The sequence below is a fragment of the Pinus tabuliformis genome, chromosome X (genome assembly GCF_031772625.1).
Source record: "Pinus tabuliformis cultivar Carrire ecotype Pingquan chromosome X, CPIR1, whole genome shotgun sequence".
Taxonomy (NCBI): Eukaryota; Viridiplantae; Streptophyta; class Pinopsida; order Pinales; family Pinaceae; genus Pinus; species Pinus tabuliformis.
The window spans coordinates 1,059,547,879-1,059,692,057 of NC_142308.1; the positions used below are offsets into that span (position 1 = coordinate 1,059,547,879).

The following is a 144,179-nucleotide window of genomic DNA, read 5'->3' on the forward strand; positions in this document are numbered from 1 at the left end:
ATGAATGATGGAGCTACCTTTCAGAGAGCTATGGACATAGCATTTGTAGGAGAGAAGGATAAGTTTGTCCTTATCTACCTTGATGATATAACAATATACTATAGTAGCCATTTTGACCATTTGCAGCATTTTAAAAAGGTGTTCCTGAAGTGCAGGAGCTTTAGCATTTCAGTCAATCCTAAAAAATCCCAATTTGCTTTAGAAGAAGGCAAGCTGTTGGGACATGTTGTTTCTGCTGCAAGTGTCTAAATTGACCCAGAAAGAGTAAAAGCAATACAGACTTTGTCTGTCCCGAGATCAAAGAAGGATATTCAGTCCTTTCTGGGCAAGATTAATTTTGTGAGGAGGTTTATACCAAATTTTGCAAAATTGGTGAAGCATATTACCTCCATGTTGAAGAAAGGGTCAGAGGTCAGATGGACTGATGCAGCAAGAAAATCATTTGAGTCTATTAAAAAAGCCATTATGGAAGCTCCCACTCTAAGCAGTCCAGATTACAGCAAGGAGTTCCATATATTTTCATTTGCCTCTGAAGACACCCTTGCAGCAGTTTTATTGCAAGCAGATGAAGAAGGTTTAGAGCATCCGGTGGCATTTTTCAGCAAAAACTTAAGGGATGTTGAACTGAGGTATGACATTATTGAAAAACAAGCATATGCTCTTATCAAATCCTTGAAAGCTTTCAGAGTTTACATTCTGCATTCCAAGATAGTTGCATATGTACCCTCTACTGCAATAAAAGATGTCTTAACATAACCTGATGCTGATGGAAGAAGGGCTAAATGGATTGCAAAGCTAATTGAATTTAATATATAACTGAAGCCCACCAAACTTGTCAGAGGTCAGGGTCTTGCTAGGTTGTTAGCTAAAGAAAATTACAGAACATTGGACATACATTTCATGGGCACAATTGTAGAAAATGGTCAGGCAGAAGAAGAGGAAGCAGCTGAACCAGAGAAAAATCAATCAGCGACAGAAAATCTAGCTTCTTGTGATTGGTATTCTGCAATAGTTAAATTCTTGTTGAAGCTAGAAATCCCTTCAGGACTTAATCAAAGTCAAGCCAGAACTATTAAGCTTAGAGCAGCTAAATATTGCATTAATGAAAATTTTCTCTATTGGAGGGATCCATCAGGAGTGATTTTAAGGTGTCTGGACAAAGAACGGTCAATAAAATTTATGCAGCAGTTTCATTCCCACATGTGTGGAGGGCACCATTATTGGAAAACCACTGCCCATAAAATCCTCAGAGCTGGATACTATTGGCCCACCTTATTTTCTGATGTATTTTCATTTGTTAAATCTTGTGACAGGTGCCAAAGATTTGAAGAAAAACAGCAGTTAAATTCCCTGCCCTTAAAACCAATACATGCAAAAGGACCTTTTCAGCAGTGGGGCTTGGATTTCATTGGAGAAATCAATCCACATTCCAGTGGCCAGCACAAATGGATATTAGTAGCCACTGACTATTTTACTAAATGGATTGAAGCAATCCCTACCAGGAAGGCTGATCATAATGTGGTCATGAAGTTTTTGACAGAGAATATCTTTCCCAGATTTGGTTGTCCACATAAATTAGTCACAGACAATGCAGCAGCCTTCAGAGCAAAAGAATTGGTTAGATTTGTGTGATTCAATGGGTATTAAACTGGTTCATTCCACCTCATATTATCCTCAAGGAAATGGTCTAGCAGAATCCTCTAATAAAACCCTGATAAGGATAATTAAGAAACTGGTGGAAGACAACAAAAAGAATTGGGATTCCAAGCTTAAGTATGCACTGTGGGCTGACAGAGTGACCATTAAGAAATCCACAAGAAATTCTCCATTCAAGTTGGTATATGGCACTGAAGCTGTATTCCCAATTCAGTTAATTCTCCCTGTGGTAAAATTCCTTCAAGAAGAGCAGAACGAGAAAGAAGACATGGCAAATAGGATCACTAATTTAGTAGAGGTACATCAAATCAGAGAACTGATGGTTGAAAAGGCTACAGCACATCAGAAAAAGATCAAGGATGCTTTTGACAGGAAGACAAAGATAGATAATTTTCAGGTTGGAGACTTGGTGCTGAAGTGGGATGCATTGAAAGAAAAGAAGGGCAATCATGAGAAGTTTGATGCTTTCTGGACAGGGCCTTTCATAATTTCTCATATTCAAGGGAACAACACCTTCATACTGAAAAGTATGGGAGGAGAGGTAGTTTTTGATGGCCCAGTTAATGGGCGGTTTTTGAAAGTTTATGTGATTTAAGGTCTTTTGGCTTTAAAAGTTGTAAATATTTTGTTTTATCAGTTTTAGTGTAGGATCAATCAGACTCCATGCCCAATGGAACACTAAGAATTTTGTTAATTGGTTTTTACTGGAAAGACATTAATATGCAGGTTCTTGAGACCTCACAGGGAGGATCTCATCCCCAGAAGGAGCCAGTGTTAGCTCTGCTATATTCTACAACATTCGATGGATAAAAAGCAGGTCTGGCAGTGCTGGTTATGCTTATAAGGGGCTCCCAGTAGTTTGTTTCCTCTTCTCCTTCATTTTACTTATAACTCCATAACCCCCGCTATCCCTGTTTTACTCCATCATTTAGCATAAACCTGTATTTCTTTAGCTCCCTGGGCACCAACTTTAAGCGTCATGTGACCCCGATCACCCGACCGCGCACTTTGTACCACCCTTTCCCGTCACATCCACGTAAATCCATGCGATCGCTTCCGTGCCATCCGGTCAAACCCCGCCGCGATCGGACAGCATTCGCACCTCCGGCCGCTGAAACATGCACGCGCAATAGCCAACGGGGAAAGCGGTTTCCCACCTGTCACATCTGCCACGCGTCATCACTTGAATGGAATCGCGCGCCCGTTGTATGTTTACCGCTCACCCTCGTAAGCGATGCGGGGAATGCCGCTTACCGCCTATCGTACGATTCCCTGCTCGTTAATGTCAGCACATCTTTCCCGGGCGATGACCATTGGATCCGCCACGTCCAGATCTAACGGCTCACGACCGCCCTCTCCCGCTGCCACCCGATTCCTCCTACAAAACCATCTCCACTGTTGATTTGCGCGATCCGACAGCCGATCCTGCTCTGCTGACCAGATCATTCACCCGCCATGCAATCCTCACCCCTAGCCATGCTGTGCACCCGAAGGACAAAAGCGGCCATCTACCAGTACCTTGAGCAGTTAATCCACAATAACTGCATTTAGCAAGAAAGGATGGCCTTTAAGAAAAGGACGTGCCTTGAGCAGTTACAAGCATTTATCAGTCATGGAATGTCTTTTATACCACACTCCAGTTACCTAAAAGGACAAAAAGGTACCAGAGAATGTCAAATTTATTTATTGAAGCAGCAGATCGTGGTAGAGGCCCATTTTAGATAGTTAATGTGGTTGGTGGTCAATTATGACCCCTCCACGCATAGAATAGTAGAGAATTTTTGTAATCAACCTCTATATATACCCATAAACAAGATGTATTGAGGGTTGATGGTTGTAGTTTTGATGTAAGGTTCAACTTCTGGACATTATAACTACTGTGATACCTGCAACGTCTAGTCTTCATTTTCAGCTAATACAAGCTTCTTTTGTTGTTAATTGCTCACTTTCCATTTCTACTCTGTTCTAGGCTGTGCCTGTTATGTATTTTTCATGTGCTCTTGATGTTTAGCATTAGAGGGGTTGTCATCCCACCTCTGTGTTAAAATCTGGTATGTATCATTGAATGTGCTATTTAGGTTTCTGTTTACTTAGTGCCAGAGAGCTGTCATCCTGTCTGTGCATTAGGAAATAGATTTGCAGACCTCTTACTGGTTGCAGCCGGCCATCACATGGTCTTGTGCATCTACTGGTGTGGTTAGTGTTCTCCATATTCACTTAATCCTCAAACTGTGAGTAGTTGGTCATCTAAAACCTTGCAGTCTGGGGGTGTTCACCCATGTTTGGGGTTAAGCATAGTAGAAGTGGTTATCTGGCTTGAATATGCATCATTCCTTCCATTCATCCATCTATTTCCAACATTTTTGTTGAGTTTGCAATGTTCCCGAGCATCTCTGAGATACAACCTAGGAGAGTTTCTCGGGGTGATAATAGGTTCACCATTCGCAATTGAATAAGGGACCATTGTAGCGCGAGCCTACCCATGTGCTCTCATGTCTACTTTGGCAGTACGTTCGCGTCCGATCCTAAATCCAGAATCACTTGATCCATATCATATTCCTTGATTCGCACAGTCATGCTCATCTCCCTCCCTGTTCGCATTATGTGCTTCCCGAGCTTCTGGACTACGCGCAGTTCTCCTAACCCAGTGCACCTGGTGATGAGTTCCTCCAGTCCCTTAACAGCCTTTTTGTCGCGTAGCAGCTTCATGCATGTCTCCAGAAAGGTAGTAAGCATTAATTGGTCCATCTCCGATTCTAGTTTGTCCTTACTACCTGAAGTGGAGGCCTCCGTGAAGCTCTTCTTAGCTTCCATGAATGTCTCCTTTGCACACTCCAAATCGAACTCTGGTTCCTTTGTAGGAGCCTTGTGAACCCAAGCACTTTCTTCGGGTTGCTTGCCCTTGTCATCTCCTGTCGTAATACTGCTTCGGACCACGATGTTTACATTCGGGTCCTCTTCGCGCGACTCAGACCTCATCATTTGTAGACTCTAAGTCGGGGGAGGCTGGAGTATTCCTTTATCGCACAACCTCGCTATCAATGTGGGGAAGTCCTCCGTCTCATGATCAAACTAGGTACAATATAAACATGATGCTCTTGTCGGATTTGTACAATCGCGAGCATAATTCCCTGGCCCTCCTCAATTCTAACAAATCAGCTGTCCACGACCCCTACCTAGTCCTGTTCCACTTTGACCTTGTCCACGCCCCTGAAATCTAGTGTGTGTCATCCCTGTATTTCGAGGGCTCATGTTTCGATTTGAACTCTGTAGGCAGGAGTCTGATCCATCATCAGTCATAACTTCTGCAGTGCGTTCATCATGGCCTATTGACCTACAGAAATTACACAACAACTGTTGGGACGTCTACGTATACTTTTGTAATAGGTGACAGTTATCTATAGCGTGCTTCCCTCCTATCTGACAAATCACACACCATAATGCAGGCGTCGCGCTTGGCCCGGCTTATGCCTCTGGTCTCAATGGCATTGGCCCTCCTCCTGCTAGGTAGTTCACGAAGACTAGACAATGGTCCTTGTCGTGCCCCTGGTCCTTGCATTTTATGCACCATACTTCTTCGCGCCCCTCTGGCCAAGTTGTCCTATCTTGTTTCAAACTCTACATCTAAAGACACAAATTTTTCAACTGCGCATGGATCTGTTGCACTCCCAGGCTAGGATCCTGTATCAGGGTCTCGTGCAACCTCATTGCAATCTCCAAGGCTTCGGCTTGAGTAGATAGCTTCTGCTATGATAGTGCGGTCCTTGGATGTGGCGTTAGTGAAGCTACAAACCATGTGTGGCGCTGCCCATCCATCAAGGTCATGTTGGTTTCGCGAATCATACCCTTCGGTCTCTAATCCAGGTCCCAGGGGGTTTCACCTGGAAGCATTGCGATTTCCTTAAATCTGATGATCAACTGTATGCAATCCCTGCGTTTGGATTGTCATTAGAATGCTTGATGTGCCATGTCAGTGCGTGATCCTGCAAGGCGCTAACCAGTGTTGCCTTCTTGATATTATCATCTATGACTCCTTGCGCTTCCCATACAACCTTTACTACGAACCAAAATTGGTTCGAATCTTCGTTTCCTACTCCTTTTAATACCGACAACTTTATTGCACTCATCATATTAAACTGTGGTGGTGGCGGAGGTGGTGTGGGCGAAGATGGGGGTGAAGATGGTGAAACTGGTGGTGGTGTAGTTGGGGGTGGTATGCGTGGAATTCGCTGCCTTATCAGACTGATTGCACTTCTTGGTGAAACCCTCGCGAGCTCTTCCTTGCTTTCTTGCCGAGGTGAAATCAATGGGCTAGTTTCTATCTCTGCACTACCTTCATTTCTATAGATCCTCCCACTTTGCGTAGCCCCAAACATCAATTTATTCGCATAACCCGCTTTTCACACAGTAGCATTTTAATCCAAGTGTTCAAAGTTTTAATGTACTTACCTCGCGGTTCTTTAAGGAAGCATCGTTCCGCCTCGCTGTGGTTGACTGAAGTATCTATCGCGAACTCGGTGATAAACCCTCCTATGATTTGATTGAGCCAATGGTCCATAGTGCGCACAATCTTATCTTCTGATGCTTCTAGTTTGGGCACCAATTCTGGAGTCCACACAATCCATTTATCGAGCCTACACCTTCCCTGACTGCCTACTAGCTTCACGATCCACTCATACAACTCAGAGGGGAAGGACGCAAAGGAAATTTCATGGATTTTCGTATATAAGTAGCGCTCTAACCACTGTTCCTTCGATACTCGCAGATTCCTAATTTCCTGCGTCGCGAACTAGTGAATTTTTATGTCCAGCCACCCTTCAATTTCTTTCTTCGTCGGATTCCAATGACATGACATCAGACATCCCTTATGTAGATCCCAGTCCCAACAAAGAAACCATTTGTTGGCTTGTTGAGGCCTGACCCAGGTTCAGAGGTGATTTAGCCAAACAAATCTTGGTACTATTGGCCCTTTCGGCAACAGTCCGCAGAGCGCGGACTAAGGTCTCAACCGAAGTAGTATGGGAGGGTTCTAGAACCAGGTTTCTGCACCCTGGAGATGTCTGATGAGTTCAAGTGGTCCGCGGTTCGACCCTGCGCACACGTCGCTACGCGCACTTACCCATACCTTGCAGCCTGTGATGCTGCCTTCGTGCAACCCTACTCGAGGGCTGAACATTGTTATTACCCAAGTCCTTACTAGTATTTCACTGTTAGTTGATTAACTTAGCTTACTTGCATGTGTAAAGTATACTTAGCAATATAAATCATTCATACAAGTGTGCACAGTAAATAAACAGTATATTTGCAATTGTTATCAAACATGTAATAACTCAAGAATAAATACACGAAATTCATATAAAACTTCTCTTTATTATTCGCTTTCTTTGGTTACAGACTCGACTCCACCTTGCACACTCAGCTACAGGAGTCTGTGCACTCAGCTGCAAACAATTAGGCCTCTGCGCATTCAGCTGCAGAGCCTTCTTCTAATCTACGACGCAAGACACACTTTCCACTTGCTATATGCTTCTACTTCTCTATCTCATACTTTGCTTTCCTTAACCACCTTTTACACTTAGAGCCTCGCTCTATTTATACAATCCCATGGTCCGTGGACCATGGATAGGCCGACATTACATTACAAACTAGGGCGGACAACCCTATGACTCTGACATACTTCCGCACTCTCAATTCACAAGGCTTTACAACATTATTTGGTCAAAACATGGGCTTTGAGCCGGACCATGGATAGGCCGACATTACATTACAAACTAGGGCGGACAACCCTATGACTCTGACATACTTCCGCACTCTCAATTCACAAGGCTTTACAACATTATTTGGTCAAAACATGGGCTTTGAGCCCCAAAACATGCCTTGGGGGGATTCCATGCCCAACATAACAATAATGTTGCAACTCCTAGGGCTACCAGTTTTACTTATCAACCAAGGGTTCGTACAAACTTGGAGGTGATAGTGCTACATGCATAAGTAGAAGTGAAGGTCCCGCCTGTTGTCACTGTTTATAGAGTCAGAAGAAACTTTAATTCTTTGATGGAAGGAGAGTAAACCTTATTCTAAGAGAGAGCTACTTCTATTGCAGTAATGAAGAAAACAATATGAAAGGCTAAACTTGCATCATAACCTAACTTAATCAACCAAACAACTATGCTAAGCAGAATTGTTAATTTAACATTAACCTAAGGCTAATTATCTATGTTTGCATAAGTAAAAACATAAAAACTAGACTAAGGAGTAACAAACAAACTTAGGCTAAGTTGGGTTTCAAGTGAAAAAAGCAATCAGAGGTTGAAATTAGTGAAAGGAGTGCATGAGGGAGCAACAACGCATAAGAATTGTTGGATCAGTCGGGTTAAAGGTAATGAACAGTGGAGATTTGATCATGGAAGGTTACGTAGGCAGATGGGTGAATAGGGTTGCTAACGAGATAGACGGTTAAGATCTTATCGCGAAGGTTTTAAATGAAGGGATGGACGAACAAGGGAGCAAGGCGGATGAACAGTGGAGATCGTGTCACGAGGGATTTAGGTGAGTGGATGGACAGATAGGGGAACAAAGGAGACGAGTGGTTGAGATTTAATCGTGTTGGTGAGGCCAAGAGATGGACGGGCAAGGCTAACAGGAGCGATGGACGGTTACGATCTTATTGCGCGGGAGAAGGTCAGAGATGGACGATGAAGATCACATTGCGGGGAAAGCAACGTGTGGAAATGAGGGAGCGGGTTTTTAAGGCAGAAAGTAGTTTCTCGCGCACCCTTCAGGCAGTAAACAATTTTCAGAATTTTCACGCGATTAGCCTTACTGCGCAACACGTAGCACGAGAAAACCACTCTTCTCGCGTGCTCTTTGGTGGATAACTTTTGTGCATTAATTCGCACGAGATTGCACGATAGATGTTGGATCAGGCAAGGCTGATCAATGGTGGAGATCGACCAATCTACTTGGTGATCGGGGGAAGCGAAAACCGTCGGATTAGGCAAGGCAGATCGACGGTGGGGACTTAAAGTTCATAAAGTGAATGGTGTACTCCACGCGAGGTAACAATTGAAGAAAATAGTGAATCGAACGGTGATTGTGAAGGTTTGTTGGTGATCAGACGGTGAGGAAGCGATGGAGGGAGAACGTGCTGGAGGCGGTTTCAAAGGAAAATAACAGAGAAAACCAGTGAGGGTATACAACTAACTGCATTCAAACAATGAACTCCATAGCCTATGCGAGAACCAGAAACTGTGTTTTTGGGGTTGTTGGTGGGTCTCTGCCTCAAGTCATGGTCCCAGAGGGAGGAGATGAGGCCGATACACCTGCACACAACCTGATAGTAATGTTTTCCTCTAATATGACCTGTGATTAAAAAAAACACAAATGACAGTAAACTATAGCAAATGTAACTGCTGAAACAGATGAACAGAAACAAGAAGTTATTCAAATAAATGAACGGAACCAGAAAGTTGCTTAACCAAATGAATCAGAACCAAAGCTTCTTGAGAAAATGCATCAGCAAACCATGAAACTACTTAACAAATAAACAAAACAGAATTCTATGCTAGAATAACAGTACAGTAAAGAGGCGTTGTGGCTGCTTGGGTCGGGCCCTAACCCAAGAGCTTCAGCCCTCGAAGTTTAACTCAGAGCTAGCTTAAATAGAACTCATATTTATTATAGAAACCATGGATTGTAGAGCAAATTCACAAGTCTCTGCAGTTCAGAAAATAAAACAGAGTTTTACAAATGAAGTCTGAATCCTAGTGAGGTCCTAAGCCTCTCTATATTTACATATGAATTCTCCAACAACTTCCTCTCAAATTAGGGTAGTTTAGCTCCCAACTCAAAATAAATTGTTTTTTGTCCTTTTCACTTGTTTGGTTGTTAGTCCTCATGATGTGGCTGTTTGCACTTCGAGCTGGCGGAGGAATATTCGAATGGAGGAGTAGTAGATGAGGAGCATAAACCTCCTATAATTCCTCTACCTTGTCCCATTCGAGTCTTGACCTAGGTCTTTGCTATAGTTCTTTGCATTTATCCTTTATACCTGCATTTCTCCTTTCTTTTATCCTTTATTCCTACATTATATGCACATTAGACCACAAAGTCAAATATCCAACTTTAATTCATTTCATAAACAAAATATAATCAAAATTATGCAATAAGTTGTGATAATAGTTGGTTTGACTAAGGTAGGAGGTGAATTAAGGCCCATATAATTACTCAATAATGAGGCTCATCAAGGACCACTGTTTTAATTTCATTTTCAAACTAGATCCACTGTCATCATATATCACTAAATTTGCTATCAAAATGACTATTGCAATCACAACCTCCAAACTCTATCATTGCAAGAACCTGCAACCATTACATTGCCACACAACATGCAACCATTGCACTGTCAAACAACTTGCAACCACTATACTATAATCATTGTCACAAAAGTCAAATCAATCATTGTTGTTGTTTGTCATACTTCTGCCCATACTCTACTTCAACTATCTTGACAATTTGTTCATTAAAAAACTTTATTGGAATCTGTTTTCATTATGTTTTCAAAACCATTGCAACCTGCTTGTAGATCTTCAAAACATACACAATATATTTTTCCCATCAAATGAATGTCAAATAGACATCACACACCTCTAGTTACATCCATCTCTAAGTTTTGGTTACCCAACTTCTGTTGGATCTCAATTTGGACCAGTAATGAGATAAAAATTAATCAAATGACCATATAAAACTATATAACATATTATTTGTTCTACATAATATCACTTTTTGGGCGTTGTTCTACAAATTGTTCAAAATGCCAATCAGATAATGCTAACGGCATGACAAAATGGGAATCATATATAAAATAAAAAACTACGAACCAGACCTGTCAACCAATAAAGGTTGAACCCCAAGACCTCATAAATATCAACTCAACCCACTACCAGTTGCGTTGTTTGATGCCACTTGGTATGACAACAATAGAATCACATGTGATTTAAGTTGAGTGACTTTATTGTTGTGTGCGCTAAGCTCACAACCTATTCACATATGATTTGAGTGATAAGTCTACATGACCCTCCATGACTCTAAATGTAATTCTCGATCAGGTTTGACATTGGCTCCACATTTAGAAGTCTTTTCTTTGTGTCATATGAGGCAAATCCATGTTTACCAATGTTGTGCCTTAGCTCCACGGTGATACATGGTAAATTCATGTCTCTCAAGCACATAACAACTTTGATTCATGGTAGTGCGCGGTCGTCCACTGATCCACCTCAGCTCATGGTAATGCGTGGTCTATCACTGGTCAACCTTGGTTTAGTAATGTGTGGTCTGTCCACTAATCTCACCTCACACTAATACATGTTATGTCCACTGATCTTGGCTCGTGGTAATGTGTGCTTTGTCCACTAATATTGGATCACGGTAATGCATGGTTTGTCCATTGATCAAACTTGGCTCAACTCATGTTAATGCAAGGTTTTTCCATTGATCTCGACAAACGGTAGTGCATGGTCTTTCCACTGACCAACCTTAGTTTGGTAATGCGTGGTCTATCCACTGATATCGACTTAGTAATGCATGGTTTGTTAATTGATCAACCTTGACTTGGCTCACTCTAATGTGTGGTCTATCCATTGATCAACCTCGAATCGACAATGCATAGTCTATCCATTGATCTCGACTCAATAATGTGTGGTTTTCCCACTAATCAACCTCGACTTGGTAATGCATGGTCTATCCATTGATATTGACTCAACAATGCATGGTCTATCTAGTAATATCGACTTAGTAATGTATGGCCTGTCCACTGATCTCGACTTAGTAATGCATGGTCTATCCACTGATCAACCTCGACTTAGTAGTGTATGGTCGCAGAAAAATCAATGAGCCATCAAATAAAAAACAAAAAATTGCCAATAAAACCATGTACCAAAATTGAGCTTTCGAGAGACTTTGCATTCAACGATTTCATAACAGACTTCATTTGTGTTGATGTTATTTAGACTTTGGTTGAAGGATGTATTTATAGTTGTGTTCGCGACTTAGGGCTTAATAGAGCTGACCTCCAATCACGACTTGAATGGAATCATATATGAGGCAACCTGATCATATGACCATGTTTAATATTTTATTTGACCGAGCCCTGTCGGTTCATAAGATTTGGCTTAAACTAACCATGAGATTGCCCCATGTAACCTTGCCTTGGGATCACATGTCAGTTGCTTGATGATGTCATCATGGCATCATTGAGCCACATGTTTAGCTTGTATTGGTCAAGCTAAGTGATCCGGATTTAAATAGGAACGCAATAGATTACAGAGATAACCATAAATACAGAGATACAATAACCATAAACACAGAGATGCAGCGGAAATAATGCTTCATTTCATTAATGGAAAATACTGAAATATGCTTACAACCAGAAATGGAAATAAACCAGCTAGGGCGATGGTAGCTTATCTCTGAGAAGAGATGTGCGGCTACATGCCTCTGAACTGTTCCGAACTTGTATTACAATGAGGCTCGAAGGCCTATTTATTGTTGAGAAACAATGGAAAACCCTTCACATCCCGAAACCTAACCCTAGAAGATGAAACGCCAAATTGTGGGCCCCGTTTGGGTAAATTGGTACATCAATTTCCCGGGGTCGTAACTTTGGCATACGATCTCCGTTTGACGCGTACGATAGCTCGTTAGAAAGATCTATCCGAGAACTACCACTTCGGGAAGGGTAACATCGGTCCATGGACCCATGTTGCCCCCAGATTCCCAAAAAAACGTCGTTTAGGGCCTCAAAACGACTCCGGAAGTTCAGGACCCGAAAAACTGCTAAAAATAGTAAACTGTGCTGCAATTTAGGAAACTGAAAAGACTGAAAGAGACAGTTGTGGGGGTCCAAATGGGTTGGTGGGTGGCCACCAACATCCACCTGGATCACTAAGTGCATTAAACATTGTGCACCTTCTAACTATATTTCACCATTCACTTTTCATCCTAATCTTAGAGCCATCTTATCATAAAAAGTATGCATGCTCTTTAATGTGGTTAAAATTAGCACAAGTTCCGCTGAGATCTACTGTTGAATTGGCCAATAAGCCTTAGGTGTTCCTAAAATATGCACGCTATTTAACACATTAATAATTATGGGTTTTTGCCCTATAATATTGAGCCCATAATTAATGCTAAATCTTCAAAATGCCATAATTTTTCATCGAGGAGGAGTTTCTCAATCCAAGATATATTGTTAGAAAGGTATCAATGAGATCTATGCAACCATGTAGTTTATAGGATAATTTGGGCATCATATTTGCATCAAAAACTTAAATAACTTCAAACACCTTCAACTTCACTCGATGGGAAATTATAAGAGATCTAGTTGTCATATTAGTCTGTAGAGAGTTATGTTTCTTTCTGAAGTATCATGAGTGATAGTGCTATTGTTCAATACTCAATACATCCTCTTTGATGTCCATAACATCTTGTTGCCATTGATGACAACGCAATGTGCAACAAAAACACCTCAAATCACACCATTTATATGTTTTGATACAACATTTTTGCAATTTGGTAAACAACATAGTGTATGAACCTATTAATATGAATACAAGTCCTCTAATGCAATTTATTTCACACATGCAAAGTTAAATTCATATAAGCATTAAGCAAATCATAAAATAATAAGCAATTCATACACCTGAAAGCGGTATTGGTTTTCATATTTATAAGCAACTAATAAGTACTCATCATTTTGGGATTTTTTCACAAATAAACTACAAATGAATAATGTTCCATCCAATCGTAGGCATTTTATTAGATAGATCGACCATGACTTGGAGCTACGAATAAATATTGGTGAAACTCTATTGATTAGCTTTGTTATCTCAGTTAGACCAATTCCTAGGATTCTTAGATAAGAAATTAGCATTTTTTGCCTTTATAACTACAACAATCTCATTCACCAACATCTCTTTCTCCTTAGCCTACACAACACTAGCAATGAGATCCCCTTCTTTGCTATACAGTGTCTTGGGCTATCTCCTTTCCCTCTAGTACTTCAACACACGCTAGACAAGGAATCTCTACTATTGAGAATAATTAAATTCTCGCTGTAGCTTAATTTCATTTCCCCTTAGTATCATCAGTAAACCTAATGATGTTTGTCACTTACTTCCATCACAACGATTATAACATACTCAACCACCTTGCACACTATTAGGATAACGAGGTACTTCAAAATTTCTCTAAGCTTTAATACCACTATATAGTTTATCTAACCATTTATTTGGGGTTAAATCTACCTTCTTACAATTATTCATCCCCATCTTGTTATGACATGACTTATGCATGCAAACAAGACAATGCAACTCATGTATACACAATTACTTCATGCAAGATTACAAATGCACAATTATATACATAATTGAACATCATTTAATTAATAACACAAACAACATTTAATCAACCTAAACATAATTAAATCATAAATAAAATACAACATTTAACTTGCTGCAAGTCATTCATAAACTAGTTATAAACAAAGAATATTCCAACCATAATATATGTTGCACTTAATCTTTCTACAACATGGCACCCTCAAGTTGAGGTTATGAGTCTACAGGACAAACTCTTCTTATGGTTTGTTGTAATCCTCTCACACAACCTGATTTCCCACAATTCATAGTTTACAAACTCTCATAGAAAGCCCAATTTGACCAACTCTCTTTCCCCTTCAACATGCATAACTCTAGGAATGAGATCCCCTTCTATGTTATATGGTCCCTCAAGCTATACCACTTCCTTTATGGGCTTTAACATGGACTACCTACGAAATCTCTTTGACGAGAACTATAGGGATTCTCAACTGTGACCAATTCTTCTTCATGGTAATAGCTCATCATGCACACAAGCATAATTTCTTCATATTTTTCACAACAACCATCCCCAACATTATGTTATAGTCATAGTATGTCAACTTAGCTCTTAGACAAGTCTTTTGTTAGAATGATTGGCAAGAGAAATAACGACAACCAAAAGCGATGAATTATATTTTCCTATTCACAACTCGCCACATGTCTTCCTAAGAAGCACGCATATCACCCTTAGCAACACACTCAAAGGTTGATGTGACTTTGAATAATACAAGGCAAAGGACACGAGCTTGTAATTAAATATTATTATATATCTTTGGCCCCCTTTAAGCCCACCAAGTCCCCTTTCATTCATCTCATATGGAATCATAGCCCCCCAATGCATTTCATCCTTCTCCATCTATAATTTGTGATGTATATTTTTATTATCATTCAATGTACATTTATATCTTGCATCATTTTGGCTCCCCATCATTTATTGTATACACATATATGCACTGGTATTCGATGGAAAATTGGGGTGTTAGTATAATGATTCGCAATAAAGTTATGGCAATGTAAGTGGAAAGAAGAAAAATAAGGTGAATAATGTATAAGAGAAGTCCTTGCATGTCCAAAATTATAAATAAGGTGAATAATGAATAAGAGAATCCCTTGCATGCTCAAAATCATAAGCGTTATATTGCATGTCAAGAGGAGACTACATGTATCCATAAGAAGTCCATGTATATTTCTTTTCGAACGATAAATCTCATGGTTGGTGAATAATTTAATAAGCATAGGCAAAAGTTAGAGCTCTTATGATAAAGAGTGGGCATCAATAACATACTATTATTTTCTCTTAGATCCCTAAACCCCCTTTTTAACCCTCTCATGGGCTTATAGTTTCCCTTTGTTTCTTCTTTTGTTATAGTCTTAAGTGGTCTTTATATCATACTTTAATGTACACATTACAAAGTCAATAGCCATTCTTTACTTAGACGACATGTGTTTAGCCTTTTAGTTGTTTTATCATTACAAATACATTCATAATCTAGGGGTCAAAAAGAGGGTATTGCAACATTTCAGCCTTAAGTGCTCATGAATGCTTTTGCTTACCATGTGTCATGTTCTAGAGCTCAAATGTGGCTCAAATAAAGTACAACATTCATTTCCTTAAATTATGTTTGATCCCTACCTTGCCATAAACCATACCCTGGATATCTCTTGAGGTATGAAGTTAATCTTCAAAGGCTTCCTTCACGATCACATCAACCATCAATGCCATCACGGGCCCCATGTTCACCATAGGAAAAAGGCTTTCATCAATGATGTAACAATGGTAATGCAAGCCATGTAACCTTGCCTTCAAATGCTTGTGAAGAGTGATTAGAAAGTGTTCATCAAACCAATAGTTCTCATGCACACCTACATCCTTGCCAATAGTTCTCTCATAACTTGTCATTGCCACTGGTCTTCAAGGGTCTTTTGTTGTCCATGGTTATAGAGGAAAGCACATGAAAATGTGAAAGGACCCTACATTTTAGGGGGTAATAGGTTGAACCCTCACTACCAATGCCCCATGAAAAAGCTAACCCTAATAGAGAACCAAAGTCCATAGTGAATGACGAGCTTTCTACGCAATCAACAATTAAATTTTAGAGCGGAAAACCTTTTTACACAAAGTATGTATCACCTTAATATCTTTTAAGGATAAATTCTTAACCATAGATATTAAATTCAAAATCTCAATAACACATCAACATAACATTGTCAAATCTATTGAGTACCCAATGGGGCGAGAAGGTGGTCTCCCTCTTTCTTTGCTTAATAAGAAATGTACTTTAAGATTAACATTATGATTGACATTGACATTGAGTTATGAACAAAGGAGGAGATTTAAAGTCATAAAAGTTACCCGACAACACCAAACACGACATATCCAATCATTTATTATTCACACGCATCCATAAAAGAAGAGACAATCAACTAAACTTATAATAAAAAAGCTCTATTTTTCATTATATCTTTGAAAATAATTTGCAAGAAATTTGAAATATAATTATTAATCATAATAAGTAACAATAGTACAATTTTAAGGGCATAATGACCTTTTTTTTACCATGACTTTGAAAAGAATTTGTAAGAAATTTGATATATAATTATTCACCATAATAAATAATAATAATAAAATTTTAAGGTCAAAACCAAACTCCACACAAAAATGGTGTATGCGACTATGTCATTTATAAGACAAGGAATCCCTCTTTAATTAATGATTTGATTAACAAAATTTATCGAAATATACATGTTCTACCCCTCTCTGGATTTCCACCATCATCCCAAATGCTATCCCAAAAAAATGATATCTAATATAATGCATTGTGAATCCCAAAAAATGATATCTAATATAATGCACTGCGAAAACCCCTCAATACTTAAATTTAAAAGAGTGAAGGGAACTCTACTTGAATGGTTCATGAGGCACAATACTTGTTAAGGTTTTGCAAATGGGGTAGCAAGCTAAGTGGGCTTGATTGTGGGGAAAACTCCATAGTTAAGCGTACTTGAGCCAAAGGCAATCTGGGATGGGTGACCTCTTGGGAAGTCCTGGTTACTGGGTGCAAGCCCCCAAAAGTGATGATTGATGCAATGTGATTCATTTCACTAGTTTCAATCCCACGTCTTCACCCCTGTGAGCATCACCCTATGCAATGAGTGCTAAGTGGACTATTCAAAAATCACGAGAAATTAGTCAGTTAAGACTACCTCTTAAGTCTTATAATCGTATTTTCAGCCTGCTGGCTCTGAGCTCCGACAGGCTCGGATTGAAACCGCGCAGCATCTGCGTGACCTAGCCCCCTGCGCCGCCCTCCTGGGGACGCGTTCTGGTTCAGCAGCGGACCTGGGCAGCCATGCCTGGTGATGGGGAGGCAGATCCTCCCCCCCTCCCCCCAGAAGTCATAGAGTTTCAGAAAATAATAGAAGCATGCAACAGGCGCCCCCCTTCTGCTCAACAACAGAAATTCGTCAAAAAAAAAGACTGCATTCCCACGGTGGCTCTCCCCGAGGAAGAAACCTGCCGCTCGGCTCTGAATCTAGCAGATAGAGGGCTCATAGGACAGTTCACCGGCCTTTGGCCATCGCCCAAATCTGTAGAAGACTGGATCAAGAGAAACTGGACCCCTCTGATCAAGGAAGGAATTAAATCTTACTTCGTTGGTAAAGGCTTCTTTGTTTTTGTCTTTGAATTAGCAGAAGATCGGAGCCTCATCTTCAGGAACGGGCCATATTTCATGGGGCCACAGGGACTATACTTAAATAAATGGTCCCCAGATTTCGATCCGACCCAGGATGTCCCCTTTGCGGTTCCCGTATGGGTGCGGCTTCCCCATCTCCCCCTGCATTGCTGGAGCCAGAAATCCCTCCAAATCATCGGCAACTCTCTGGGCAAATACATTGATCAGGCCGCAAGGAAAGATCAATACTCCTGCGCCCGAATATGCGTGGAAGTAGATCTGGAAGAAGGACTACCCGAAGCAATAAAACTCACTGTGGCAGGATGGTCCCATATTCAAGAGCTGGATTACGAGCAGATCCCCTTTAAATGCAGACACTGTCACGGCTATGGCCATTTCGCAAAACACTGCAAGAAAAAATCGGAAGATCAGAGCCATCCCCCCAAGGGAGATCAATGGACTACAATCCAGAAAACGGGCAATGCAAAAGCAACAGGGAAAGGAGCCACAAAGGGGAACAATCAAGGAAAACCTAGCAAAGAAAATGAAACCCAACAGAAATCGGATGAGATCACAAATCCTGAAGAAGCCTCTCCCTCAGACCCCCCAGAAACAGATCTGATCACACCAGCACAGGCCGAAGATCCACAGGCAAATAAAGAGCGAGGTGGAGAAGCACCGCTAGACTCTACTCAGGGCAGCCCCTCCAGGCTCTCATATGCAGATATAACAAAGAAGAATAAAGTGCCAGAACCTTCAGACTCCTCAGAGGAAGAGACCTTCGAGAGACCCTCGAAGAAAGCAGGCAGGAAGACCCACAAAGCAGTCAGGGAGGAGGAAGCAGAGCGTCTCAAAATGCAAGGCAGCCAATCTACAATAGAGATGACCATAGGAAGAAATACTAGAGGAAGATCCATCAAGGGAGTAATCCCAAACCCCTCGCCAGGTAAATAATGAGAATAGTCTCTTGGAACTGTAGAGGCCTGGGGACTCAACCAAAAATTGAAGCCGTCAAAGATCTAATAAAAATAGAACCCTCAGACATCCTCCTACTCCAAGAGACCAAAATCGATGGGCAAACTCTCAAGGATATCAGCAAATCTAAATGGAAAAAGAATGAAGGTATAGCAGTCAGCTCAAGAGGAACCTCGGGAGGCGTTGCTACCCTCTGGTCGGAAGATCAGTTTCATCTGGCAAACTCCCATGAGACGCAACATTGGATCTTCACGGAGCTAAAGCATTTAGAAAGTAAGTTATCTATAGCCTTATTCAATTTATATGTTCCTGTTAACTATGCAGAAAAAAGAGACTGTTGGAATACTCTCTTGGCCTTTTTAGATCAGCACTCCCCAAAAAATATTGTCCTGGGAGGAGATCTCAACTTAGTAATGAAGCCTAAAGAAAAAAGGGGGGGAAACAGCAACAGAGATCAGATGCTCCCTTTGGTAGAGGAAATAATGCAACAGTGGGATCTTCTAGACTTTGCCCCGGTGAGAGGCAAATATACTTGGACAAATAACAGAACTAGGCCTGATCACATCGCTGCCCGGCTGGACAGATTTCTAATTCATAACTCCCTGCTAATGGAAAAACTCCTCATATCAACAAAAATTCTCCCCAAGCTCTCCTCGGATCACAAGCCTATCCTTCTCCTTCTGGCCCCTGAAGAAGACCTTGGGCCCATCCCCTTTAAATTTAACCCATTATGGATCGAAAAAGAAGGGTTCATGGAAACTATCCAATCAGCTTGGGATATCCCTATCAATGGATCACCAAGTTACGTGTGGGAGCAAAAATTAAAAGCCACCAAACAAGCTCTAAAGAAGTGGCAAAGGAAACTTCAGAACCCCACCACCCACCAGAGAAAAATCGATGTCCAGCAGCTGGAAACCTTGCAAATAGGTATGGAAGGGCTTCACATCACCCCGAAAATTTTAAACAAAGAAGCTGCCTGTCAAAGAAACATCCATCAATCCATCAGAAGGGAAGAAGAGCATTGGAGACTTAAATCTCGCAGCCTCTGGTTAAAGGCAGGAGACCGAAATACTTCCTTTTTTCATCGACAATACAAAGCCCGTCTCTCTCGGAACCATATTACAGAGATCAAAAATGATGAAGGGCAGATCTGTAATAAATTTGACCAAAAAAAAAATTGCAGCTGAAAATCACTTCAAAGATCTTTATGGCACAAGGCATGAAGGAAGCAAAGAGGATTCTGAAAATATGCTCTCGCATATTCCTCACCTCATCAACCATGAGGACAACCAGGCATTACTGAAACCAGTATCTGAAGAAGAAATCATCAAGGTAATTTGGGCAATGGACGCAGACAAGGCCCCCGGGCCGGACGGCTTCACAATTCACTTCTACAAAGTCTGCTGGGACATCATCAAAACAGATCTGCTGAAAATGATACACGGATTCTTTGGGAAAGCCAAGATTGGGGGAGGCATCAATTCCACCTTTCTTGCATTAATACCAAAAGAGGTCAATCCGGAAACATTTGGCAGGTTCAGGCCCATCTCCCTGTGCAATGCCTCCTATAAAATTCTGTCAAAAATCATGGCAAATAGAATTAAACCCCTTCTTGACAAACTAATAACCAGAGCCCAAGGGGGATTTGTCAAAGGCAGACACATCTTGGATAATATCATCCAAGTGCAGGAAGCTATCCACTCCAGCAATCAGAGGAAAGAGAAGGGGATGCTGATCAAGCTTGATATGGCGAACGCATTTGACAGAGTCAATCATGCCTATCTTCTCCAAGTCCTACGAGCCTTTGGCTTCCCCCCTCAGTTCATCAATCTCATAAAAGCTTGCATCTCATGCCCTTGGATTGCCCCCATGGTCAACGGTCGTCCAACAGCCTTCTTTCAAGCTCACCGCGGATTAAGGCAAGGCTGCCCCCTCTCACCTTTCTTGTACATTCTTATGGCCGATTTGCTCAGCAGGAAGCTGGCCGCGGAAATGAACACAGGTGAACTCCCTGGAATCCGAATCGCAAGTGCTCTAAACCCAATGAATCATGCTCTTTTTGCAGATGACTCTATTCTTCTAGGAGGGGCCTCCACTAGAATAGCAGCCAATTTTGATGCTGTTTTAAAAAGCTATTATAGAGCATCAGGAGCTGCTGTAAATGACAGGAAAAGCTTGATTTTCGGATGGAATGTGAGTCAGCCCAACCTCAATAATATAGCCCAGATCCTAGGATTTGAGTGCTTCGCCCAATGGGACAGCATCAAATATTTAGGCCTCCCCCTCACACCTGGAGTCAATAACAAATCTTTGTGGCAGGGGGTCATTAGCAAAATTAAAGATAAGATTAACTCCTGGGGAGGCTATTGGTTGACCAAGGGAGGGAAAATCATCCTTATCAAATCCGTCTTATCTGCTCTTCCCATTTACCAAGCCTCCTTTCTTCTGGCCCCGAAACACATCATGGAGCAGATCTCTTGTCTTCTAAGAGACTTTCTCTAGAAAGGAGGCAGAGGCAATCAAAATAAAATCCATCTGGCAAACTGGGAATTAGTCAAGCGGCCAATTCTGGAAGGCGGGCTTCAGATCAAAGATCCTGCACTTTCGAATCTGTCTCTTGGATGCAAGCTCTTGTGGAAAATATATTCAGATCCTACTCATCAGATCAGCGAAACATTCATCGCCAAATATGCGCAGGGGATCCCCCTCAGACATCTGACAGCAAACAACACAACAGCAGGCACAAATACCTGGAACCTCTGTAGGAAAAGCATGAGTAGTTTCAGCAAACATCTATACCGCATCCCGGGTAATGGGGAAAAGACCCTTCTCTGGAAAGATCGCATAATGAATAGGCCTCCTCTCAGCTCCCACACAGAAATCCGGGACATCAGGAACTGGCTACACGATGCAGGAATAAGAAAGCTGAACGACATTTCTGAGTGGGACAGCAGAGGGAATTGGGTGGATTGGGCAATCCCTCCTGTGCCAGAGCAGCTCCAACAGCAAACCGAAATCCTCAAATCTCTGCTCCTAAATGCAGCGCCTGTACACCGAAACATCGCAGACAGATGGGGATGGGGTGAAACCGGGTTTTACACGCCATCTTTGGGCTACTCTGCCCTTCAGATCAAAAAAGACAGCATGAGAACACCAGCGTTCTGGAAACAGGTATGGAACGCTAAAGGACTTCCCAAAGTTAATTTCTTTTTTTGGATCCTCATGCAAAATAAACAGCTCACAGGGGACAATTTGTCAAAGCGTAACTTTGCTGGGCCTCATAGATGTGCAATGTGCAAAAACTCAGGAGAAACAGCTCCCCATCTGTTTACTGACTGCATTTTTGCTAAAGAAGTATGGGCACTAACTCTACTTGGACTGCCTGTCTCCCCGCCCCAGCACAGCTCCATAGCAGACCTTTTTTCCGGATGGCTCCAATACTACCCTCAACCCATCCCAAAGAAATCCCTGTGGATCCATATATGGCTTTCCATTCCCAAATTTGTTTGTTGGGAAATTTGGCTTGCCCGGAATGACTTAATTTTCAACAACTCCTCTCGCTCTCCTGCAAAAACCGCCTCAATAGCTAAAGGCCTTCTTCTTGAATCTGTCCTCCAGCATTCTCAAATCTCTGAATCCTCCCTTCTTCCCTCTGAAAAGGCATGGCTGAACCTCCACAGCCCCTATCCCTCTAGCAAAGTTCGTCCCCTCCCCCCTCCTCCTTGGAAAATCAGAGAATCTGAAGAAGCCTTTCAAATCTGGTGGAAGACCCAAAATACAACTTCAATCTTCTTTGACGGTGCCTCCAAAGGAAATCCGGGGGCTGCGGGTGCTGGAGGAGTCATTTACTTCGCTGACAATCTAAGGAAGGCCCATTTCTGCTGGGGGCTCGGCATCACCACAAACAATCAAGCAGAGCTTCTTGCCCTCACAAAAGCCTGTCAAATAGTCAGGGACGAAGGCATCAAAGAATGCCAAGTATTCGGTGACTCTGAAATCCTCATTAGGAAGATCAACTCAGAAGATCAGTTCAACAATGCAATCCTCAATAAGTCCCTAAACAGACTAAAGATAATCCTGCAAGATTTTACCTCCTGTAAAATATTCCACATCCTCAGAAGCTTGAATAAGGAGGCAGATGAAATGGCAAACAAAGGTTGCCTGTTAGTTCCGGGAATTCTCAACTACAATGGCAATAGTGTTATCTCAAGCAGCATACCTTAGCACAAGGGTAGATCAATCCAAAAAGCAGGAAGACTGGAGTAAGCACTCTGCACAGGCTCGAGAAGAATATGTTTGATACCTCTGGCACATTATCTGAACTGACCACTCCAAAATGAGCACAGTTACTCTTGGGGAAATTTTATTTCAATCTCAATGCACAGGGAAGGCGCAGCCAGGAAAAAAGGGAGGCCTGTAAGTTCAAGATCTGAACAGAGGAGCCTAGTTCATTGATTTTGAAGGCGGCGCAAGTGTCTCTCCTCGACATCCAAATGGTCTCAATCGATTTTATTTCAATCTCAATGCACAGGGAAGGCGCAGCCAGGAAAAAAGGGAGGCCTGCAATTTCAAGATCTGAGCAGAGGAGCCTAGTTCATAGACTTTGAAGGCGGCTCAAGTGTCTCTCCTCGACATCCAAATGGTCTCAATCGACATCCGCAATGAGGACGCCTCTGTAATCCGAAAGGAGCCGGATGGAGGACTGCAAATCGGACTCCTTCTTGCCAGCGCCCCAAGCTGCAGGGTTCCTCACTGGAAATCATTGGCCAGAGTCTGATACGAAGTCAGCAATCCACCGTCTCTGTCCTCATCGCCTTCCAGCAAAAATACAGCAAAGCTATCCTCTCTGTCGGAAATGAGCAGAGCTCTGAGATGTTCAGGCATTTCTCAGGCCCGCAGAATCTTCCAAGGCGGGAATTAGGAATGGAAGCAATGTAATAAAGTTGAATTAGTCTTGGCTCACCCCGATTTTAAATAAAGGATACCCGTTATTGTTAAAAAAAAAAAAAGAAAAAAAAAAAAAGACTACCTCTTATGGAAATGGCCATAGATGAATGACTTACTTAACACACTTGAATCCCAAAAAATGATATCTAATATAATGCATTGCGAAAACCCCTCAATACTTAAATTCAATAGAGTGAAGAGAACTCCACTTGAATGGTTCATGAGGCACAATACTTGCTAAGGTTTTGCAAATGGGGTAGCAAGCTAAGTGGGCTTGATTGTGGGGAAAACTCCACAGTTAAGTGCGCTTGAGCCAGAGGTGATTTGGGATGGGCGGTGAGCTCTCGGGAGGTCCTGGTTACCAAGCCCTGGAAGTGATGATTAACGCTATGTAATTCATTTCACTAGTTTCAATCCCACTTCTTCACCCCTGTGAGCATCACCCGATGCAATGAGTGCCAAGTAGACTATTAAAAAATCATGAGAAATTAGTTAGTTATGACTACCTCTCATAGAAATGGTCATAAATGAATGACTTACTTAACACAGTTGAATCCCAAAAAAAATATCTAATATAATGCACTGCGAAAACCCCTCAACACTTAAATTCAAAAGAGTGAAGGGAACTCTACTTGAATGGTTCATTAGGGCACAATACTTGCTAAGGTTTTGGAAATGGGGTAGCAAACTAAGTGGGCTTGATTGTGGGGAAAACTTCATAGTTAAGCGCCCTTGAGCTAGAGGCGATTTGGGATAGGTGGTGACCTCTTGGGAAGTCCTCGTTACCATGTGCAAGCCCCAAAAGTGATGATTAATGCTATGTGATTCATTTCACTAGTTTCAATCCCACTTCTTCACCCCTGTGAGCATCACCTGATGCAATGAGTGCTGAGTGGACTATTCAAAAATCATGAGAAATTAGTCGGTTATGACTACCTCTCGTGGAAATGGTCATAGATGAATGACTTACTTAACACAGTTGAATCCCAAAAAATGATATCTAATATAATGCATTGCGAAAACCCCTCAACACTTAAATTCAAAAGAGTGAAGGGAACTCTACTTGAATGGTTCATGAGGCATAATACTTGCTAAGGTTTTGCAAATGGGGTAGCAAGCTAAGTGGGTTTAATTGTGGAGAAAACTCCACAGTTAAGTGCGCTTGAGCTAGAGGCGATCTGGGATGGGTAACCTCTTGGAAGTCCTGATTATCAGGTACAAGCCCTGTAAGCGCTGAACTACCTCTCAAGAAAATGGTTATAGATAAATGATATATAAAAACGGAGTTGTCTATAATGCGATTTTTTGGAGATTCCGGTGACAAAATCCGGCGGAAGAAATTGAGATTAAATCATGATTTGTTGGAGTTAAAATGGTTTTTTAACTGCATATTCGGATTCAGCACCCTGAAAAACTCCTGGGACGCTTTGATTGTGCAGAAATTAGCTATCAAACTTGTGATTCCAATAAATTGCTGCCGGATTTTCACCGGAAAAACCCGCGGAAAGATTTTCAAAAAATCGCGTTATAAACAACTTCTATAAAAACCCTCACTACTTACAATAGAATAATTTAAAAAAAAATGATCCATTTAAGTCAACAAAAAAACACATTAAAAAATATGAACTAATCAAAATTTTGACAATTAATAGCAGTATCTAAATTCGAAAATGGAGGTACAGATATGAAGTAATGATCTCGAGTTCATAAAGAACGCTCACTCCGGGCCTGAGACATCCACGGGTCCAGCTTTTAGGAAAGACATAATAATAATGTAAATATATATAGTAAAGGCGTGTGGAGTTCGAAATCATCGTCATCCACGCACTTGTCAGCGTGCACTGACTGAAGGAAGGCTATCCCGACAATTCGCAATTTTTAAATAAAAATCAACGGAACGGAGTGAAGGAGGGAGGAAGGAGAGCAGGTTGCCCATTTCATGCCGCCTTCTGCCTTCTCTCTCTATATCCCGACTAAAATTAAAGCAACTGCGCACTGAGGCCTTTTTCCCCTGTTTTATTTCTATCAAACCCTAGCAGAGCAGAGGAAGAAGAGGAGCAGAGGAAGAAGAGGCCTCACTTACATGAAAGTTTCCACGACACGTCTCCTCTACAGTAAGCGACAAAATCTGGTGAGAGGTCAATCTGAGGTTCCGGGCAAGGAAAGAGGGTTTTCTTTGAAGAGACACAAGGTCGGACGATTTGGATGGAGTCGGGGTTTTAAATCGGCAGATGGAGGGAGCGCAGGAGAATGTCGACGAAGAAGTTATTGGCGACATGGACGATGGCCGAGACTCGAACAGCTTTTCTTTGGTGGGAGGAGAAGAGATCAGTAATGATAATAACGGTGATAATGAGAATGAGAGAAGTCCCGTAGAAAAAGAACAAGAAGAAGTCGAGCTGGATGGGGTCATAGATATTTCGGGTGAGGAATGGACATTCCCTCTGTTGGATGAGAGGGGGGAAGGCAAACTGCAAACTCCAGAGCGAGTGAGGGAGCTGTATGTGTATAATAATGTCTTTACTCTGATTCCCGGGTCGGCGAGCAGGTTAAAAAGGCTGAAGACTCTGAAGGTCTTTTCGAACGAAGTGAATCTATTTCCTTCGGAGGTTGGGGGATTCGAGGAATTGGAGCATCTCCAGGTGAAGGTGTGCTCCTCTGAACTGGGGGCCTTGCCGCCTCTGGAAAATCTCGAGGCTCTCAAGGTCTTGGACCTCTGTAAAATACCGCCGCGCCCTTCTGCCTTTAATCTTTCCAGCGAGATTTCGAGCTTGAGATCCCTCACGCGTCTCTCAGTTTGTCACTTCTCGATATCGTAAGTTCCGTGTGTGTTTATTTTTTAATTTTTAATTCGCGGACATGATTCCCTCAGCTGTTTATTGTGGGTCAACTGGCCTAGGACTGTTAACCCTTCAGGGTAATATAGGCTACTTTTTCTTTGTAGACTCCAGAAGCTACTTCTTTGTGGTGATTGCGTCTCTACCTTACCATGAATCAAATATTTAATGTAGCACGATAAACTTAAGTATACACAATGCATACCAAACATCAAATGGGAGAGTGGAGCACAACTAGAGATGAGAGATGCATTGCACAATGATTCTGTAAAAATTAGAAGAATCTCTACCAAATACCCCAAAACGTTCATACATTCAATGGCATCCGTATATGCCTTTTCACTAAGTGTATATGCGGGCCCTTTCAATTCTATTTCTTCCACAAACGCTTCCTTTATTGTCTTAATATTTTGACCTTCTTCATTAGTGTTTTTGAAGGTATGGTTATTCATTTTTGAAGGAGCCAACCAAGGACCATATGCTCTTTATGCCAAGTGTAATACATAAAATACTTAAGATATGATAATAGTCTAAGTACACACAATGTACACATGTGAGTGTGGAGCACAACTCTAAAGGAGATAAGAGAGATGAGTTGTATAATAACTTCTTAAATAATAGGAGAAATCTCCTCCAATTAGCTTAGTACATTCATACATACAAATCACGTGTTCCTTTCAATAATAACATGATATTGTTATACTTATCCACTCATTACTCATTACACATTTGGGCCCTTTATTAAGTGGACCACATATGCAATTATTTTGTTAGCATATATATTTAGCCTCATAGATACCTCCCCTAGGTCAGATTATATTATTTTTACTTTTTGTTTTTGTTTTTGTTTTTAATAGGAATGAGTATGGTTTTGTATTAAGTCATTGCTTGGTCACAACAAATACCCAAGAGATTTGTTACAATTGTTCATCTAACATCTTGTTCCTTTGTGTGGTGATTTCCGATACATGAGGGATTGCATAATATTTCATATTTCAATATAGGCATGCAGGAGTACATTCTACAAAATATTCCTAACAAAAAAAAACTTGCAACAAGCATACATCAGTGCATATTATTACTTTTCTCTTCTGGTGGTTGGTTGATGGTAGGATTCAGGAAGTAATCCCCCTTCTTGCCTACTTGTAACTTTGGTGAACCATCAATACTACATGCCTCCCAATTTTGCTGAATAACTCAATGCTCAACTATTTGAGAGTTCCCCTTTAGTGTTCAAAGTTTGGATTACAAAATTTCCAACCTGGAAAGTTGAAAAACAGGCCGACAACCCTTCTATCTGCTAAATGACTTTTACACCCGCCCTTCGAGCGCCATATCAAATCACATGGGATATAAGCACATCTTGTGACTGTGCAAGCATAATCTTCTTTACTTCTTTGTTTAGGCTAGGAGCCACGTTTATACAAGCTAGACTTAAAACATGAGAACTAATTTGTAATTCTCTTACGCCATTGGAAAGGATGAGCTTACTAGTTTGAGAGTAGTTGCTCCATGGGACTTGCCAAATTCGCTGGCAGAGTCCTTCGCTTTCCTCGATTGAGTTGAAATCCCATATTGGCAAGGTATTCTAGGGTATGAGGCGACTGCTCCATCAGTACTGATATCATTCTCTTGATCCCACGTGCGCTTAAGAAATAATGAACACAACTCTTCATAATTATCTTCAGTGCAGATGTGATCATCGCCATGTGCGAGAGGTCTGGAATTGGAGCTCTCTATGTCCTGGGCAGTGTGATTTCGGTCGAAATGGTGGATAGTACTACTTGCATGCGTTGAATTAATATGGGGTGCCACGACATACATTGGGCCCTTGCCTCCATTTTGATGTTGTATCCGATGACATCCTGCCATTTGATCACTTGATTTCTGTTTCGTGACTTGACCTTATTATTTATTGTTTATAACATCTGACACTATGGTTTCCATCATTTGTAGTGTTTTAGTCATGAGGACTATGGAAGATTCCACCATCTTAACTCCCCGCTCAATTTAAATTGCTTGGCCTAACGCTAATAGACTTTATTGGCACATTTGTTGGCTTTAAAATTTTGACTTCCAAGGATGTGGAGGTATTTTTTCTGTAATTTCCTCCAAGGTCTTTCTTATTCATTTCAATATATTTTCCAGATACTTGTCCTTGGTCAGATTTCCTTTGAAAAGATGTTGGATGATTATGAGCGAGTCCCCTAAGATTATGATCTTTGTTATTTGTAAATTTTTGGTTAATGCGACTCCTTATAACAATCCATACATCTCCGCTTGGTTATTTGTCTTTTGGCCCAATCCCCATGCATACTTCTTTACTATGTTTCCTTCGGGGTTGTGCAGAACCCCTCCCCCTCCTGCCACCCTTGGGTCATATCGTATTATTAAATACATAAGATAGTATAATGAACTAAGTACACACATTACACACCAAGTGTGAGTGTGGAACATAACTGCAAAAGAAATAAGAGAAATGAATCACACTAACTCCTTAAATAATAGGAGAATTGCCCCCAAATACTGAAATACATTTATATATTCAAATCTCATGTTCTTCTCCACAATGCTTACATGACATTTTTGTATACCTATTTACTCATTACATAAGTGGGCACTTTATTTGCCTTTGGTTGACCCGCTTACATATATAATTACTCCACATGCTGCCCTTTGGGTCATATCTCACCCACTTATCTATTTACGATTATTTATTTAAAAAAATTAAAATACCCCATATGTACATATTTAAAGAAACATTTGATCCATTATTTTTCTTTTAATGCTTTTTTTATCACATTAAAAGTACAAATGGTTACATTTAGCATGTCGTGCTCCACATGAAAGAAATGTTTGTGAGTTGTATTGTGTCTCAAATATTTGTTGTAAAAGGCCAACATATAAAACACCCTATGAATCCATAGATTTCCTAAAGTTATCCATCCTAGTTGTGAATTGATATTATAACTCCAACTCGATCTTCTCAATAAGTACCTTGCATATCCTCCTTTGCAAGAAAGAAATGTGTGTAAGCTATATCATGTTCCAAATTTCTATCACAACTCCCAGTCATTTAACAATCTTCTAGGTCATGGTTCACATTGGAAATATTCTTGAAATTTTACTAGTTTAAATCTAAGTTGTATGCATGAAATGTCTTGAAATGTTTCAAGTCATGGTTCATGGTTTGGAAACATGCTTGAAATGTTTGACGATGATTTGTGCACATTCCACACCTATAGTGATGTGTTTCAAGCTTGGAAAATTGGGGCTTGTCATAATTCACATTCATGTGATACACAAATCCATGCTTAAAGAATTTGTTGTACAACAACAATAGAAAGGCTAAAACTCCAGTAAAAGCTTCATATTTTCAAAATAGAAGTGATGAATGGAAAATTTATAAGTGCAAATACTACATTTCAAGAGATGAGATCAACCCTACAAAAGTTGTAATTTGATCTACAAAAGTAATAGCATGGCTATAGTGGCCAACAAGTTGAAATTCTGTGACAACAATCATTATATTCTCATTGATACATAAGAAACATATGATATTGCCCTCAAGGGGCTGCAATGGATTTTCTCAAACTTCCACACTCTCACTATATGTTCACACACCTCACATGTATAGATATAGAACCTTGACTAGTGTGCCCTCCCCCATTTGGTAAAAGTCAATACTTGGACAAGAGGAAAAATGGTTAATTAAATAGCTCTTACATATTTTCCATAAAAGGCAATTGTTAAAATTGTGTAAGAGGAATTTGTCATAATTGTCATAGTGTATATCATAACTTGACATTAGAAGATGGAAATCATCATAAGGAATTTGCTATAGGGTGCAGTGGAATCTCTTCCATGTGACACACCCATCTTGAATAAAATACCCTTTAACACTAATGTGCCCTCTTCATCGGAAAACAATTTCAAGCAACGAGGGAATCATACTTGATACAGAGCATAAGTGTAATTGGAATTACTCTGTTACTCTTTCTTGTGTTTCCATCTCCTAACTAATTTGAATTTACAAATTTATGTAATAACAACTCCCCATCTCCTGCATACCATGTAGTATCTTAGGGAAATTTTGTTTAAGGTTCTTAAATAATTAGCAAAGTTTTTTTTTGTTATATATATATTTTATCCTTTTTGAAATCAATACAGGCTGTTATAGTATTATCACAACTTGGAATAATTGTTACTACTCATTTAATAACATAGTAAAAACATATGGTTCAATCATCCAATAAGTCAACCATATTTAATGTAGTTCAATTCCAATTGTCCAACATAAAACATCCAACTCCAGTACAATTCCAAACAATACTAATTTTAATTTCAGAGCTTGATTACTGACTAACTAAATTGATCCGGCTACACTCTACTTGTTTGATTGATTATTACTTTAATACAAAACTTTGATCTTGCTGTAGGCCTATTTGGAGTTGCTCTTATACCCAGGAATAGACTTCGAGTTGCTTCAGAGAGGGAGCGAGGTATCTAAAGGGGTAATCGAACTCTCAACTGATCTTGAATAGCTCTGAACCTTCTACGTTACCCTCAGGGACTTTGATCTTCAATGTTAAGCAACTTTGAACCTTCTGTGTTACCCTTAGGAACTTTGACCTTAATCTTAAGCAACTTTTAACCTTTTGTGTTAACCTCAGGAACTTCGACTTGCTTGACTTAGATGGCTCTGAACCCTTCTGCATTAGCCTCAGAAACTTTGACCCACTCCAGTTCTCTGTTTAATGATTAATCTCAGTGAGAATTTAGACTAACTTGGGAAGACCCTCTTTCAACTCAGACTTAATTCGGATGGACACAAACTTTCGGTCCTTGAATCTGTTCCACAAATTTGGCCTCAAGATTTGTTTAGAGATAATGTTCAACCCCAAAATATCTCAGCCTATTTTAGAGTATGATTCTTTTGTCATAGAATGGTCTGGAAAGAGTTTAGGCCTCGGGGAACTTCAATGATAATCTCAGAGAAACTCGTCCACTTCTAGTTGACCCGATTTGCCCTATCACAAATTCTTTCCACTAAGAATTCCTTCACTGCTGCTTGTGTAGAGAAAACCCTGTTGCCAAAACAAAATAGAAAAGGAAAAGAAAATATAATTAACAAGGGTGGAATCTTTCACGACAAAAATTAGTAGAAGAGAAGGGTTCTTAAAACCCTTAGAGCTATAGCTCAAGAAAATGGATGATTTGATCCACAATTAATGATGCTTCCTTTGATCTCAACTCTCCTCTATTTATAGATTTTCCATGGGCTCTAAAGCAGAGGGGTTGTGGGTGCAACCCCTAGTTTTGGGTTCTTTTAGCCTCAGTTGACCCAACTTTTACCCTATGTTGCCTTAACATAGAAAAAATTAGGTTTTTACCCCTTAATCAAGATTATAGTCGATGAGTAGGCAGGCTGTTTTGTCCTCCATTAGCCATCAATTTGGAGAGGACATTACCTACCATGTGCCAAAATGAATTGTGCCCTTGGTATATTTGAGCACATATTTGGTAGCTTTCTAATGAATTGGAATTACTCTTTTACTTTTTTTTTTTGTGTTTGCATCTCCTAAATCAATTTGAATTTACAAATTTATGTAATAACAACTCTCCATCTCCCACATAACGTGTGCCAAAATGAATTGTGACCTTTGTATATTTGATCACATATTTGATACTAATGAATTTCCCTGAATTCAACCATGAATTGGCCCAAAGTATTCATTGCATAACAAATATCATGCTTCCTGCCCACAAGACACATAAGGGAATCAATATCATATACAAAGATGGATCTACCAAAACATAATTTAAATCAATAGATAACCTCAGATTTGGTACTATGGAAGTGGCCAAGCATTTGCAATCTAGCTTCTAAAGTGTCTTTGGAATCTCCTTGGTACACTTATGTTGCCCAAGGAAGACATCACTTGCACCTTTGCCATACCTTGAAAGTTGAAACCCAAATAGTAATGCATAAGGCCGATGTCCTTATGCCATATTCACTTGCCCAATTTTCTTGCACCATGCAATGAGATTCTTATGGTCACTTGCAAGAATCCTATCATCTACATACAGGAATAAAACAAACACATCAGATTTATTATATAAACAATAAAGATTTGGATCTACTAGTGTGTTTATGAAGCTCAACTTTAGTAAATACTCATCAATACTTGAGTACAATGCATGTGGTGCCTGCATTAGAGCACAAGGGGAATTCTTGAACTTGCACACATGAGTATTTGTCAAAAACCTCTTAGTTGATTAATGTATGCTTTCTCTTCAATTTGACCATTGATAAAGATAATGTTTTCATGCATTTGGTATAATGTCCAAAAAATTGATGCAATAGATATGGTTTCTTTGATGGAATTATATCTTGTAATTACAACACAAGGGGAATTCTTGAACTTGCACACATGGGTATTTGTCAAAAACCTCTTGGTTGATTAATGTATGCCTCCTCTTCAATTTGACCATTGACAAAAATAATGTTTACATACATTTGGTATAATCTTGCAAGAAATTTGGCATTGTACTTCTCAATGATCTCATAATTCATTTGTTGCGTGTCAAAACTTCTACATCCATCTTAAATCTATCATATATTATCAATGTTCCATTGGACACGTCTCCCAGGGTTGGGTGCATGCACCCCTCACACCCCACGCACTTGGGACGGGGGGGCATCTAGTGAAACATTTCCCCATGTCCCCCTTTTGGGGAGGCATGGGGGACATTTATCTGGTGTGGGGGACATGACTCCCCAAGAAGGGTGCTTCTGGGCATCCCCCCTTAATTTTGCTTGGAAACATTCTCCTTTATATTTCATTTTCATCCATTTACTCAAATTTTTAACATTACCATGAAATCACTCAAGATGTTTGAGAGTGGTTCCAACCTTCACTGGACTTCATATGGAGAAAATAGAATTTCGCATCCCATTCAAAATTCAACTAACTTAACAATTTTCAGGATTAGGGGGATTGCAATGTTTCGATTGGATTTTATCAATTATGAGGGTCTAGAACTAACATTTAATCAAGAGAACCATGCCCAAAATCACCCCTTCTGAGAGGGGACATGTCCCCCTCGATTTTCTCTAATAGCCCTTGAAATTTAAAAATAAAATTAAAGAAAAAAATTTAAAATAAAATTAAGAAAAAAAATTAAAATAAAATAAAAATTAGATCTAAAAATAAAATACATAACAAATATCAAAACCTAAACTAATTTGCAATCCATAACTCACTCATACAACTTACCAAGCTTACCTCTACTTGGCTTGTTGCCTGTCAAAACTTCTACATCCATCTTAAATCTATCATATATTATCAATGTTCCATGGAGACATGTCTCCCCAGTTTCGGTGCATGCACCCCTCACACCCCACGCACTTGGGACAGGGGACATTCGGGGAAACATTTCCATATGGCCCCCTTTTGGGGAGACGCAGGGGGGCCGCTTCTCTGATGTGGGGACACGACTCCCCAAGAAGGGTGCTTTTGGGCGTCCTCACATAGAAAGGGCTAGGTGTCCCTCCCTTAATTTTGCTTTGAAACATTCTCCTTTATCTTTCATTTTTATCCTTTTACTTAATTTTTTAACATTACCATGAAATGACTCAGGATGTTTGAGAGTGGTTCCAACCAAATCAAACTTCATATGGAGAAAATAGAATTTCACATCCCATTCAAAATTCAACAAACTTAACATTGGGATTGTTGTTTGGGCATATCCTGTCAATGCTGGCTATCTAAATTGGATTCTATCAATTATGAGGGTCTAGAACTAACATTTAATCAAGAGAACCAAGCCCAAAACCACCCCTTTTGAGAGGGGACATGCCCCCCCTCAATTTTCTCTAATAGCCCTTGAAATTTAAAATAAAATTAAAGAAAACAAAATCTAAAATAAAACAAAATTATAACTAAAAGAGAAAATACATAACAAGATTGCAAAGCTAAACTAATTTGCAATCCCTAACTCACTCATACGACTTACCAAGCTTACCTCTACTTGGCTTACCATGCCATGCAATTTGACCTACCAATTAATTGTTGCCTCTCATCCCCCACGAGGCTCATTGTCCATGCAATTTGACTTACCAATTAACTGTTGCCTCTCCTCCCTCGCGACGCTCATTGTCCATGCAATTTGACTTACCAATTAACTGTTGCCTCTCCTTCCCCGCGATGCTCATTGCCCATTTTTAATTTTTAGTTTTAACTTTCGAGTCTCGACTCTAGATGTTGATGACCTTAGACTAATACGTTGACCTGTCACTTTTTACTCTTTTTTAGTATATATCGATATACCATTGTAGTCTTTAGACTTCAATATCTACTATAGTCTATTTTGCTTAGTACTAGTTAGATTCTAGTATGATGAATAATGAATTTAAATTTTAAATCAATTTAGAATCTGGAATGATGAATGATGAATTTAATTTTTAAATCAATGTAGATTCTAGAATGATGAATATGGATCAATGCATTTCAGTATTAAATCTCGGGGTGTATGGATGAATGACATATGCATCAATATGAATGAAGAGTATGGATTAGTGCATTTCATTATTTAATCAATTGTGTATGGATCAGTGTTGCGAACATCTCGATAACATCTCGATTTTATTTTGAAATCACGATTTTTTGGCCTAGCTGATGCATGTTGATATTTTGATGGTATCTTAATTTTGCTGATGTTTGCGAATTTTTATTGATAGTTTCCTGATTTTTACGATTTTTTGGTTTTTCGGACCCTTGTTGATTTTATCCCGATGCCGATGTTTGCAACATTGGTATGGATCAATGCATTTATACTTTCATTATATATATATAAACAAAAGTTATATCTTGACGTCCCCACATCCCCCGAAAATATCCCTAAAGTTTGAGGGTACTCCCACACGTCCCCCTTGTGTGTCTCCCCACACTTGCGTCCCCCCATCCTAGAGTCTTGGTGGAACATTGTATATTATCCACTAACCTTGGCACAGTTTGCCATACATCATTGTTCATGATGGAGTTGTCCTCCTCAACCATGGCATCCTGCCATACTTGCTACGCATTTACCACCTCAAACTTGGAAGGCTCTGTGTCAATGATAGAAGATATCGATGCAACATAAGAAGGGTATCTTCCAAATGGACATCTCACTTGAAAAGTAACCTAGATGCTCTTGCTTTGTTTTTCCAATGTCTGGTTAAAAGTGATCTTGATTTTGTTGCTAAATTTGAGGGTAATATGCTGTCTCCATTTGAACCAAGATCTTGTTGATTTAAATTTGAGTCAGATTTATCCTTTGGATCAACCACCCTCTCACCTTCTATAGTCTACCGCCATCTGCAATCATTGTGGGATTGCTCTTAGGAACTTTAGGACCATCTATCCTAATCAAACTTTACATCCCTACTTATTGTTGTCTTTCAATGTGCTAGAATATAGATCCATCATTTGATAAGCCTTGGATGTTTCATTGTACCCAGCAAAAAGCTTAGTTCCCTCTTTTTCATAATAAGAGGAATTGACACCGAGGTTGGGCTTGTACTTGCGTGACACGGGGTCGATTTAGATTGCTGCAAATTTAACCAGTAGGAGCTCACAGCTGCCCCTACTGTGGACATGAGTAAATTGGGGTTTGAATTGATGACTTTTCCACATTGAGTGCCTTAGTACACCTTGTCACCAATTGGTCTTACACCCCGGGGTCTCAGTCCCCTTTTTGTTAGGCACAAAAATCTAAATAAGATAACCAAATAAAGAAATAAAGATACCTATGGTTTCTTATCAATGAAGGCTTCTTTTAGTGTCTTGTTCTCTAATTTCCTATGGAAACTTTGATTTAGAATGTATGCGATTGGATTGTACACTTTTGCCAACAATAATGAGTAAATCCAAGTAATGGATCATGGTGTTGACTGTTTGTTTGATGGACTTATTTCTTCCTTTGTGCAACTCCACTGTGTTGTAGTTTCAAAGTTTGCAAGGTATTGTTAGCTCCCTCTTGATTCCAACTTTCCTGCAGAATGCATCCAAGTCTTTGGAGGTACACTCTCCCTCATTGTTAGAGTTCCAACACTTTGATCTTTTTACTTGTCCAAATTTTCAAAAGAGTTGCAAACTCTAGAAACTTATAAAAGACTTCAACCTTGGTCTTCCTAAAGTAAATCTAGGGCTGTCACAGAAATCATCAACACAATACAAAATAAATGATACATATGAAAGATGTTGATGACATAGGTCATTGCACCCTCCTAGCTTCTGGATCTTGAAGTCTGGCAATCTCTGCACTATGGCCTTAAAGAGTGGTAGTGCTCCAGAGTGCAAGTGACTAAATTTTTTGTGCCAAATCTCTCTTAGCTTGTCCCCATCATGCACTATAGCCTCATGTTTCAATGGATCTCTAAGCAACCTGGACAGGTTACCTTCTTGCACTTCTTTGGCCAAGACTCAACCCCTTCTGGCTGTGATCTATTACAATGACTTGGCTATTATCAATTCTAGTGACACATTTAAGATTTGTCATGGCGGAAATTGAAAGAAGATCCTTAGTTAAACCACGAACTTACAAAACATCATTTAACTCAAGAATATCATCTGACAGAGACGGATCCCATTTTGGTAACTGGATATGTAGCATCACAGCCCTACTCCACTTGTATGTTGGCTTCTTGCTCTTGAAGTCTGTTGAAAACCTTGTTGAATGTCATGTGTCTAGTTATGGGTGCTTTTAGAATCAATAATTGGAACCCACAATGCTCCCCTTGACCTTGTTCCTTATATTCCAGTTCTAGTATAGGGTTATTCCCAACATGTCATCAATGGAAACTACTGGAATCTGTCTGTTGATTTTGTCATCCATATTAATATATTCTCCCTCGTCTTCTGCTGTTTGCTTAAGCTCATTTCCATGCACCTGTAGTTGTTCCTCTTCCAGAGCCTTAAACATGTGGATCTTCCTAGGGTCCTTGCCCCTCTGACCCTTGGACTATATCTCTTTGTAGTTCAAACATAACCCCTTTGTGTGTAAACCAATAATGATAACAGTGTCTACCATTTTCCCCATTGATTCTCCAATACAACACCTGGTCAGTTGGTTTGGTACATGTTATCGTTGAGAATGGTGGCAAGAAGAACATCATAGCTACATACATAACGAAACAATTTACTTGGAGAAGTCAACACATCTTCAACCTTACTCTCGTGGATAACATTGACAAGGGGCAGAGTATTATGTCATTTAATAGTGTATGTCCCTATACAAGTACAACATCAAGCATATGAAGTTTGAAGTCACTTGTACTTGGCATCTTTAGACTTTTGGAGATCTGTGACATTTTGCTCATACATTGATGATAGTTATGGGTTCTACACAAATGACTTTTATTCTTAAGGTGGATGTTGATTGTGATCTTGTAACCACTCAACCATGTAACTCATAAAAGATGACAATCTGGAAGAGAGTATATTTATACAAGTCATTAAGAATGAACCCTATTTCTACATGTTGGGAAGAAAATAACTCTGCAGAATTGCATCAATTAAGGATGAAAAACAATGAAAAATGAAAAAGGTAGGAAAAGAAATTGGAAAACAAGACAGGACACCTGATTCGCAACTGAGGAGGAGCATGGATAGTTTATCTCATAGTATCTAGATTTGGCTGTATTGGCCTTTGGTATGAAAATTCACACAGAATTTGAACTTCGGCAAATATTTGACACAATATGGATACAGTAAATGTAAATTTTCCTTGAAATTCTGGAGCTGCTTGATGAACCAACTGAAACTGGGTTTGATTCACCAAGGCCCAGAATTTCTCTACTAAAAAAATTGCAGCGGAATAAACACAAAATTAAAAGCACAATCACACGATACAATAACACAATATTTTCTAGGGATCTCAACTTGGATAACCCTTTGCTAGCTGTAGAATTTCATTGAGAAAAGCCTGAGCAATCAATTTTTTTTTGCAAGGCAATACTGTTTCAATAGAAAAACAACCTAGTTCTCTCCTCCTTGCTCCTGAACCAGTCTCAGCTCAGCTGGAAATCTCCTATTTTCTAGTTCTAAACAGGCCCCTATTCTTTAGGAGCTTACCCCTAAATCTCAGCGCACTTCTGCAAGGAACTTCTGTCCTCTGGCCTGCGGTAGGATTATCCTTACACTCTCTCGTAGCAAAAAGCTCTCACTCACACAATCTGTGCATACAAGAATGAATTACAAAGGTGCCTTCGTCCTTCTTTTAAGCTTTTCGATTATGCTAGATTTGGCAAGTTATTTTTAGAACTTGGGCTTGTGATTACTTCGTTAATTGAGTCAAACTGACTCTTCTAACTCGTCCTAGCCTTAATTAGACAGTGAGACTCTCACTTGACCTTTTTCCAAAAATAAACTTGCACTTGGAGACAAACAAAACTGAGCTTCCAACTCTTGTGCATGAGTTAAATGCTCCTTGACTCGTCCTATTTTCTAGGAACTCGTGCTTGCTAGAGGTAGACTGTTTGTGGTCTTTCTTGACCAGGGTTGTGGGAGAGCACTCCCCCTCCCCCCCTCATGCCCCGCTCCCAATTCGTGCTTCGGGCGTGAACGACTTGAAACTTAGTCAGGAGCACGCTCCTGACAAACAAAACGCTCCCTAATTTTTTGGGAGCGTTTAGTCTTTTTTGCAATTTTTTTTGCAGTAATATTCCAAATGCAATTTTTTTTCAAAGAAACAAATAAGTTTTGAGTGGGATAGCCTAATGATCAAGCCTATGGCCCTAGTATTGATATGCGATTCATGGTAATGTTAAAGTGACATTCTCTTTAATCTTCATTTTCATCCTTTTACTTAAATTTTTAACATTACAATGAAATGACTCAGGATGTTTGAGATTAGTTTCGACCTCATTGGATTTCATATGGAGAAAGTAGAATCTTAGATTTCATTCAAAATCCAGCAGACTTGTCAATTTTTTGGGAATTCAGGATTGGGGGGATTGCAATGTTTCCATTGGATTTTGTCATGTATTAGGGTATGAAACTCGTATTTAATCAAAGAGCACCAATCCCTCTATGTACCTTGATGTTAGTGACATTGGTTGTCAAACTCCTCTACCATGACCCTCCTAAAAATGTACGCATCACTCAAACAAAATCTCGACTTGACATGCTATGCTTTTTCTATCTTATGTTAATGCTTAGAGGGTGATATTAATGACAAAGATCCCTATATAGATCCAGAGATAATGACAAAGATACCTCTGGATATTAATGCTTAGAGGGTGATATTAATGACAAAGATACCTCTGGATATTAATGCTTAGAGGGTGATATTAATGACAAAGATCTTGATTTTCCAACAAGACTAAAAAATTAGACATTTCTCGTGGCGGCAAGAGGCCCAAGCATTAGCAATAGATAATAGATTTACTTGTCTTTTCTAGTTTCTAGTAGTTATTAGAACTATTGACTCTTTCATATTTATTATGATATTTTTTGTAAACAATATATGACAATTTAAGCTTGATGTTTGAAGTTGGCAATTATAACTCATTAGTAATGAATTATGAATATGATGCTTCGTGAAAGTTGAAAGTTGTTTCATTTCATTTCATTTTATAACATTTCATTTCATGTTAGATATTATTTGTTGTAATGGTTACACTTAGCTTACAAGTACAACTTTGGTGATCAATGATGATAAATGCTATATATTGAATTTTGAAAGCTTGAAACTTTAATATTGATGAATCATGAGACTCAATATGTTGTATGTTACTATGTTACTAACTTGTGGATGTGGTTGATGAAGATTATAACTTCTAGATGATTGTTGTTATATGGTTCAATCTATGTGTTTTTTGTTTTTGTTTGTTTGTTTTTTAATCTAATTCACCATTCTACATGCTTTTGTTGACATATATGCATCAAAATATAAAAAAATATATATATTATATAAAAAACGCTCCCAGAATCGCTCCCAAACTGGGAGCTTATGCAAATGTCGCTCTCGCTCCCTGTTTTCGCTCCCGCTCTCAGGTAATATTGTTCTTGACTAAGGCACAAGTCAAGAAGGACCTTATTCACTACACTTATCAACACTCCCTCTGAGTGAGGAAGGTGCTTTTGGAAGAACCTCGTCCACCTGGATCTGTCTCCTTCACTACCATATTCTCCGCTACTGCAGATGCTCCCTGTGAACTAGAAGGCTTCCCTGCTTTCTTTTGCGGAATTTGATTTGAAGATCTGTTCTTTCCAACCATGCTATGCGAGTCCATCACTTCAGTCATAAGCGCCATGTATCCTGTGTGCCTCTGAGGTTGCTTGCTTTGGCCGAAGGTGATACTGGAAGACCAACTCTCTCCTGATCTCCTTTAACCAAATCCTCTACCCCCTTGGCTGGAACTCTCCCTATATTGGAAGTCATGAACTAAGTGGCTGCCTCCACTTGCCTGGGCTATTGTCTTCGTCATCTTGTTAGTTGGCCCAACTGCCAACCTAGGTCATCACGTTCGTATTCGTGTTCGAGTTTGACAATCTTGAAATTTGAATAAAGTTCGATACCTAAAATTTTGCCGATAAAATTCGGCATAAAATTTGACACATAGATATTCGAATATATATATATATATATATATATATATATCTATATATATATATAATTAATTAATTTATATATTTTTTTATAAATTGAGTCAGTTAAGATGGGTGAGAAGATGGAGTTTGGTGGTGTACCTATATAGTAGCAACATTGACAGAAAATGATCAATTTTCCAGAATGAAGTGTGCACTGAGAGAGCGCACTCAGGTAAATTAAATCATAAAATATTGGTTTTCCGTTTGAATAAAGGAGACTATCGCATTTCCATAAAATTAATCGAAAGACATTGGTTGTTTACGTCAATGGGTAAATTTAGTCACCAAAAGACTGACCTCGCATAAAATTAATCATAGAAGCCCTTTGGAGACCATCTCGTCGGCTGAATTTCAAAAAGGAATACTGCATCAAGATTAGTTAAATCTTTTCGTATGTTTGAAGTTTGAATACTTAAATATTTTCGCATGTTTGAAGTTTGAATAATTAAATCTTTTCGCATGTTTGAAGTTTGAATTAAAAAATGAAATATTTTTGTATGTTTGAAATTTGAATACAAAGGTCGAGTCTTAGAGAATGATGTAAATACCTACGTTTCCATAAAATAAGGAAAAGGATTGTTGTTTTAGGAAAGTATTATTTGCACTCCTCGGGCGGCTTTACCCATCGCAAAACCTAACCCCGAATTTAATTTTTTTAACGAACATAATCAATTTTTGTTGTTATTGTTGTTCGAATTCGCCATTTTATTCGGGTTTGAATTTGTTATTGGGTTCGAGTTTGAATTCGCCATTATGTTCGGCGTACATAATTGAACTTGTTCGAAATCGTTTGAGGTTCGCCGAATTTTGAATCTCAAGGATAAAATTCGCCAAACCTGATGACTTAGCTGCCAACTAGCCTAGATTCAAATTGAGATATTGGCTGAGGCTCCATCTTGAGAGCTCTGTTCTGCTCTTGCTCATCTATCGCTTTTCCCTTTTGAGAACTTCCCGCCTTGTTGCTCAAGGCTGTGCCTACCTCTACCTGCAACTTGTAGAGATTCTTCACCCTCACACCTAACTTCTTCATACATCCAAAAGCTAAGTGTCCAGGTAAGCCCCTTACCTCTCCTGAAGATGACATCATAACCCTTGTCCTCAAGGGTAGCTACCAAAACAAGATTCTGCTTTAATCCTGGAACATAGAGGACATCTTTGAGATGAAGAGAATTACAGGACTCCCTTTGAAAATTGATAGTGCCAACTCCACTAGCTGCATACATGCCATCATCTCCTAGCTCAATCTGAAACTGCATGCCCTTCTCCTTTGGGTCGTTGAAATTCTTCTTGTTCCTGGTCATGTGGAAGGATGCTCTTGAATCAATATACCATACAAAAGCTAAGTGTCCAGGTAAGCCCCTTACCTCTGCTGAAGATGACATCATAACCCTTGTCCTCAAGGGTAGCTACCAAAACAAGATTCTGCTTTAATCCTGGAACATAGAGGACATCTTTGAGATGAAGAGAATTACAGGACTCCCTTTGAAAATTGATAGTGCCAACTCCACTAGCTGCATACATGCCATCATCTCCTAGCTCAACTGAAACTGCATGCCCTTCTCCTTCAGGTCGTCGAAATTCTTCTTGTTCCTGGTCATGTGGAAGGATGATCTTGAATCAATATACCATACAAAAGCTAAGTGTCCAGGTAAGCCCCTTACCTCTGCTGAAGATGACATCATAACCCTTGTCCTCAAGGGTAGTTACCAAAACAAGATTCTGCTTTAATCCTGGAACATAGAGGACATCTTTGAGATGAAGAGAATTACAGGACTCCCTTTGAAAATTGATAGTGCCAACTCCACTAGCTGCATACATGCCATCATCTCCTAGCTCAATCTGAAACTGCATGCCCTTCTCCTTCAGGTCGTTGAAATTCTTCTTGTTCCTGGTCATGTGGAAGGATGCTCTTGAATCAATATACCATACATTGCTATCTGCTGAGCTTGCCAAGCAAGCTATCAATGAACAATCTTTCTCGAACTGGGCAGAAAATGCATCTACCTCCGTTGATGCAGCTACACGATCCTTACTACATGATCCTTACTTGACTCCTTCCGCTTAGGACCTGTTGACCTCTACTGGTCAACTACCCATGCAGTACCCCCCCCTTTTCTTTGCAAAAAGGGGCAGCACCTGATCAGCGTTTCCGTGCCATCCTGCAGTCATCAGCAGCTTGATCATTTTGATTGTAAACCCAGTCTGCATGTATGAATTTGTAAATAATCTTAGCAGACATGAATCGTGTATGTGTATTGCCTAGGTGGACCTAATTTTCTAGTGGTAATCTATGTCCCGGAAGGTTTTTTGTCTCACCGATCCATGGATCGGCAGAGTTTTCCTTCAAACCTGACCCCAAAGCCGGGATGGATTTTGTCATTAGAACTTTAGGAGAATCCTAGTGTGTTGATCTGCTAGATTATAGTTGTGTCACAGAACTGGGTGTTTTGTGAGGGTCTGTATTAAGTGGGTTTGTCCCCTTGAGACGTAAATTGTAAAAAGTCATCATGAAATGTGTCTTGAGGGTTGAAAATGTTTTAAATCCCCTCGTGAGTCCTAAGTCCTAGGTCCTAGGTGATGTTTCCAAAGGCTTAGTTCGATGATCTATTTAAAAAAATGAAATAAAATAATAAAATAAATAAAAAATGAAGAAATTTAAAAATTTAAAAAAAATAAAAATAAAATAATAAATAATAAATAATAAAAAATTTAAAAATTTAAAAATTTAAAAATTTAAAAATTTTAAAATTTAAAAAATGAAATAAATAAAAAATAATAATTTTTTTTTAAAATTTTAAAAATTTTAAAAATGAAATAAAATAATAAATAATAAAAAATTAAAAAATTAAAAAATTTAAAAAGTGAAATAAATAAAAAATAATAAAAAATTAAGAAATTTAAAAATTTAATAATAAATAATAAAAAATTTAAAAATTTAAAAATTTAAAAAATGAAATAAATAAAAAATAATAAAAATTTAAAAATTTAAGAAATGAAATAAAATAATAAATAATAAAAAATTTAAAAAGTGAAATAAATAAAAAATAATAAAAAATTTAAAAAATTTAAAAATTTAAAAAATAAAATAAAATAATAAATAATAAAAAATTAAAAAATTTAAGTGAATAAATCGACGGATGAGATCAAGAGATGTCTTGATCTTCATCAACGGTCGAGATCATTTCTACATGGATCATTCGAACTAGCCGTTGGGATCATTTCCTTTATATAGGGTCTTAGGTGGTCATTTCAGATTCATTCGATCTGTGAGTCAGTACTGAAGAAGCTCTCTTGTAAATCTATTTCTGGTTAATAAAAGAAGACTTTGGGGTCCATATCTTGCTGGTGTTACTCTCTTAAAATGCTGTGAGATTGTTTCATTTTCTGCATATGTTATTTTCAGCCGTTAATAATAGCTTTTTGTAGAGTATTGTGAGCACAGGTATCTTGTTCACTTGCTGGGGTTTGGGTGCTGTTAGGGTTTCTGAAGTAATGGCAGGTATCTCCATTACTTCCTGAGATCTAGCAGCATTTTTGCCCTCTTTATTGACAATTGTTTTGAGCTGTGCAGAAAACATCATTGAAGAAAATTTTGTGGGCGTTCGGGGAAGTTCTCGGCTGAACCAGCCAACTCCCGCAAGCATTTTGTGTTGAGCCCAGTTGGATTTGATCCTGGGTCTATCATTCGGTTTATTTTTTAAATTTGCATGAGAGATTTTCTGAAGTTTTTCACAGTGACAATCTGAAACTTCTGTTCTTTAAATATTTTCCGCGCTTATTGCCAGATCTGGCTGTTAAGGGGCCAAATTTGTACATTGATCAGTTGTCTTAGGGTTTCAATTTTCTCTGATCTAGGGTTTCAAAATTTTTGCTTTATGCAGTTTTTATCAGGGTTTAGGGTTTTTAGGTTTCATTTTATCACATAAAAAATTTGGAATTTTTTTTTTTTAGATCCAGTTATTTTCGGGAATTGTCATTTCTTTCACACTGAGATCTAAATTTTCAAGTCGAGATGCGAAGTTGATATCTGGTTAATGATTTGCGATTCTCGTGGTATTTTAAGGCATTTATCTCTTCAAAATTCTCAATTGCTGGATATCGTTTTGGTCATTCTAAGAGCATTGTGATTTAGCTGATGATAGATGATTGCTGTTCATGGTCCATATTTTTATATCATTTAACAAGTAATCATTTTAACCACAATCTCTTAAGGCACTGGTCTGCTAAATTAATCAAATCCATCTAGTGCTTTTCATATCGTCTCGTGTCTCCCAACCAACTGGTCGACAGTTGGCCTCATCATCTCACAGGGACTACCCCCCTTAGCCGCGGGAGACAGGCTTAAACGAAGGGATCGGGGATCAGAGTGACAGCCCCCGGTCTGAGGGTTGTCGTGTCAATCCGCGCGACAACAGGACCCTCAGTGGCGTAATGTCCAAACTCATGGCAATGGAAGCACTTGATCTTTCTTAGATCCTTCTTCTTGTCCTTCTGACTGGACTCAACCACTCCTTGGCCCTTCGCCTCACTACTCTTGCCTGCCATGGTATAGTTTTCCTCATCCTCTGTCTTCATCGATCTACTATCTCTGGTCCTGCTCCGGATCTCTTCTTGAATGCAGTTAATCCATAGTCTTTCCCAACTGGGAAAATTTTCTCTGCCACTTACTGCTTCTTGAAAACCATACCAAGATTTGTGAAGTCCCAGAAGAGCAAAACTCACTAGGTCATGCTCTGGTACAGTGGCCCACACCACTCAACTCATCTCGTACCCGAGTGAACCTTGACAAATATGTGACGATGGGCTCTCCAGCCCTCACTCGGATACTCCTTAGCTTATTCTTAAGAGCAAGCTTCCTGGTATCATTGGTACTCTTTTATAGATCTAAAATAGTTTTGAACATCTCAAAAGCTGTTTTCTTCTCATGGATATGAGGAATTATATGATCTCTGACCCCTTCTAGAATAATCCTCCTTGCCTTGATATCATTTGTAGTATGCTGGGTCAAGTGTTGGGGATCTTGTGGTGGTGGTATAGCCTGCTTCACAAATTCTCCCACTCCATTATCCTCCAAAACTATCATGATCCTCCCTTTTCATGGAAAGAAGTTAGAGGCTCCCTCGAAGCAATGATCTGAACTCAACCCTGGGAATGCCATTCTGCTTACCCAGAAAACTCTCCAACACCTGACCACTATCAGCTTTGTAGTCCTTCACAATAGGCTGAACTTAGGACTCAAATCAGCCACTAACAGCCCTCCACAATACTGTACTTTGACTGATCTACAAGCTGTCCAACCTGTACACATCAACCAAGCAAAATTCACCAACATAGAAAGACATACATATCTCAGAATGAAGACTTCTTTCTGCCCTCGGCCTTTGCACCAATCACTGAAGTTTGACCCCTGGTTAGGGCACCCTGTGGCAGCTATAGGACTGTCCTTTTCTCGGCCAAATATCCCTTCAATCACCTGCACAATTCCCTTCCTTTGAGCCCTGCCTTCTGCGCTGTTCCACATGTCTCAGCCCAAAATCTTAGGTCTGATCTGCACCTAATTAAAGGGCTCGGCCCTGCCTGAACCATACAGAAAATAATGTGGTCCTGTCAGAGAATTACCAACCCAAAACACGCACAAAATCTGCCTTTAAACTCCAGCCAGCATATGCCCTATCTCGGCTATCCAAACACACAAGAAGGTTATCAAACTTTGCCTCATTTCACTTCAGATATGCACCTAAGGGACTGCAGCTGCCTGAGATCAGACGTTCTTCTTCTCTTGGTGTCTTTTGCTCTTGTGATGTATGAATCAACTTGTGCTGGTCTTTATTCTATTCCTTGCTCTGATGCCATGTAAAATTTCCTTGAAATTCTGGAGCTGCTTGATGAACCAACTGAAACTGGGTTCGATTCACCAAGACCCATAATTTCTCTACTAAAAAAATTTCTCTACTAAAAAAATTGAAGCGGAATAAACAAAAAATAAAAAGCACAGTCACACAATACAAATTACAATAACACTATTTTCTAGGGAACGCAACTGGGAAACTCTCTGCTAGCTGTATAATTTTATCGAGAAAAGTCTGAGCAATCAGATCTCTTTTACAAGGCAATTCTGTTTCAATAGAAAAGCAACCTCGTTCTCTCTGGTAATCCTTAGCTGAACCTCCCTGCAAATAACCCTGGATCAGCTCCTCCTTGCTTGTGCAATCTCGGCCCTGCTGGAAATCTCCTATTTCATAGCAACTGAACAGGTCCCTATTCTTTAGATACTAATCCCTAAATCTCAGCGCACTTCTGCAAGGAACTTCTCTCATCTGACCTGCATATAGGTTTCTCCTTACATGCTCTCCTAGCAACAAGCTCTCACACACACAACCTGTGCATACAAGAATGAATTACAAAGGTGCTTTCGTCCTCCTTTTAAGCTTTTTGATCATGCTCAATCTGGTAATTTAATTTTAGAACTCGGACTTGTGATTAATTTGTTAACTGAGTCAAACTGACTCTTCTAACTCATCCTAGCCTTAACTAGACAGTGAGACTCTCTCTTGTCCTTTCCAAAAATAAAATCGCACTTGGAGACCAACAAAACTGAGCCTCCAACTGCCTGCGCATGAGTTAACTGCTCCATGACTCATCCTATTTCCTAGGAACACATGCCTGCTAGAGGAAGACTGTTTGTGGTCTTTCTTGACTAAGGCACAAGTCAAGAAGGACCTTCTTTGCTACACTTTTCAACAGTAAAGCTAATTGAATGCTTAAATATATTTGCAAGTTTAAACATTTAATGGTTGACAAAATGTTATCATGTTTGTTAAAATAATATTTAAATGTTTTAAACTTCATGCTATAGTTTAACCATCAACATGATGTAGTTTAACTTTTAAAGTTGAACTACTCATTAAATTGTTAATATAAGAGTGGAACTAGAATCACAACATAGCCAATAATAACTCACACTATATATAAATAATAACAATTTTGTAGAGCAAGACAGTAAAAACTTACCTTTACATATGCTTTTAAATTTTCTAAAATTTGGAAAATGCATTTTTTGTATCTATGAGAATGTTTACTTCTGTATTTTAATCATATTAAATTTGTTTGTTACTTATTTTTTCTATATTGAATTATATTCGTACTTGAATCTTACTACTAGGGGTTATCCTTGATGGAATGGTCCAAATGGATGTTATGTTTATCATCTTTACTTAAAGACAATGCACTAATTTGCTAGACAAGGAAAATCAACTCTTTTTTTGGAACTGCTGTATTTATGACTTCAAATATCAAATCTGTACATCATGGAACAGGAAAGTTAAATTACACACACAACATGAGTCCTGGTAGAATCCACAACACTGTCCTTGAAGTCTCTTAACTACAATTGCTGTTCCCATGCATCATAACTTTTAAGATCATCAAGCCACTTATATGAATGTGATCAATCTACCATTTAAGTTGATGGCAATTTTGTCCACTATATTTTTAGCATCATTCTTTTTCCATAGTGCCCCATGGTTCTTTAATGAAGATTTAGAGCTTTAGCTTTATATGGCTAGGCATTACACTTACATTAGGTATGTGTGAACTTGAAGTTTAGCTGAGATCGTCTGGTGGAGTTTAGCTGAGTAAATGGTCCCTATCTTGAGTTAGAAAATATGTATAGGTCCAGGTAGTGGATTAGGGTTTTTTTGAGGGCAACAGAACTCTCTATAATTAGCTGAACTGAGATGCAATCGTTTTTCAGGAAATAATTTGGCCTGGTCCAGCTTGTAATAATACTTTGATTATAAGTAAGACTCGAGGGGGGCAAGAAATGTTTCAAAATCCTTAAATATCTGCCAGAAAAGCATATCAGAAGTGAAATAATGAGACATTTTAGCTTGAACCTGCCCATATGCTATATTATCTACCCCAAGTGACCCTCAAGAAGAGAACTACCCAGCATAAGTACTTCTTTTAGAACAAGTTGATGTGACGGAGTAATTATTCTGTGAGGACTTAAAATTAACCAGGATTTCCAGCTGGCCTTGATTGCCTACTCATGCTCCTGTGGGAATTGAACCTTGGTTGGTTGCCTGACATGCTGCTGTCTCCACTGCTGAACCATGGCCTCATTGGCTTAAATAAAGAGTTATGATTTGTCTTGAAATATAGCCAAGTGTATCTTGATTCTTGAGAAAGATTTGTGAACTATTGAGATCCTTTTTTTAGAGTAATAAAGTTTCAACGTATGATTTGTTGAAGATAGCGACATTTTCTAATTTCTTAAAGCCTTGTGCAGATTTCTACCATCTGAGATTGGTTCACTCAAGCAACTGGAGGAGCTTGATTTATCCTTTAATAAACTGAAGACTTTACCAAACAATATTGCTGATTTGATGGCTTTAAAATCTTTGAAGGTTGCAAGCAACAAACTAGTGGAGTTGCCACATGGGTTATCAAGTTTATCAAACCTGCAAACTGTTGATGTTTCGAACAATAGATTGACATCTTTGGAATCTCTGCAGTTGTTTTCCATGATGACACTCAGGGAACTTAATGCACAGGTAACTAACATTTCTTTCTTATTTGACCATCAGCAAGTTTAACATTTCTATGGATGTCATTGCTTTCTGGACTGGAATCAGAGAATTGCATTACACTCTAGGCACTTTAATGTTAGAAGTTTTACTGTATGCACTCTTCTTCTTGGATAAGGGGCATCTGCCTAAGTTTTTGCTTCTGATGTCTTTGTTTCTCTTTTTGATGCCCTGTATCTCTGGTCATAGTTGTTGATGTAACTGGTTACTGATTTCCTGCTGTCGCAAAATAGCTTGAAAATGGCAAAATAAAACTTCCATTGTGTCATTTTAATCAACATAATGTTCCGGCAGAACAAGAAAACAGAAGAAAATTATTAACAATATAATTGCATTAAATGAGTCGCTGTTTTACATAAGAATTATAGTATTCTTAAACAGAGACAGGCTTGCTGCAGGAGGAAACCTTACCTTCTAAATGGATGGCTTAATGTGCATTGTTTATTGCCAACTGTTTTTGGCAGGTAGATTGTCCTGATGATTTTAGACCTTTTCACCTTACTAGAGTGTGTCTTAGTTCTGACAATGCCTACTTGCTGTTGCTCTTCTTATGTCTTTATGTGTGTATTCAGCATAATAAACTCCGCGGCAACTGGCAAATTCCTGTCTGGATAAGCTGCAATTTGGAAGGAAATGATGCACTGGAACGAGATGTTGTCGAGTGTGAGTCAGTAAACTCTTCTAGTGAGGAAGAGGTCTCCGATTCAAATGCACGTAAGGAAAAAATAAAGAATCCATCTGAAGGTGAGAATAATTTCAGTCTCCCAAGCGAATCTGCTTTCTGTAAACACAAAATTTCAGCCACCACAGTATTGGAATGATTCATAATTTTAGTATTTATATCTATGACAGGCAATACTAAAACGTCCGAGAATATGTCAACTGTTAGATATTCTCTCGCATTCAGACCAAGAAAAGTGTGGAAGCGGCAGCGCCGTGATAATCAACAACAAAAGGCTCGTCAAGAGCGATTGAACAGCAGTAGGAAGCTCCGTGCTGAAGGTCATCAAGAAAGAGAGAACAAAGGAACTGTAATGGAGTCGGTGCCTGCGTCAAATGGTGATGCACCGATAAAAAGTTCTTGCAGTGAAAAAGAGTTGGATCCTCAGGTTCAGGATGTGGCAAGGAGAGGCAAAGATCCAGATGACACTGGGTGCGTTAATGCCAGAGAAATTGATTCCATATCTCCAGCGCAAAAGTCAACATTAAAAGGCAGATTTCCTTTGGATGATCTTAATAGTAAGTTTTTATGTTGTACTGATTCTATCAGTAGTAATTCGGGCAAAGTTATTTCTAATGTCAGGTCAATTATGGATCAGAGTGGAACATCCATTGCTATTGTGAAGGAGGTTGGTCAATTAGATGGTTGCTCTGAGGCCAGTAATGACGATTTTCCCAAACCAGTTAAGCGTCAAGGTATAATTATTGACAATTCAAAGAACAGCAGTCAATTAGATGATTGCTCTGAGGCCAGTAATGATGACTTTACCAAACTAGGTAAGCGTCATGGTATTCTTATAAAAAATACTAAGCCCAGCAAACGAAGAAGATCCGTGGAGGAATTCTCCTGGGCATCTCAAAAATATAGCTTTGAGTCTTTCTGTGGTGTCAATGATCATTTACCCGACGGCTTCTATGATGCTGGACGAGATCGCCCATTTAAGCCATTGATAAACTTTGAAAAGGAGAACCTTTCCTTAGACTCTCGGGAGATTATTTTGGTTGACAGGTCAGTAAACACTTCCTTTTGGTTCTTTCTCTATTGCCTTATTCTAAATCTCAAGTATTGTTCTTGGCATCCAAGTTCTGACTTTTAAGGTTCCTTGATCTTGTGCTGTTTAATTATTTAAATTTTTTTAACTTCTTTTCAGAAAAAGAGATGAGGAGTTGGATGCAATAGTTCTGTCCGCCCAAAAACTTTTTCCTGCTTTGAAGAATTCTAGACAATGGAATGAAGAAGAAAGCAGGTCTACAGTTGATGACTTTCATAGAGTGTTACTACTTGCTCTCTTTGTGTCAGATTGTTTTGGTGGAAGTGATAAATCTCTGAATATATCAACCATGCGAAGAGCTGTTGTTGGGGCCAATGTAGGATTGCCATTTGTGTGTTCCTGTTCCCTTGATAGCAATTCCAATGTGACAGTCTCTTCCGAACAAATGTTCAGAAATATAACAGTTCCTGGTATTAGTATCCTCTGTGAAAAGTCTGTCAGGATTATAAAAGAACAGCGGAACACTAATGTAGTGCCTATAGGAGCACTTCACTATGGTGTTTGTCGACACAGAGCCATTCTTATGAAGGTATTCCTTGGGTGCATCCTAATCAATTTATTGACTGACAGTTAGATGTGCTTAAACCCCCTCTTTGTTCTATTTTATGATATCTGTCTAGTTTTAACTTGGATCACATTTCTAACTTGGTTATTGTGAATACATAGTATCTATGTGATAGGGCGGATCCTCCTATTCTTTGTGAGCTAGTAAGGGGTTACATGGACTACACGCCACATGCCTGGAATGTTATTCTTGTCAATAGAGATGGCAAGTGGGTGAGAATGCTTGTTGATGCTTGTCGTCCTGTTGAAATAAGACCAGAGGAGGACCCTGAGTACTTTTATAGGTGAGGTGACAATTCTGTTCTTGTTTAAGTATTCTTTTTTTTGTACTTAGATTTGGCTGTTGCTGTTTCATGTTTTGTATTAGTAGTGAGTGCTATCTTTCAGTTACTTGTGACCTCATCTATACTCTCTAAATATAAAACAAGCATTTGGTACTTGTACTTTGGTTTTTGGATTTGTTGGTGGCAATAATCTCAGAGGTTTACTTGATATCCATCTGTTTTGTTTTTTTTTTTTTTTGACGTCATATTTTGCAGGGCATCTTAATTTTTTTTGAACTTTCGAGTACGTGGATGCAGTGATTTTCCTTTTGTGGTGGAGGTCATTAGGATGTAGGTAGAGGCTAGAGGGGTCATAGTTACATAGTATCCATGTAACTATGCATACATCATCATGTATACTCTTCTCTAACTTCAAAATATTTTGACTGTTTTCCTAGTGTTAAGCACACTGGTGATAAATTCTTCTGGTCTACTTGGGTTTTGTATGCTCCTCATTTGCAAGTGGACCCTATCTTAATTATTGGAATCGATGGAATGGATTGGAATTACTGGTTATGGTTTTTTAGAATAGAAACCTTTTCTGATTACAAAAAATGTTTCTGATGAAAATGAATGCGTTTCCTCCGCTAACCAAAAAATGTGCCAAACAAAAAAACAGATGCAGCATGTGTGGGGGCCCATGGCCTATGAAGTAAAACGGAAGCCCTAAAACTCCAATGTAAATAACAAAACATCATTTTCAGATGTCATTTGCAAGCTGTGAGAGGTTGAGAGCCCTAACAGTAATGGCCATTTGGAGAGCAGCAGCAATTGACAGCAGCGTTTCAAGAGAAACAGAACAGTCACAATGTAACAGAAAACATTTAAATATTGAATTTGGCGTAGCAAATTTCTCATTTAACTGATTTGGATTAAAATCTCTGTTGAAATTTTCTGTTTCAGGCAGAAAACCCTCCAATATTCTTCTATTTCCTGTTTTTATTTATTTATTTATTACTTTCAAGTACCCTCTACAATTTTGCGATGGCCTCGTGTTTATCTGCGGGCTATTATATCCATGGTGGAGGGAAGAGGGGATGGTGAAGTAAATCAGTGTGCTTTTATGAATAATGAATCTGAACATGAATTTTATATGGCTGTATAGATGTGAATCTGAAACATAAAAACAGAATTGAAGTATCTGTATGATGATGAAATCTGTTTTTTACAGAAAACTGCTACTTTTAGTCTCAAGTTACCAGGATTCGGATACGGATCCACTGGGTTTTTGGAAAACCAAGATCCAGATAGGTAGGGAAATGGCAAGTACAAATAGTATCAATATAATTTTATATATTTTTAAAAATAATATATATATATAATTTTTTTTCTCTGAACTATATAATTTATATAATTGTTAATATATATTATATACTATAGTAATGAACAGAATCACGAGGAAACTGCAACAGAAAATGTTATCCAACACAATGATGAATAATATCGGCTGTATATATATATATATATATATATATAGATACACACACTTTTAGTCTAAGTTACTAGGATTCAGATATGGATCCACTGGGTTTTTGGAAAACCAGGATCCAGATACGGTAGGGAAATGGTAAGTACAAAGAGTATAAATATATTTTAAACTATATATAGATTATATTATGTAGTAACTGCAACAGGAGATGTTATCCAAAACAGTGATGAATAATATCGGCTATAATTATATATAATAAATTTTTTATTTTCATATATATATATATATTATTTGTCTTAATTTGCGGTTCATGATTTGACTCTCAGGCTTGGTGTGTCAGTGCTGCTGGCAACTCGAACGATGCGGGCTTCGAGTTGCCAGCAGCACTGACACACCAAGCCTGAGAGTCAAATCATGAACCGCACATTAAGACAAATAATATATATAATAAATTTTTTATTTGTTTTATATATATTATTTGTCTTAATGTGCGGTTCATGATTTGACTCTCAGGCTTGGTGTGTCAGTGCTGCTGGCAACTCGAAGCCCGCATCGCTCTCAGGTTTGGTGGGTTAGTTCCACTGGCAACTTGAATCCCGCATCGTCCCTGTTCTTCACCATACCTATCCCATCTCTTTGCCACACTCCATTCCTGCCGCCTTTATCCTGGCTTTGTCCTGTTCCCCCTCTCCCCGCCTCCGTGCGATTGCCTTATTGAAAAAAGTAACAGATGCGCAGGTATCAAAACAATACCCCACATGCGAAACTTACTGAATGTTCATCGTAACCTACAAACAGTGTTTGCTGACACAAACAGATCCTGGGCAGATCCCAATGGATCTCGATCCGAATCCATGTCTGAACCAGGGATATGAGGATCCAGCCCCCTGGCATGATGGATTGGGTAACATAGCTTTTAGTGTGTGTGTGTGTATATCCATATATAAATAGGTTGCCAATTCCCCAACTGTTAATTTTAGGACTGCTGGTGCTCCCACACCAGAATTTTCCTCTGATTCCAATCTGTACCCATGGTTCCTGTAACTTAGCTTCTTGTTTATCTCTTCTACTTTCTGTTTGTGAGTTTGTCTTTTTTCTAAACTTAACTATAAAATAAATCTTAAATGATTCCAGTTTGAGTTTTGAATTTTAACTGTATGATAGTCATGGATTTTTTTACTTGGTTGCAGTGAGAGAAGCGAGGTGCATTCTATAGCTAAGTTTAAATGAGATTTGTAACCTCTGTTTGCGTGTGATGCTTATAAATCGAAATAGGAAAAATATACAATACGGCCCTAGCTTATGGACCAATTACGTAGCCAGTTTTAGAGCGAGATCCAGTTTTTTTTTTTTGATGAACTCTGGTGAACATATATTCCAATCCTTGCTTTGCTGAAGTTCCCCTTTGACTGACTCAGATTGCTCTGCCAGCTTGATCCCAAGCTCATTTCTTTCCTGAATTACTTCAGAATGTTTATTTAATGCGAAAATGATTTTTTTAATAAAATCACTGAGCAATAATTCAGACTAACACCAACATAGGTTGTTGTTAACTCTGGATCTTTTAAACAGTGATGGATTTCATCTCAGATCTTTTTGATCCCTCCTGGGAGTCTGTGTTCAATAGACCAGTGTTAAGATGGATCTATGCTTTGTATTTGTTTGACTGACATCAGTGCCTGTACTTCACTAACTGTAAAATAGGTTTACTGTTTTCCTAGTTTTTAGTTTATTAGGACTGCATGATTACTCAATTTTCATTCTCACAGTTGTCTGTTGATTTTGCTGCAGGTATATTCCATTAAGTAGATTCTGTCATTCCACAATTTTTGACGAGGATTCAGTAGCTGCAGGGAACTCTGGTGTTACTCCATGCCTATATGAAGAAGTTGGACGTGGAGCATCAGGATCTGTTGTACAACGCTGTACCTTGGGAAACTTAACAGCTGCTGCAAAGGTCTCTCTCTCTGTCTCCTGTCTGTAGTTTTGTGATAGTTTATGTAATACTTTGTCAGAAATGATTCTTTTTAAGAATTCTTAATGCAATGCTTTAATTGGATGCAGAAATTAGATTATGTAATTAGACAAAAACATGGTTCTACAGGCACATGCAATGTCTTTTATCGTCTATGCTAATTTGTTACATTCATCTTTGTTGTGAGAAACAATGTTATCAGAACCGAACGAGAAAACCTTGTGGATTAGGAACCACTCGGAACCGGAAAAAAACCAGTTTACCAAAAACACATAAAATATTCATATTTTAAAGAAAAAACAGATATATTCATTTGCATCCATATGAATCCAAACCATTTAGACACAAATATGCAAAAGTTTTCATTTATATAGCAAATAATAGTGCATATAACCAAAATAGCACTTAGTGCAAAACATCGCTGAACCAAAAATGTTACAAATGTCAAGAAGCAGGCTCTAAAAGGCCTTTATAGTCCAAAATAACATGATAGATCGTAGTATTATACTACAGCCTACAATACTACAAGCTACAGGTACAACAAAACAATGATCAAATCATCAATCATCATCTGAATCATCATTCGATTCCTGATCAGCTTCCTTATCCTCATTTGAAGAATGAGTAGCATCCAAGTCTGCAATGGGATTATGGCTTGATTCCCCTGGCCCTGAAGCTGCTACTGATGCTTCTGATATATTTGTCTCTGCATCTTGTGGAGGTGGGTCCAAGTCCAACAAAGAAAGGTCTTCATTGTCAAACGCTGGTGCTTGACTCTCCACAACCCATTCTAATGTTGTTGGATCAAAGTCACCCAAGATAGTGTTGCTTGGTTCAGGGGTTTTATTCAACAATTGGTTGCACACAGTGTTTTTAAAACCGGAACCGGCGACCGGACCGGTCCACCTAATGAACCGGTTTACCGACCGGAACTGGTCTAACCGGGACTGGTTTGGTCTAAACGAACCGGTTTTTAAAAAATACATTAAATAATTAATTTTTAATGAAACAAAACTATTTTGAAGATGTAAAACCATGATTCCAAGCCAATAGAGACAAAATATGCAAAGTTTGCTCATTTATATACCATGTAAAGGTGAATATATCAAAACACCTTTACTTCCCCCCCAAAACCCCTAAACCACAGTCAAAATCCGCCTTTTTGCACCGTCATTAATTGTATTGCTATGGTTTAAGAGCTGACCATTATTTTAAATTAGTTTAGGTGACTAAGGTTGCTGTAAGCACTGATGTGGGGTCCCATAACCACCTCATGGATGGAGACTGGAATAAATAGTCCTTGTTTATTACTAAGATTGATAGAGTATATGTGCAATTGTAAATTAAAATACTGGATAATGATTGATTGATAAGAATTTATTAAGAATGATATCAACATTGGGCCTCTTGACTGTGTATAGATATACAGTGATTGGTCACGAGGTGTGTGGCCTTTGACCTTTCATTGGCATAATTAGTACTGTTCCTACTACATTGCCACCCTCTTAAGAATGTTTTGTTCTCAAAGCATAGTAAATGAGATTTTCTCTTGCTGAGCATGCTTTCTTGGTAGCATCATCTTTATTTGGTTGTGGGAGTTTGACTCAGTTCTTGATTTGAGTGATGGTGAGGTTCCTTTGCAGTGTGGTTACACAGGTGATCTGTTGATTTAAAACTTATGACTGATGAAGTCGATTCACACTGATACAATGGTCTGCAATCTGGTACTGGGTAAGGTGAAATCGCTCTAAGGTCCAAAACTTGTATGTCATATCTGCATTTTGAAGCTAAGATCAGTTAAGTCATTGTTCCTGAAGCGGAAACAGAGGTTTGCATTAGGTATACTGTCTGATTATGCTGTTGTATGCTCATAATTGATATTTAGAAGCTACACTATGTTTGTTTTTACTATTGCATGATGTTTGGAATGAGATCAGGGCTGTTATAAAAGACTCTCAATGTTACAAAGGTTGCTATAGATCTTCTATAGTCTTTCTTGGCCCTTGCTATTGTATAATGCTTGGTGTGTTGAATGGTGAACCTCTAAGGAAATAATTATAATTTGAAGTCTGCTGCTACCTGTTGACAGAGACATCATATGGATTAACTTGGAGAAGTATTTCCAAGGCTGTAAAGTAATTGCTGGTTGATTTGTTCATTGCTGCAGTATACTATTGTTGACTCATAAATTGTTGATCTGCTGAGTATGATGTTGAATAGGATGCTGATAATATGTTGTTGATGCCCAGAGCTCCAAGAATGTTTTGTTAGATTGTGTGCTATTGATCAAAGAAGATTTTTGCTTAGGGTTTGTATAGCAGAGATGTATTGTAACTTAAGTTAAAACTGTTTCGTTTGAACAGCTTGCCTATAGGACAGAACCGGCCGGTTTGATACAAACCGGCCGGTTCCGTCCTAAACCGGCCGGTTTTTCACCGGTTAGGGCAAAAACTGGGCGAAGGGGGCCTTCCAACCGGGTTTTTTGGCCGGTTCGGACCGGCCAGCTAGCTAACCGGCCGGTTTGACCGGTTACCGGTTTTTCAAAACAGTTTTAAAAACTATGGTTGCACATCAACCTAAGGTTGTATTGAACAAAAACCATGTCATGCAACCACTTTTGCTCCAAACGGTTCCTCTTCTTAATGTGAATATGCTCAAACACACTAAAATTCCGTTCACACCTTGAAGCACTACATGTCTGGCCCAAATTTCGAATTACAAATTTTTGCAATTGAAGGCATTCACTACCCAAATTGTTGCCACCAATAGGCTGCAAAAAGGGTGGAAGGAAAAAAGTATTAGCAAATGAATTTGAAAGTTTAAACTTCGACTCAACAATTGCAAAATTCAAATTGAAATGAGTAAATTATTAATATAAGAACTTGCAAATTTTGACAGTTCTTACTTGGGGGACTCTTTGCTCTATTTCTTACAGCCATAGAAATTCCAAAAGGTAACAATACTCTCACTGAAATTCAAGAGCTTGTTATGAATTGATCTTGAGCCTTGGAATCTGAGACCATGCGCTCAGTGCATTTATACAATCCCTCTAAAATCTCCACATCGGCCTCAAATTTGTAGTGTAATGGTACCTTCAAAATTCAGAAAACAAAAACATATTCATCAAGTCAACAAAACTAAAAGTTAAAAGTTAAAACTTATAACTTATAAGCAATGAACATTGAAAACCAAAATCACATATCTTGGATTTAAGTAGTACTCGGCTGCATGTAAAGGTCTATGGAGTTGTTTGTTCCATCTTTCAACAATGGTTCTCCATAGAGGAATGTACTTTTGTCTTTTATCCCCATATGCTGCGATTATTTGTTCCTTGGCCTGATCCATGGCTTCATAAACAAAATCCATGGCAGGTTTATCACTATCCACCATCTGCAAAACTCTAACAAGAGGCTCACTAAATACAACGATCTCCTCTGCCTTTGACCAAAATCTTTTGTCAAAATAACCACAGTGCTTATCTCCCTTTAGACAAAGCTTTAAATGCAATATCTGGAAATTTGTGCCCACTGAAATAATTTCCAGATTTACAAAATTTCATGCCTAGAAATTTCTGCACTTATCCACAGCTCAGCGCTTTGATTTCTGTGCTCAGAAATTAGCCTCGAAATTTCTCTGCAAAAGCCTCTATTTTTGTGCCCAAACAGCCTCAAAATCTATGCATAAACAACCTCGATTTCTGTGCTGTCCGTATCAATTATATTGTGCCCTGATTGCCTCGAAATTTGTGCTGTAGACAGCTCCAAAATTTACATTTAAGGTGCTTCGAAATTCATGCCTGTAGGTGATATCGGTGCCTTGAAATCTACACTATTGTGCCTCAATTTATGTGCTGTCCCTTTTCAGAATATCGTGCCCAGAATTCTCGGAATTCATGCAACTATCTCCTTAGAAATTGTGCAGCCCTTAGCCTTGATTTTCGTGCTCCTCTATGGCTGCCTTGCTCTTCGATTTTTGCGCTGGTGTAGCTGCCTCCTTTGCCTAGGAATTCAAGCTCTCCTCAAGCTGCAAACTCTCCATGAAATTCTCCTCTTTCTCTCAAGTGTGAAGTAAGGAATAAACCTCCCTTTTCTCCTTTTGTCTTTTGGAAAAGATTGAATCCCTAACCCTAGGATTCAATGGTTGAGATTTAATCTCCAAATCTCAAGATGTGTGGTTGATATCACTTTTCCCAAATGACCCCTCCCTACCTCCACCCCACTCATACATTGGCCCCATTATTTAAAAGACTCCTAGTACTTTTTTCAAGTTGTATATTTTTTTATAATTTTCTCATAAAGTGATTTTCTCAGCTCACTTTAATATTATAAAAGTGAACTATGTACTTTACACATAAAGTTACTTTATAAAATACAAGTGATTTTAATATTAGGAAAAAGTACATGGCACACCATTTTTAAGTATCTCTTCCACCCGTGACATTAATATAACTCATAAATGTCACAAAATCAAAAGTCATTTGTGTCTACTAGGTTAAAAGGGATAAATGCCTAGTAATACCTCTCTTTGGTATTATTTTCAACACTCCCTCTTACTGAGGAAGGTGTTGCTCACCACTCTGATCCCGTCTCTGAAAAAGACATGTTTGCCTCTTTGCAAAGACTTGGTGAGAATGTCTGCCTCCTTCTCATTAGTAGATATATATACACTCAAGCTTCACAGTCCCTCACTGAACCCAGTCTTTGATGAAGTGGTATCCAATCTCTATATGCTTTGACCAATTGTGAAATACTGGACTCTCAGAGTTTAATACAACTCTGATTGTCACAGTAAATCGTAGTTTTTCTCAACATTTGACCAAATAGTCCATGAAGCATCTTGCGAAGCCATAATGCCTTGCATCTTGCTTGACTAGCTGCCATGTGCTGCTCAACGCCACTGACTTCTGTTTCCTACTGAACCATGACACAACTGCCGAGCCCAATGAGAAACAACATCTGAAAGTGCTCTTCTGGTCACTTACACCGCTAGCCCAATCTGACTCTGTGCAACCAAACAATTTGACTCCATCACATCTGACATAGTCCAACCCATAACCACTGTACTTTGCAAGTATCTCAACACATGTTTTGCAGCCACCCAGTTTACTCTCCCGGGCTACATCATATACTGACTCAATGTATTCATTGCAAAACAAATATCTGGTCTAGTGTTGGCCAAATACATCAATGAATTAATCAGCTGACGATACAAGGTAGGATCCACCAACTCAGCATCAACATCATGCAACTTCTTCTAGTTGATGATCATAGGAGTAGCCATAGGCCTGCAACCATCCATATGGAACCTTCTCAAGATATCTCCTGCATACCTGCCCTGACCCTCATAGATGTGCCCATCCTCTTGCCAAACCTCCATCCCCAAGTAGTAATGCATCAACGCCATTTAAATATAATAAACTTTGAAGCAAGATCTCTCTTGCAATGTTGGATGAGATTGTCCTCCCTTGTAATAAACAAGTTATCCACGTACAGTACCAGAATGTGTGGATCATCACCTACCAAAATAAAGTATAGGTTTGGATCTGCATCACTCTTCTGGCAATCCAGCTGTTGCAAGTATGCATCTATCGTCTTGTACCATGCCCTCGGTGCCTGCTTTAGTCCATACAAGGCTTTCTTCAACCTACATACATGAGAATCACTCCCATGAAACTCAAAGCCCTCAGGCTACTCAATGTATACCTCCTCATGTATAACACCATTGAGAAAGTCGGTCTTCACACCCATTTGGTGAATCCGCCATCCCATCTCAGCTGCTATAGATATAATTGCTCTAATGGAAGTATAACGAGCAACCGGTGCAAAGGTATCCTCATAGTTAACTCCCTCTACCTGTGAGAACCCCCGCGCCACAAACTGAGCTTTGAACTTCTCAACGCTGCCATTTGCAACATGCTTGATCTTGTAGAGCCACCTGTAAGTCACAAATGACTTCCCATCAAGACGTGGCACTACCTTCCAGACATCATTCTTCATGATAGAAGAATATTTTTCCATTATGGCATCCCTCTAGATCTACTGTCTAGCGGCTTTCTCAAAGCAAGTTGGCTCTGTGTCTACAACGTCTGCCACGAAGCCACCCAACCTCTCTGGTGGCTTTCTCTCCCTCATTGACCACTTGGGTCTCCCCACTGCCTCCTGAGCCTCCTTCAGGGTCTCTTGAAGCCATCTTGGCTTCCTCTTCCTTGTAGTAGTCTCATGTGGAGGTATGGGAAAATCCTCATCTGGTGCCTCTCCTCCTGACGAGGAAGGCTTTGTACTAACCAAAAGAGATCCTGAAATCTGAGATACCATGCCCGATGAACTTGCACTAGGTGATCTAGTACCAGGCAAAGCTATGCTTTGTGAACTTGTCACCCCTAAAGAAGGTGAACCTCCTGATCCTGGTGTACCACTTGATGCTCCTGAAACCTGTGGTGTGGCCCCCTCTTGAGGAGACTGCTGCTTTACCTGATCAATCTCTCGAGACCTCCTCAAATCCCTCTCCTCAAATCTCACTTCTCGTCTCTAGACAATCTTTCTCTGTGCAGGAAGGTATATGCAGTAGGCTCTTCTGGTCTCACTGTAACCGATCAATATACCTCTCTCTGATGTTGGTTCTAGCTTCGTCCTCTTCTCTTTAGGGACATGTGAATATGTAAGGCACCCAAAAATCTTGATGTGCCCAACTTCTGGCTTCTTGCCGATATATATCTCCTTAGGAGTCTTGCTCCCCAAGACTCTGTGTGGGCTCTAGTTTTGCAAATAAATTGCAATGTTAACTGCCTTGGCCCACAAGAAGAAAGGTAAACTCCGATCATGTAGCATTGCTCTAGCTACACCCACAATGGTCCTGTTTTTCCTCTCTGCCACCCCATTCTGCTGAGGGTTATAAGGCACAATGAGCTACCTCTTTATGCGACACTCCCACAAAAGTCTCTCATCCCTACTGAAGTGTACTCTCCCCATTGTTTGATCTCAACACTTTGATCTTCCTCCTTGTCTGGTTCTCCGCAAGAGCCTTAAACTCTTGGAATCGTTGGAACACATTACCCTTGGTCTTGAGGAAGTAAATCCAGGTCCTCCTGGAGTGGTCATCAATGAATGTCACATAGTACTGTATCTGCTCAATGAGACATGGGACCACATACATCAGAATGAATCAAATCAAGGACACCTACAACTCTATTGTCACTGCTCTGGAAAGGTGTCTTGGTGTACTTTCCTGAAGCACACCCCATGCACACATCATGATGATTAGTGTTGAAGTTTGAAAACCTAGTAACCATTTCCCTCAACATCTTGAAAGCTCCATGGTGCAAGTGGGCCATCCTCCTGTGCCACAACTCACATAAACCACTACTACTTGTCTGAGCCACCATAGTTCGAAGAGGCTAAAACATGAGTCTGTATAGTCTCCCACTATGAGCTCCAATCACAAAAGCAGACTCGATACTGGATCCTCTAAGATACAATAACACTTTTCCCTTTCGAAACAGTATCTCATACCCCTGTCCTCCAAGATGGAAATTGATATCAAACTCTTTTTCAACCCTGGAACATAAAGAACATCTGTCACTTTCAGAGGGGGTAATGACTCCCTTTGAAATGATACTGTCCCTATAGCTGTCGCCTTGACTTTGGAGTTGTTTCCAAGCACAACCTCCAAGTCAATGTTATCCTCCAAAAGGCTCATGAAGTGCTCTCTAACTCTGGTCGTATGGCAAGATGCTCCACTGTCTATGAACCATGCACGTACAGATGTGACATGAGTGGCTAAACTCACCACCAAAGCACACTCTGAGTCAAACATAGCTGCAAACTCATCTACATCCTACTGTTGCCGCAACTCCTTGTGTTTCTTCTTATCTTCTTGTTGGGACACTGTACGACATAGTGACTCATCTTCCCACAAGCAAAGCATTTCACTTTGCTCATGTCCTTCTCCTTATAGCCTTCTGTTTCCCCTTATCCTGGTTTTCTCCACTAGAAGACCCCTTCTTGATCTTCTTTGTTCTATTGCCCTTTGCTGCAAGAGTAACATTCTCTTGTTCACCTCCCCCACCACTTTTGCTGCCACTGCGCACGCTTCTCCTGATCTCCTCCTGAAGGAAAACATCTCGCATCCTCCTCTATCCAAGAAAATGCTCTCTAGCCACCAAGTGGTGGATAAAACTATCCCTTTCGAAACAACACCTCATACCCCCTGTCCTCCAAGTTGGAAACTAATATCAAACTTTTCTTCAACCTTGGAACATAAAGAACACCCTTCACCTTTAGAAGGGGTAATGACTCCCTCTGAAATGATACTGTCCCCATAACTGCCACCTTGACTTTGGAGTTGCTGCCAAGCACAACCTCCAAGTCAATGTCATCCTCCAAAAGGTTCGTGAAGTGCTCTCTAACTCCGAAGCAGAGTATATGGAAGCCGAAGTAGCACTGAGTTCAACGGAAGCAGAGTATATGGCAGCCAGTCTAGCTAGTTGTGAGGCCATCTGGCTTCGCAAAATGTTGTTTGGCTTATTTGGTCAGCCGTTGAGACCTTCAGTGATTTACTGTGATAATCAGAGTTGCATTAAACTCACGGAGAATCCAGTATTTCATGACAGGTCAAAGCATATTGGGATCAGAAATCATTTCATCAGAGACTATGTTCAGAAGGGAGCTGTGAAGCTTGAGTATATTTCCACTGATGAGCAGGTTGCAGATATTCTTACCAAAGCCTTACCATGGGCAAGCATGTCTACTTCAGAGACAAGAAGGGTGTGGTGAGGAACACCTTCCTCGGTAAGAGGGAGTGTTGAAATTTGGTACCGGAGGATAGGTGGTTCCCTTAGGTTTTTTGATCTTTGGCCTAGGGAAAAGTGTTCAAAAAAATTTAATTTTTCTCTTAAAGTGACTTTATAATTTTTATAAAGTCAAATCTAATTTAAAAGTGACTTTAAGTGATAAAGTTACTAAAGTCTAATTTTAAAGTGACTTTTATAAAGTCAATGAAAAATTAGAAAGGAAAAGTGACTTTGGAAATAAATGACTAAGTGGGTCTTTATTAAAGTGGGGTGAATTAAAAAATAGAAAGTGAGATTTAAATGAGCATTTAATCTCAGCCATAGATCTAAATCTATCTCAGCCATTGGATTTAGGGATCACCCAAAAGTCACTTAGGGTTGGATTAAGGGAGGAAAATGAGGAAAAGATCATTCATTCTTTCATGAGCAGATTGGGAGAAGGAGAGCAAGAGAGCAAGGGAGATTTCTGGACAGGAAGGAGAAGGAGGCAGCAGCTTGGCACATATTCCAAGGCAGCACTTCAGCAAATCCGTACAGCTGAAAGAACAAGCAGTAAAAGGCAGATTTTTGCTGAGCAAACAGTAAAAGGCTGATTTTTGGGCACGAATTTCAAGGAGGCGATTTTCTGCACGAAAACCGAGGTCTGTCCGTACAGTCCGTACGGCCATCCGTACGGTCCGTACATCCGTACAGTCCGTACATCCGTACGGCCGTACTTCCGTACAACAGTTTTCAGTTTGACTGTGAGGCTGAAAAAGGAGATAAGTTTGCTTGCTGAAAAATTTGTTTTGCTGAAAATTTTCTCACTGTAAAAAGGCATTTTCCAGAAATAAAGAAGAGCTCTCAAACTGGTTTTCCCCAAGAGTTGTAGGGGGTTTTTCCAGGGTCACATTGACCAAAAATCTCTGTGTTTAAATGTGTTTTAATGGCTGTTTGTTACTGCTGATTTTTATTTCTGCAATTTCCAACATTATGTAAAATTTCCAGAATTTGTGTTTTCAGCAAAAAAAAATTATTTTTTCAGTTGTTAAATGTATGGTTATGGAAAAGGGTTTTTAACTATATGGGAGAAATAAGGAGAAACTGAAAACCGTGGTGGGAAAACAGAAATTTCTACAAAAGGATGAAAATGAAGATTAAGGAGAATGTCACTTTTACTTTAAGAATTTAAAATTTAACATTACCATGAAATTTGAATAGCATATCGATAGTAGAGAGCATTTGAGTGTGTTAAATAGGGTTTGGTAGGGGGAAATGGACCCCAAATAACATTTAACTAATTCATTAAACACATTGGAGTCCAAACCAATCAACAAACACTTCAAAATTTCATTAAAAAAATGTCAAATCGTTGTTTTGATGGGGTTACGGGCCGCTAGTTATGACTCGGCCGAGTCAATATGGAAACGGCCGAGTTGGCCGAGTTAGACATGACTCGGCCGAGTCATGGCTGACTCGGCCTATTGAACCGTTTCCTCCACCGAGTCACATTTCTGGGCAATGAAACAGATCAACTCGGCCGTTTCCGTTTTGAATCGGCCGAATTTTAAACTATGCCCACAAGCAAAGCATTTCACTTTGCTCATGCCCTTCTCCTTAGCCTTCTGCTTCTCCTTATCTTGCTTTGCTCCACTAGGAGACCCCTTCCTGGTTTTCTTTGTCCTCTTGCCCTTTGTCGCAAGAGCAACATTCTCCTTTTCACCTCTCCCACCACTCTTGCTGCCACTGCGCATGCTTCCCCTGATCTCCTCTTGAAGGAAATCATCCCACATCCTCCACCATACAAGAAAATGCTCTCTAGCCACCAAGCTCTGGATAAAACTATCCCACTTCTCGGTGAACCCCTCTAAAGCAATGTGAACGAACTGCGCCTCTAGGATAGTCTCTCCAATAGCAGTAAAGTGATCTTTCACTTGTGAGACTTTGGATAAGAAAGATGCAACACTGTCAGTCCTGGTCATCTGGGTGTTGCGTAATTTTTGTCTCAATGCCATCTTCCTGATCTCATTAGAACTCTGGTGCAAAGAGACCAAGGACTCCCATATCTGATATGCATATGTCATGCCTGAAACATGAGGGAACAAATGATCCTTGATGGCATCTAGAAGGATCCTCTTTACCTTCACATTTTTCTTAGTAAACTCTAACAATAGAGCTGGATCAATGGGCGGTTGTACAACTGCTTGTACAATATCCCACACTTCCACCTCCCCCAATAAAAGCATGATCCTTTCTTCCATGGGCCAAAATTTTCAGCCCCCACCAATCTGTCCTCTACTCCCAACCCGGTAGCCATGACCCCACAACCAACCAAATGAAACAAAACTGGAAGCTAGAACCACTCTCCCTCTGAACTACATAAATCTTTGGGTTTCTGGCAAAGTTTCATAGCTATGGTTTATTGTTTGAAGGCTTTGGTAGCTTGCTGCCCTCTTTATAATTGACTGAAAATGTAAATCTGAGCTTCAACTTGGTGTTGAAATTTGGTACCAGAGGATAGGTGGTTCCCTAAGGCTTTGATCTTTGGTCTAGGGAAAAGTGTCCAAAAGAATTTAATTTTTCTCCTAAAGTAACTTTATAATTTTATAAAGTTAAATCTAATTTAAAAGTGACTTTAAGTGATAAAGTTACTAAGTCTAATTTTAAAGTAACTTTTATAAAGTAAATGAAAAATTCGAAAGGAAAAGTGACTTTGAAAATAAATGACTAAGTGGGTCTTTATTAAAGTGGGGTGAATTAAAAAATAGAAAGTGAGATTTAAATGAGCATTTAATCTCAGCCATTGATTTAAATCTATTTCAGCCATTGGATTTAGAGATCACCCAAAAGTCACTTGGATCACCCAAAAGTCACTTGGAGTTATATTAAAGGAGGAAAATGAGGAAAATGTCATTCACTCTTTCATGAGCAGATTGGGAGAAGGAGAGCAAGAGAGCAAGAGAGATTTCTGAGCAAGGAGGAGAAGGAGACAGCAGCTTGGCACACATTCCAAGGCAGCAGTTGAGCAGATTTGTATAGCTGATTCAGCACATAGTGAAAGACAGATTTTTGCCCAAAAATCGAGGAGCAGTTTGCTGATTTTTCTGCACACAAAACGGAGGTCGTACAACATTTATTGCTGTCCTGTTTGCTGTAATTTTCAGATTGCTGTGAGGCACGGGAAAAGAGATAGGTTGTAAATTTGCTTGCTGATTTTTTGCTGAATAATTCTCATTGTAAAAAGGCAATTTTAAGAAATAAAGAAGAGCTCTCAAACTAGTTTTCCCCAAGAGTTGTAGGGGGTTTTCCAGGGTCAAGTTGACCAAAAATATCAATGTTTTAATGTGTTTTAATGGCTGTTTTTGATCGCTGATTTTTAATTCTGCAATTTCCAGCATTCTGAAAAATTTTCAGAATTTGTGTTTTCAGCAATATATATATATATATATATATATATATTTTTTTTTTTTTTGTTCAGTCTGTTAAATGTATGGTTATGGGAATGTGCATTTAACTACATGGGAGAAATAAGGAGAAACTGAAAACCGGGGTGGGAAAACAGATATTTCTACATGGTATCGGAGCTTGAGTGCTGAAGGGCAATTTGGGACAGCAAAAGGAAAAATTACAGTTGCTGATTTTTCACTCAGAAAATTCCAGCAAGCTGATTTTTTCATAAACAACAGTGTTATCTTTACTACAACAGTGCTATTTTTCAGTTTTAGGACAGCAGGATGTCATTGGGATTGAGGGTGGAGGATAGGTTGGATGGGCATATAAATTACAATGTTTGGAAGGAGAGAATGCATATTATCTTTGAGGAGGCAGAAGTCTGGGATATCATGGTGCATACCGCACAGAACCCTGTTGTTGTGCCCACTGATGTTACTCAGTTGGCTGAGTATAAAAAGAAGAACAATAAGGGTAAGAGACTGATTCTAGACGGAATCAAAGACCATTGCATTCCTCATGTGAGAGGAAAGAGCAATGCCCATGAGATGTGGACAACATTGTCCAATCTCTACCAGAGTACCAATGAGAACCGGAAGATGGTCCTGAAGGAGAAGCTGAAGAACATTAAGATGGGTGTAATGATAGTGCAGCTGGATATCTCACAAAGATTACTAATGTGAGAGATGAGTTGGCAGCGATTGGAGAGGCCATTCCATCCACTGAGTTGGTGCGTATTGCAGTGAATGGCCTCCCCCGTTCATGGTTGAACTTTGCTGATGGGGTTTGTGCACGTGAGACCCTTCCCACATGGAAGAGGTTTTGGGATGATTGCATTCAGACAGAGATCAGGAAAGGACAGCTTGGGGCAACCAAGTCAGTTGAGCAGGATGAGGACGTAGCACTGGTGGCAGGAGGCAAGAAAGACAAAGGGAAGAAGCAAGCTTCCACAAGCGGTGGTGGGGGCAAAGACAAAGGTAAAGGTAAACAGGGGAACACACAGAAGGACTATTCCAAGGTGAAGTGTTGGAATTGTCAAAAGATGGGACACTATGCAGTTGTGTGTCCGGAGAAGAAGAAGAAGAAGGGGAAGAACCAGGACGTGGCAGCTTCAGCAGAGATTGAGGACTTTGCTGGTCGTTTTGACCGAGAGTTTGCGTTCACTACATGTGAGTCCTCTACTGTAGGATCACCTGCCACACAGGTTCAGAGGGAGCATGCTTTTCCCTCGATTAGCGGAGCATCTTCAGGTATCTGGTATGTGGACAGTGGGGCTTCACGTCATATGACAGCAGTCCGTGAGTACTTCTCAGAGCTTTCAGAGAGTGGCACTGATATCGAGGTAGTACTCGGTGATGACAAAGTTGTTAGAGCAGTCGGGGTGGGGACAATGACATTTCAGAGGGAGTCCAAACCTCTCTTGAAGGTGTCAGAGGTTCTTTATGTGCCAGGGATGAGGAAGAACCTCATATCCATCTCAGCTTTGGAGGACAGAGGATATGAGGTACTGTTCAGGGGAGGACAGGTGTTGATGTATCCCAGGGGCACTCCTGCTGATTCAGCTAGAGTGATAGGTGTACGCCATGCAAAGGTGTACAAGTTTGCATTTCAGCGCCTTTTGGCATTGAGCAGTAGTACCGATAGCAGAGCTAGCAGTTCTGATCTGTGTGAGATTTGGCACCGCAGGATGGGACATATGTATCATGGAGCCTTGAGGACATTGCAGGAGATCACTATAGGTGTGCCAGATTTCAGTACTGATCACTTTGATACTTGAAGAGGTTGTGCGATGGGCAAGTTTGCCAAATCCCCTTTTCCCAGCAGTGACAGCAGAGCGACGGGGATACTTGATTTGATTCATTCCGATGTGAGCGGTCGGATGTCTCATGTTTCCTTGAGTGGATATGAGTACTATGTTTTATTCATTGATGATCACTCCAGGAGGACCTGGATTTATTTTTTGAAGACCAAGAGTGAGGTCTTCAAGCGGTTTCAGGAGTTCAGAGCTCTTGTGGAGACTTAGATAGGTCGAAAGATCAAGTCCTTGAGGTCAGACAATGGAGGAGAGTACACCCTTGGAGAGTTTGTTGACTATTGTGCGGAGGCAGGCATTAGGAGGGAGTTCACTGTTCCTTACAACCCCCAACAGAACGGGGTTGCAGAGAGGAAGAACAGATCCATCATAGGGGCTGCCAAAGCCATGTTACATGATCAGGGGTTGCCATTGTTCTTGTGGGCAGAGGCCTGCAACACAACTGTTTACTTGCAAAACAGGAGTCCGCATCGTGCCTTGGGGCACATGACTCCGGAGGAGGCTTTCTCTGGGAAGAAGCCTGATATTGGTCATCTTCATATCTTTGGATGCATAACATACTCCTATATACCCAAGGAGAAGAGGACCAAACTAGAGCCCACCGCAGAGAAGGGTATCTTTGTGGGCTACAGTGAGACCTCAAAGGCCTTTCGGATTTACATTCCTGCACAGAGGAGAGTTGTTGTCAGACGGGATGTGAAGTTCGAGGAGGACAGGGCCTTTAAGAGGTCACGGGAGTTAGAGTATCTGGATCAACCAGACCCTCAGCAGCAGTTGAGTCAGTCGCAGGGATCCAGTGGGCAGGGATCAGAAGGATCAGGAGGTACATCTATGAGGATGTCAGGTCCGTTAGTGAGCAGTGGCTCATCGAGCTAGAGGGGTGGTGCTCCGGGCAGCATGCAGAGCAGTTCACTAGGGAGTCCACTGATGGACAGTTCACACGGTACCTCAGCTTCTACAGGTTCAGGTGCAGGCAGGAGGACAGCAGACAGACAGTCAAGAGTTCAGGCCACTGATGGTGATGAGGAGGAGTTTCATTCTCCTATGGGAGAAGCATGCTCAGGGAAGAGGAAGCCCAAGTGGCTTCAGGACACCTTGAGAGATGCCACATCTGTTGTTGAGCCGAAGAGGCCGGTCAGAGAGAGTAGACCACCTGAGAGGTTTTGTAGTTATATGGCGATGGTTACCAACATCCTTGACTTTGAGCCTTCTAGCTATGAGGAGGCAGCTAGCCAACAGGTCTGGAGAGAGGCCATGCAGGAGGAGTATTCTTCTATCATGAAGAATGATGTTTGGGAGGTGGTGCCGAGGCCTGAGGGCAAATCCGTGGTTACTTCCAGATGGCTTTACAAGGTAAAGCATGCTGCAGATGGCAGCATTGAGAAATTCAAAGCGAGGTTTGTGGCCAGAGGGTTCTCCCAGGTAGAGGGAGTTGATTATGAGGAGACCTTCGCTCTCGTGGCTCGATATACTTCGATCCGCTCCATTATATCGATAACAGCAGAGATGGGTTGGAAGATCCACCAGATGGATGTGAAGACCGCATTTCTCAATGGCTTCATACAGGAGGAGGTGTACATTGAGCAGCCATAGGGCTTTGAGGTGCATGGGAAGGAGTCCCATGTGTGAAGATTGAAGAAGGCCCTTTATGGCCTGAAGCAAGCTCCCAGAGCTTGGTACTCCAGGATAGATGCATACTTGCAGGGGATGGGTTTCACAAAGAGTGAGGCAGATCCGAACCTTTACTTTATTGTGATTGGTGAGGAGCCTCTCATTCTGGTGCTGTATGTGGATGACTTGATCATTACAGGTGCAGAGAGACTCATAGAGCACTGCAAGAGAGATCTTGCGGCGGAGTTTGAGATGAAGGACATCGGCTTGATGCATTACTTTTTGGGTTTGGAGGTGTGGCAGGAGGAGGGGCATTTCTTCCTGGGGCAGGGGAAGTATATTGTGGACATCCTTAGCAGATTCCACATGGAGGATTGTAGACCCATGTCGACACCGATGATCACCAACTGGAAGAAGCTTCATGCTTCGGATTCCGAGTTGGTGGATTCCACATTGTACAGGCAGTTGATTGGTTCCTTGATGTATTTGGTCAACACTAAACCAGATATCTGTTTTGCAGTCAACACGATGAGTCAGTTTATGTGTGAGCCTAGGAAGGTTCACTGGGTGGCTGCAAAACACATTTTGCGGTACTTGCAGGGGACAGTGGATTATGGTCTGGACTACAGGCAGGGAGATGGAGTGAGATTGGTAGGATACACTGATTCTGATTGGGCAGGTTGTGCTTCTGATAGGAAGAGCACTTCAGGGTGTTGTTTTGGGTTGGGTTCAGCAGTAATGTCAGGGTTCAGCCGGAAGCAGCAGTCAGTAGCACTGAGTTCAGCGGAAGCAGAGTATATGGCAGCCAGTCTAGCTAGTTGTGAGGCCATCTGGCTTCGCAAGATGTTGTTTGGCTTATTTGGTCAACCGTTGAGACCTTCAGTGATTTACTGTGATAATCAGAGTTGCATTAAACTCACGGAGAATCCAGTATTTCATGACAGGTCAAAGCATATCGGGATCAGATATCATTTTATCAGAGACTATGTTCAGAAGGGAGTTGTGAAGCTTGAGTATATTTCCACTGATGAGCAGGTTGCAGATATTCTTACCAAAGCCTTACCACGGGGCAAGCATGTTTACTTCAGAGACAAGATGGGTGTGGTGAGGAACACCTTCCTCGGTAAGAGGGAGTGTTGAAATTTGGTACCGGAGGATAGGTGGTTCCCTAAGACTTTGATTTTTGGCCTAGGGAAAAGTGTCCAAAAGAATTTAATTTTTCTCCTAAAGTAACTTTATAATTTTATAAAGTTAAATCTAATTTAAAAGTGACTTTAAGTGCTAAAGTTACTAAGTCTAATTTTAAAGTAACTTTTATAAAGTAAATGAAAAATTAGAAAGGAAAAGTGACTTTGGAAATAAATGACTAAGTGGGTCTTTATTAAAGTGGGGTGAATTAGAAAATAGAAAGTGAGATTTAAATGAGCATTTAATCTCAGCCATTGATTTAAATCTATTTCAGCCATTGGATTTAGAGATCACCCAAAAGTCACTTGGATCACCCAAAAGTCACTTGGAGTTATATTAAAGGAGGAAAAGGAGGAAAAGGTCATTCATTCTTTCATGAGCAGATTGAGAGAAGGAGAGCAAGAGAGATTTCTGAGCAGGGAGGAGAAGAAGACAACAACTTGGCACACATTCCAAGGCAGCAGTTGAGCAGATTTGTACAGCAGATTCAGCACATAGTGAAAGGCAGATTGTTGCACAAAAATCGAGGAGCAGTTTGTTGATTTTTCTGCACACAAAACGGAGGCCATACAACATTTATTGCTGTCCTGTTTGCTGTAATTTCCAGATTGCTGTGAGGCACGGGAAATGAGATAAGTTGTAAATTTGCTTGCTGATTTTTTGCTGAATAATTCTCACTGTAAAAAGGCAATTTTCAGAAATAAAGAAGAGCTCTCAAACTAGTTTTCCCCAAGAGTTGTAGAGGGTTTTTCCAAGGTCAAGTTGACCAAAAATATTAGTGTTTTAATGTGTTTTAATGGCTGTTTTTGATTGCTGATTTTTAATTCTGCAATTTCCAGCATTTTGAAAAATTTCTAGAATTTGTGTTTTCAGCAATATTTATTTTTTTCAGTCTGTTAAATGTATGGTTATGGGAATGGGCATTTAACTACATGGGAGAAATAAGGAGAAACTGAAAACCGGGGTGGGAAAACAGAAATTTCTACACTTGGTTCAACTAAACTCTGATAGCATGTATAAAATTAATGATTTGCACCCCAAACCCAGTTTACAATTTTGCAAGTGTTTATTTAACCCAACCCACATGTTTGTCATGCTGATATAATTTTCAGTATGCATTCATTGTAAGCATTTAATGAGTGCTTCTACTATTTTTCACATTTCCTATCAGCTGTAATTAAATTAAAATTTATGCAAGCATTTCAAGCATGAGAGAGACTTATTTTTGGTCAAGGTGACCCTGGAAAAACCCCACAGCCTTTTGGGGAAAACTGGTCTTCAAAGGAGGATTTTATTGCTTGAGAAATTAGTCCGAATAAGTAAAAAAATAACCACAGTACTTATCTCCCTTTAGCTGAAGCTTTATATGCAATTTCTGGAAATTTGAGCCCACTGACAAAATTTCCAGATTTACAAAATTTCATGCCCAGAAATTTTCGTACTTATCCACAGCTTAGCTCCTTGATTTATGTGCTCGGAAATCATCCTTGAAATCTGTGCTGCAACAACCTCTAATTATGTGTTGTTTGTCTTGATTTTTATGCCCTGACTGCCTCAAAATTCGTGTTATAGACAACCCCAAAATTTGCACTGAAGGTGCCTCAAAATTCGTGTTTGTAGGTGTCAGTAGTACCTCCAAATCTGTGCTGAATGTGCCTTGATTTATGTGCTGATTGTGCTTTGATTTCTATGTCGTCCATTCTCAGAATTTCGTGCCCAGAATTATTGGAATTCGTGCAGCTACTCCTCAGAAATTGTGAAGCCTGTAGCCATGAAATTCATGCCTCTGCCTTGATTTTCATTCTCTTCTATGGTTGCCTTTCTCCTCGATTTCTGTGCTGGTGTAGCTGCCTCCCTTGCCTAGGAATTCGAGTTCTCCTCCTCAAGCTGCAAACTCTCTTTGTGTTAATTTTATGTTAACATGTTCTTTGCTTGGACAATTACTTCAGTGATTCATATGAGCCCAAGATTAATTCCATTTCCTTTAATGGCAATCACATAAACTATTATTCATTGATAGTAATTGAGGAAAGAACATGAGTAATCATATGCAGAAGACAAGCCAAGACAAGAAAACACAGAAAATTGGCTCAAGCCAGGGAAAAACCCCAAGATGGGGAAAACCCTTGATCAAATCTTCTTATTATTAATATCAAATGTTCAGAAGAGAGAGAGTACAATAAGTCAAAATGACTTGCCAATTTTGTAGATCCAATATTGCTGCCCTAAACAGGTAGATGGCCCAACGCAATTAACTGATGAAGCTTGGACTGGTTAGGGTTTCTTGTAAATCACAACTGTCCCACTTTAGCTGCCCAGAAACTCCTCATTTCAGCTGCGGCCTCTCAAGGAATGCATGATGATGCCCTTCCCTGGCCCTTAGAACTGATCTGAACCCATGATAGGCTTCTCAGCTCCTCTGTCTAAGTTGATGCATGCCTATGGAACTACCTGGAGTAGCAGCTCTGAAGTGTGCCCACAGAAAGGGAGAAATTCTTCCTCAAATTGACCATAGATCAGCTCAGAGACAATACCCAAACTCGGCCTGAATTTCTAAGGTTGAATTCGGACCTGTAAAGATGAGCCTGGCCCTTAGAACTGATCTGAACCCATGATAGGCTTCTCAGCTCCTCTGTCTAAGTTGATGCATGCCTATGGAACTACCTGGAGTAGTAGCTCTGAAGTGTGGCCACAGAAAGGGAGAAATTCTTCCTCAAATTGACCATAGATCAGCTCAGAGACAATACCCAAACTCGGCCTGACTTTCTGAGGTTGAATTCGGACCTGTAAAGATGAGATTATCCATACAAGTGACCCAGACATTTCATCAAGTCCTGCGGCTGTCTATCTGAGGAATCTTGGCCCTAGTTGCTAAAGAAGAAACCCAAAATAGACCATCCTTTGTCCTCCTCAAGAGCTCGACTATCTCAGACATATTAGGAACCCCTTTTTGGATGATGAGATATGAGGTTGGAGGATGCCTCTTATAGGAGAAGTTGACCTTGACATTTGGAGGCAAATTGAAATTTCAAAATTTCAATTTTTTTCCTGCCTTGATAAGATCACAACTTGTTAAATTCCATTTAAATAAATAAATATTCCCTTATCCAAATTTGGTGTTCTTTAGGTCGATTTTGGTCCTCGAAAAGAGGAATTCAATGTCACAATTATCTTCCTCAAAGGAGCCATCCAAAGTGGGATTTGTCCCTAGTTACCAATTTTAACACCTTGAAATTCTCCTCTCCTTCTCTCATGTGTGAAGTAAGGAATGAGCCTCCCTTTTCTCCTTTTGTCTTTTGGAAAAGATTGAATCCCTAACCCTAGGATTCAATGGTTGAGATTTAATCTTCAAATCTCAAGATGTGTGGTTGAGATCAGTTTTTCCAAATGACCCCCTGCCCCTCCCCTCCCCTCTGCCCCTCCCCTCATACATTGGCCCCATTACTTAAAAGCCTCCTAGGACCTTTTTCAAGTTGTATATTTTTTTCCAAATTTCTCATAAAATGATTTTCTCAACTCACTTTAATATTAGAAAAGTGAACTATGTACTTTACACATAAAGTCACTCACTTTAATATTAGAAAAGTGAACTATGTACTTTACACATAAAGTCACTTTATAAAGTGCAAGTGACTTTAAGAAAAAGTACATGGTACACCATTTTTAAGTATCTCTTCCACTCATAACTCATAAATAGCACCAAGTCAAAAGTCATTTATGTGTCTACTAAGCTAAAAGGGATAAATGCCTAGTAACACCTCTCTTTGGTTTTTATGTGTTTTGAGCAAGGGAAAAAATTGATTTTTGGAGAAAAATGGAACAAAACAAATGGCAAAATTTCCTTGAGTTTACCCTTTTTTTTTTTTTTTTTTTTTGGAGAAAATCAATTCCAAAATCCTCTGAAATCAACTGTGTAGTAACCCCCAACAAAATAAAATTTTTTTCTTCCACCAACTCCAAAAACCATTGAATAAAACCCAAAGATCTTTGGGAAATAATAAATCTTTATTTTTGGGAAACAAGAAATCTTTGAAGTAGCTCGAAAATTTTCCAACCCAACAACTCTCCAAGACTCCAATAAGTTCGTCAAATCTGTAAAAAATCTCCCTTAGAACAACCTTGCAAAAAACTCTCCAAACTCTCCTCATCGAACTCAACTCAAGAATTGCAAGAGACTTGAATGAATAGTGTGAGTGAAATAAAGGGGGTGGGGATGTTTAATAGCTTTAGGGGGGCTAGCTAGAGTAGCATTAGAAATTATGAAAAAAAGCGTTTTTCTTTTTATACCCAAGCTGCGCGGCTGTGGGCCTTATAGATTGGCGGAACCGGTCTTTTTTGGTCTGGAGGGCTCGTTCGGACCAGTTTTGCCCCAAATCGGTTGGACTGGCCAGTTGTGATAACATTGGTGAGAAATGCAACATATATCACTTAAAAGAGAAAGAGTTGCATAAATTTAACAACAATATCAAAATGAAATTCCTCTTCAAAAAAGCACAGAAATGCTAGCATATGAGCTTGTGCAAAAGTAGGAAGTGAATTGACAATTTAATCGACTTCAAATTTAAAGCCAATTCTTGGTTAAATAGCGCCCCTTAGCCATTGTATTTTAGAATCTCTCACTCTCCACCTTTTGTTAAATTGGGGAACAACTTCAGAGGTGCCTACATCGTCATATAGGTGTTTTGCCACATTGCTGTAGAAGGGTTTCCCATTACTCAATCTCCAATCTTTCTGGATAGGCCTTGACCTACATTTTAAAATGATTGTTTTCAAGAATCATTCTACAAATATCTCTTGAATTTTCTACAACATGAATAGTAGAAACCAATTTATTGATTTGATAATTACTACTAAATGATCTTTAACAATTTATCTTTATTCCATTGATATCATTGAACAATTATAGGGATAAAATCTCAACAATAATGCAATGAAATCAGTAAAATCATAAAGAGACAGCCACGCACAATAGAGAGAACAAAATTTTCCTTGGGAAAACCCAAACTTGGGAGAAAACCCAACAACTCTTCTTCTAGCATAACTTTTCATCAGCAAGGTTTACAAATCCAAATTGTTTAGAAATTCGTGCCAAAAATCCAAGTCCTTTTGGCAACCAAGTTTGTTGAGCAAAAGGGTACCAAGGAGGTGTTTCCTAGTGATTTTTGCCTTTGGCCTAGGAAAAGACATGGGATCACTTTTTAGTGCGACTTTATGAGTTATTAAAGTCATGTAACTTTTTAGCCACCATGGATCCCTTGCTTAAAATATTATGTGTTCTGTTCTCACGTTCCACGTCTTTGCATTGTCTAGCATCAATAAAATTGCAGTTTAATGTTGCAGCCATGGCTCCTCAATCCCCTTGCAAGTTTGACCATTATTTCTGTGTTTGTAGTGTGATTGACAGTCTACTATCATTATTCATAATTCATATGGCATATTATGGCATATTATGGTATTCAATATTCATTGTTCAAAAGTTTAAAACACCATCATAAATTACATTCACATATCATCAAATATGTCTTCATTCCTGTCACTAAGAATCACATCCTCTCCAGAAGTTGGGGCATTGCTGCCATGTCCACTTAAAGATCCACCTATTGGTGGCTCATCAAACAAAGTCATATGAGACCTAGCATTCAACGTCATATATCCAAGTCAGACAATTCTGGTTCCACATCCCATAATAGGTGGCCCCAAATTTGTATTCATCTCTCTTGTGTGACAAAAGGCGAAGGCTTGAATGAATATACCCTGGTTTCTCAACCTTCTTTGAGCCCAATTTGTTTTGTTTCATTGAATGGATGAAACCATATGTACTCCAATTCCTTTTTGCTCCCAACCTTGTTGGTTGTTGGAATTGAGAGGCAGGATTTGCCACATTTGCCTCATCTTGTTCTTTATGATATTTTGCTTAAACCATTTCCATCTGTCCCATTCTCTTTCGGTGGGTCAGAGCATATTCAAACGCCATTGCTAACCAAAGTAAATGTGCTTTAACCTGGGTGTATGATCCCTTGTACTCATTTTTACACTCACTGCAAACCCATGCCAATGATCCCCTTCATTGGATCTTCCCAACAACAATCACATATTTCCAAAGTGGCGACTTTGGATCAACTTTAGGGGCAGATTCAGTTTCATGTTCCACTTCCTCTGCCTCATGATTGACTGAACTTGAAGTTGCCATGATGATGATGTATCTACACAAAATACCAAAGAGACAAAATCATAAATGATCAGTTAACCATATAGGGTTCTCATCCAATAAACTATACAGACAAAAGCAAAATGCATACATAGAAAGTATAAACTCCAAATGGTAGAATAAAACAAACAAAAGGCAGCTATGTCCAACAAAGTTTAATAAATATAAAATGACCCAAACTGTAATTTTGAAGAATGCAGAAAATGCGACATATGATTTTATTTTTTACTCTCTGATGACCTTTGGCTCGTGTTATGCCTCTAAATCATTTACAGAAAAACTAATATTATGCTCCACTTTCGCATCACCAAAAATGTCTACAACTTTAACAATTATGGTGCCATTTAAAATTCATTTCAAAGTTTGATATCGGGGGCAAAATAGACCCATTAATACCACAACTCCCTAATGAAAGTAAGACACAGCAATATTAAAAGTCTGTGTCCTAAATCAAAGGACTGCCATTGCAGATTGAGATCACAGGCAATATAATAGATAGCAGGGCTTCATTTCTAGCAATAGGAAGAGGCATTGACAATCAGTATTCATAAGTTGTGTTCAAAGCAACAGAGTTTTTCTAGGTCCCAAAAATAGGCTCTTCTAGTATCCTTTGGGCAAGAGCAGCTCTAAGGTGGGATTGAAATCTGTTAAATTTGGACAACTAGGTCCAAACTCCATGTTCTGATGCTCAGATTAAGAGGCTAATATTTTTGTTGGATTCCTCTTTCTGAGAGGTGTAAAATCCATATAAAAATAGTCTTAATTCGATGAGCAGAACTTATATTTTGAATTTATTATTCTTAATAAATTATATGTGCAAAGGTCAGCCAGTTTTGTAATGTAGGCTCACATGCCCAACAGAGGTGTCACACACCCTCATTGATGGATATATATATACAGGAAAAGTTGGAGAGAATTAGATCACAACACAACTCACATCTTCCTCTCTCATCCTAAAAGTACGAGCTACCTGGAGGACGAATTTCAGCCACACGTGGGAAGGACGAAGAGGATTTTTTTGCTGCTAGGGTTTCGCAGAAGTTTGACCAGTGTTGACTTTGGTCAACGCTTGGTCCAAACAAGCTGAAAACTTGTGGGAGGTTCGATTTTTGAAGGCCATACTACCTGGCACAAAAATCGAGGTCAAAGGGTTGACCGTTTTGCTGCTGCGTTGACTTTTAGCTTGCTGCCCCTGCGTTGACTTTTCAGGACATCGTTGACTTTTGTAGAACTGACTTGGGTTGACTCATCTACTGGTTGGAGGGTTGTTGTGACACATGCTGGGCTGGCTGACCAAAGGAGACTTTGCTGGTTGAAGCATCCTGTTGACCGCCGAAACAAACACATACATTTTTCTTGTTTCTGATTTGTCTTCTGTAAGATCTGCTTATATGTTCTATCTGCATTTTGCTTATCTACTTGTATGATTGCTGTGAGAAAAGTGAAATTGCTCTTAGCATAGAACATCTACAAAACTTTACATGGTATCAGAGCTGAGGTGAAGACAAACTCTATCTATAGCAATCATCATCGAAGGAAATGGATTCCTCTAAGCTTGAATTCAGGGAGAATGACAAGCTGACTGGAAGTGATGACTTCCATGCCTGGAAGATGTTATTAGATCTCAAATTAGAAGATCATGATCTCCTAGATCATGTGACAGGGAAGATTCAAGAACCTCCATCAAATGCCTCTGCTGCTGTTAAACACAAGTATAAGAAGGGAGAAATCAGAGCAAAACTGCTGATCAGGGAATCCATAAATAAGAGTCTGGTTGCCTACATATCTGAACTAGGCACATCCAAGGAGATGTATGACAAACTGATACTTATGTTCCGAGTAAACAATGTGTACCAAGTGCTATTCCTCAAGAACAAGTTGAAGAATATGAAGAAGGGCCGAGACGAGTCTATTCAAACTTTCTTTATGAAGTTGACCGAAACCAGGAACAATCTGCTAGCTATTGGGGAGACAATAGCTGATCGTGAGATGGTTCTCACCGCACTTGGAGGACTTCCATATGAATGGCAAGTATTCACAACTACCATTCTCAACAATAATACCATCCCTAACTTTGATGAGCTTCTGTCTAGATGTATGCAAGAAGAAACAAGGATGAAGGAATTTGATAATGAAAGAAATACTGCCTATGTTGCTCATTCCCGAAAGAAGAACTCTGGTGGTTCCAAGGACAAAGGAAGGACTAAGACTCAAAAGAAGAAGGGTAAATGTTTCACCTGCCATAGGACTGGACACTATGCTAGAGAATGCCCCTTCCAGAAGAATTCTCCCGATAGTGACGACAACAACAACAACCGAAGGAATGGGAATCAAAGAAATGACAAATCCAAAGGAAAGAGGAAGGCTCACTTTGAAGGAAACCATCCACCTTCTAAAAGGACCAGAAATACCAGGTATGAGGAGTCTAATGTTGTTGATAAAAGAAATGAGTATATTCTAATATCTGCTCTCTCAGCTGCAACTCCGCCCGACACTATGGATGTCTGGCTAATCGATAGTGGTGCCTCAAGACACATCACCGGATTCAAGGAAGCACTTTCTGACATGGTTGAAAGGGATACTAATCTAGAAATTATCCTTGGGGATAATGCCACTTGTCCTGTGAAAGGGACCGGGACTGTGACCCTCCACTTGTCTCAAGGACAAGTCCTCCATCTACAAGATGTACTCTATGTACCCAAATTGAAGAAGAACCTTGTGTCTGTATCTGCCATGGAAGACAAAGGATTCAATGTAACTTTCTCTGATGGAAAGGTACTCATGTGGAAGAAGAGCTTCAAGGAAGCTATCTCAATTGGTTTTAGAGTTGGTACACTCTACCAGGTTGGAGGGAGTCCGTTGGGAGCTATGACTTGTGATACTATCCGTCAAACCGAACTATGGCACCGAAGATTTGGACACCTTCATTACAAGGCTCTTCCCGAAGCAAGGAAGGTGGTGACAGGGATGCCTGATTTTGGAAATAATCATAAAGGTGTATGTAAGGGCTGTGCTGAAGGAAAACATACAAGGGGACCTTTCCCCTCAAGTGTCACAAAGACATCTGAGATATTGCAACTGGTCCATTCTAATCTTTCCGGTATGTTGCCTGTAACATCCCTGGGGGGATGTTCTTACTATATGACATTTACTGATGACTTCTCTCGCAAAACCTGGATATACTTCTTGAAGAAGAAGGATGAGGCTTTCATGTGGTTCCGTACCTTCAAAGCCTTGGTGGAAAATATGACCGGAAAGAAGATCAAGATTTTGAGGACTGACAATGGCACTGAATATGAGTCAAATGAGTTCAAAGATTTTTGCAGAGAAGCAGGCATTAAGAGGGAGACTACCACTGCATATACTCCTGAGCAGAATGGTGTTGCTGAACGCAAGAATAGGACTATTGTGGAAGTTGCCCGTGCCATGCTATGTGACCAGGGTCTTCCAAAGTTTCTGTGGGGAGAAGCTGCAAATACTACTGTGTACATTCAAAACCGATGCCCTCATTCCGCTTTGGACTCCAAAACTCCCGAAGAGGTTTTCTCTGGTAAGAAACCTGATGTCTCACATTTTAGAATTTTTGGATGTCCTGTCTATTTTCATGTGCCGAAAGAAAAGAGAAGTAAGCTGGATGCTACTGGGAAGAAAGGAATGTTTGTGGGCTACAGTGAAACTTCTAAGGCATATAGAGTCTATGTACCTGGTCAAAGGGAAGTAGAGATAAGCCATGATGTCACTTTTGATGAAGATGCTTCCCTGAAGAAAGTAGTAGATCTTCCTAGATCTGAAGAAAACCATGAAGAAAGACCTGGAAATCTGGAAGAACCCCAGGATGAGACTATGCCTGATGTTGAAGGGCCAATGGACCCTATTGATCCTTCCCCTTCTCTAGGAAAGAGGCCATCATGGCTCAGGGACACCCTCGAAGATGCTGAGGGTCATGCTGCCCCAAGGGGAACATTCCGAGAAAGCAAGAAGCCGTGTAGATACCAAGGGTATCTAGCTGCCATGAGTACTATTATACAATCTGAACCTGGATCTTTTGAAGAAGCCATCAAGCATCAAGTCTGGAAGGATGCTATGCATGAAGAATATGAGGCTATTATGAAGAATGATGTCTGGGATGTGGTCCCGAGACCGAAGGACAAATCTGTTGTCACCGCTAAATGGCTCTACAAGATTAAACATGGATCTGATGGGAGTGCTGAAAAGTTTAAGGCAAGATTTGTTGCCCGTGGCTTCTCTCAAAAGGAAGGAATTGACTATGACGATATATTTGCACCTGTGGCTCGATATACCACCATCCGATCCATCATAGCCCTTGCTGCTACGCAAGGATGGAGTCTTCATCAGATGGATGTCAAGACCGCTTTTCTGCATGGTGCAATAAAGGAAGAGGTGTATGTAGAACAACCTCTGGGATTTGAAGTTCAAGATCGAGACACTTATGTCTGCAGGTTGAAGAAAGCCCTCTATGGGTTAAAGCAAGCACCCAGAGCTTGGTATGAGAGGATGGATAGTTACTTGATGAAGCTGGGCTTCACTCGAAGCAATGCTGATCCAAACCTTTACTTTAAGGTTGAGGAAGGAAAGCCTCTCATTCTAGTGCTGTATGTGAACGACCTCTTCCTGACAGGTGATGACCCTCTCATTCATCAATGTAAGAGGGAGCTTGCTGCTGAGTTCGAGATGAAAGACCTAGGACTGATGCACTATTTCCTAGGCCTGGAGGTCTGGCAGAGACCTGGAGAGATTTTCCTTTCTCAAGGAAAGTATATTGTGAAGCTTCTGGAAAGATTTGGGATGGTGGACTGTAAGTCCGTGTCGACACCAATGGAACTCAACTTTAAGAAGTTGAGTGGCAGCGCTGCAGGGCCTATCTTGGCCAATCCTACTGAGTATCGTCAACTCATAGGAGCTTTGATGTTCTTAGTGAACACCCGTCTGGACATATGTTTTGCAGTGAATACTTTGAGTCAACAGATGGTTGAGCCTCATCATTTTCACTGGGTTGGTGCCAAGAATCTTTTGAGATATCTTCGGGGCACGATAAACCATGGGCTGAGATACACTGCCGGGAGTGTGATACTCCGGGGATATACTGATGCCGATTGGGCTGGCAGTGTGGTGGATCGTAAGAGCACATCTGGATGCTGTTTCAATCTTGGTTCTGCTTCGATCTCATGGATGAGCAGGAAGCAGAAGTCGGTGGCTTTGAGCACCGCGGAGGCCGAATACATTGCTGCTAGTATGGCCTGTTGTGAAGCAGTTTGGTTGAGGAAGCTCTTTAGTGAGCTGTTCCAACATGTGCTAGATACCACTGTAATACTCTGTGATAATCAGAGTGGGATTCGTATGACTGAGAATCCTGTGTTCCACGACCGATCCAAGCATATTGATATCAGGTACCACTTTATCCGGGATATGGTACAGCGAGGCGCCGTAAGGCTCGATCATATAGGAACTGATGAGCAGGTCGCGGATATTCTCACTAAGCCCCTGGGGAAGGTCAAGTTCCTAACCTTCCGTGAGAGTCTTGGTGTCGTGGAAAGACCCTATGATGTGGGTCCTGTTGGACGATGAGCTCTGGGAGCTCTGGGGGGCTTTAGGGATAGCTTCTCGGAGCTATAAGCACTCATAATGCTTCTGCCCCACTCTTGTGATTATTGAGCTGGTTCGCCACTCATTTAATCTATGCCCCGTATGCATCCTACCCATTGAGTTCAGGGCTCATGGGAAGTACCTCTCATTTGGCCAATGAGGTGTGGAAAAGCTAGAGACTATTAGCAAAGACTGATGGACGCATCAGAGATTGCCGTACTCTCTATCTAGGATGGCATGGTCCAACCACTTGATTTGGGATCAAGATTTGTGAGGTCTGGGACCTCTGGACTGATTATGTCAGTCGGGGAATGATGTCTTTGTGACTGACCCACTTCTGTTCTGAAATAAAGAAGCCAGCAACGCAAGTTTCGGCGGGATGACTCACGATGTTAATTGCACTAATAGATGGAGTTCTCCCTAGTTGAGAGGGAGTGTTAAATTTGGACAACTAGGTCCAAACTCCATGTTCTGATGCTCAGATTAAGAGGTTAATATTTTTGTTGGATTCCTCTTTCTGAGAGGTGTAAAATCCATATAAAAATAGTCTTAATCCGATGAGCAGAACTTATATTTTGAATTTATTATTCTTAATAAATTATATGTGCAAAGGTCAGCCAGTTTTGTAATGTAGGCTCACATGCCCAACAGATGTGTCACACACCCTCATTGATGGATATATATATACAGGAAAAGTTGGAGAGAATTAGATCACAACACAACTCACATCTTCCTCTCTCATCCTAAAAGTACGAGCTACCTGGAGGACGAATTTCAGCCACACGTGGGAAGGACGAAGAGGATTTTTCTGCTGCTAGGGTTTCGCAGAAGTTTGACCAGTGTTGACTTTGGTCAACGCTTGGTCCAAACAAGCTGAAAACTTGTGGGAGGTTCGATTTTTGAAGGCCATACTACCTGGCACAAAAATCGAGGTCAAAGGGTTGACCGTTTTGCTATTGCGTTGACTTTTAGCTTGCTGCCCTTGCGTTGACTTTTCAGGACAGCGTTGACTTTTGTAGAACTGACTTGGGTTGACTCATCTACTGGTTGGAGGGTTGTTGTGACACATGCTGGGCTGGCTGACCAAAGGAGACTTTGCTGGTTGAAGCATCCTGTTGACCGCCGAAACAAACACATACATTTTTCTTGTTTTTGATTTGTCTTCTGTAAGATCTGCTTATATGTTCTATCTGCATTTTGCTTATCTACTTGTATGATTGCTGTGAGAAAAGTGAAATTGCTCTTAGCATAGAACATCTACAAAACTTTACAAAATCTCACAAAATGAGAGAGAGTGACAGAATGTAAATGCAATGGGCTAAATAGGATCAGAAGGGAAAACAGAAATCGTATCATAAAAAATCTGCCATGGTGTTGTTCAAATCAAAGGGCAAGGTCAGAAGGGAAAAAATAAGTACTATCATAAAGAATCTGTCATGGTGCTGTTCAAATCAGAGGTCCTCAGTTATTGCCATTTATTTTCAAGAAGCCCCTGAAAGCATTATTTAGTTCAATACCCGTGTTAAGAGCTTCATTACAGCAACCAATCAAGGAAAATATCAAGTGACTTATGGCAGAACTTTTGAGCAATATTTAAATTTACTCATTTCAGAATGCAAATTATTTTGCATATTAACGCTATACTAATTGTTCAAAATATTCCAAGAAACCAATGTTTAGACTCTACACATAACATTAAGGTGTACATGCTAAGAAACCAAGCTTGTGATATTTACTGGGCATGTATAACCTGTTGACTTGTAGATATTGATATCCATTACCTATAAATTAAAAATTTACTTTTAGATGGTGCTAATACCCATTCCAAAATTCTTGAACCACATCTCAGTAATATTGCCAGGAAGTTCAGTCATACTTCGACAAATGAGCCCTCGTACACTCCACTATTGAGTGGCTCTACTGCTATAGAAAATAATCCAAGCTCCAAGTATGGCTCAAATATCTATTCTGGTTTCTTTGAGCATATATATTATACCCTTATTGAATTTGGAGAAATATAAGCATGACAAGTTTGGGTCAATAGAAAAAAGTTATTAGAGCTAAGACAACAAAAATTTGGATGCATGGGGGTGATTTTGATACATGGATTTGGTGGAGTCACCACACATACCTACGACTCCTCTCACGACGACTCCAAGTTCCAACAGGTGTCATGACTCCAACTGTCAACAACAGGGTGCCCCGGTGAGGAATGACTCCAACAGCACTGGTGACTGAGCATAGTGAGTAGGCTCCAACAACTGAGTGTCATTGTCACGATGATGGCTCCTCTATTTAGCTTGAGCGATGGCAGAGCAATGATAGCTCTAAGAGTCCAAGAAACAACAACAACTAAGCAACAATAGTGAGCGGGAGTGGTCGGTCGATTTAGTTAGACAATGAAAAGGTCGGTCAAGATGTAAACCTAAAAGCTTTTTTTAATACACATTCTCGGCAAGTTTTTAAGGTGGATCTGTTTCCGGATTTTCGGGAATGGTTTTTTTTTGTTTGAAAACTTCCTTGATAGGTTTCTGATATAAAAAGTGGCGTTTCGAAATTTTGGAAAAAAAACAAATATGTTTTGTTTGCGTTTTTTAGGAGGATCATTCCCGTTTCCATTTCAGATACAGGGAACGACGTTTCCGGCCCTTCGACTAGGCGTTTCTGGTAACGTAGGTTTATTCATTCAATAGTATGACGTTGGGAAATGAAGTGGTATATCTATAAATGGAGCACAACACTTTGTTGCAATGTGTCTTTAAGCTAAGGTCACCATAGCCCTTCTTGATCGATATTTTCTGTGAGGGAACAACATGGCATTGTTTGTATATTCACTCATGAAGATCAAATCACATTTAGAATCCATCAATTGGTAATTTGTAAGTAGTTTTTTGTACGTTTACTAGTTAAATTGCATTGTAAATGGGGGCATTTTCAGTAGAAGCAAATACCCTCATAAAGTTGGCCACATGAAGGATCAATGTTTTTGATCTTCATGTGTGGTTCATCATCAGGACATTGATATGAAATCTGATCAAGCTTCTAAATAGGTGAGAGATGCAGGGTCAAAAATGGAGAGCCAAATAGATGTTAGGTGAAATAAACGTTAAAAGTCAAGAAAAGGAAATTACTTAAAAAAGAATTTAACAATAATTATCAACAAGATTCAAACGGTCATATATATATATATATATATAATCAAACGATATCAATAATTATTATATTATTAAAACAACCTCTAACACAAAGTTGAAAATTAATGTATATATACATATATTTGTGACTGTTTGAATCTTGTTGATTTTTTTTTTTTTTTTTTTTGTTAATTTCTAGTTAAGACTAACGTAAGTACCCACGGGGGATTTGAACCGGTGATCTATCGCAAGGAGTGCCTTAACAGCGCACCCATTCACCGTCAATCCAAAGCCCCGTGGGCGAATCTTGTTGATTATTATCGTTAAATTCTTTTTTAATTAATTTCTTTTTCTTGACTATTTAAAGTTTAGTTGACCTAATGTCTATCTGGCTCTCCATCATTTTTGACCCTGCATCTCTCACCTATTTATCTTATGAAGCTCAATGACCTGATGATGAACCACACTTGCTGGCTCGAAATGTCGACCAAAATTCATATTGTGATGGATCCGGAAGTATCAAATCACAATTTCTCACCTCACAAAAGCTTAACTCTGAGATTTTTGCCTTCTCAACTTGTATTTGATTTTTTTTTGGGGTGAGTGGGGGAGGGGGGATTGGCAAGGGGTTAATATCAACAATTGACAGTCAGACTTCAAGTTTCAAATTCCTATCAATTGAGCAAAAACAAGCGAGAGCTTGAACCACAACCCGAACCAGAGAGCCTTGAGCCAGAGCCATGGGCATGATTCGGATTGTGGTCTTCAGGAAACCACCATTTAGTAGAAGACTTGTAGCTTCTGCTGGACAGCAATTTGCATCATCGTCAAACAATGAACAATTTATGGTCATCATCAGACCATTTGCAACCATTTCCAATTAGCAGAAGCTAAATTAGAAAATGTTCAGGGAACTGTTGAGCCTTAGAGCTGGGTTCCAAAGTTTGTCAAATCACCATTTGCAAGCACTTCCAATCAGAAGACATCAACTTCTAGCCAAATTAGGAAATGTTTTGGGGACTTTTGAGCTTTAGAGCAGAGTTCCAGAGTACCTGGCCATCTTCAAACCAACATTTCCGCCAAACAGGGTTTGTGGTCATCCCAAAACCACCAAATTGAGAGAGCACATTCAGCCAGTAGCAGCTGTACACTTCCAGATTTCAGCTTTCTGCTTGGTCTCACATGCACCCCATCGGATTAAAAGGGAAAATTATAGAAACCTAATCTGTTAGGGTTATGGTATTATTCACTTGAGGGAATATAGAGTCTGAAGTGAATATGAATAGTCATGGGAGTCCAAGACACTTGGAAGCTGAGTCCAAAACTCATAGACATGGTATTTATGTGTATTGTTTTAATAAAATGTATTCATGCTTATTTGTCAAAGTTGTGCAGTCTATCAGGTCCCCATTGCAAACTTGGACATACAACTTCCATTTCCAGTTTGTGGATAGCTTTTTGATTCTTGCAAGTAGGAATTAAGGGTCGGAGTCAGGGAAACCTCTGATAAGATCACGTCTCATTCATGAACTAGGAACATTAGAATTACTTAGTCATATTTTGAGCTTTAAGTTAACAGGAACATGGAATCTAAAATCAAAGCAGTGTTTGGAGTAAGGTAGCTAAACTGTCATGGGGGAGTCTCTGCTTGTCTGATGAATCTGTAATAACTAATAAGGCTGTACTTCCTCTTCTTGTTATCCATCTCATATACATCCCAAATAGCCCCTGGATCTGAAGAGTGAAAAGGTTTCACATATGCACCAGTGGACCTTATCGGATTAAAAGGGAAAATGGTAGAAACCTTATCTGTTAGGGTTATGGTATGATTCACTTGAGGGAATATGGAGTCTGAAGTGAATATGAATAGTCATCGGGAGTCCAAGACACTTTGGAAGCTGAATTCAAAACTCATAGACATGGTATTTATGTGTATTGTTTTAATAAAATGTATTCAAGCATATTTGTCAAATTTGTGCAGTCTATCAGGCCCCCAGTGCAAACTTGGACATACAACTTCCATTTCCAGTTTGTAGATAGCTTTTTGATTCTTGCAAGTAGAAATTAAGAGTCAGAGTCAGGGAAACCTCTGATAAGATCACTTCTAATTCATGAACTAGGAACCTTTAGAAATCCTTAGTCATATTTTGAGCTTTCAGTTAACAGGAACATGGAATCTAAAATCAAAACAGTGTTTGGAGTAAGGTAGCTAAACTGTCATGGGGGAGTCTGTCTGCTTGTCTGATGAATCTGTAATAACTAATAAGGCTGTATTTCCTCTTCTTGTTATCCATCTCATATACTTCCCAAATGGCCCTTGAATCTGAAGAGTAAATAGGTTTCACTGATGCACCAGTGGCCCTTATCTGTTTGGTTTTAAAGAATTTTAAATCTGTGTTAAAATGAGCGTTTAACACAATGTTAGGTTGAAAACAAATACAGCCAGTGCTTTCCCATGCTCTCCCTCAAATGCCAAACTAGAGGAGCTTTTTCATTATGGGTTTTAACTTCTGATTCCAAACTTGTGTAGTGACTTTGATAACTTTTTCAGCTTTAAAGGTATATAGTAAAGGGGAATCATTGATGGTGGTTTATTGGGCTCTATTACATGGTGGATCCATTTCTAGGATCAGTTTGTTAATGTGCCATTTGCTTTGAATTCATTTCGTCCTCTATCAGTATTTGACTAAGAAAAAATGTTTCAAAGCATTTCTCACCTTTGTATTTGAGTTATGTCATTTTGTTTTATAGCTTTTGTCATGGGTTGCAGTTTTTATGTATATGAATATTTTGATATGCTGTTAAGCATATATGTTTGTGAGGTTTGTTTGCAAGTTTATATGTACCACTGTCAAGAGAAGGTCTAAAGAACTTTTGTATTGATGCTCCTTTGTTAGGTTATGCCCCATGCTTTATTTGTTCTTGATTTTGGGGTTTTATGGAATTCAGTTCCATATTTCCTGTGTCCATTTCTTGGAACTTTTTAATGTTGGTGTTTTGAGGTAGCCATTTTGAGAAGTTGGTACCTTTGGTTGTCTAATAGATAAATTTGCTATAAAAATTTATTGCATATGTTCTCAATTTGTTGGTCATTGTGAATTGGGACTATCAAATCCACAACTGCAAAGAAAAATTTACAACACTGTAGGTATAACATCTAGTGCAAGAGTGGATTCTTGAATATTTTTTCTATATCAATTTCCTATCATCTAGTGGGAAAACAACAAGATGTGTCAATGGCTTTGCTTGGGCTAATTGGTTTTCCTTATTGAGTGTTAATAAAGGTGCACTTTTTGGATAATTGAGCTATTGTTACTTTCTAAAATATGGTCTTTTACGTGAAAGGCCATGATAATTTGTTAATGGAATGTTTTACAACTGGTAGCCAGTGTCATCTTTTCTGATTTCTAGTTTGTGCTTGTTTTTCGAGAAAAAAATTAAAAAAAATTGAAGCTGCTTGCATTGTCTGGGTTTAACAGCACTATGTTAAGCTAAATATTTTTCTTTCTTTTCCATTTTCCAGGTGCGTTTTTTAGAATCACGGGGATCCTCTAAAGAGCAGCAAAAAAGTTTTGAACTCAATTGTCTTGCAGAAGTTCGCATGTTAAGTGCATTGAGAGAACACCCATGCATAGTTCAACTATATGGCCATAAGTTGTCATCTAGTTGGGTTTCTTCATCAGATGGGACTGGAGAATCTCAAGTTCTGCAATTCATTATTGCAATGGAATATATTAAAGGTGGCTGTCTTGAGGTTAGTCTAAATCTTGTTTTGATTGAGATTCATCTTTGCCCTTACAGCTTACAATGTTGTGACATTTTTTTTATGAATGTTGGGAATTACAGGCATGGCTTGAGAGGCTAGCAAAAGAAGGGAAAAAATGCACCCCAGGAAAGTTGGCTTTGTTTGTTGCTAGAGATGTTGCCTGTGCATTAGTGGAGCTTCATTCTAAGAATATTATTCATCGGGATGTCAAAAGCAGAAATGTTTTGATAGATTTGGAACTAAAAAGGTCAGATGAGAGTCCATTAGTCAAACTTTGCGACTTTGATAGGGCAGTTCCTCTTGATTCCTCTGGACACACATGTTGTCTTGCTCATCATGGTGTCCCTCCAGCTAATATTTGTGTTGGAACTCCTCGGTGGATGGCCCCAGAGATGATGCAAGCGATGCATAGGCCACATAGATATGGATTGGTAAGCATATATTATAAATTCAATTACATCAACCTTTGGCTGCTTGGCGCACTCATTACAATGAGAATACAAGTAACCAGTTTTAGTATAATATATTGATCATAGACTGAAATATGTTGTCGGTGTCACTATTTCAGAATGCATTAATGTTTCAATGATTCAGCTTTAGCATAGCCTGCTCTATATTCAAACACAGCCAAATATTTGTTCTGAAAAATTTTGCTCGCTTTCTGCATCCGTTTAATTTTTGGGAATATTTTTAGCAATTGCTGGAATATTGTCATGCTTGTTGACACCTTTGAACAAATTCTTTGAAGAATTCAAAGATTTATCTTTGGCCCTTCAAATGCGAGGAAAGTTAGCAGATTAGATACTCTTGACGGAGAAAGTAGGGAGGTTCTTACTTGCATGGTGTATGTTCTCTTTAAAAACAACGTTGCAATTAGAGTGAGCCTTATTGGTTGATTTATTTATTTTTTTGAAAAGAAAGGATGCAGAATGGACAAAGGCTTAATATACTCTTCGGGTACATCCTTGTACCAAAGACCATTCTTGTGAACAAGTCTCCAAACAGATTTTGCTGCGAAAGCTTTTGTAAATGAGTGAATGTTTTCTCCATGCCTCCAAACAAAGGTTATTACATTTTTAGATGCTACAGAGCATTCATGAGTCATGACTTCTTCACAGCATTATGGGAGTACCTGAATAAACTCCCACTGTGTTAATCTATCACCACATGTCCAAAACATGACCATCAAGATATTATTTGTGACTACTTGTAAAATATAGTTGCATGAATTACATCGGATTAAGTCTGTATAGAAAGTGACAGCCCTCTTGATGTGCCCATATGTGTCAGGAGCTTGGTGCCATCTGGATCATTTTTTGACAATGAATCCACTGTCATGTTTTATTCCCTGTAAACACGTTTGAAAGAGATCTCAGAAAATATAATTTTAATATTCATAACCACCTAAAACACAGGCTGCAAAATGAAAATTTTCCATGTTTGAAGCTCCACACATCCAATTAACTACCACTCGAGAACCTCCCATCACTTGAATTGTTTGGATACCCTTTGACCTTCCAATATCAAAAGTGTCTTGAAAGCAATAAGCTCAGACATTTTATTGGTGACTCTGCCTAAAACTGCTTGAAACATATTAAACTTATTAATCAGACAAATCAAAATATCCTTAGCACCTCCAATTGGTGGATCACTAGTGAAATATGCACACACCAGATTTGTCAAGCGACTGAGGATATTTATGCTGTGGGAGACACAGCAGATAGGAGGTGGAAACTTATAGTCAAATAACTCAGAATTTCCAGATAGCTAGATACCCCAGGCAATCAAGATCTTTGTAGGATTTGACAAGAGTTTTCACACCAAGGCTTTAGACAATGTCCCACAGGCTGCGCCCATGGGCCCTGACACATCTTTGTGCCCCGTCCTACCTTCAGTCTCCTTCTAGACCAATACAGTACACTCACAAGAAATGATCATATGGTGTAGGGATTCCTCATTTATCTTTATAGAGAGGGCTTCTTTTTTGGCATCGACTCCCAAGTTAGGACCTTATTTTCAAAGATCAACCTCAAATATTTGTGATTTTAATGGACAATGAAATTTCCAAACAACCTTATACCACCACTCCATCGCCCGAGCCCTCATCCTCCCTCAGCACCTTGTATCCCAGGTTAGGAGTATCAATTCCCTAGAAGGGTTCCTGGACCATGCAAGTTCATCTGTGTCCTCTTTAATCCTGACTTGACTTGCGTTAATGCTGCAGTGTATGGTTCCTAAGTGCCAATATCATCACCGATAAGTCCCAGTCTTTCAGCAGACAGCCACTCCTGTTGCCATATAAAGGATTTTTTTTATTATTACCAGCCACTTGAGATAAAAAATAACCCTCATCTCTTAGAGAAGAAACAATATGCCTAGGGAAAGACAAAACTTTTCCTTGCATCCACTGAATCACCATTCCCAACTTGTGATACCATCGATTTCCCAACCGGAGGAAAGGCCAACATCATAGCCTCCATATAACAGAACTATGAAAATATTATGATGGAGACCTGATCCAATCCATAATGGACAAAGGCTCAATATACTTCTGATACATCCTTGTAACAAAAACCCATCTTGTGAACAAGTCCCTAAACAGATTTTGCTGCCAAAGCTTTTGCAAATGAGTGAATATTTTTTTTTTGTCCCAACTACAATAATCTATTGGAACAACAATTTTGTTGCAAGAAACCCAAGAGAGAGCCCTCCTGTTCCTATCACCTGGCCATGAAAATTCACAGCAAAGTTTTCTAATATGCTCCAGGGTCTCTTTTGGAATGAAAGTTAGAGACACCCAATAAACAGGAATGGCTTCAGGAACAGTTTTCACTAAGATTATTCTACCCCCTGGGATAACCACCTACTGCACCAGGACTCTTTTCAACACTTGTGGGCATCCATCCCCGGTCTCTTTTGGCGTAATAATTGGTTTTCACGTAAACCTCCCAATATTTTATATTGGACTGAAGATCCACCTGAGGGGAAGGGAACATATGAGAAAAGAATATGGAGGAGTCCTCTTTTATCCCTGAGAATGAAACAGAAGATTTAATAATGTTAATCTTCATCCCAGTAGCCATACAATATGGATCCGAAATCTTGAGTTTGATGGCATCCCGGTGGGAGCCATCACATAAAAGGCGAGCATTGTCCACAAATAACAGATGTGAGAGAGGAAAGGTTCTGGCCAATTTGATTGCTTTAAATGCTCCTGTTCTTTTTTGCCTCAAGAAGGGCTCTACTTAACCCCTCAGCTAGAAGAAGGGAGGGTAGACATAGGACATCCCAGTCTGAGACCATGACCCAGTCTGAAAAATTCCAAGGCACACCCACTAACCAGATGAAAGATGATTGCAACAGTTCCATATCCTAATTCATATATTTTCACGCCCTTTCAGACTAATTGGCTCAGAAGCGCAACCAAGACTGGTTGGATGTAGTGTCTAACCTCTAATTAGACCAATATTAACCATAAACGATTCTAATAGTTCCAACCTTTTGCCTTGATAAATCCAGTGTATATGCTATTACCAACTCTTTTTTGTTGAGTTTGTAACTTGGAAGGTGGTTCTGCATGGATCAAGTGCCATGACGTGCAGTGAACCACCTCAATTATCTTCTACGGCAATTATTTAATGAATTTCCCAAGTCGGGACTTTAGACAGTAGTTTTTTTAATTGCTGGTTTCCTTTTTTGTAAAAAGGAAAAGTCAACGACAGATTGAGTTGTAGCCGTTGATCTCAGTGAGTCTAACTCTAGTTTCAACCCTTGAGATTAGGGTTTGAGCGTTTTATATAGGGAATTCGAGCCGTAGAAGAAATATATCGAATGGCACAAGTTGGGTATTCAATGGAGCGCAATATTTGGGCAGAGCGAGAAAGAGCTAGGTTGAACTAACAAGAGGTGAGATCAGGGCAAGTTTGAATAGCAGAGGGTCGATTTACTCTTGGGCCGTGTAGGCTGAGTTCCTTGAGCGCAGAAGAGCTTTTACTAGGCTGCACATGTGGGCTGTACAAGGGCAACGTGAGGATTGAGATTGATTTGATTTGCTGTGTAAATTGTTGGAGCAATTTTTTGTAAGTCTGCTGTAAAAATATCTCTTGAAGCTGAATAAGAAGCCCAATGTTTGCTATTTTTCCCCACACTTGGGTTTCCAGGATAAATCTGTGTTATTTCATTGCATGTGATTTGTTTTGGGTGATTTTGCTACTGCTATTTATTTGTTTGAATAACCCAAAGTATTTGCTGTTACAATCAGACTAGATAATATTGTTTGTTTCTATTATGTGACATTTGTTGAACTTCAAATCTGTAACTGGGTTATAAGAAAATAACATGGTATCAGAGCGATAGTATTTGAATACAAAGGCAAGGGATTTGACACAGGTATTGGGACAAAGTATCAGAGTTCAACGTTGTAATCTGTTCTAGGGTTATTTTACAATGGCTGCCAGTGTTCAATATGAGGACAGGCTTGAGGGTTCTTCAAACTATTTGCATTGGAGGGTTCGAATCTCAACTGTTGTCAAGGAGAACAAGCTGTGGAACTACGTTAATAAAACAGCGGTGCCGCCAAGCTCATATCCAATTGCTCTTGATTTGCATGAGGTCAAGGAGGCCAATGCACGAAGAATTATTCTCAATGGGGTCAAAGATCCTTTGATAGCCCATCTATCGGAGAAAGATATTGCAAAGAAGATGTGGAATATGCTCACAAAGCTGTACAAGAGCAATTATCAGAGTCATAAGATGGTGCTAAGGGACAAGTTGCACAATATAAGAATGTCCAAAGGCGAGAGCATGACTTCTTATTTGACCAGGATATTGCAGTTGAGGGATGAGATGGCAGCTATTGGGGATACAATCCAAGAAAAATGAGTTGGTGTGTATTGCTTTAAATGGATTTCTGAAACAATGGGAGGTGTTTGTCAAGTGTATTGTTGGCCAAGAGCACCTGCCTTATTTGGAGAGGATGTGGGATGACTTCATCCAGGAGGGAATCTGAGAGGGTGCTCAATGTGGAGATCAGAAAAAGAGATTCGAAGAACTAGAGCAAAGGATAAATCTAAGGCCGAGAAGGGGCCAAGTGATTGGTCGTCTTCAAAGAGTGAGAAGAAGAAAGATCTAAGGAAGGTGAAGTGATTTTGTTGCCATCAACTAGGTGACTATGCCAGCCAGTGCCCTAATAAGTATTGAAATATGCAACTAGGTTCGATCTTCATAATGGCATATGTAATCGTGATTTTATGTATTTAATGAAAAGAGAAATAAATTTATTATTTGTATTATTGAGGCATGGCTTTCATGCTCAAGTGATATTTATTTTCAGGTCAAGCACCTATTGAGTGCTTCTAGGTTTGTCATAAAGTCAATTGAGTCATTGTCATGTATTGAAGACCCATTTGGCATGTTACATATAGTATTTTTTTTTTGAAGGAATTTGACCTCATTTGGACACTCATTGAATCAAGTTTGATCTCCTAAAGATAGAAGTTGGAAAATGATGACAAAGAAGAAAAAGTTCAAGATTGAAATTTTTGGGCCTCTCTCTCTCTCTCTCTTTATATATATATATATATATATCTCTCTCTCTCTCTCTTGTTAGGGTTTCTACAGTCTCCGAGCTAGACGAAATTCTGAAGCTGCAAGGTTGAAGCTATAAAGTTGGCTTCAGATTGAAGCTGTGAAACTGTTAGGTCAAAGCTTCTGATGATGCATCAAGGTCGATGCTGTGAAGCCGCTAGGTCGAAGTTGTTGGCTGCTAGATCAAAGTTGCATAAATTGTTGCTGGGGTCGAAGTTTGTTGCTGGACGCTATGCAAGGAAAACTCATCAAGAAGGAAGGATGACTTGGTCTTGGAGGTCCTTGGTCAAGGGTCATAGGTCTTGGGATTCGTCAATTGAATTTCTATAAGAAGAGAAGGATTCTGGTGGGTTTTCCTCTCAGTTGGAGGGGTTTTGGCCTTGGCTGATCGCATATATCTTATGTCCTATTGTCTCATTGTTCTTTATTATTTGGTAGTTGTTTGATGATAAAGAATACTAATAATAATAATAATGTTATGGTCTCTACATATCTCTCTATTTAAGCCTTTGCCATGGTCTTCTTCTTCATCTGGTCCTGATGATGAACCACACTGGTTGGTTCGAAACGTGTAGGCCAAAAAAACTCCCTTATGATATATCTACCAAAAGACTTTTCTTAAAAGAAAAGAAGAAGTTAATCAAGTAAAGTAAAAATACATCACAAGCAGTTTTCAAGGTAAGAGAAATCACCTACACTTGTTGCCCCCTAGATTTCTCAATAATAAGAATGGAAAACAAAAGAATTAGGTTGTTGCTACCGCAGAGGTGGACAAATTTGTAGCATGGTTCGTTAATTATTTTTCGCTCATTGCATGTCTCTTGAGCTCTATGGTCACCAACATGTGGTACATTGAAAGTGGGGCTTCTCGCCACATGATGGGAGTCATAGAGTATTTCACCAGTTTGAAGGAGGAGTTGGATTTCTACATAGAGCTTGGAGACGATGCCAAGTACCCTGTAGCTGGTATTGGCACGGTCAAGTTTTAGAGGGAGTCCGACAAACCCTTGTTGGTGGAGGACGTGTTGTATGTTTCGGGTATGACAAAGAACCTGATCTCAGTTGCTACATTGGAGGACAAGGGTTACATTGTGACCTTTGAGGAGAGTAAAGTGTATGTTCGAACCAAGAGCACTCCAAGACAACAAAAGTGATAGGGTACATGAAGGGAAACTTTTTTCGACTGCAGTTTGAGCCAAACATACGTTGGTGAGTTGTAGCAAAGGGTTGGGAGAGTTATGGAATAGGAGGATGGATCATCTTCATCACGAAGTGTGTAATTTGTTGAGGGAGATGGTGATGGGGTTGCTAGAAATGAAGATTGAGCAGCATGAGGTGTGTCAGGGTTGCACACTAGGAAAATATGCTTGGATCAGTTTCTCGATCCACGAAACTAGGGCCAAGGGGATTTTAGATCTAGTACGCTCAGACGTGTGGGCCCATGTCAACAATATTCTCGAGTGGGTATCTTTACTATTTAACCTTATTTATGATTTCTCCTGGGAGACTTGGATCTATTTTTTGTAAGAATAAGGACGAGGTGTTTAGTAAGTTTGAGGAGTTCAAGTCTCTTGTTGAGAACCAGACAGGTTGAAATCAAGACATTGAGGTCTAATAATGGAGGTGAGTATACCTCTAACGCCTTTAAGGACTTTTGTGCGCGGGAATGCATCATGGAGGAGTTGATAGTTTTGTACAACCTTCAGTAGAATGGGGTCATAGTAGATGAACATGGCTATTGTTGGAGCGACCAAGACCATGCTTAATGACTAGGATCTGCCATGGTTTTTATGGGCAAAGGCTTTCAACACTGCCATATATTTGCAGAATGAAAGTCCACACGAGGTGTTGGGCAAATTGACACCAAAGGAGTCATTCACAGGGAAGAAACAAGATTTGAGGCACATTCACATCTTTGGATGTCTTGTGTATTGTCATGTTTTCGAGGAAAAAAGGACCAAGTTGGAACCTACTACAGAGAAGGGTATCCTTGTAGGATATAGCAAGACTTCAAAATCCCATTGAGTTTACATTCATGCCCTCAGAAAGACAATTGGACGTGAAGTTTGGTAGCATTGCTGAAGTTTGGGAGGAGCAGGCACCAACGATTGAGTCAACACATATTCCTTAGAGCACGGTCATGCAGGTTGGAGAGTAGAGTGAGCAGGTCGAGTAGGTTGTTCAAGATGAGGAACAACGGGTTCCTCAACCTCAGACTTCTAGCACAGGGAGGAAGAGGACTAGATGGGCAGAGCAGATAACGAGAGAGGCCTAGGAGTATGTTGGTACTCCAATATGTTTAGTCAAACAAAGTAAGGCTCCTCAACGCTATTTTATATATATGGCGTTGATGAGTGGACTGATTGAGGCTGAGCCTAACAACTATTTTAGATATATGGAGTTGATGAGTGGACTGGTTGAGGCTGAGCCTAACAACTTTGAAGAGGTGTCCAAGCATCAGGTGTGGATGAATGCCATGGTGGAAGTGTATTCTTCTATCATGAAGAACAATGTTTTGGAGGTGGTGCCATGGCCAGAGGGTATGTCAGTGGTTGGTTTTATATGGATGTATAAGATCAAGCATGATGTTGGATGGTAGCGTGTAAAAGCTCAAAGCCTAGTTTGTGGCTAAGGGTTATTCATAGAAGGAAGGGATCGATTATGATGAGACCTTTGCATTGGTAGCTAGGTACTCATCCATCGGGCTATCATTTTAATAACAACAAAGATGGGTTGGAGGATTCACTAGATGGACGTGAAGATGACCTTTCTCAACGATGTTATTGAGGAAGACATCTACATAGAGTAGTTAAAGGGTTTTGAGCTGCATGGGAAGGATTCACATGTATGCGGGTTGAGAGCACTGTATGGGCTCGCCGCTCAAGTAGGCTCCCATGGCGTGGTATGCGCGGTTTGATAGTTATTCGTAAAGCGTGTGCTTCACCAAGAGTGAGGTTGACCCGAACCTGTACTACACATTTAGATGAAGGGTGAGTCTCTCATATTGGTGTTATATGTTGAAGACTTGTTTCTCATAGGGTCTAAGGATTTCATGGTGCATTGCAAACATGATCTTGCAGGAGAGTTTGAGATGATGAAAGATTTGGGGTTGATGGAATACTTTTTAGGGTTGGAGGTATGGCAAAAAGAGGGGGAGGTCTTCCTTCGGCAAGGGAAGTACACAATTGAGATATTGAAGCGATTTAGGATGGAGGACTGCAAATCTACGGGCACACCACTTGTGACCAACTAGAAGATCAATGCTTCCAAATTAGAGGCAGTGTACCCTACTTTGTGCAGACAGTTGATTGGCTCTCTTATGTATTTGGTCAATGCCAGGCTAAGCATTTGTTTTGCAGTAAACACACTTAGTTTATGGTAGAGCCCAAGCGAGTTCATTGGGTTGCTGTGAAGCATGTTTTGAGATATCTCCGAGGTATAGTCGAGTCTGGGCTGAGGTATATTCAACAGGATGTAGTGAAGCTCGAGGGGTACACGGATTCAAATTGGGCAAGCTGTTCAACTGACATGAAGAACACTTTAAGATGAAGGGTGAGCCTCTCGTATCGGTGTTATATGTTAATGACTTGTTTCTCACAGGGTCTTAGGAGCTCATAGTACATTGCAAGTAGGATCTTGCAGGAGAATTTGAGGTGAAGGATTTGGGGTTGATGCACTACCTTCTGGGGTTGGATATGTGGCAGAAAGAGGGAGAGATATTCCTTGGGCAAGGGAAGTACACAATTGAGATATTGAAGCGATTTAGGATGGAGGACTGCAAATCCATAGGGATGCCACTTGAGACCAACTGGAAGAAGATCAATGCTTCCAGATCATAGGAAGTTGCCCTACTTTGTGCAGATAATTGATTGACTCTCTTATATATCTGGTCAACTCTAAGCCAAACATTTGTTTGCAGTAAACACACTCAGGTTATGGTAGAGCCTAGGCGAGTTCACTGGGTAGTTGCAAAGTAGGTTTGAGATATCTCTGAGGTATAGTCGAGTTGGGCTGAGCTATATTTAGTAGGATGGAGTAGAGCTAGAGGGGTACACCGATGCAAATTGGGTAGGTAGTTTCGCTGACATGAAATGCATTTTCAGGTGCAATTTTAGTTTGGGATTAGACGCTGTCTCTTGGTACAACATAAAAAAGAGGCATTTGCATTGAGTTCTACAGTGGCCGAGTACATGGTGGCCAATCTGGCGATGTGCGAGGCTATTTGGCTTTAGAAACTCCTTCTTGGTCTTTTTGACCAGGAGCTAGACCCGATTGCCATTTATTGTGATAATTAGAGTTGCATCAAACACTTTGAAAATCTAGTGTTCCATGACAAGTCGAAGCACATTAAGAGCAAGTACTACTTCTTCAGAGATTGTGTGCAGAAGAGGAAAGTGGAGCTGCAATACATTCCCATAGGCAAGCAAGTAGTAGACATCTTGATCAAGGCCTTGAGGAAAGGAAAGTTTGTATTCTTCAAAGATAAGTTGGGTGTTGTGTAGAACACCCTCCTTGCTAAGAGAGAGTGTTGAGTTTGTAGCTTGGAAGGTGGCTTTGCATGGATCATGTGCCATTACATGCAGTGAACCATCTCAATTATCTTCTACGACAATTATTTAATGAATTCCCTAAGTTAGGACTCTAGGCAATAGTTTAATTAATTGTTGGTTACTTTTTTGTAGCTGTTGATCTCAGTGAGTTGAAATCTAATCTCAAATATTGAGATTAGAGATTTCACTTGAGATTAGGGTTTTGAGTGTTTTAAATAGGGAATTTGAGCCATAGAAGAAATATATCGAATGACATGAGTTGGGTATTCATTGGAGTGCAATATTTGGGCAGTGAGAGCAAGAAAGAGCTAGGTCGAGCTAGCAAGAGGCGAGATTAGGGGAAGTTCGAATAAGAGAGGGTTCATTTGCTCTTGGGCTGTGTAGACCGAGTTCCTTGTGTGCAAGAGAGCTTCTGCTGGGTTGCACGTATGGGTCGTACAAGGGCCGAGTGAGGGTTGAAATCAATTTGATTTGCTGTTTAAAATGTCAAAGCAATTTTTTGTAACTCTGCTTGTTATGAATATAATTCATAACAAGGAAATAAATAAAATAAATGTAAATATAAAATAAAAAAATATTGGTTATGTTAAATAGTCATTAAGTTAAGTGAAAAGGCATGTCTAAAAGACATGCCCAGTCACGAAAGGACACTTGCTTAGGTATATATGCGGGTCCTCATTGTAACATTTTACATCACTTGTACATTTTTATATATAATAAATTATTATTACAAAATACCTCTTGTGTATTTTTACTTTCAAGCCAACAAGCTATCAGTTTTGATGCTTCAGTGGTATCAGAGCCATGGTGCACAATATAATCATGCGGGTCTTTGAACGTTGTTCGCTGCACAATGTGCCATTACGTTCACGTCCTGAATGCATTGAGAAGTTTAGTAAAATTCAAGAAGCATTTCAGCGTTTAGAAAAATCATTTGCAAAAGTTAAAGCATGTTGAAAGGAAATCAATAATAAGGAAGATGATAGCGATGGTGAAAAGAAACAAGGTGAAGCATTAGATGATTATAATGTTGAAAATGAAGATATTGCAGGAAATGATCAAGATGATGATCCAGATGAAGATGATGATGATGAGGTTGTTGTTATTATATCTAAAGAAAGAACAAAACCTCTGTTAGCAGAGGCAACAAGGGCAGTGGATAGTAACATGAATGAAACCGAAAATCAAAGTGGATACGTGACAACTGTTATGACAATTCTAGATTATGATGAGAATATAGGTGTTCTTAAAGATAAAGATGAGCTTGCTAGCCAGAAGATTGTTGAAGAAGCTGAAAAATATGACGAACATGAAATTAATGACATGCCTTTTCCCTTAAAGGATGGGAAGGAACAAAAGCAATGTGAAATTTTTATAAGTGGTCATGATAAAGATTCTTTTGCACCAACAAATTTCATTGAGCAGGTCGATGAAGTGATCCAAAAAGAGCTGGTGTCCTTACTAGAGCATGACAATGCAAAATATCCCCTTGAAGAAAACTCAGTCAAGGAGAAGAAAAAGGGCAGTAAGGGCGCTCCCAATGGAAGGCCCATTCCAATTCCTTATATAGATGATTTTGATGATGAAGAATTAAATGAGGTTGCACAGCTAATGGAAGAAGAAGCTGATGAACAAGAGGAAGAAAGGAAAGCAACATGGGGCAAAGGAAAAAACCGATATTATAGTGCTGATAATATTGACTATGAGATCCAATCTAGTGATGATGAGCTATCGACAGTTGAAGAGGCTGAGGTACTAAGAATGCAAAGAAAAAAGCAGAATCACTCCGTCCTGAAGACTTTGGTCTAGATGAGGATGAGGAAGACGAAAGCAATATCGATTCAGATGCCAATGAGGAAACCCTGCAGGAGGCTGGGAAGCGAAATGAAGGGGGGTTTGAAAGGAGGAAATCAAAGAAAACTTCAGATAGAGAATTGGGCAAAGATATTGATGATGGTAAAATTGTAGGATTTGATCATCAAGAAGTTACTCATAGGTCCAATGAAACAAATTTGGCTTTTGGTTCAAACACGCTAAGAGAGGAGAGATTTGGGTTAGACAAAGAATCTGTGAATATAAATGATATGGACATTAAAATGGGATTTGAAGATCTGGAAGAGTGTTTCTGTTCGATTGATGATGTTCAATGGGATAAGTGGCCTCATGATTTACAAGAAGAAGATGTTGAAAAAGTGAACAAGGGTTCTCAAATGCTGACAGATATATTTGTGAACTATGACTGTGATTTAGAGGCTACCAATCTGTTTGAAGATTTGGAAGAGTGTTTCTGTTCGATTGATGATGTTCAGTGGGATAAGTGGCCTCATGATTTACAAGAGGAAGATGTTGAAAAAGTCAACAAGGGTTCTCAAATGCTGACAGATATATTTGTGAACTATGACTGTGATTTAGAGGCTACCAATTTGTTTGAGCGAATGGTCAATGCTCTGTCAAGAATTGCACAGGGTACATTAAATACAGATCCCAGCTCCATAACTCTTGCATAGAAGACATCCACGAAAGTATCATCACTACAATGTCTTGTGAATGTGCTAAAATCGTTAGTAACATGGGAAAATGCTCATCAAGTATCAAAGGAGCATACATTCGATAGTACACTTCCTGAAAAGGAGTCTAGTTCAGCTAGGATTCTACCAACAGGTGAATTTAGGATCAAAGAGGACATACCTAGTCAGTTTTAAAAGGCCAAGGCTCATAAATCAACAATGGAAGCTGCAATTGCAGAGTTCAATAGGAAGGCTAATAAAGGTGTTGACTATCTTTTGTCTAATATGTTGGTCGAGAAGACACCCCAAGTAGTAACACATTTTCTAAGAACAACACCTGGCCTAGATAAGGCGATGATTGGTGATTTTTTGGGTCAGCATGAAGAATTCCCTTTTGCTGTTATGCATGCTTATGTAGATGCAATGAACTTTGTTGGCATGAAATTTGATAGTGCAATTCGTGAGTTTCTTAACGGATTTTGTCTACCTGGTGAAGCTAAAAAAATTGATCGTATTATGGAGAAATTAACAGTGGGAGAATGCAGCGAGCGGCCACTGGTTGCTGGTCATGGCCGTCCACGCTCTACGTTTAAGAGATGGTCTACTGTGGTATGTAGGGTTTGATTTAAAACCTCAACGGAGTCAACACTTGTTGGATTTGATGCATTTGGGCTCTCTGAGAGTTGGGCTACGAAGGCGATGGTGAGTATTTTGTCAAGTGGCGTGCTTGAGCGACATGCCCAGTCGAAGGTTGAACAATTTCTGGCGTCGTTTCGAACGTGGATCGTGCGTAATTGTTGCGTTGATTCATGTGGCTCGATTGATACTGTTGCGTCGATTCGTGTGGCTTGAGTGATACACTGTATAGCGTGGCTTGAAACAAGTTACAGCCCACGCAAACCGTGAACAGAGCCCCGCTTCCTATCATCAATTCTGTTGCCCATAGTGCCATTGCTTCACTTCGACTGCAGTCAACGAGTGTTGTAGGGCCGTGCTCCGCATACACATACGCTGCCTACCCATACGTCTCCGCCAACCAAATCTTCATGCTTGTCCGTCATCACCACGATTGGACCACTCAAACAACCCCTGAATGGCCTGTCTACCTCGACGATTCTGCCATCTGCACTAGTTGCCGATCAAAAGGTTTGACCTCTCCGTTGGCCACGTTCAACATAATATTCAGACTAATTCATAACATAATAGATACATAATAATATTAATTAATAAAAGTTACATAATATTTATTAAATTTTTGTTATTATTATTAAAAAAATTATTATAAAAAATGAAAAAAAGCATTATTGTAAAAAAAAATATTATTATTAAAAAAACTATCAATTTTTTAAAAAAGAAAAAAAGTGGAGATAGAGAAACCCTAGCTTTAAGACATCAATATATAAAAAAAACCCCTGGTTTCAAGACAATATTACTGGTGAGCTACAGGACAAGACGATTGTCAGATTATATACATCAAGATGACTGACACTAAGTGAAGAAAATCGACAGCATTAAAGCTTTGAGGACAAAGCTTCTGAAGGAAGGGGCTATGTTATGAATATAATTCATAACAAGTAAATAAATAAAATAAATGTAAATATTAAATAATTAAATATTGGTTATGTTAAAGAGTCATTAAGTTAAGTGAAAAGGCATGTCTAAAAGACATGCCCAGTGACGAAAGGACACCTGCTTAGGCATATATGCGGGTCCTCATTGTAACGTTTTATATCACTTGTACATTTTTATATATAATAAATTATTATCTCATTGTAACATTTTATATCACTTGTACATTTTTATATATAATAAATTATTATTACAAAATACCTCGTGTATTTTTACATTCAAGCCTACAAGCTATCAGTTTTGATGCTTCAGTAACAGTTTTTATGCTTCACTGCTGTGAAAAATATTTCTTCTGAAGCTGTATAATAAGCCCAGCGTTTGCTGGTATTCCCCACGCTGGGATTTCCAGGGTAAGTTTCTGTTGTTTTATTGCATATGATTGGTTTCGTGTCATTTTGCTCCTGCTATTTATTTGGTTAATTAACCCAGAGTATTTGCTCTTACAAATCAGAGTAGATAATATTGTTTGTTTCTATTTTGTGAATATTTGTTGAACTGCAAATCTGTAACTAGGTTATAAAAAATAACATTTTTTCTTTGTATAATCACATTTTTGGTTCAGTGGCTCAATCATGTAATTCAGGGAAACTAGGTCTTCTGCCAAGACTAGTGTCTTCTCTGTGTCAGTATTCAATCTATTAAGAATCCGAAATGTTTCTATGGTTTCTATCAATTGATCAGCTTATAAAGTCGAATTTAAGCTTATTGATCAGCCTCTAAGATAAATATAATCTTAGTTGCATGTTGCAACCTTCACAGGGGGAACACCCATCAAAATTTGGAATTGATGAAAAATGATGAATGAAAGAAGATTGCAACTGTCTTATATCCTAATTTATTTATTTGACACTCTTTCAGACTAAATTGGCTCACAAGCTTAACCAGGAATTCGTTAAGATGCTGGCTCTAACTTTTAACTAGACCAATCCTAACCTTAATCCAGTCTATTAGCTTAACACTTTTGCCTTGAGAAATGAAGTGTATATGCAACCACCAATTCCTTTCTCTTTGTAACCACATTCTTGGTTCTGTGGCACAATCATGTCATTCACGCAAACTGGAACTTCTGCCACTGCTAGTGTCTTTTTTGCATCAGCATTCACTCTATTAGGAATTCGAAGATTTTCATTTTTTTTTTAACCAGTAAAAGGCAGTCTTCAGGCTTGTTCAAGGCTTTTACAGCTAAATTCATTTTGCCAGATTACTTTACCTTGCAGAGAAACCAAAGGGATGTTCTCAGCATTCATGAATGACAATTCCTGTTAACTCGTTAGCCTAGATTAGTGAGTGAATTTGAATTCGGGACCTGATGGCGTGCTTGCAAATTAGCGATATGTCCAGCAGCATTGGTGATGAATGGTTGAGCTAACCCCTTTTTTCTTCTTGTACTCCTACTTATAAGGATGCTTGTAGTTTTGTAATTTTCATTTCATTATGAATTTGTGTATTTGTTATCAATGTTTTGCTGATTATGTTTTAACCTTTTCCTATTGATTGATAATTACTTTTTCCATTTTGAATCTGCCTTACCAGATATAATGTAGGCCCTCTTTGGCTTATGGCTATCTTTGTGATGTCCATAATGATTGCAAGTTTACTATGACAGTTGCATGTTCCACGAAGGGGATTTCGTTCCAATTAATACTTTCCTGAGAAGTCAGTTCTACTTCTTGTAAACGTGTGTACTATAGGCAAATGGGATGGGGTTGTTTTGTCTTCTTCAAGGTTGAATATCCATTGCTCATTTATTCGTGAATGGCTGCAGGAAGTTGATATTTGGTCGTTTGGGTGCCTTATTTTAGAGTTGTTGACGCTACAAATACCCTTTATGGGGTTATCGGATGTAGAGGTTCATAACTCATTACAGGTAGAAAAATCAGTCACCTAATTAGGTGATCTTGCAGCATGGTCTTTGTTTCTTGCATTTAGGTCTGACATTTTGTGAATTTGGATCACTAATAGTTTCTGTTATTAATCAGATGGGACTACGGCCCCAACTTAATCCAGAATTGGATAACCTTTTATCTGAATCAAAGGACAAGGTTCTGGCGGGAGATGAGGGAATATTTCCTGAGGAGGATTCACAAATCCTTCAGCGGCTGGTTGAATTATTTTATTTGTGTACTGAATCAAATCCATCATGTCGCCCAACTGCAAAACAAGCATATGAAATGCTTTCTGCAGTTTCAGGTCCAACTCCAAGATCAAATCTCCACCAAACGAAGCTTTAGGCGTGCGTAAGTTGAGGTCAAAACAATGGCCTCCCGAGAAAAACTCTCGTGCGGATGGCCTTGAGACGCCTTCAACTAACTCTATGCTGGTATCTGCTTGTGATCATTTCTCCTAATCTTCAGAAGGCTGCCATTTTTGACATTGGTTTCGTAAAAGCTTTTACTTGCTCCCATATTTAGTAGAGTAAGATGGTTTAAGAGAAAGATGGAGATCAGAGATCCAGAGGCAGTATATACATTACCTTTTCCTCATTTTAACGAGGAAAGGAATTTCCAGGGTGTGTTGAGTTGGTCGTTGACACAATCTAATGTTACAAAGTTTAAATATAAAAATATTTACTCAGGTTAAATGTTACAATTTAACTTCAATGGCAAAGAATCGCATATATAGTTTAATTACTAATATACATTCAACAGACTTTTTACTTATTCTCTGGCAGCTATTGTATTAATTCACTTGGATCAACATACCAAACTCTTCTAAAAGAGTTGACTTTGGAGAGAATTGTCTCGTCCCCGCTTTCTTTGTCCAGACGAAGGGCTAAAACAGTTGAGTCTAAATTGTAACTGGCATGTGGGCATATTTTTTGAGGAGTTTTTGAAAATCTCTTGTTGCCTATGTGTAAGTTTTGATCTTTGATGTTGAACATTGTCTGGTGCCATTGCGGCAATATAAGTTTTTCATATTTTTTCAAACTTCCATTACTCTGATTCTATTGGTTAGAGATTTGGCCATGAGGTTCTCTTTAGTCAGTGCTCTGTTTATTTGAGTTTCAAATCACTATTAAATTGCAAGCAAAAACGTTGACTGCAAAGTACTGTTCCTCTCAAAGCATAAAAAGATTGCGGCATTTAATTTTTATCCGCCCTTACGCCATTGAATAAGACGCAATGAATAATCTGCTTGTCGGACATTACAGGGTAAGAAAAACAATTTATTAGCTATTTTCCAAAGGAGGCTGGTAGTTTTTTGAGAAAATGACTCGATTTTTGCATAACATTAGGTTCTCATTGGTTGATCAAATGTAGGTGTTGTTTTTTAATGTTTTTGCCTCGTAGAATAAGTGGGTGGCCAAAATAAGTCAAGTTTATGACAGTGGAGACATTTGGTTTATATATATTTTAAATTGGCAAAATGATGTTAATGTTTGTTTTCATGTGCACAAGTTTACTGTTAATAATGTGAATTAAAATGCTGAAATCTATGAAGAAAATAATGCAAATTTATCAGTGTAAAGGATAATAGTGAGTGATTTTAGAATTAAAATGCTGAAATCTATGAAGAAAATAATGCAAATTTATCATGGTAAAGGATAATATTGAGTATGATTTTAGTGGTAGTATTATAGAGGATCCTAAAAAGTAATCGCAAACTTTTGGAAGTAAATCATGTGTCTATATATGATATATGAGTGAGTGCTAAGTTCGAATAAAATATTGCAATGTGGAACAACGTGAAGAATATGAAGAATATGTTGAAGAGTATTCTGAGAAGTCATTGATATCTAATTAATAAATGCCCTGTGTTTTTTGAATGTGTTATTTTGAATATTCAAAAGTGTATGATATTTTGAAGGTGTTATTTTGAATATTCAAAAGTGTATGATATTCAGTGAGGAATGAACATTTAGATATCTTCACAATGGATTCTAATAAAAAAATTATAACAAGACACTATTCAAATATCCTCTTCACAATGGATTCTAATAAAAATGTTGTAAATTGTAACAAGACACTATTCAAATATCCTCTTCACAATGGATTCTAATAAAAATGTTGTAAATTGTAACAAGACACTCTTCAAATATCCTCTTCACAGCAGAGCCCAACAAGAATGTCACAAATCATTTTGAATATTAAAAATTGTGTTTGATATTCAGCAATCATTTTGAATATTAAAAATTGTGTTTGATATTCAGCGAGAATGAACATTTAGATATCTTCACAATGGATTTTAATAAAAATGTCTCTTAAATAAGAAGACACTATCCGAATATCCTCTTCACAGCAGAGCCTAACTGCTAACAAGAATGTCACAAGTCATAACAGGAATGTCGGATTCAAATAAGCCTAACAAGAATGTCACAGATCATAACAAGAATGTCATAAATCATAACAAGAATGTTGGATTCAAATAACTTATAACAAAAATGTCGGATTCAAATAAGCCTAACAAGAATGTCACAAATCATAACAAGAATGTTGGATTCAAATAAATTATCACTGATAATATTTTATAATGCACTGGATTCAAATAACTTATAACAAGAGTGTCGGATTCAAATAAGCCTAACAAGAATGTCACAAATCATAACAAGAATGTTGGATTCAAATAAATTATCACTCATAATGCATTGACTTACATCATGCAATAATGAAGAGTGGAAACAATTGAGAGGATTGGGTCAAGTGTAAGGTATTATCATTGAAATTTTAAGGTTTTAACATTGTAGGTGATTACCGTCGAGCAGGTTTTAGGTTTTAGGTTTTAGGTGATGACTGTGGAGCAGCTTTTAACATTGTAGGTGATTACCGTTAACATTGTAGGTGATTACTGTCGAGCAGGTTTTAGGTGATGACTGTTGAGCAGGTTTTAACATTGTAGGTGATTACCATTGAGCAGGTTTTAACATTGTAGGTGATCACCGTTGAGTAGGTTTTAACATTGTAGGTGATCACCGTTGAGCAGGTTTTAAGCACTAATTTGGTATATAAGCTTTTGATAAACGGTAAAATTGAAAGCTCAAAGTGTCGAGGATTGACTTGAGATTTGGTATTTATGAAAACACTCTTCAATTGACTCTAAATAATTATTTGTTATCTAAATTGTACAGTGATTTTCAATGCAATTGTCAAAATAATACAATAAAACTTATTTATTTTAAATAATTATTTGGTATATAAATTGTAAAGTGATTTTCAATGCCATTGTCAAAATAATACAATAAAACTTATTTATAATGATGTCAAAATAATACAATAAAACTTATTTATAATGATGTACCAATTGATTTTCAAAGTAACTTCACATTATGAGTGATTTATTCTTTATAATACGGATTGATTTGAGATCTGATATTTTTGGTAATACCTGAGTTGCAAAGTGAATCTTATATTTTTGGTAATATTTAAGTTGCAAAGTGAATCTTAATGTGATTGTCAAACTAATACAATATAATAATATATAATAAGAGGAACATGACATTATAAATGATTTATAATTATAGAAGTGTCTTTTCACTTTATTTGTTTTTTATTTTACTGTACTATACATTTTGTATTTTGTATATAAGTTTGTGCTAAATATAGAATTGAATGCCCGAGTGTTACTTTGTATATAAGTTAAATATTGAATTGAAAACCCCAGTGCCACTACAATAATGGAGTTGAGAATGTGATTTTTGGTGACCACACTTAAGGAGGTTTTAAGTGCTTATTTGGTATATAGTAAATGATATAATTATGCATAGTATATAGAATTGAAACCCCGAGTGTTACTTTGTATATAAGTTAAATATAGAATTGAAAACCCTAGTGTTACTACACAGATGGAGTTGAGAATGTGATTTTTGGTGACCACATTTGAGGAGGGTTTAAGTGCTTATTTGGTATATAGAAAATAATATGGTTATGCATAGTAGCACTTTTTGACTTATTTCAACTACTAATCCTATAGAAAACAATTTGGTTATGCATAGTCTAACCTTTCGACTTCTAATCCAGGACATTTTTAATTCTAAATCAGGAAATGTTTAGTTAAATCATGTTGGGCATTGGTATCTCTTTCATTAGTGTTTCACTATATTTATATGTTTTTTTTTTGTAAGCTAGGGTAATACTTTCATTTTCTATTTATAAAAACAAGTTGATCTAGATACAACGATTTGGTGGCCTCAACTTGCCCATATGGGAAACCAAGTCTGTTGGCCGCTTGAGTTTGTTATATGCCATTCAATAACAAAATTTAATCAGTGTTTCCATCCATGCTACATGAACTGCACATCTAAAAACACTGAACATGCTACATACTAACATACAAACCTCTGAAAAGAAAAGCTAGCCGCAAAATAATCAGAAGACACTGTAATGGACTAATCCTTTCGTTCATCTGTGTCAAAGTCTGCATTAGTAGGTGCTGCCATCGAGTCATTTGGTGCTGGAGCCAGCTTCGTCAGCCGTTGCTGGATCTCATCCAGCGTGTTGTCTTGCATTATCATGATGATCTGCAAGTTTTTCATTTCCTTTTTAATATTCGGCATGACTTGGGCTATTGCTGCCACTTCTCCTGCCACCTGCTCTAGAGCCTTAGCTAGTAACCGCTTTAAAACCCAGTACACATGCAGAGCTTGCCGATAAAGCGTCATTCGGCCTCTGGTGTGCCTTGGGTCGGGGATATGTCCCCATTCCTCTAGCTCTGGTTTCGATTCCTCTTCCATTATACTGTCTTCCATCTCTTGAATTAGTTGCCAAATGTCCACTTCCGTCCCTTCTCTATATGCTCGAGCGACTTCCTGGACTGTTGTCCTCATGGATTTCCTTCCTCGCCTCTGGCTTGCTGGCGCCAAGGTTGACGGATCACTTCTGCCCGGCTGGCTCTGTCGCCCTCTGCCTCTACCCAGGCGAGCCATTTTCTCCTTTATCATCTCCTATTTGCAATTATCAACAACAAAAGTTAGTTTTCGAGGATCTACGATCTTCCCATCAGTTAGCATTTCCTTGACACTAAGCCTTCCTGCCCCACTCCGACCACCCCCGTTGTTCTGAAGAGTCAATGGTCTCTCTCCCCCTGGACAAAGGAAGGTGGGCAAGCCCTCTGTCATGCTGCCCGCCGCCTGGGAAGGGTTCTCGATTTTCTCGGGCTGACCCTCTGCCCCACTACTACAATTCTCCGACATATTTGTGCTCTGATCCTCGCTCTTTCTCACCAAGCAAACCTTTGACCTGCTCAGCCACAACCCTTTTTCTGCAGATCCCTGCTTACCCCCCTCTTTCGCCTTATTATGCGTGGCAGAGTAAAAAGAAAACCCTCTCATACACCATCCCTCCCTAGCAATTCCCGTCGAACCCCCCTCTTCCACCATACTAAGCAAGTCAGAGTGAAATGCAGGAGGAGAGCCAAAGGAGACATACCTGTATTCACGCTCGCCTGCCGAAGATCCCAACGCCTGCGCTGCACAGTTCTCCTCCTCCCTTCGCTGCATACTAAGTTTTTCTCCCAACCTTACCACCCTCATGTACCCCAGCCCATCTGGCCCACGTCCCATCCCACTACCGCCGCCGTTTCTTACCTCCTCTCCCCCCACACTCCTTCCACTACGCTGCCTCGAAACTCCCGCAGGCATGCAGGATGCCACCATGGCCTTTTGATCTATGGTGAGGGCAGTAGGTGGCCGTCCTGGCCAACCTCTCCCAAGCGCTGTCCACCTTCTCGTACTTTCCCTCTTTATCACCCCGATCGGGGGCACTATATTTATATGTTGTTTTTGATGATATAAGTAAAAAATTTAATTATTTCCTTGCCAATTATGATTGTAGTTACATCACCGATCAACTTGTCAATATGATTTTGTGAATAAAATTATGTATAGATAAATTATTATAAAAATATTTATACACAAGTCTAAATATTTTATTCACAATGAAACTAACAAAAATGTGTTGTCAACCATAAGTTCACTACGTTTAAATATTCTCTTCACAACAATGCCCAACAAGAATGCAAAAAATCATAACAATGACATTGGATTCAAACGATTTAGGTTGTCACACATATATAATTTGATTTTATTGTATGTATAGCGTTTGTTTGGAAAATCATTGCTTATGATAAATTTCTCTAAAGCAAGGACATCATCATGCAATAATAAAGAGTAGAACACTTTTTTCATTTGAGAGAAAATTGTGCTGCTCAAAAAGATATTATCATGGAACTCTTTACCATTGTAGGTGATGATTGTTGATTGTTGAGCAGATCTTAAATGCTTCCTTGGGATGTAAGTTGCTTATAAATAGTAAAATTAAAAGTGCAAGTGTCACTATAAGAACTGACTTGATATCTGATATTTTTGGGGACTACCATTGAGTAGGTTTTAGGTTGTTATTTGGTGTATAAGTTACAAAATGATTCTTAATGTGATTGCAATACAATATAATTGTATATATAACGATGGTCAAACTGATTTTCGAAAGAACATGATATTATAAATGATTTCTTCTTTGTAATACTTAAAATTTTATACAACTCTAATCTTTTCATAGTTTTACGCTGTCTTATACATCTTATACTTGTTTGAAGTACTTACTTTGCATATAAGTTGCATATAAAAAGTGGGATTGCAAGCGAAATAGTGACTTGAGAATGTGATATTTTTGATGACCACATTTAAGTAGTTTTTAAGTGCTTATTTTATATAAGTTGCTTAGAAATAGTGGAATTCAAAGTTTAAGTGTCACTACAAGGAAGTATTAGAGATCATATTAATTTGGTAAATTGTTTGTACGATAATATAATTTATGTATAGTGATGGTGAAAGTGATTCTTAGAGGAACATAAGATTATAAATAGTTTCTTGTTTGTAATATGATTTGATAAATAATTTATTTCTTAATATGCAAAATGTTTATTATAATGTCATACACATATTTTCTCACTTCACTAGTTTTTCTTCTATTTTATACCTCTTGGTTAGGACATGAAATTTTAGAAGTATGAGAGAAATGACTTGACAATGACCATGAAGCAAATATGGTGCAAAAATAATATTAAATCAATAGGGGATATAACCTACGAGATATACAAATAACACAAGCTATGTATTGAACACTGTACAAAATAATATGGTTACCCTTAGTGTCACTTATCAACTTCTAAAGTAGGACATGTTTAATTGAATCATATTGGGCATTGGTATCTCTTTAATCAATGCTTGTCCATGTTCTAATGAATATGATAACTTATATGTTATTTTTGATGATATAAGTGAAAAATATTATGCATTTTCTTGTATCTAATGTATACGATTATGATTGCAATTATATAAGCAAACAACCTATCAATATGAATTTGTGAATGGAATTTTGTTTAGTAATTTATTGTTAATTTTTTTTTATACACAAATCAATGTAATTATATTTTACCAAAAAAAATATGATTTAGATTAATACACTAATAATAATTGGTTGTGTATTGATAGATTTTATAATAGAAGAACCAAAAAAAGAAAACTCAGAAAATAGAATGCCTTTGGTTGTGAGAACCATTTTATCGTAAAACTTATTTGAATTGAGTGCGAGATAAATATACTCAAATTTAAAAAAATAGTTAGCATTAGTCTTGCCTTTGGTGTAATGTACAACAAAATTGAAATTGAAATTTTCTATTCTATTATATCTATTTATAATTTTTTTTTTCAACCAATTTTGTTGTTTAGAATTTGAAATTTCTGATTTCTCTAGTTTAATGGAGAATGAAAAGTACATGTTGTAGATGTCCAGAGGCATATCAAATATATCTAAAATTCATACAAAAGATGTCTGAAGCCATATCAAAACTAGAGGTCAAAAAATTGCATAGATAGAAACAACCAGACTGATTATATCGTCATTACATATGAAATCATCAAAAAACCCCTGTAGGAGATATAACATGTGATGGAACAACTGCATAGATCAAAACTGAGTAAAATTTGAACATCTAAAGTAAATGCATAAAACCAAAGTGTAATCTCGATCCATATGAACTTCAGAAAATAACAGAGAAAAGAGAGATCAGGCACGCTCGATGCTAGCTGGTAGACCATCTATAAAGGGTCGATGATAGTGCTCAAAATGGACACCATTCACCTGCTCAATAATTTGCCATGAACCCCAAGCCCGTTGCGAGCCTTCCTTGGATAATGCATCAACAATGGAATTTCGCTCCCTGTAAATACGATGACAAGATATATTGTCAAAATTACGCATAATCAAAAGAACTGCATCCATAATAGGTCTGAGTGTGTGCGAGTGACAAACAAATGAGTGATTAAACCAATTGATGACAATACGAGAATCACCAAATAATTGAAGTTGCCGACATCCCTTTTCAATGGAAAAAGGAGGAGAAGTTTTGAACTTAATAACTTGGCATAATTGTTTGAGCCTTTTCCCAAACCACTTTTTAATAAAAAGGAATGAGACTCAGAAAAATAAAGGATTGATCCTCTCGGACACAAACTATCCCTCTGAGAGGAACCATTGAAATAAGCCCATGGGCGAGACTTATCGATCAGTTCCTCCCTAACAATATAGGGTCTTGACGATTCCTCCTTCGGAATTAACTCATAAATAGCCACCACTTGACCAACAATATAATCCAAACAAAGATCATTTTGTAAGAACCATGTTTTAAATTATTATTATTATTGTTATGATTTTTAATTATGGAAAGAATTAATGAGTTAAACATATTTACATTTAATAAAATACGTAACAAGATTTTTAACCATGAAAATTCACTTCCACTTTACCATGGAGATTCTTAACCTGTAAATAGGCTTTGTTATGATACCATGGGCCAATACCACGGCTTATCAATACCAAATGCCCAAAAAAACTAGAATATATATATATAAATTAGTGCAACTATATAAATTAAATCACTGGTATATGTGGATAGACATCAATGAAAAATAAGCATTAAAACACTTCATCATTATTCTCAAGTTGCTAAAATTAAAAAAATCATAACAATTAACTAAATTATAACTTTATTTAGAAAAATAATAATAATTATTAATGATAAAGTGTGTGTGTGTGTGTATATATATACTAGGCAACTATATAAATTAAATGACTTGTATGTGTATAAGCATCAAAATACTTACTTCATCATTATTCTCAAGTTGCTAAAATTAAAATAATCATAAGAATTAACTAAATTATAACTTTATTTAAAAAATAATAATAATTATTAATGGTAAAAAGAATTATTATTATTAATATTCTTAATATGTAAATAAACTTTGCTACAATACCATGACCTATCAATATCACATGCATAAAAAATAATAACTCATTTCATATGACACTTATTAGTCCCCACCAAAGCATGACTCTAGCAATTGATTTACCTATTGACTATTATTAGATTAACATTGACAAATGCAACTTATAATGTTTAACTTAAAAAAATATATTTATTGATTGGACCATAACTTGAAGGTCTTATTGCAGCTTTGCGCCATGTGGATGTAGAAATTCCTTGTAGATTCAAACTGCTAATTGTAATATGCTAAAACAATAGATTTGAATATACTATACTCATTAGTGGAAACAATTAAATGATCGCGAAATCACGAAGCATACAAGAGAAATAATTCAATCAACACATTACACAATGATTTCCTGGGGAAAGCCATAACTAAAAACCCTTGCTATCTATATATTGCATTAGTCAGAAAATATGAGAAGATTACAATGCTTTGCTCAAGCTTGAGTAACCTCTACACTATCTCTATCTGTCTCATTGCTTCCAAAACAACCCCAGGCCAGTACTTAACCAATTTTTTGCTTTCCCAAGTCCCTATTTCTTTGCATTTTCCCTTTGGAATTAGCCCCTATTAATTAGGGAAATTCTTCAATATGAATTGCGTAATCCTCATAGGCCTTCCCCTGACTGCATGCACCACCTGTATAATTAAGATGATTATACAACTAATAATACACTGTCCTTGAACTCCAATCTCAACTGGGTAACTCTCAGATCTGACATGCATGAGTTATTTATGAGTGAATCATCATTTTACTGGTTGATCACTGTAGGCAGCACCACACTACATTGCAGGTAACACCACATTACTAGACCTCCAACTAGTTCCTCCAACAATTGGAACTAGTTTAATTGACTTTAACTTAGTTAAACTGAGTTAATTAATTACAACTCAAAATAAACTCAATCAGGGCTCCTATAAAGTATGAGACACTCTACATGAATCAAGTTAGACCCTCAACTCGAATTAACTAAGCCAACGAAGTCAAATTAACCTAGTTAACTAATACAAGCTGTCATGAGATGTGGAATTACAATTTATTCCTAATTTAATTCAAGGACAATTAAATTAGGATTTTCTTGTTGCATTTTCAACAGTCCTTCTCAACAAGAAAGGGATTATTTTCTACCTCGATAATTTTCATCTTGACAAATGCCTTTGTCAAAATATTTGCATTCCGTTCCTCTGTAGGAATGTACTCCAACAACATGATTCTCCTCTACACACAATCTCGTAGATTGTGATACCGGATGTCGATATGCTTGGACCGATCATGAAAAACTGGATTCTTAGAAAGTTTGATACAAATCTGATTGTCACAGTAAATCACTATTGGATCCATCTGCTGACCAAATAACCCAACAAGGATCTTCCTCGTCTAGATAGCCTCACAAGATGCTTGACTAGCATCCATGTACTATGATTATGTTGAACTAAGTGCAATCGATTTTTGCTTCTTGTTGTACCAAGAAATTTCTCCTGACCCAATACTGAAGATTCCCACTGATGTGCTTTTCCTATCGGATGGACTTCCTGCCCAATCTACATTTGTGAAGTCTTGTAGCTTCACTCCCTCTGTCCGTCTGTACCAAAGACCAAACCGAGTGGTGCCTCTAAGGTATCTCAACACATGTTTAGTTGCTTTCCAATAGAGTTTGGTTGCCTTAACTATTGGTTGACTAAGCTAGTTAACTGAAAAACATATGTCCGGTCGTGTGTTCACCAAATACATAAGTGAACACACAAGTTGCCTATAAATAGTAGCCTCCACTACTTCACTTGAAGTGGCATCTTCCTTCCTCCAATTCCCTAATAGAGGAGTCTCCATGGGTTTGCTTCTCTCCATGTAGAACTTATTCAGTATATTGTTGGCATACTTGCCCCGAGAGACAAAGTGTTCCTCATATCCTTTCTAGAATTTCATAGCAAGGAAATAATGCATGAGCCCTAGGTCCTTCATCTCAAATTCTCTTACAAGATCCTCTTTGCAAGATTTTACCTGCTTCTCATCACCTGTTAGAATTAAATCATCGACATATAATACTATAATCAATAGTTTACCTTCAACCACAATATGGTAAAGGTTTGCATCTGTTTCACTTTTGGTGAAGCCCAACCCGGTGAAATAGATGTCAATCTTGGTGTACCAAGCATAGGGTGCTTGTTTCAATATATACAACGCTTGCTTGAGCTTGCGGAAATGTGACTATTTATTGAAGGTCTCAAATCCTTCTGGATGCTCAATGTACATCTCTTCCTCAATCACACTGTTGAGGAATGATGTCTTCACATCCATTTGATTAGTAAATCACCTTTGGATCCATCTGCTAACCGAATAATCCAAGGATCTTCCTCATCTAGATAGCCTCACAAGATGCTTGACTAGCATCCATGTACTCTGATTCCGTTGAACTGAGTGCAACTGATCTCTGCTTCTTGCTGTACCAAGAAATTACTACTGACCCAATACTGAATATTCCCAATGATTTGGTTTTCCTGTCGGATGGAATCCCTGCCCAATCTGCATTTGTGAAGCCTTGCAACTTCACTCCCTTTGTCCGTTTGTACCAAAGACCAAACTGAGTGGTGCCTCTGAGGTATTTCAACAAATGTTTAGCTGATTTCTAATAGAGTTTGGTTGGCTTAACCATTGGTTGACTAAGTTGGTTAACTAAAAACATATGCCCGGTCGTGTGTTCACCAAATATATAAGTGAACCCACAAGTTTCCTATAAATAGTAGCCTCCACTACTTCACCTGAAGTAGCATCTTCCTTCCTCTATTTCCCTACTAGAGGAGTCTCCATGGGTTTTCTTCTCTCCATGTAGAACTTCTTCAATGTATCATTGGCATACTTGCCTTAAGAGACAAAGAGTTCCTCATATCCTTGCCATAATTCCATACCAAGGAAATAATGCATGAGCCTCGGGCCCTTCATCTCAAATTCTCTTACAAGATCATCTTTGCAAGATTTTACTTGCTTCTCTTCACTTGTTAGGATTAAATCATCGACATATAATACTATAATCAACAATTTACCTTCAACCACAATATGGCAAAGGATTGCATATGTTTCACTTTTGGTGAAGCCCAACCTAGTGAAATAGCTGTCAATCTTGGTGTACTAAGCATAGGGTGCTTGTTTCAATCCATACAATGCTCACTTGAGCCTGCAGACATGTGACTCTCTGTTGAAGGTATGAAATCCTTCTAGATCCTCAATGTATACCTCTTCCTCAATCATACCGTTGAGGAATGCTGTCTTCACATCCATTTGATATATATTCCATCCCATCTGTGATGAAAGTGCTAGATGTTGGTAATTGACAACTAATTAATGTAAATTTGGGTAAAATTGTATTAGTTATTGACAAGTTAGTTTCATACCGAATCAACAGTTATGTAACTGAAGAGGTTCATATAAAACTGATGAATGCCCGAACTATTGTAATGGAGAATCATTCTTGATTTAATAAAGATTCAATCCCTTGCCCCGTGGATGTTTCCTTGACACCCTGTCAGGGTTTTACCACGTAAATCTTGAGTTTTTACCTGTATGGTTGTGTTCAGTTGCATTTTCTTTCTTGTTTAGTAACGTCTAATAACTACAATTGGTATTAGAGGGAGGTTTTGAGTTGAGTTTGGAGTGCATATGAACCAGGAGTGCTGTCCGTGCCCATCAGAGGCTGTGTGCGTGTGGAAACAAGGCAACGTCGAGGAGGATTCTCTGCGTTGACTGGCGAGGAATCTGCGTGGCTGCTTATTTTTGTTTGTTTCCAGTTGCAAACCCATTTTATGCGTTGGAGCCTTTGCATGCTTGATACCTCACCAAACCTACTTGCTGGCTAAGGAAGCTCTCTAGCCCGTTGTTTGTCGAGCATAACCGCCTGCATGTGAAGGGAACCACTGCCCAGTCCAACGTGCTGCCAAGGAAGCCCGTTCTTTCTTGTTGCCATCTGTCGAGGAAGCAGTCCTACTCTGCGTATGCCTGGTGTGCTCTCTGCGTGTTAAACTATTGTTGCGTAGAGCCTGTCTGCATATGCGTGAAGCCAGAGGCCCATATTTTCTGCATAGACTGGTGAGGATCCGTCGAGGAGGAGCTATTGCTGGCCATCAGTGTGCTGACAACGGGTATTTTTTTTTTGAAAATATGTTGAAGGGTTTTTTTTTTTATTTATAAAAAAGGAGGCAAATTTATTTATTTATTTACTTTTTTTTGGAAGAGTTACAGAAAAATCTGAATAGGTATTTTTTGTTTTTTAAACAAAAAAAAAACTCAGAATTGTAGAAAAGAGTTTCTTTAAAAAAAAAAAGACTCAGACTTCTGAAGAGGAAACCAGAAATTGAAGAAACCCTAAACCCTTGTTTTTTTTTTTGAGAAACCTAGTTAAAAATAAGGATTTCTAGGAAAGAAATGGCCAAGATGACGAATGCAAAGTTCGAGGTGGAGAAATTCACCGACAAGAATAACTTTGCTTTATGGAAACTGAAAGTTAGGGATTTACTAGTGCAACAAGGGTTGCACAAAGCATTAGACCGGGCAAATAAGAAACTTGATAGCATGACATATTCAGATTGGGAGGATTTGGATGCTCGAGCCTTCAGTACCATCAGGTTATGCTTGGTGGATGAAGTTCTCTTCAACATTGTTGAAGAGAGTACAACTTCAGGTTTATGGGAAAAACTGGAAAAACTATATATGACAAAGTTGTTAACCAATAGAATTTATTTAAAAGGCAATTGTACAGTCTTCGAATGAAGGAGGGTTCAAAAGTTGCAGAGCATCTAAATGTCTTTAATACACTTATATGCCAATTATCAGATATGGAAGTTAAAATTCAGGAAGAAGACAAAGCTATAACCTTGTTGCGTTCTCTGCCCGAGTCGTGGGACCACTTCGTAACTTCAATCAGTTTGAGCACCGCTGATTCTTTGAAATTTGAATTAGTTGTGGGAGCTCTCTTGTCTGAAGAAGTATGAAGAAAATCCAGTACTGAAACAGCTGCACTAGAAGCCATGATAGCTAGAGGATGGTCAAAGGGAAGAGGGGAAAAACAAGGGGGTCTTCCAGATCTAAATCAAAGGTAAAGAAGTGTAGGGCAAAATGTTGGCACTGCAACAAAATTGGACACCTTAAGAAAGATTGTTGGAAATGAAAAGAGTGTGATAACCGGAAGAAGGAAGAAAATCATGTTGATTCAGGTATGACAGATGAAGTTTTATCTGCAGAATAATTATGTATGATAGATGAAACTTTCCCTGTATGTAATGTCTCCTAGGGTTTTGAAAGTTGGCTGTTAGACTCTGGTGCTTCTCATCACGTGTCCACACAAAAATTGGTTTACTTCATATGAAGATGTAAATGGTAGTTCCGTGTTTATGGGTAATAATGTAACATCTCATACTGTTGGGATGGGAAATATCAGGATTAAAATGTATGCTAACACAGTTAGAACGTTAACTAGTGTTAGACATGTACCTAAATTGAAGAAAAATTTGATTTCTTTGGGAGTGCTGGATTCGGATGGTTATAAGTTTACAGGTTAGAATGGAGTGCTGAAAGTCTCTAAAGGTGCCCTAGTTGTTATGAAAGCAGAAAAGGACAGAAAGTTTTACAAACTCAAAGGAAGTACTCAGGCCAGTGAAGCAATGATTGTGTCAGAAAAAGAAGAAGAAGGTACTCGCCTATGGCATCAGGGATTGGGTCACATGAGCGAGAAAGGTCTTCAGGTACTGATGAAACGTAAATCACTTCCTGATCTGAAATCTTTGAAGTTGGATTTCTGTAAACATTGTGTGTATGGAAAACATTGAAAACAGAGATTTAAAACTGGAAATCATAATAATAAAGGTAATTTAGACTATATTCATTCTGATATGTGGGGACCATCTCCTATTGTATGATATGGAGGTGCTCTATATTTTTTAACATTTATTGATGATTTCTCCCGTAAAGTTTGGGTCTTTATGCTGAAAAAGAAAGCTGGTGTATTCAATGTCTTTAAACAATTTAAAGCGATGGTAGAGAAAATAACAGGCAAATCAATTAAATGTTTAATAACTGACAATGGTGGTGAATTTACTTCAATAGAATTTGAAAAATATTGTAAGGATGAAGGAATTGTTAGACACAAAACTGCTGTTTATACTTAGCGAAATGGTGTTGCTGAACATATGAATCAGACTCTTATGGAAAGAGCCAGAAGCATGATCGGAAATGCTAACTTGCAAAAGGAGTTGTGGGAAGAAGCAATATCCACTGCTTGTTATTTAGTTAATGGATCACCTTCAATAGCAATTAATTGTAAAATTACTGAAGAAGTTTGGTCAGGTCAGTCTTGTGATTATTCAAATTTAAGGATATTTGGCTGTGATGCTTATGCTCTTATTCCAAAAAATCAACGTTCAAAATTAGATCCAAAATCGAAATGTTATGTCGTTGTTGGGTATGACTATGCAGTGAAAGGACACATGTTGTGGGATCCTACATCGCAGAAGACAGTCATTAATAGAGATTTAACATTTGATGAATCTTCTCTTTTAAAATCAAATGTTGAAAGAATTGAACAGGAACAGGTATCGCCAAATCAACAAATTTAGTTGGAGGCTAGACCTTTCGGTGACAGTCAAAAGGAAGAAGAGACTTCTGGAGAAAAAGGTGTTAAAGATACAAAGGAAGCTGTTGAATTTTTTGAACCAGTTCAATAACCAGAAGCTGTTGAAGTTTCTCAACCAGTTCAACAACCAATCACTCTAAGAAGGTCTACAAGGGAAAGAAAAACTCCCAAAAAGTATGAAGATTCTGCTTCATATTTTGCTTTGATTACTAAATATGGGGAACCTTCTTGTTATCAGGAAGCAGTAGATGATACAGATAGTGAAAAATGGAAAATGACTATGGAAGAAGAAATGGATTCCTTAGCAAAGAACAATACCTGGGATCTTGTAGAACTTCCTGAAGGGAGAAGTGTTGTTGGATGAAAATGGGTCTTCAAACTAAAACCGAAAGTTGATGGAAGTATCAAAAGGTATAAGGCGAGACTCGTAGCAAAAGGGTATTCTCAGGTCGAAGGTATCGACTTTCATGAGATTTTTTCACCAGTTGTAAAACTTGTTTCTATTCGTACTATGTTGGCACTAACTGCATTACTTAACATTGAGTTAGAAAAATTAGATGTTAAAACAACGTTTCTACATGGTGATTTGGATGAAGAGTTATATATGGAACAACCAGAAGGTTTTGTACAAGGTCGTAGCAGAAGATTAGTTTGCAAGCTCAGGAAATCATTGTATGGTCTGAGGCAGTCTCCCAAGCAATGGTACACGAAGTTTGACTCCTTCATGGTAAGCCAAAACTTTATTAGAAGTGAGTATGATCATTTTGTATACTTCAAGAGTTTCAATGGCATATTCATTATCTTAGTTTTGTATGTTGACGATATGCTTATTGCAAGCAAAAGCATGGAAGAGATCAACAGGTTAAAGGCTTAGCTCTCTAGGACGTTTGATATGAAGGATCTTGGAGCAGAAAAACATATCTTGGGCATGGAGATACACAGAGACAGGTAAAATGGTAAGCTTTGGTTATCACAACAGAAGTATGTGGAGAGAGTACTTGAAAAGTTCTATATGAACAATGTGAAACCTGTTAATGTTCCATTAGCTTCCCATTTTAATCTTTCTTCGGTTTTGAGTCCTAGAACTGATGAAGAAAAGCAATATATGTCATGTACCATATGCAAATTCTATAGGAAACTTAATGTATGCGATGGTATCTACAAGACCTGACATTTCACATGCAGTCAGAGTTTTCAGCAGGTTCATGGCAAATCCAGGTGAAGAACATTGGCGAGCAGTGAAATGGGTGCTTCGATATCTAAGAGGCACAAGTGAACCAAATATCTTGAAGTGTACCACATCTGGTTTCTTACCTAAAAAGCTTCTTCTAGTGTACTCATCCCGAGAATCTGATGAGGACTCCTATTCTGCACATATACAACTGCGTTGCATGCTTCAACCCATAAGTGAAACGATAGGCCCTGATAATGTAACATCGCCTGTGTAGCTCCCATAATACTTTTGTTTTTCCTTTCATCCACCCCATTCTGTTGTGGGTTATGTAGTGCTATTAACTCTCATCGAATGCCTTTTGATGCACATAAGTTCTTGAATTCATTCAACACATATTATCCAGCATTATTACTCCCGAGAGATTTAACTTTCCTGCCAGTGTCTTTCTCAACAAGTTCTTTAAATTCACAAAATTTAGCGAACACCTGATCTTTCTTCTACATGAAGAAAATCCAACACTTACAAGAAAAATCATCTACAAATATTACATAATACCTGTGCTTAGCCATAGGGGCTGTCGACAACAATACACACCCATTTGAGTGAGTTCTTTCAAGGATTGCTTGCACTCGACTTTCCTTATCATGAAGGGTAGCTTTGGTGTACTTCCCCAATGTACACCCTTTGCATGTGTCTCTCTGCTCTAGTGTACCCTTGGGAAGTATTGTATAAATTTGTTGCATGATCTTCAAAGCTGTGTGGTGCAAGTGACCCAATCTTCTATGCTACAACTCACCGATGTCTCAGCTCTACACCTTCTTTTCTTTTTTGCTCAAAGCAGTACAATCTTTTACATCCAATTTGTAGAGGTTATTCACCAGAACCCTGATCCTCTTCACTTTTCCAGAGGCTATGTGACGAAGGAAAGCCTTTCCTTTTCTAAATATCACATCATAGCCACAATCCTCCAACATGGAAACTGAAACCAAATTCTTCTTCAAACTCAGAACATACTTGACATCTTTTAATGTGAGAGGAGAACCAAAATCCCTCTGAAAGGTAACAATACCGATTCCAGTTGCACTATACCTCCCATCATCTCCCATTTCGATGTGAATTTGTACGTGCTTATCCTCCAAGTCACTGAAGATTTATTTGTTTCTGATCATATGGAATGATGCTCCACTATCCATATACCACACACTACCCATCACCGATGTCACCATGCAAGCGATGAGGGTGAAATCTAGCTCAAATTATGAAGCAAGAGATTCACCTGCCTCTCCTCATGAGGGCTTCTTTCTGACCTTATTGTGCGGAATCTTCGTGGCATAGTGTCCCAACTCGTGACAATGAAAACATTTAATCTTTGACATTTCCTTCTTTCCACCCTCACTAGACTCTGATTTGGATGTGATTGTTGGCATTATGGCTAAAGTGTTGTCCTTGATGGCAACCCATTCAGGTGATAGATCACAGTACTTCAAGTCAGCAGCAGAGATTGATGATCAGCTATCAAATATTGAAGAAAATAAGGGGTACGCAGGTACACCTTACATAAGGTGCGTACACGCAGGTCGGAGTTACATAGAGTGCGTACATACCCGCAGGTCAGCCGTTCAGGAGGTGCGTACCCCCAGTGCACACATTTCAAGGCAAAGAAATTCACATGTGGGGTTTTCTTATGTTTTACTCTTGGTATTTAGCCGATGCTATTGGGTTATTATGGTGTCGGCTCGTGGTATTGATCCATGTTTTAAGGAAGAGCTTTCCTATATAAAGCAAAGGAGATCATTTGGCTTGAGCATGTCTTTGGTTGAATATCTTATGAGGGCTAGATTTGGTCTAGATCTAAAGAAGGCGAATCTACTGATGGACCGCGATCTCTTCGGCACATGTTCAGATCTGTAGATCTGACTGTCTGGGTTATTTCTGAAGTCTTGAAATCATCTATGCCCGAAGGTACGTAGGTACAGTGAGAGAAAAGTGCGTACATACGCAGGAATGAAGCGTTTCAGGTGCGCCGGCACAGAAGGGTTTCAGGTGCGGAGGTACGCAGGCACAGAAGGGTTTCAGGTGCGGAGGTACGCAGGCACAGAAGGGTTGAAGGTGCGGAGGTACGCAGGCACAGAAGGGCTGCAGGTGCGTACATACGCAGGCACAGAAGGGTTGCAGGTGCGTACATACGCAGGCACAGAAGGGTTGCAGGTGCGGAGGTCCGCAGGCAGTTCAATGGACTCAGAGCGAGGTACGCAGGCTAGCAGTTGAGCAGGGTGCGTACATAAGCAGGCTAGCAGTTGAGCAGGGTGCGTACTGTAAGCATGCAAGCATTTGAGCAGGGTGAGTACTGCAAGCAAGCCAGCAGTTGAGCAGGGTGCTTACGTAAGCAGGCGAGCAGTTGAGCAGGGTGCTTACTTCTCTTAAAATCTTTGTTTATCATTGTTGTGCTCTGGGTTTGGTCCTATTATTTTTGATCTGGTTACTACAGTTGATTGGGTGATTCTCTTATACTTGATGATCATTTGATGCTTATGGATCCAGTTTGAAAATTTATGAAAAGTGGTCCTTGTAAGAAAAGAAGTAGGGGGTTGTAGCTCCCTTCCAGGAGAGACTGGAAAACGAGAGAGAGTTGTAGCTCTCTGCAGGTTGCAGCCTGCGTACTGGTAAAGGACTGCACCAGTACAAAACCATTGTAAAAGGAGTTTCTAATTTGAAAGAAGATAGAGACATATTGCAGCAGGTGGTTTTCACCCACATTGGGTTTCCACCTTACATCTTGTGTTCTTTGGTGTGACTATCTGTTTTCTTTGTTCATGCTCATTATTTTATGGTACTGACATGCAAAACTAATTCAAAGAACAAATAAGGAAGATTTATTAAAAGAATTAGATAATACTGATTCACCTCCCCTCTCAGTATTATTTCCAACAATTGGTATCAGAGCAGGTCCTTCAGAGAAGCTTGATCGCTTGAAGGTAGATCGTTCATCATGAGCAACTACGAGAGAGAAGCATCAATCAGGCCACCAGTTTTTGATGGGACAAACTTCAATTATTGGAAGGTAAGAGTTACTGCCTATCTTCAATCTCTTGGTACAGAAGTTTGGGACATCGTAGAGACAGGCTACGCTTTTCCTTCAGCTACTCCTACAGATGCAGCCGAGAAAAAGAAGTATGAAACAAATGCGAAAGCAGTCAGTACTCTATTAGGATGTATATCTCAATCAGAATTCATGAAGGTAATGCACTATAAATCCGCAAAAGAGATATGGGACAAAATTGTCACGAGCTATGAAGGAGATGAACAGGTAAAGCGTGCTAAACTTCAAACTCTCAGAATTCAGTATGAGACTCTCAAAATGTATAATGATGAAAGTGTGGCTAACTATTTTCTTCGGGTAGATGAGGTTGTTAATTGTATGAAAAATTTGGGTGAAGAAATAAAAGAGGCTATTGTGGTTGAAAAGGTTCTAAGATCATTGTCCCCCAAGTTTGAATCTAAAGTATCTGCAATAGAAGAAAAGGAAAATCTACGAATTCTTACTATGTCTCAGCTACATGGAATTCTAACTGCTTATGAAATGAGAAAGGGAGGTCCATCAGACAGAAGAGAAGCTGCTTTCAAGGCATCAGGCAAAGGAGATTATTATGAAGCAAGCCACGTCCCAGAAGAAGAGGAAGAAGAATCAAATTTTGTCAGAAATCTTCAAAGGGGTTCTGGAAGGTTCAGAGGTAAGTTACCTTTTAAATGCTTTGCTTGTGGAAGAGTAGGTCATTATGCTGCAAAATGTGGAAGAGTAGGTCATTATAAAGGATAAAGGAAAGGAACCTGCTAGATGGAACAAGAAACAAAATGCAAATAAGAAAAGCTACTACACTCATGAAGATAGTGATGGTCTATCAAACAGTGATGAAGATGAACAAGGTAATGAATATAAGTTGTTAATGGCATTTGAAGATGATGATTATATGGATGCTATAGATGTGGATAACCTTTATGATGAAATTACTAGACTCAAGAGATGTATAGAAGAAAAGAACATGATCATTGATACTCTACAATTTCAAATTGATGAAAAGGAAAAACATCTTGAAAAATTAGAAGGTGAAATTGTTGGTCTTAGAAAAGAGATTGAGAAAACAAAAGCTATTAATCTCAAGTTTGTCAAAGGATCTGAAACTTTGGATGAGATTATCAATGTGCAGCGGTCTCCACTAAACAAGACAGGTCTGGGCTATAATGGAGAAACTTCTCAAGCATCCACCTCAAAAATTTATCTTGATGCAGCAAGAAGAAATGAGCAAAAGCACAATGAAGATCATCAGGTAAAGCAAGGACGAATTACAAACAGAAACTATCAGGGGCAATCCATCTTAAGGGTGAACAAAAGCTACAACTAGCCACAGGTAAAATCTTCTCAATTTGGTTCAAGAATAGATGACAATAGAAATTACAATCAATTGGCTGGTAGATTCGATAACCGCAGAAGTTTCTTCAATGGACAATGCTTTTCTTGCCATAACTTTGGTCACAAAGCAGCTCAATGTGTTTCATATAAAACAATCATGACTAGGGAAGCTCAAAAACAAAGAAGTATGACCGGGATTACAAAAAGGACCTATAACAACTTTTCGGTTCTTGAAAATGAAGTTGAATGTTCTATTTGCAATAACTTTGGTCATGAAGACTCTGAATGCAGGAGCAGGTTTCAGCAGAAAAAGGAACAAGCCTCAAGCACCAAAACATGGAGAATAAAGGAACCACAAACAGAAAGATGTGGGATAGCATTTTATGCAGAGGGACAGGAAAATCTATGGTACATTGACAGTGGATGTTCGAAGCATATGACAGGTGATAAAGAAAAACTTGAGTCATTTTCTGCTCTAGAAAAAGGAAAGAAAGTCTCTTTTGGAAATGATACTCCTGCAACTATAAAAGGAAAAGGCATTGCTCAGTTAAAAGAAAAGGTCAAGGCTGGAAATGTTTTTTATGTTGATGGATTGAAGCATAATCTTCTAAGTGTCAGCCAGATGTGTGATCAAAGAACCGAGGTTATATTCAGATCAAATGGATGTCTTGTTCGTGATCTTGATACAGGTAAAACAGTGATCAAAGGCAAAAGAACTCCAAATAATCTGTACATATTTGAAGAAGGACAACAACAATGCTATCTGAGCAAGGATGATGAGCACTGGTTATGGCATCGGAGGTTGGGACATCTAAGCTTTTCACAAATAAGGAAAGCATGCAAATATCAGGCAGTTCGCGATCTTCCAGATATCAAAATTCCTGACAACACCATATGCAAATCATGTCAGTTTGGAAAACAAACCAGAACTAACTTTCCAGAGAAAGAAGGTTCAGCTAGCATGCCTCTTGAGCTAGTACATACAGATACATGCGGTCCTTTCAGGAAAAGAACACCTCGAGGAGAAGAATACTTGATATTATTCATTGACGATTTCTCCAGGTTTGTCTGGTTAGGACTTATGAAGCACAAAGATGAAGCATTCGAAAAATTCAAATCCTTCAAAGCCTTGGTTGAAAATGAATCAGGTCACAAAATTAAGTGCCTCAGATGTGACAGAGGTGGGGAATTTACTTCAAATGAATTCTTCGATTTCTGTGAAGAACATGGGATAAGAAGAGAATTCTCTACAGCAAGAACCCCTCAGCAAAATGGAGTTGTGGAAAGAATGAACAGAACAGTCCAACAAATGGCTCGTGCTATGCTTGATGAGTCAGGAACTCCCGCAACTTTCTGGGGTGAAGCTGCACATGCTGCGGTTGTTATTCTTAACAAAACAAATGTCCGGGTGAACAGCACTCAAACTCCTCATGAGCTCTGGAGTGGTAGGACTCCTTCGGTAAAGCACTTCAAAATCTTTGGGAGCAAATGCTATATCAAGAATACTGATGAGAAGCTTGGCAAACTTGAACCTAGAGCAGATGAAGGCATTCTTCTTGGTTACTCTCCACATAGCAAAGCATACAAATGCTACAATAAAAGACTTGGCAGAATTGTTGACAGCATTGATGTAGTGGTTGATGAGAAGGGATACATTCCTAGGCAAGTACATCATGAAGAAGAAGATGAAGGCTACCCCCAACGACAGAATGATGAAGAAGAAGAACCTCGAGAAGAACCTCAAGAAGAACCAGAGGAGCAACCAAGAATAGAAGAAAATACTCCATCCAGATATGTTCAGAAGAATCATCCAGAATCTCAGATTATGGGGCAGAAAGAAGCAGGTGTACAAACAAGAAGAACAGTTGCAGAAGCTTCAAGCTATTTGGCATTACTCTCCTCTACTGAACCACAAAATGTGAAAGAGGCATGCAAAGATGAATGTTGGGTGAAAGCAATGGATGAAGAACTTGAGCAGATCGAAAAGAACAACACTTGGGAGCTGGTTCCTAGACCAAAAGATAAGAATGTTATCGGGACAAAATGGGTCTTCAAAAACAAATTGAATGAAAATGGAGAAGTAATTAGAAACAAAGACATACTTGTTTGTAAAGGGTATGCGCAGCAAGAAGAAATAGACTTTGAAGAAACCTTTGCTCCTGTTGCAAGACTTGAGGCCATCCGAATGTTCCTTGCTCTCTCAAGTTTTCAAAACTTCAAAGTATTTCAAATGGACGTGAAATCAGCCTTTCTGAATGGAGACTTGGAAGAAGAAGTGTACATTGAACAGCCAGATGGGTTCATTCTTGGAAATGATCCAAATCTTGTATGCAGATTGAAAAAGGCTCTCTATGGTCTCAAACAAGCTTCAAGGGCTTGGTACTACCGTTTGGACAAATATCTTCATCAACAAGGCTTTTCAAAAGGATCGACAGATAACAATCTTTATATAAAAGTTGAAAATGACAAATTGCTAATACTTGTTGTGTATGTAGATGACATTATTTTTGGGAGCAATGAAGAAGCTATGAGTCAAAACTTTGCCTTGGTCATGCAGAAAGAATTTGAAATGTCCTTGCTAGGAGAACTGACATATTTCCTTGGTTTGCAAATCCAACAAAAAGGAGGAATCTTTTTATCTCAAACCAAGTATCTCAAACAGATTTTGAAGAAATATGGTATGGAAGATGCAAAACCAGTATGTACACCCATGGTCACAGGATGTAGCCTCAGTGCAAATGATGAATCTGCAGCAGTACATCAACCAACCTACAGATCTATGATTGGAAGTTTACTTTATTTGACAGGTACCCGCCCAGACATCATGCATGCAGTTGGAATAGTTGGAAGATTTCAGGCAAATCCGAAGGAGACTCATCTTCAGGCAGTGAAGAGAATTTTCAAATATCTTCAAGGGACTCAAAATTATGGCTTATGGTATCCTAGAGATACAGATCTTACACTTCATGCTTATACAGATGCAGATTGGGCCGGAAGCGTGGATGACAGGAAAAGCACAAGTGGTGGTGCGTTCTTTATGGGTTCCAGACTGGTATCTTGGTTCAGCAAGAAACAGAGTTCGATTGCCTTGTCTACAACTGAAGCGGAATATGTTGCTGCTGCATCTTGTTGCACCCAACTCCTTTGGATGATGCAGACTTTGCAGGATTTTCAAATCACTTGTACACCACCAATCCCCATCTTATGTGATAACACAAGTGCAATCAGCATCTCAAAGAATCTTGTTATGCATTCAAAAACCAAGCAGATACCAATCAAGTATCATTTTCTCCGGGAACAAGTGCTTGAACAGAAGGTCAAGTTGGAGTATGTTCCTTCTAAGGAACAAGTTGCTGATATTCTCACCAAACCATTGCCCAGGGACACTTTTGAATACCTCAGGCAAAAGCTGGGGGTTGTTGATGCATCATCTTATTGCTGAACCTCTTCTGATTGATGGTACAGGTTCAGGGGGAGCATATATGCATTGTTGGCATTATGGAGGATGTGCAGAAGGAGATCTTGGAAGTAGCTGCAATATGTCTCTATCTCTTTCATGGTGGATTATGGTTCTTCGTTGCAGATCTGGTTCATATTCTTAGGGGGAGCATGTTCTTAGGGGGAGCATAACCCTTTGCCCTTGATGTCAAAGGGGGAGAATGAAGCTGAAGTTTTGAGGTTGCCATCAAGTCCAAAGGGGGAGATTGTTGACATTATGGCTAAAGTGTTGTCCTTGATGGCAACCCATTCAGGTGATAGATCACAGTACTTCAAGTCAGCAGCAGAGATTGATGATCAGCTATCAAATATTGAAGAAAATAAGGGGTACGCAGGTACACCTTACATAAGGTGCGTACACGCAGGTCGGAGTTACATAGAGTGCATACATACCCGCAGGTCAGCCGTTCAGGAGGTGCGTACCCCCAGTGCACACATTTCAACGCAAAGAAATTCACATGTGGGGTTTTCTTATGTTTTACTCTTGGTATTTAGCCGACGGTATTGGGTTTTTATGGTGTCGGCTCGTGGTATTGATCCATGTTTTAAAGAAGAGCTTTCCTATATAAAGCAAAGGAGATCATTTGGCTTGAGCATGTCTTTGGTTGAATATCTTATGAGGGCTAGATCTGGTCTAGATCTAAAGAAGGCGAATCTACTGATGGACCGCGATCTCTTCGGCGCATGTTCAGATCTGTAGATCTGACTGTCTGGGTTATTTCTAAAGTCTTGAAATCATCTATGCCCGAAGGTACGCATGTACAGTGAGAGAAAAGTGCGTACATACGCAGGAACGAAGCGTTTCAGGTGCGCCGGTACGCAGGCACATAAGGGTTTCAGGTGTGGAGGTACGCAGGCACAGCAGGGTTTCAGGTGTGGAGGTACGCAGGCACAAAAGGGTTGAAGGTGCGGAGGTACGTAGGAACAGAAGGGCTGCAGGTGCGTACATACGCAGGCACAGAAGGGTTGCAGGTGCGTACATACGCAGGCACAGAAGGGTTGCATGTGCGGAGGTCTGCAGGCAGTTCAATGGACTCAGAGCGAGGTACGCAGGCTAGCAGTTGAGCAGGGTGCGTACATAAGCAGGCTAGCAGTTGAGCAGGGTGCGTAATGTAAGCAGGCAAGCAGTTGAGCAGGGTGAGTACTGTAAGCAGGCCAGCAGTTGAGCAGGGTGCTTACGTAAGCAGGCGAGCAGTTGAGCAGGGTGCTTACTTCTCTTAAAATCTTTGTTTATCATTGTTGTGCTCTGGGTTTGGTCCTATTATTGTTGATCTGGTTACTACAGTTGATTGTGTGATTCTCTTATACTTGATGATCATTTGATGCTTATGGATCCAATTTGAAAATTTATGAAAAGTGGTCCTTGTAAGAAAAGAAGTAGGGGGTTGTAGCTCCCTTCCAGGAGAGACTGGAAAACGAGAGAGAGTTGTAGCTCTCTGCAGGTTGCAGCCTGTGTACTGGTAAAGGACTACACCAGTACAAAACCATTGTAAAAGGAGTTTCTAATTTGAAAGAAGATAGAGACATATTGCAGCAGGTGGTTTTCACCCACATTGGGTTTCCACCTTACATCTTGTGTTCTTTGGTGTGACTATCTGTTTTCTTTGTTCATGCTCATTATTTTATGGTACTGACATGCAAAACTAATTCAAAGAACAAATAAGGAAGATTTATTAAAAGAATTAGATAATACTGATTCACCCCCCCTCTCAGTATTATTTCCAACAGTGATGACTTCCCTTTACCTTTCTTCACCTTTCCAACTAAGGTAAAATTCTCCTCATCATCATGCTTGGATGAGGATCCATCTCTGGTGTTCCATCGAATCTATTCTTGCACCAAGTCAGACCACAAACACTCTCACTTTGGTAACTTCTCCCTCCCAACTACCGAGTCCTGGTATCTTTGCCAGCTCTTGGGAAGGCCTAGAAGAGCTAGGCTGACCAGATTGTCTTCGGCAACTGTAACACCAACACTTCCAAGCTCATCCTAACATTGGGTGGACTTGGTCAAGTACTCTGGTATTGTGTCACCCTTCTCCATCTTCATTTTCATGAGCTTGTCCTTCAGTGTCAACTTCTTGTGGTCACTGCTGTTTTGAAACATGTATGTCAAGGCCTTCCACATTACATATGGAGTCTCCTTACCATGGAGGTTTGAGACAATATGATCTCGAAATCCTTTTAGGATAATCCTTCTTGCCTTTACAACACATTTTCTCCACTTTTCTAGATCTTGAGCATCGACTGCTGGAGGATAAGGAATATTTTTGTCTATGAATTCCTTAAGTCCATTGTCTTCCAACACCCCCTCCATATCGTCCTTCCAAGCAATATAGTTCGAACTACCCTCAAGGGCATATTTGAGTCTCAATTCGTAGAACGACATCCTACTGGCTTTGAAGTATGATAATGCAAATTTGATTTCTCCTGCAAAAGACAAACTCGTATTCTCCTATTCTATAGTGATTTGAGCTCCGATACCATGTATATATTCCTTGTAGATTCAAACTGCTAATTGTAATATGCTAAAACAATAGACTTGAATCTACTCTACTCATCAACATAAACAATTAAATTATTACGAAATCATGAAGCATAGAAGAGAAAGTATTCAACCAACACATTACACAATGATTTCCTGGGGAAAACCAGAATAAAAAATCCATGCTATCTGTATATTGCGTTATTAAGAAGACATGAGAAAATTACAATGCTTTTCTCAAGCTCGAGCAACCTCTGCATTATCTCTATTTGGCCCACTGCTTCCTAGACAAGTCCAGGCCAATACTTAACCAATTTTCTGCATTCCCAAGTCCCTATTTCCTTGGGAATTAGCCCTCTATTAATTAGGGAAATTCCTCAATATGAATTGCGGAATCCTCATAGGTCTTCCTCTGACTGCATGCATCAATTGTACAATTTAGATGATTATACAACTGATAGTACACTGTCCCTTAAATCCAATCTCAACTGTAAATATCAGATCTGACATGCATGAGTTATTTATGAGTGAATCATCAGTTTACTGGTTGATCACTGTAGGCAACACCACACTACACTATAGGGATCACCACACTACTAGACCTCCCACTAGTTCCTCCAACACTTGGAACTAGTTTAACTGACTTTAACTCAGTTAAAATGAGTTAATTAATTACAACTCAAAATAAACTCAATCAGGGCTCGTATAAATTAGGATAAATTAACCTAGTTAACTAATACAAGTTGTCATGAGATGTGGAACTATAACTTTCTATATTTATCTAGAATAAGTTTTGTATGCAGTTGCAATATTTATGACATGAATTATATATATATATATATATATATATATATATATATATATATATATATATATATATATATATATATATATGGAGTGATTTTTCATTGTTAAGCTTCAAAGTAAAACCAACTAAAATGAAAATCTTTGAAAATAGTTCATGCTCACATAAATAACATATTTACCATTAGTTATTGCCCACCATAATTTAAGCAAGTATTTGCATAAAAAAAGGATAGTAACAAGATGTAAATAAATACATGGAGTTACTACACACCATTATTTATGTGCAAACTTATTACTGGTTACTACCCACCAAAAGTTATGCAAGTCCTTGCCCCTTAGTTAACAATTAGTTTTTCCATTTCATATATTGATTTGCAATTTTTATGAAAGCATTTATGTGTTCTTTAGCTAATCAGAATCTGGATTAGGGGCAAAAATTTGCTCAAAAATAAAAGTTCTCAGAATCACTCAAAAACTAAATGATTGCGTCTCTCTCGGCGATAGGATCCCAATGCAACTCGTTTCACTCAAAACGGAGCTCGTATGAGAAAGATAGAGACTTCTGTCCGTTTTGTCAAAGAAGCAAAATTTTGGGTACAGGGCTGATTGCGCATCTGTACAACCCAGTAAGCAAAGAGAATATTCCAAGGAATATTACCATAATATTCCTATAATATTTTGACAAGTGGCTCAATCAGATTGTGACAATCTGATTTGGATGTGATTGTTGGCATTATGGCTAAAGTGTTGTCCTAGATGGCAACCCATTCAGGTGATAGATCACAGTACTTCAAGTCAGCAGCAGAGATTGATGATGAGCTATCAAATATTGAAGAAAATAAGGGGTACGTAGGTACACCTTACATAAGGTGCGTACACGCAGGTCAGAGTTACATAGAGTGCGTACATACCCGTAGGTCAGCCGTTCAGGAGGTGCGTACCCCCACTGCACACATTTCAAGGCAAAGAAATTCACATGTGGGGTTTTATTATGTTTTACTCTTGGTATTTAGCCGACGGTATTGGGTTATTATGGTGTCGTCTCGTGGTATTGATTCATGTTTTAAGGAAGAGCTTTCCTATATAAAGCAAAGGAGATAATTTGGCTTGAGCATGTCTTTGGTTGAATATCTTATGAGGGCTAGATTTGGTCTAGATCTAAAGAAGGCGAATCTACTGATGGACCGCGATCTCTTCGGCGCATGTTCAGATCTGTAGATCTGACTGTCTGGGTTATTTCTGAAGTCTTGAAATCATCTATGCCCGAAGGTTGGCAGGTACAGTGAGAGAAAAGTGCGTACATACGCAGGAATGAAGCGTTTCAGGTGCGCCGACACAAAAGGGTTTCAGGTGCGGAGGTACGCAGGCACAACAGGGTTTCAGGTGCAGAGGTACGCAGGCACAGAAGGGTTGAAGGTGCGGAGGTACGCAGGCACAGAAGGGCTGCAGGTGCGTACATACGCAGGCACAGAAGGGTTGCAGGTGCGTACATACGCAGGCACAGAAGGGTTGCAGGTGCGGAGGTCCGCAGGCAGTTCAATGGACTCAGAGCGAGGTACGCAGGCTAGCAGTTGAGCAGGGTGCGTACATAAGCAGGCTAGCAGTTGAGCAGGGTGCGTACTGTAAGCAGGCAAGCAGTTGAGCAGGGTGAGTACTGTAAGCAGGCCAACAGTTGAGCAGGGTGCTTACGTAAGCAGGCGAGCAGTTGAGCAGGGTGCTTACTTCTCTTAAAATCTTTGTTTATCATTGTTGTGCTCTGGGTTTGGTCCTATTATTGTTGATCTGGTTACTACAGTTGATTGGGTGATTCTCTTATACTTGATGATCATTTGATGCTTATGGATCCAGTTTGAAAATTTATGAAAAGTGGTCCTTGTAAGAAAAGAAGTAGGGGGTTGTAGCTCCCTTCCAGGAGAGACTGGAAAACGAGAGAGAGTTGTAGCTCTCTGCAGGTTGCAGCCTGCGTACTGGTAAAGGACTGCACCAGTACAAAACCATTGTAAAAGGAGTTTCTAATTTGAAAGAAGATAGAGACATATTGCAGCAGGTGGTTTTCACCCACATTGGGTTTCCACCTTACATCTTGTGTTCTTTGGTGTGACTATCTGTTTTCTTTGTTCATGCTCATTATTTTATGGTACTGACATGCAAAAATAATTCAAAGAACAAATAAGGAAGATTTATTAAAAGAATTAGATAATACTGATTCACCTCCCCTCTCAGTATTATTTCCAACAATTGGTATCAGAGCAGGTCCTTCAGAGAAGCTTGATCGCTTGAAGGTAGATCGTTCATCATGAGCAACTACGAGAGAGAAGCATCAATCAGGCCACCAGTTTTTGATGGGACAAACTTTAATTATTGGAAGGTAAGAGTTACTGCCTATCTTCAATCTCTTGGTACAGAAGTTTGGGACATCGTAGAGACAGGCTACGCTTTTCCTTCAGCTACTCCTACAGATGCAGCCGAGAAAAAGAAGTATGAAACAAATGCGAAAGCAGTCAGTACTCTATTAGGATGTATATCTCAATTAGAATTCATGAAGGTAATGCACTATAAATCCGCAAAAGAGATATGGGACAAAATTGTCACGAGCTATGAAGGAGATGAACAGGTAAAGCGTGCTAAACTTCAAACTCTCAGAATTCAGTATGAGACTCTCAAAATGTATAATGATGAAAGTGTGGCTAACTATTTTCTTCGGGTAGATGAGGTTGTTAATTGTATGAAAAATTTGGGTGAAGAAATAAAAGAGGCTATTGTGGTTGAAAAGGTTCTAAGATCATTGTCCCCCAAGTTTGAATCTAAAGTATCTGCAATAGAAGAAAAGGAAAATCTACGAATTCTTACTATGTCTCAGCTACATGGAATTCTAACTGCTTATGAAATGAGAAAGGGAGGTCCATCAGATAGAAGAGAAGCTGCTTTCAAGGCATCAGGCAAAGGAGATTATTATGAAGCAAGCCACGTCCCAGAAGAAGAGGAAGAAGAATCAAATTTTGTCAGAAATCTTCAAAGGGGTTCTGGAAGGTTCAGAGGTAAGTTACCTTTTAAATGCTTTGCTTGTGGAAAGGAAAGGAACCTGCTAGATGGAACAAGAAACAGAATGCAAATAAGAAAAGCTACTACACTCATGAAGATAGTGATGGTCTATCAAACAGTGATGAAGATGAACAAGGTAATGAATATAAGTTGTTAATGGCATTTGAAGATGATGATTATATGGATGCTATAGATGTGGATAACCTTTATGATGAAATTACTAGACTCAAGAGATGTATAGAAGAAAAGAACATGATCATTGATACTCTACAATTTCAAATTGATGAAAAGGAAAAACATCTTGAAAAATTAGAAGGTGAAATTGTTGGTCTTAGAAAAGAGATTGAGAAAACAAAAACTATTAATCTCAAGTTTGTCAAAGGATCTGAAACTTTGGATGAGATTATCAATGTGCAGCGGTCTCCACTAAACAAGACAGGTCTGGGCTATAATGGAGAAACTTCTCAAGCATCCACCTCAAAAAGTTATCTTGATGCAGCAAGAAGAAATGAGCAAAAGCACAATGAAGATCATCAGGTAAAACAAGGACGAATTACAAACAGAAACTATCAGGGGCAATCCATCTTAAGGGTGAACAAAAGCTACAACCAGCCACAGGTAAAATCTTCTCAATTTGGTTCAAGAATAGATGACAATAGAAATTACAATCAATTGGCTGGTAGATTCGATAACCGCAGAAGTTTCTTCAATGGACAATGCTTTTCTTGCCATAACTTTGGTCACAAAGCAGCTCAATGTGTTGCATATAAAACAATCATGACTAGGGAAGCTCAAAAACAAAGAAGTATGACCGGGATTACAAAAAGGACCTATAACAACTTTTCGGTTCTTGAAAATGAAGTTGAATGTTCTATTTGCAATAACTTTGGTCATGAAGACTCTGAATGCAGGAGCAGGTTTCAGCAGAAAAAGGAACAAGCCTCAAGCACCAAAACATGGAGAATAAAGGAACCACAAACAGAAAGATGTGGGATAGCATTTTATGCAGAGGGACAGGAAAATCTATGGTACATTGACAGTGGATGTTCGAAGCATATGACAGGTGATAAAGAAAAACTTGAGTCATTTTCTGCTCTAGAAAAAGGAAAGAAAGTCTCTTTTGGAAATGATACTCCTGCAACTATAAAAGGAAAAGGCATTGCTCAGTTAAAAGAAAAGGTCAAGGCTGGAAATGTTTTGTATGTTGATGGATTGAAGCATAATCTTCTAAGTGTCAGCCAGATGTGTGATCAAAGAACCGAGGTCATATTCAGATCAAATGGATGTCTTGTTCGTGATCTTGATACAGGTAAAACAGTGATCAAAGGCAAAAGAACTCCAAATAATCTGTACATATTTGAAGAAGGACAACAACAATGCTATCTGAGCAAGGATGATGAGCACTGGTTATGGCATCGGAGGTTGGGACATCTAAGCTTTTCACAAATAAGGAAAGCATGCAAATATCAGGCAGTTCGCGATCTTCCAGATATCAAAATTCCTGACAACACCATATGCAAATCATGTCAGTTTGGAAAACAAACCAGAACTAACTTTCCAGAGAAAGAAGGTTCAGCTAGCATGCCTCTTGAGCTAGTACATACAGATACATGCAGTCCTTTCAGGAAAAGAACACCTCGAGGAGAAGAATACTTGATATTATTCATTGACGATTTCTCCAGGTTTGTCTGGTTAGGACTTATGAAGCACAAAGATGAAGCATTCGAAAAATTCAAATCCTTCAAAGCCTTGGTTGAAAATGAATCAGGTCACAAAATTAAGTGCCTCAGATGTGACAGAGGTGGGGAATTTACTTCAAATGAATTTTCGATTTCTGTGAAGAACATGGGATAAGAAGAGAATTCTCTACAGCAAGAACCCCTCAGCAAAATGGAGTTGTGGAAAGAATGAACAGAACAGTCCAACAAATGGCTCGTGCTATGCTTGATGAGTCAGGAACTCCCGCAACTTTCTGGGGTGAAGCTGCACATGCTGCGATTGTTATTCTTAACAAAACAAATGTCCGGGTGAACAGTACTCAAACTCCTCATGAGCTCTGGAGTGGTAGGACTCCTTCGGTAAAGCACTTCAAAATCTTTGGGAGCAAATGCTATATCAAGAATACTGATGAGAAGCTTGGCAAACTTGAACCTAGAGCAGATGAAGGCATTCTTCTTGGTTACTCTCCACATAGCAAAGCATACAAATGCTACAATAAAAGACTTGGCAGAATTGTTGACAGCATTGATGTAGTGGTTGATGAGAAGGGATACATTCCTAGGCAAGTACATCATGAAGAAGAAGATGAAGGCTACCCCCAACGACAGAATGATGAAGAAGAAGAACCTCAAGAAGAACCTCAAGAAGAACCAGAGGAGCAACCAAGAATAGAAGAAAATACTCCATCCAGATATGTTCAGAAGAATAATCCAGAATCTCAGATTATGGGGCAGAAAGAAGCAGGTGTACAAACAAGAAGAACAGTTGCAGAAGCTTCAAGCTATTTGGCATTACTCTCCTCTACTGAACCACAAAATGTGAAAGAGGCATGCAAAGATGAATGTTGGGTGAAAGCAATGGATGAAGAACTTGAGCAGATCGAAAAGAACAACACTTGGGAGCTGGTTCCTAGACCAAAAGATAAGAATGTTATCGGGACAAAATGGGTCTTCAAAAACAAATTGAATGAAAATGGAGAAGTAATTAGAAACAAAGCCAGACTTGTTTGTAAAGGGTATGCGCAGCAAGAAGAAATAGACTTTGAAGAAACCTTTGCTCCTGTTGCAAGACTTGAGTCCATCCGAATGTTCCTTTCTCTCTCAAGTTTTCAAAACTTCAAAGTATTTCAAATGGACGTGAAATCAGCCTTTCTGAATGGAGACTTGGAAGAAGAAGTGTACATTGAACAGCCAGATGGGTTCATTCTTGGAAATGATCCAAATCTTGTATGCAGATTGAAAAAGGCTCTCTATGGTCTCAAACAAGCTCCAAGGGCTTGGTACTACCGTTTGGACAAATATCTTCATCAACAAGGCTTTTCAAAAGGATCGGCAGACAACAATCTTTATATAAAAGTTGAAAATGACAAATTGCTAATACTTGTTGTGTATGTAGATGACATTATTTTTGGGAGCAATGAAGAAGCTATGAGTCAAAATTTTGCCTTGGTCATGCAGAAAGAATTTGAAATGTCCTTGCTAGGAGAACTGACATATTTCCTTGGTTTGCAAATCCAACAAAAAGGAGGAATCTTTTTATCTCAAACCAAGTATCTCAAACAGATTTTGAAGAAATATGGTATGGAAGATGCAAAACCAGTATGGACACCCATGGTCACAGGATGTAGCCTCAGTGCAAATGATGAATCTGCAGCAGTAAATCAACCAACCTACAGATCTATGATTGGAAGTTTACTTTATTTGACAGGTACCGCCCAGACATCATGCATGCAGTTGGAATAGTTGGAAGATTTCAGGCAAATCCGAAGGAGACTCATCTTCAGGCAGTGAAGAGAATTTTCAAATATCTTTAAGGGACTCAAAATTATGGCTTATGGTATCCTAGAGATACAGATCTTACACTTCATGCTTATACAGATGCAGATTGGGCCGGAAGCGTGAATGACAGGAAAAGCACAAGTGGTGGTGCGTTCTTTATGGGTTCCAGACTGGTATCTTGGTTCAGCAAGAAACAGAGTTCGATTGCCTTGTCTACAGCTGAAGCGGAATATGTTGCTGCTGCATCTTGTTGCACCCAACTCCTTTGGATGATGCAGACTTTGCAGGATTTTCAAATCCCTTGTACACCACCAATCCCCATCTTATGTGATAACACAAGTGCAATCAGCATCTCAAAGAATCCTGTTATGCATTCAAAAACCAAGCACATACCAATCAAGTATCATTTTCTCCGGGAACAAGTGCTTGAACAGAAGGTCAAGTTGGAGTATGTTCCTTCTAAGGAACAAGTTGCTGATATTCTCACCAAACCATTGCCCAGGGACACTTTTGAATACCTCAGGCAAAAGCTGGGGGTTTTTGATGCATCATCTTATTGCTGAACCTATTCTGATTGATGGTACAGGTTCAGGGGGAGCATATAATGCATTGTTGGCATTATGGAGGATGTGCAGAAGGAGATCTTGGAATTAGCTGCAATATGTCTCTATCTCTTTCATGGTGGATTATGGTTCTTCGTTGCAGATCTGGTTCATATTCTTAGGGGGAGCATGTTCTTAGGGGGAGCATAACCCTTTGCCCTTGATGTCAAAGGGGGAGAATGAAGCTGAAGTTTTGAGGTTGCCATCAAGTCCAAAGGGGGAGATTGTTGGCATTATGGCTAAAGTGTTGTCCTTGATGGCAACCCATTCAGGTGATAGATCACAGTACTTCAAGTCAGCAGCAGAGATTGATGATCAACTATCAAATATTGAAGAAAATAAGGGGTACGCAGGTACACCTTACATAAGGTGCGTACACGCAGGTCAGAGTTACATAGAGTTCATACATACCCGCAGGTCAGCTGTTCAGGAGGTGCGTACCCCCAGTGCACACATTTCAACGCAAAGAAATTCACATGTGGGGTTTTCTTATGTTTTACTCTTGGTATTTAGCCGACGGTATTGGGTTATTATGGTGTCGGCTCGTGGTATTGATCCATGTTTTAAAGAAGAGCTTTCCTATATAAAGCAAAGGAGATCATTTGGCTTGAGCATGTCTTTGGTTGAATATCTTATGAGGGCTAGATCTGGTCTAGATCTAAAGAAGGCGAATCTACTGATGGACCGCGATCTCTTCGGCGCATGTTCAGATCTGTAGATCTGACTGTCTGGGTTATTTCTAAAGTCTTGAAATCATCTATGCCCGAAGGTACGCAGGTACAGTGAGAGAAAAGTGCGTACATACGCAGGAACGAAGCGTTTCAGGTGCGCCGGTACGCAGGCACAGAAGGGTTTCAGGTGCGGAGGTACGCAGGCACAGCAGGGTTTCAGGTGCGGAGGTACGTAGGCACAAAAGGGTTGAAGGTGCGGAGGTACGCAGGCACAGAAGGGCTGCAGGTGCGTACATACGCAGGCACAGAAGGGTTGCAGGTGCGTACATACGCAGGCACAGAAGGGTTGCAGGTGCGGAGGTCTGCAGGCAGTTCAATGGACTCAGAGCGAGGTACGCAGGCTAGCAGTTGAGCAGGGTGCGTACATAAGCAGGCTAGCAGTTGAGCAGGGTGCGTAATGTAAGCAGGCAAGCAATTGAGCAGGTTGAGTACTGTAAGCAGGCCAGCAGTT

General features: G+C 39.2%; 1 protein-coding gene across 2 annotated transcripts; it reads left to right on the forward strand.

The window, feature by feature from the left end:
• The first annotated feature begins 25,483 nt into the window (after positions 1-25,483).
• Positions 25,484-108,246, forward strand: LOC149143472 (Leucine-rich repeat protein kinase family protein). 2 transcript variants are annotated; one of them, XM_089452212.1, is made up of 12 exons: positions 25,484-26,483; positions 49,435-49,699; positions 50,305-50,476; positions 50,585-50,885; positions 51,036-51,461; positions 51,604-52,033; positions 52,171-52,352; positions 55,612-55,777; positions 91,094-91,324; positions 91,417-91,767; positions 107,374-107,475; positions 107,588-108,246. In XM_089452212.1, the coding sequence occupies exons 1-12, from the start codon at positions 25,900-25,902 to the stop codon at positions 107,837-107,839; spliced, it is 3,462 nt and encodes a 1,153-aa protein (XP_089308338.1). In that variant the 5' UTR covers positions 25,484-25,899; the 3' UTR covers positions 107,840-108,246. The 2 variants fall into 2 exon arrangements, with proteins under 2 accessions (XP_089308338.1, XP_089308337.1); XM_089452211.1 differs by having other exon boundaries at positions 50,585-51,461.
• Positions 108,247-144,179: the final 35,933 nt, after the last annotated feature.

Excerpts from the sequence above, each read along its gene's own strand:
- LOC149143472 (XM_089452211.1), top strand. The coding sequence starts at position 25,900 with ATGGAGGGAGCGCAGGAGAATGTCGACGAAGAAGTTATTGGCGACATG. Across the intron at positions 26,484-49,434 it reads GTTTGTCACTTCTCGATATC|ATTTCTACCATCTGAGATTG; the intron begins GTAAGTTCCGTG and ends AGCCTTGTGCAG. Across the intron at positions 91,325-91,416 it reads TTAAAGGTGGCTGTCTTGAG|GCATGGCTTGAGAGGCTAGC; the intron begins GTTAGTCTAAAT and ends TGGGAATTACAG.